Here is a 144,179-nt window from a genome sequence, read left to right as displayed (position 1 = left end):
GCAGATGTTAGTCCAGTAGGATTAGGACCAGTGCTGGTGCAAATGCATGCTGAGGGCCCGAGAATCATTGCTTATGCGAGCAGATCTCTGACAGATGTAGAGAGGAGATATTCTCATTCGGAGAAAGAGGCCCTAGGATTGGTGTGGGCATGTGAAAGATTCCGTGCATACTTGTTTGGCATCAAGTTTGAATTAATGATGGATCACAAGCCATTACAGATGATTTATTCTCCCAGATCCAAACCATGTGCCAGAATCGAAAGATGGATTTTGAGACTCCAGCAATACAAGTACAAGGTGGTTCACATTACTGGAAAGATGAACATTGCTGACTCACTGTCACAACTACTGAGGGAGGATCAAACATACAGATCTTAATGAGAGAAGGAAGCTGAATCATTCATAAGATTTGTGGCAGAGCAATGACAACTAGAGAGATTGAAAGAGAATCAGACAAAGATCCAGAATTGAATGACGTCAGACAGAGAATCCACGTTGGAAATTGTGAGAATTGCCCATTCAGAGCATACATTGTGTTAAGAGGGTTTTCATTTTTTTTGTTAAAACTTGAGAAATTATATGTTAAAACTGAAAAGAATTTCATACAAGCTGAACTTTGTTTTTTTTTAAAGGAAGGTAATCAGAAGGTTGGGACTGAGAGTGGAACTATAAACAGTTACTGGAAGGCATCTGTTATCAAATAAAAACCCAGCAGGGTTTGTTTTGGTTTGAAGAGAGGTGACAGGCCAAGATTTATAGATGTCACAGGACTTGCTTCTGGAAAATTTTTAATTTCATTTTAAACTGTTAAAAAAGCCAGTTGGTGCTTGGGTTGAAACACAAGAAGCTTTGCTTCCTGACTTGCCAGGAGAATACAGATCACCTCTTTCTCTTGAAAAGAAGCCCTGCATCAAGTATGTTTCTTATTTCCTCCTGTATTTGAAGAAAGCCTGCACGATTAAAGAACTTGCATGTCAAATGTTTGCAACTGAAACCCTTGTTGCTGCCTCCCTACTGTAAGACTTATTTGGAGTCTTCTGTAGCTGCAACCTGACTGAAATCTTCTGTAGCTGCAGCTCTTGGAAGCCTACCCAAACTGATCATCAGCATTGTCCGGAAAGAACTGTTCTAGGACGATCCCATTGACATCCACCTATTCACCTTTGGGACACATCACCAAAACAAAGGACTTCCTTCCATAACTTCTTTTGAGCCTAAATCGTTTTTTTATTCCTTTTTTTTTCTTTATAACAGCTGTAAACAAAAATCATTTTTTTCCCAGTTAACCAGTTGTGTGTGTATGTGTGTGTGCATGAGAGCTAGGATAAATAAGGGGCTTTAATATTTCAATTTGTGTGTTTGTTTACTTCCTTATTGGTTAAAACTTGGTTTATAATAAACGGATAATTTTGCTCTTTATTAAAGAAACCTGGTTGGTGAGCTTTATTCTAGGGAAAAATAGAGTATCTGATTGACTGTTTCAGTAAGTGGGAAAATTTAAATATATGTTGTGACCTGTGGAGAAGTGGGGCTGAATTAACAGTGCACTCCTCCCGCCTCGATCGTAACAATTGTTATACGAGATGTATTGTGCACAATTGGGAAGTGTATTCTCAGAGGTAACAAACTTATAGCGCAACAAAAGCTTAGGCCTAGACTGGTGATGCTAGCTCATGAGGGTCACTTGGGAGTGGTTGGTACTAAGCAAAATTTACAAACCAAAGTATGGTGGCCAGAGATGGAAAAAGATGTAGAGCAGTTTGTCAAAACATGTCATGGGTGTCAACTTGTCAGCAGTCCCAATCCACCAGAACCAGTATTCAGCATACTGTTACTGGCTGGACCATGGGAGGATGTAGCAATTGACTTCTTAGGTCCACTTACATCAGGAGAACTCATACTGGTGGTGATTGACTATTACAGCCATTATTATGAGTATGTGGTAATGATGTCGACAACGGCAGAGAAAACGGTGTTTGCATTGACTGAAATATTTGCAAGGCACGGTCGACCAGTCACTCTGTATTCAGACAATGGGCCACAATTTATTTCACAGAACTTTGCAGATTACATGCATGTCACAGGTATTCACCATCACAGAGTAACCCCTAAATGGCCACAGGCAAATGGAGAAGTGGAAAGACGAAACCAATCCTTAGAGAAATGGATGAGGATTGCTCAGGCTGAGGGAAAAGATTGAAGGAGATGTTGTTGTCATATGTGGCCATGTATAGAGCAAATACACACACAACAACGGGAACAAGCCCAGCTGAGTTGTTATTTGGATGCAAAATTCGCAACAAGATACCGGAGCTGAGGGACATTACAGTTGATCAGGAGGTTCAAGATCATGATGCTGAGAAAAAGGGTGCTGCAAAGTTTTATGCAGACCACAGAAGGAGAGCTAGGCAGGCTGATGTGATGCCAGGTGATGAAGTATTGCTGAAACGGGAGAGGCCAAATAAGATGGATACACCATATTATTCCAAACCGTACATGGTTATTGCCAAGAAGGGAAACAGCAGCACCAGAAGGAGTACTATATAACAGAAATTCTTCATGCGTTAAAAGACAAAGACACAACAGCAGATGAACCAGATGTAGGAGCTGAGGTGAAGCTGACATTCAGCAGCTCAGAAGTCCAAGCCAGTGATGCTGTTGGCAGGCAAACAGCTTGCTATCCAGAGGAAGAAACATCAGTTCCAGAGGGGGTGATGACACTTCCTAATCGTGACATGGTGACCAGAGTTCGTGAGACAACAGAAAGAATACAAAGAATACCAAAACTATATGAATATTATGTGCTGTGATTATGTTCAAAAATCATGGGCATGTTTTGGTCTGATAAGGGAGGAATATCATGAATGTACATGTGGGCTTCAGTATTAGCGAATATATGGTACTTGGAAAGGAAACTGAAAGTAGCTTTATGCTTTGGAGAAAATATCTGACCTAGGGGTTGTTGTAAGGCTAGATAGTTTTGTGGCCACAGTAAAAGCAGTAAGCAAGAACACTACAGAAATCTTTAATAAAATACTTGTTAAATCTTTGTTAAAGTTACAGCTGTCATTTCAAGTGTGATTCATTTCAGCCTGCGATGTGACACTCACCGTTTTCATGCAGGAAAGGATGGGCTCCAAGCTCTGCACAAAGCCATGTGCAAAGTTGGAGCTGAACTCCTGCATGCTCCTTGACAGTGACAACAGAATCTGCGGCAGGCCTGCCAATGTACCAAGTATCTCTGTGTGCATGTCCATCAACCTTTTCCTGTATGTTGCCCAACTGAAGTGCTCATCTGAGTCCCCTGCAGCAGAATTCATCTGTGACCTCACCTTCCGGGGAGTTGGCACCTGCACTATCCCTTCCTCCTCCCCTGGCTGCAGTGTACTCGTGTCCGATGACTCACCACGTATTCATCCTGGCTCTGTATTACCCTCTAAAATAAGTGCAGTACCAGTATCTGAGCTGGTGGCTCCAAGTCTCAGATCAAACAATTGTGCTTCTTCATCAGCCACCTGCTCTTGCTCATGCCCTTCACGGTGAGGTTGCACTGGCTGGCCAGGTGGCAGTTTTTGGGTATGTAGAAGCTTAAGTGAGGAAGGGGAGGGTTAGGATGAAGGAAGGGGCATTAGGTGGAGAGCAGGTGGTCCATGGTCACATCTGCAGCTTGCACTTCATGCCAGACAGTGGGATGAAGGTGAAGTGGGATTTGAGAAGGTGCATAGGGCAGGAACATACCATCATCCTGGATGTTCTCAGCAAAGCCAGTTGCAATGACCTCAGTCATTGCCAGATCAATAGTTCACAGCAATGTCTTCTCCAAGGGCCTCAAGAGATATAGGGGTGCCTGACCCCTGCTCATTCTCTACTGCTCCCTCCTGTTATGTGCCACCTTAGGCTGCGAGAGGAAGGGATGAGTGCCAATGTGTTGCAATGTGTTTGGGTTATATGCCTGTTATAACTGAATAGTTGGAAGGATGTGGAAGCTGTGAAATGTGGGTGTGAGGTTTGCAGCTCTGTAAATATGTGAGGTTGAGGTGGAACATCTGAATGTTAGACATGAGTTCTGATTACTAGAGATTGCCGCTTGTTGAGTGATGGGGGTGTGGTGCATTGAGCAGCATGTGAGGCTAATAGTGTGATGGGTAGGAGAAAGCATTTGAAGATGCATTGACTGAACTTGACCACTTGAATGATGTCTTGAACATTTTTGTGGCACTGCAGCCAGGTTCTCAGGGCCAGACTGTTTGCATTGACTTTCCTGTCTTCCTATTCCAACTTGCATTGAAGTAGGAGACTGGAAGGCCTCCTGACCCCTTGCGCAAACATGACTTCGCTCCTCCTTTCCAACTTCTGGACTAAGGCCTCCAGTGTGGTGTCAGAGAACCTGGGGGCCCTCTCTCAGGCCTGCTACTTCTTTGGTACTTGATTCCTTGCAAAAAACACTTTTTGGTACAGCTCCAACACCCACTGCTACCAGAATGCACCTCCCCTTTAAGAAGTGCAGGCTAGCTATAACTTGTGCTAGCCACGCCTGTACCTGGGCCACCTGCTGAGCCTACACCCAGCCAGCAGTACGTTTAGAAATGGGCTGCATGCCACAATCATGGTGATCGATCAGACATGAGGTAGTGCATCATGATCCCCGCACCCCCAAACTGGCCCTTTCAAATTTTTAGCCCATTTATATGTGAATTCATTTTCAGTTTATTTAGATAAATTGACTTTAAGGGTTTTGTTTCGAGAAGTCCAGATTTTTCTGCTGCCTCATTTACACGAGACTGGATGTCATGTGACTGCAGACTTCTAATAGGAAATTGCATAATTGGTAGGTTTTCTATTCTTTGAGCAATTAATCAGAGATAATTCAAAATTATTTTCAGAAATGTGTAAAATATATGCTGGAAGAGAATATTTTTGTATGCTTTTCATAAGTGCTTTTCATGAGCAGTTTTGGCTCATTACTAAAATTACCAGCTTGTCCCATTTACATAGCTGCACTTATTCTGACAGCTACAGAAGTCCCAGGCTGGCTCGAGAGGCTGCCAAGTTTTGTAATACATCAGAAAGACTGCTGGACAGGAACTGTATGGGGAAGATTGTAGTGATGTACGATTGCTGGCTCTCAAAGTCTTGAAATGTGTCTAAGCAAATTCCTGACTGATGAAGTCTGACAATGTCATGTGGCCAAGAGAATTGTTGCTTACCAAGATATCCACCAGGGGAAGTGGGAAAGAAGCATGTTAAGTAAAAGAGTTCACTGGCAAAACATTCTTTGAGAAAGGTTATGAGAGGAAGAAGTCAAAAATCACCATCTGCAGAGGGAATTTCCTGAACAGCAGCAGAAATGTATGAACGTATAGAAGAAGGAAAAGGGAAAACAGAGCAAAAGAAGAAGGTAATTGGAAACTAGATTGAGAGACTGATTAAGGGGTAAAAGTAGCAAAAGCAAGCCATAAAGGCAGAATCCCATAAATGCAGGTAGAAATTAACAAGTGAGAGAAAATTATCTTGATAAGGATAAGAGTAGTCCTCGGGTGAAGGTGCTAAATTGGGGGGAGGCTAATTATAACAATATTAGGCAGGAACTGAAGAATTTAGATTGGGGGCGACTGTTTGAGGGTAAATCAACATCTGACATGTGGGAGTCTTTCAAACGTCAGTTGATTAGAATCCAGGACCGGCATGTTCCTGTGAGGAAGAAGGATAAGTTTAGCAAGTTTCAGGAACCTTGGATAACGCGGGATATTGTGAGCCTAATCAAAAAGAAAAAGGAAGCATTCGTAAGGGCTGGAAGGCTAGGAACAGACGAATTCCTTCAGGAATATAAAGACAGTAGGAAGGAACTTAAGCAAGGAGTCAGGGGGGCTAAAAGGGGTCATGAAAAGTCATTGGCAAACAGGATTAAGGAAAATCCCAAGGCTTTTTATATGTATATAAAGGGCAAGAGGGTAACCAGGGAAAGGGTTGGCCCACTCAAGGACAGAGAAGGGAATCTATGTGTGGAGCCAGAGGAAATGGGCGAGGTACTAAATGAGTATTTTGCATCAGTATTCACCAAAGAGAAGGACTTGGTGGATGATGAGCCTAGGGAAGGGAGTGTAGATAGTCTCAGTCATCTCATTATCAAAAAGGAGGAGGTGTTGGGTGTCTTGCAAAGCATTAAGGTAGATAAGTCCCCAGGGCCTGATGGGATCTACCCCAGAATACTGAGGGAGGCAAGGGAAGAAATTGCTGGGGCCTTGACGGTAATCTTTGCATCCTCATTGGCTACAGGTGAGGTCCCAGAGGACTGGAGAATAGACAATGTTGTTCCTTTGTTTAAGAAGGGTAGCAAGGATAATCCAGGAAATTATAGGCCGGTGAGCCTTACTTCAGTGGTAGGGAAATTATTGGAGAGGATTCTTCGGGACAGGATTTACTCCCATTTGGAAAGAAACAAACTTATTAGCGAGAGGCAGCATGGTTTTGTGAAGGGGAAGTCGTGTCTCACTAATTTGATTGAGTTTTTTGAGGAAGTGATGAAGATGATTGATGAAGGAAGGGCGGTGGATGTTATCTATATGGACTTCAGTAAAGCCTTTGACAAGGTCCCTCATGGCAGACTGGTACAAATGGTGAAGTCACACAGGATCAGAGGTGAGCTGGCAAGATGGATACAGAACTGGCTCTGTCATAGAAGACAGGGGGTAGCAGTGGAAGGGTGCTTTTCTGAATGGAGGGATGTGACTAGTGGTGTTCCGCAGGGATCAGTGCTGGGACCTTTGCTGTTTGTAGTATATATAAATGATTTGGAGGAAAATGTAGCTGGTCTGATTAGTAAGTTTACGGACGACACAAAGGTTGGTGGAATTGCGGATAGTGATGAGGATTGTCAGAGGATACAGCAGGATATAGATCGGTTGGAGACTTGGGCGGAGAAATGGCAGATGGAGTTTAATCCGGACAAATGTGAGGTAATGCATTTTGGAAGGTCTAATGCAGGTGGGAAGTATACAGTAAATGGCAGAACCCTTAGGAGTATTGACAGGCAGAGAGATCTGGGCGTACAGGTCCACAGGTCACTGAAAGTGGCAACGCAGGTGGATAAGGTAGTCAAAAAGGCATACGGCATGCTTGCCTTCATTGGTCGGGGCATAGAGTATAAAAAATTGGCAATTCAGCTGTACAGAACTTTAGTTAGGCCACACTTAGAATATTGCGTGCAATTCTGGTCGCCACACTACCAGACGGACGTGGAGGCTTTGGAGAGGGTACAGAAGAGGTTTACCAGGATGTTGCCTGGTCTGGAGGGCATTAGCTATGAGGAGAGGTTGGATAAACTCGGATTGTTTTCACTGGAACGACGGAGGTGGAGGGTCAACATGATAGAGGTTTACAAAGTTATGAGCAGCATGGACACAGTGGATCGTCAGAAGCTTTTTCCCAGGGTGGAAGAGTCAGTTACTAGGGGACATAGGTTTAAGGTGAGAGGGGCAAAGCTAAGAGGGGATGTGCGAGGCAGGTTCTTTACACAAAGGGTGGTGAGTGCCTGGAACTTGCTGCCGGGGGAGGTGGTGGAAGCAGGTACGATAGCGACGTTTTAGAGGCATCTTGACAAATACATGAATCGGATGGGAATAGAGGGATACGGTCCCCGGAAGTGCAGAAGGTTTTAGTTTAGGCAGGCATCAAGATCTGCGCAGGTTTGGAGGGCCGAATGACCTGTTCCTGTGCTTTGTCTTTGTTTGTTATCTGCAGTCAATAACAAGTGGGGAAAATTCAGACATTAGATAGAAACAATCAGACAATAATGGGTGAAAAGATGAGAGAGACCAACACAGACAGAGAGGGAAAGAATCAGACAATAACAGACAGAAATAAACTATAGCAGACAGCTATGTATTTGCATATCAATCCATCTATTAATTGATCTATCTGTCTACATGTGATATTTGCAAGAAAAGTTAATAAGAAAAGGCTGTTCTGTCCATCAGACTTTATCCCTCTAGTAATGGTCCCTCTCATTTCTATGGGCACTGCCCATTTGTTTCACTACGCATTTCCTTTATGATCGCCACAAGGCCGCACGTGTGCACATCTTAAAAGGACCAGTTCTTGTGCGTGGCCTGTTTGTCCCCTGTGCAGTAAGTCCTGGACTGCTGCGTGACTGCACACCTGCACAGCTTAGAGGGAGCATTGCCTCTAGTGCCCTTACTTTTAATATCAGTATCCAAGTGCATTTTGAATTACCTTAATAAGTTTGTCTAAACTAAGTTGTCTGGCAGATTAGGCTAACTGTTTAAGTCCCATCTTGTAGGTGATGCTATAGGATATGATGCAAAGGAATGTTGTCATATGTTGATCTAAGAATTTGGGTCACATTTGGAGGGGCCCCTCCACAGAAGGCTTCACCAAGGCATTCATGGGATGAGATCACTGAGCAGGTCACTAGGGTGTCCCTGGTGAAAAGATTGCCATTCATATATACAAGAATTTTTCCAACCACACAATTTTGCCAAAAATAAGTGAACGCAATTAGTTGCATCCATTGAAAAGGACATTTCTCATTTCGGAAACCTATTTTACTCACTATCAGAAGGTACCCTTTATAAATGTATTTTACACCTTTCAAAGAACCCTTGTAATGTTGTAGCTTATTTATTTGAAAACGTAATTAATTAAGCTCACAAACAACCACTTGCATATTCATGGTCTCAGAAATGCTTTGGGAAGTCGGGTGGCCACATGTATTGCTATGCCAAGGCTCTTCAACTTTGTACCACCACACTAAGTTGTATATGATTTAAGGGAAATAAATCGCACACAGATGAGAGATCTGAACAAGAAATGCGCCCCCTAACCTAAAACCCCTAACTAGACTTTTTTTTTAAATCCTTATAATGGTGGGGCGGAATATATGAAAACATTGACAAGAATTGTGTTGTAAAATCGGACGTGACAGAGGTATAGTTTGTAAAAGGTTAAGTTTAGAAGGGGAGATAATTAAGAAGATCACAGGTCACAGACCTGAAACGTTAACTCTGCTTCTCTCTCCACAGATGCTGCCTGACCTAGTGAGTATTTCCAGCAGTTTCTGTTGTTATTTTATAATTAAGAAGAACTTATTGTGAAAATACCTAATGTGCAGATAGCCAATGAACCAAAGGATTAGGTTATTAAAGAAGTTCATCTTATGGACAGATTGAATAAAAACATTCTACTAATGCAATTTACTTTGATCAAATCAGCTTTGCTGGTACAGTATGGGTTACTGGAGCAAGCTTTTCACACCGATTTACATTTATTATCATATACATTTGCAGCTACAGTATTGTGCATTTTATAAAATACTGCATGATATTCCGAAGCTACGAAGGACTCTGAGTGAAAGCCTGCACCTAACTTAATTCCAGTGCAGTTTAGACCAGCTCTAAATAATAAATCGGTCATATTTTAGTCCTTTTATAACCCTGAACACAGAACTGTAAATGATGCAGGACATACAACAGAATTTTTAGTGAGTTGCTGTGTTAGAAGTACATTACGCAGGATGTCATCACACAAAATGTGTCCTCCTATTTCATTGCGCTCCTGATGCGTGCTTATAGTGGGCTGAATTTTATGGCTTCAGTATACTGTTTAGCTCATTTTATCAAAATGTGGTAGTTACGTGCCCCAGCGTCTTATTGGTTAGCAATGAATTTCTTCACTGTAACCTTGTTGGAAGTGTGGCAAAAATCTCATTTATGTGCATAAACAGAGATTCCGCCACATTTCCGGCAAAATTACAATGGCAGAACTGGAGCAGCTCTGAGGAAAGACATCTAATCTGGTGCTGGGCAAAAGAGACTCAAACTATAGCTACCCATAGAACTGTACTTCAGCTTGAGTTTCTATCTCTAGGGGTTATCGGGGAGCATCTGGAAGAAACTAAAGGCTAAAAAGATGTAGCAATTTAGGTGTCACAAAAGACACACTGCTGAATTTGAATTGGGATATGGTTCCAAGTTTCTATAATAATTTTAGTACCTAGAAGATAATGAAGAATTTTAGTTACAGTGAGTATCTTTTATGAATTAAGTAAATTCAAAATGTATGCTATTTTAGTCTATAAATGGCACAAATATTACAGATACTACCCTATAATTTTTCTACTTTTTAATCTGGAAAATAATTTTCCATTATAAAACAAAAAAAGTTACTTGTTTCCAAAAAAAACTAATAATTTACTTATAGTAGAAAAGTAATTGAAATTGGGTGGAAGTAGAAATTGTAGGGGTGAAATTGGGCTTGGGTGGTAACACGAAACAAGCTATAGTGAATTGGCAGCCCATTTTATCCCCCCTCTTGTATTTAACCATTGAAGCCTGTACACCCATTCCCCACTTGAGGAAGACATGCTGACCATTATGAGCAGGGGATGTGTCATGACCGTGGAAAGTGACACTAGAGAAAACACTGCACAGGCTTTCTCAAACCTAATCCTCTTTTTCCCTTCTTACTTATATCCCACCATACTATAGAACCATAGAAAAATTACGGCACAGAAGGAGGTCATTCAGCCCATCATGTCTGTGCCGGCCGAAAAAACTAGCCGCCCAATCTAATACCACCTTCCAGCACTAGATTCATAGCCTTGCAGGTTGCAGCATTTCAGGTGCAAGTCCAGGTACATTTTAAATGTGTTGAGGGTTTCTGCCTCCACCAGCATTCCTGGAAATAAATTCTAGACAGCCACCACCCCCTGGGTGAAAAGGTTTTTCCTCATGTCCCCTCTAATCCTTCTACCAATCACTTTAAATCTGTGCCCCCGGTAATTGACCTCTCCGCTAGGGGAAAGAGATTCTTCCTGTCTACTCTATCTAGGCCCCTCATAATTTTGTACACCTCAATTAAGTCACCCCTCAGCCTCCTCTGTTCTAAGGAAAACAACCCTAGTGCTGGATCTCACTATGACTATTACTCTATGACTATGACTATCCAATCCTTGCTCATAGCTGCAACTTTCAAGCCATGGGATCATTCTTGTAAATCTCCTCTGTACTCTCTCCAGAGCAATTATGCCCTTCCTGTAATGTGGTGACCAGAACTGTACACAATACTCCAGTTGTGACCTAACCAGCATTTTATACAGTTCCAGCATTACATCCCTGCTTTTTGTATGCTATACCTCAGCCAATAAAGGAAAGCATTCCATATGCCTTCTTCACCACGTTATCTACCTGCCCTGCCACCTTCAGGAACCTGTGGACATGCATTCCAAAGTCTCTCAGTTCTTCTACACCTCTCAATATCCTCCCATTTATTGTGTAGTCCTTTGCTTTGTTTGCCCTCCCCAAATGCATTACCTCACACTTCTCCGGATTGAATTCCATTTGCCACTTTACTGCCTATTCAACCAAACCATTGATATAATTCTGGAGTCTACAGCTATCCTCTTCACTATCAACTACATGGCTAATTTTTGTGGCATCTGCAAATTTCCCAATCATGCTGCCCACGTTTAAGTCCAAATCATTAATATATACCACAAACAGCAAGGGACCCAACACTGAGCCCTATGTAACACCACTGGAAACCGCTTTCCATTTGCAAAACATCTGTCGACTATTACCCTTTTTCCTGTCACTGAGCCAATTCTGGATCTAACCCGCCATGTTCCCCTGTATCCCATAGGCTTCTGTTTTACTGACCAGTCTGTGGGACCTTGTCAAATGCCTTACTAAAATCCATGTAGACCACATCCACTGCACTACCCTCATCAATCCTCCTTGTTACTTCCTCAAAAAACTCAATCAAGTTAGTAAGACATGACCTTCCCTTAACAAATCCATGCTGACTATCCCTGAATAATCCTTGCCTTTCTAAGTGGCAGTTTATCCTGTCCCTCAGAATTGATTCTAATAATTTACCCACCACCGAGGTCAGACTGACCGGCCTATAATTATTTGGCCTATCCCTCGCACCCTTTTTAAACAATGGTATAACATTCACAGACCTCCAATCCTCTGGCACCTCACCCGTATTTTCTAATTTCCTTTTTTACTTCACCTCTGCACTTCTTATAGTCCTCTAGGCTTTCTAAAGTATAATGTTTTTTGTGATCGTCATAAGCTTTCTTTTTCTGCTTTAACTTACCCTGTAAGCTTCTAACCAGGGGGCTCTAGAGTTGGCAGTACCACCCTTAATCTTTGTGGGGACATGCCTACACTGTGCCTGCAGTATCTCACTTTTGAATGCCTCCCACTGGTTTGCCATTGATTTTCCTTCAAGTAGCTGTATCCAGTCCACTTTCACCAGGTTACCTCTCAGCTTCATAAAATTTGCCTTCCCCCAATTTAGAACTTTTACTCTTGTTTTATCCTTGTCCTTTTCCATGATTATGTTAAAACTAATTGTATTATGGTCACTATCTCCAAAATGGTCACCCACTGTTACTTCATCCACTTGCCCAGCTTCATTACCAAAGACTAAATCTATGCATTCTACATAAAAAACTTGCTGCTTTCTCGAGACACTCAGCTTTCTCTTTCATGTCAGATGCCCCTGTGCCACCTCAGTGAGGAGACCAGCCTTCCTGAAGATGCACTGTCACATGATCTTACCATAGCAAGCACCAGTGTTCAGGAGCTACTGCAGGGGGATAGAGCACTACATGTGTATATTTGCCAGATCACAAGGAGTCTGATTACTGGAGAGTCAACTGATTATCCTTTAGTTCCTCCAAGATGCTGTCCTGGATACGTTACAATAATGACCTGTCCAGATGTCTTCCAAGACCTGCAGTCCTTAATTCAGTGCCTCCACACAGAGTTGACTGACTTGCCTGCAACTCTCCATATGCAAGGGAAGGTTGGCAGATGTTGCTGCAGCTGGCATTTTCTCCAGGCTACCATACAATGAATTGAACTCTCTCAGATGGTGACAAAAAGCAAGGCAGTGGACACCACCACAGCCTCAGCTATTTGCCACACATCTGAGAAGAAGCCTCACAGAACTTCCATTTGTGTTTGATGCTCTGCTCACATCCTTTCTGTTCATAGCAGGGCCCCTGTGATCATTTTCCATTGGCTCTACAGCCAGGGCTGACATGTCTTACACCTCTGCTCAACTACATCAGGCTCCCCTTCCACATCTGTATCCTTTGGTTTCCCTGTACTCTGTGTGTCAATTCCTCACCTACACTATCTGTAACCCCTTGAGTGGCTGTCTCTGGACTCCTGAGTGCAAGGGAGAAGGTTAATGACAGGATGGGTGAGTGGTTGTCAATGTTACCAGAAGTAGAGGTGACTACAAGGTCTTGGTCTTTAGAAATCTTTTCTGCTATATGTATGCCACTGGCATGCACGGAGCATGCAACCCAACTGAGGGGCCTTTGACCCACACCAAAATTGGGCGTTGAGCCTCATGGAATGATTTGGGTGAGCTGCTGTTCCCTGTCGAGCCTCCAGAGGCAGCTCGCCAATTGTCAGTGTCTTATTTGAGCCATCTGCCTCACCTCAGGTAAGTCCCAGGGTGTGGGCGTGAAGGAAAATGGATGGCAGCGGGAGTGGATTGTGAATCTGCAGCAGGTCACAGGAGCGCTGTGAAGCTGAAAGAGCACTCTGCTTCTCCTGACTCCATATGAAAGTATTTTTTAAACATTTAAAAACAAAATTTATGCCCATGCACAGCAGCAGCTTAGCGACAGACTGTCAGCTTGAGCTCTGTGCTAGCACTAGGACCTTCACTAGGAGCTTCTCAGGCGCCAAAAGGCACAGGATCATCCTGTCATGGAAAAGAGTACATCAGGAGTAGTCGCAACTCCAGTCAGAAGAAAAGTTGAATCTCAGAAACAACAGTGGACAAAAACTTATTGCTCCTCAGTATATAGATCAGAAGATGCTCAATGACAAGAAAGGCCATTTGCTTCATCTTAATTCATCTATCTAAAACAAACCTATACTCCCATATTGATGCATCTACTTATTTATTAAGTGACTTCAAGAATTCCACCTCCATCACTCTGTTTAGAAGTGTATTACACATGTTAATCATCCTAACTTCTTTTTTAATTAATTTTTTTCAGCATATGGGTGTTGCTGGCAATGCCAGCATTTTATTGCTTATCTCTAGTTGCCTCTGAGAAGGTGAGCATTCTTCTTGAGCCACTGCAGTCCATGTGGTGAAGGTTCCCACAGTTTTATTAGGGAGGGAGTTCCAGGATTTTGACCCAGTAACCATGAAGGAACGGTAACATATGTCAGGATGGTGTGTTGCTTGGAGGGGAACCTGGAGGTGGTGGTGTTCCCATGCACCTGCTGCCCTTGTCCTTCTAGGTACTGGAGGTTGCAGGTTTCGAATGTTTGCATGATGAAGAATCTCTTGATATAAATCCTAAAGTTAACTATTACTAGTTTGAGTCTGTGTCCCCTTGTCTTACTCCCACAGTTTAAGTTAGAGTAATATTGCAAATCAACTTTTTCCATATTATTTAAATCATGGCCACAGACAAATGCATATAAAAGTAGAATTACATGACTTGGAGATGGTGGGAAGAACACTAGGGAAGCACAAGTAACACTTAAAAGCCACATGCACCATACAATAAAATACACCACTTTCAGTACAAACTATATCCTGTCATTTTATTGAAAAAACATTTGAATCCAGCTCAACATAGAGAAGAAATGAAGCACTTAAGCAAATGAAAACATTTTTCTTCTGAGGCAAATGAAAATGAACACAGTACTTTCAAACTTGTGATGGTCTCCTGAAGAGAAGCAGGCCTCCCACACATTGCAGCCAAACAACAGTCTGTCACTCACTCTTTGTTATCTTCTACTTCCTGAGACCAATGAGTGATGAGCTTTTGAGTTTGAAGAGTGCTGAGAGTATGAATAGCAATTACTGCAGCTGTGAATAACTTTCAGGAGCTTGTTTTCTGCAGTCAGCCTACACAGCCTTGAATTCATTTCTGACTGTCTGTGGGAGCCTGTAACCAACAAATAAGGGGTCGCTAATTTAAGGCTGAGATGAGGAGAAATTTTTGCTCTCAGAAAACCATGAGTCTTTGGAATTCTCTTCCTCAAAAGGCAATGGAAGCAGAGTCTTTGAATATTCTTAAGGCAGAGATAGATAGGTTCTTGATCAGCAAGGGGGTGAAAGGTTATCGGCGGGTAAGCGGGAATGTGGAGTTGAGGTTATAATCAGATCAGCCATGAGCATGTTGAATGGTGGAGCAGGCTCGAGGGGCCATGTGGCCTACTCCTGCTCCTAATTCGTATGTTTGTATATATGTAACAAGAGATTTTATCTATCCTCACAGAATGAGGCTTCTCAGGACCAGATTTTGCATTCTCTATAGCTTAAATGGTATGCCATAATTATGGAAGAGGACGAGGAGCAGAGGATAGACAAAAGGAGATTGAGACAGCATTTAAGAAACATGCGCAATATAAGATATTATTCCAAATGCCAACCCCACCACCACCCACATAGAAGGAACACAATGCAGAGACTTGAGAACAAAATCTAGGCTGACACTTAGTGTAGCACTGAGGAAGTGCTGCACTGTCAGAGGTGCCGTCTTCTAGATGGAGCCTTAAACCAATTCTCCGTCTGCATCAGGTGACAGTAAAAGATCCCATGGCACTATTCAAAGAGCAGTGGAGTTCTCCCCAGGGTTCTGGTCAATGATTTTCCCTCAACCAACATCATTAAAACAGATTATCTGGTCGCTGTCACATTGCTGTTTGTGGGAGTTTACTGTGTGCAAATTGGCTTCTGCGCTTCCTTTTACAACAGTGATTACACTTCAAAAAGTACTTCATTAGCAGTAAAGCACTTCAGGGTGCTACATAAATGCAAAACTTTATTTTTCTTTCAACCTTAGGAGGAATGTACCAGAAAAGTCCACCTTACCACTGGCTATATAGGGTAGCTCTGCCAACAATCACATGAGAACTTGCAGCTTCAGTAATCTGTCCAGACTGGTTTATCTGTAGCGACGAATGTGATTAACTGCACTCAAACTTTATAGCACTGCATCAGTTCAGGCAGCCATGGGGGACCTCTGTAAAATCAGGCAAAGTGCAGTGCAGGCCTGTATTCATCTGGCAATTAATGCACCTTACATGAAAACTACCAAATTCATCAAATTAAACATCAGAGCATGGAAGCATTGAGATAGGCAGCTTAATGAAACTGCTGACTTTTCCAAGATCCTGGGTGCAACTGGGAACACCCATGCTGTTTTGCAGGCTCCTACAGTCAATCCCGTCAACTTTCATGCATGAATGTGTAACAACATACAAGGGATCATGCATGTCAACACAAGATTTGCTAGTGTTTGTCACAATGAATTTATCCTTCAGAGTCACTGAGCTCTTCAAGGAAGAAAACCATGTCAATTGATGATTTGTGGGTGGCAATGTATACTCCCTTCTACCAGTTAACTAAACAGAAGCAGAGGAGTGCTGTAATGTCACATGACTCTACCAGAGTGGTTGTTGAAAAGACCATCATGGTCTTAAAGGGGCACTTATGCTGCCTTGATCAATCAGGAGGATCTCTTCTGTAAACTTCACCTTATATCTTGTATACTAGTAGTCTGATGTACCCTGCACAACTTCATCGTACAAAAAGCCTGGATTTGGATATTCCTGGGAAGGTATCCCTGGCTACTTTGGAGTCAGAAGTACATGCAAGGGGCCATCAGGATGATCCTTATTCAAAACACTCCTTACTGACAGCTGCAAGAGGCATCAGAGCACAACTAGTCAGTGAAGTCTTTTATTTAATTGTCTAATTCTCCCACCAGTACTTTAACTCAGCAACGCCCCCCCCCCCCCCCAACCCACCCCCACTCCTCTAAGGACTAATCTTTCAATCCAGTGGCCAAATTACAAACATTAAAACACATCAGGCCTTTTTGTCCCGACATGACTATCCCAATGATAATCACTTTATTAAATAAGTCAGCACAATATAAGTGCACTCTTACCAGCATGGCTTTAATCTCCATGAATAGCAGAGCACAGCATAAGTGCACACACTTCGTTAAGTGACACAGGCACCACACAATTGTGGGTAATGACCATCTCCAACAAGAGAGAATCTAACCATCTCCCCTTGACATTCAACGGCATTACCATCGCTGAGTCCCCCACCATCAACATCCTGAGGGTTACCATTCACCAGAAACTTAACTGGACCAGCCTTTTAAGTATTGTGGCTAAAAAGCAGATCAGAGGCTGGGAATTCTGCTGCAAGTAACCCACATCTTCCCTCCCCAAAATCTGTCCACCATCTACAAGACCAAGTCAAGAGCGTGATGGAATACTCTCCACTTGCCTGTATGGTGTCGAGTTCCAACAAAACTCAAGAAGCTCGACACCATCCAAGACATTGGGCGGCACAGTGGCGCAGTGGTTAGCACCGCAGCCTCACAGCTCCAGCGACCCGGGTTCAATTCTGGCTACTGCCTGTGTGGAGTTTGCAAGTTCTCCCTGTGTCTGCGTGGGTTTCCTCCGGGTGCTCCGGTTTCCTCCCACATGCCAAAGACTTGCAGGTTGATAGGTAAATTGGCCATTAGCAATTGCCCCGAGTATAGGTAGGTGGTAGGGAAATATAGGGACAGGTGGGGATGTGGTAGGAATATGGAATTAGTGTAGGATTAGTATAAATGGGTGGTTGATGGTCGGCATAGACTCAGTGGGCCGAAGGGCCTGTTTCAGTGCTGTATCTCTAAACTAAAACTAAACTAAACAAAGCAGCCCGCTTGATCGACACCCCAACCACTACCTTAAACATTCACTCCCTCCGCCACCAGCGCACAGTGGCAGCAGTATGTATCATCTACAAAGTGCACTGCAGCAACTTGCCAAGGCTCCTTTGACAGCACCTTCCAAACATGCAATCTCTACCACCTAGAAGGATAATGGCAGCAGATGCATGGGAACACCACCACCTGCAAGTCCCCTTCCAAGAACAAGAACACAAGGGATGGGCAATAAATGCTGGTCTTGCCAGCAATACCCGTATGTCATAAATGACTAATCTAATAATATTCTATTTGCTGGACGTCAACCTTGTATTTAGATCCAGTGCTCCCGTGTCCACTCATTAGATTGTCTGGAGTGGGGCCTAAATTCAACCATTTCTGACTCAGATGTGGGAATACAACCACTGGTTCAGTGATCACTCTATCCAGATGCGAGTTAATGCTGTCAACCCAGTATTTAGAAACCATATTGTGGCCATCGCTTGCCAGAGCTGTCTGGAGTGATGCTTAAACCCTGCACCTTCTGAATCAGAGGTGGGAGTTGCTATCACTAAGCCAAAGGCTCACTTCCCAGTAAACAGTATGTGCACATCATAGCCTCATTATACTAAAAGCATTACAGCAAGCAAAACAGGAAGTACAATCACCTGGCTTATTTTGGACAGCTATCATTTTGGTGATTGAAAAAACATGGAAGACTGTATCATGTGCAGCAGCTTTGAACCAATCTCCCTGCTGAATGTTGACTGTAAGATTATAGCTAAAACTATGGCCAAACAAAATTAGAGGAGATTCTCCCAAGCATCACTAACAAGGGTCAGGTGGGATTTATGAAAAAGCAGGATGTCCTCTGCCATTCTGAAGAAGCCAATCCTGCTGTACCTAAATGCATTCCATGCTTACAATCTACAGAAAAGGCCATGTATTCAGTAGAATGCCACATTACATACTGAAGAAGTTCAGTGTTCATTGAAACTTTATTTGGTGGATCAGAATACCTTAAGTTCAATCATGCTGAAAGGCATGATTTTATCTACTTTTATCTCAGAAAGAGGGGACAAGGGGGTGAGATTTTAGTTTGCTTTGTTCTTATGGTAAACAAAGTGAATGATGTATCATTGAATTGTATTGAGCCATTAATGCAAAAGTACTGGTGGAAACATAATCTATGGAGACCGCCATCCCTGACATTACAAGGCAAAACAGATACCAAAGCATGGATATAATACCTCGGCTCAATTATATTTCAACTAGTTTCAATTAGTTTTTTTACAGATTTATTCAACATTAAGGGGTTTATTAACAGTTTGCAACACTTTCTTGGAAAAATTACCCCAGTTTCTGTAAGTGGACCACATTTTTTACGAAGTAACAAGCCCAAGAAATTATATTTTGGAGTTATATAGAGTGAATGTATGCCGGAGGATTGGCAAATGGCCAATTTAATATCCATTTTCAAAGACCTAGTGAAGTCAGGTCATTACAGCCTAGTTAGTCAGAAGGAGCATTTTAAAATCATTAAAAGTGAAATGACTAAATTTCCAGATGAAGAGAAAAATTAGAAATTGCCAACACGGATTTCACAAAAAGTTTGCACTTGACAAACCTGATGGCATTCTTTACAGGAGGTAGTCAGTGGAGTGAGCATAGTGTATGTGGAAAGTCTTTGACACCCTACCACATGTGAATATTGGAGATTGAGAGTTAGGGGAACTAGCAGTGGGGGTGGGTGGGTGGGGTGATGGAAAGAAGGTACCAAATTGGATTTAAAAGCTAGGATTTATGGGCAATTTCTTGGTGATTGAAAGTGGGCAACGTGTCCGAGAGGATTCAGTTATGGAATAGTTTGGATATTAATTTGGATATAGGGCTAGAGGAAGTGATGTCCAAATTTGAAGACTCTACTAAAATAGGTGTAGTAGATAATTGAGAACCAAAGTGCTTTGATAAAATGGTGGAATAAACAAAAACAAATTGACAGGTGGAATTCTGAGCTGGTACATTTTGTGTTTTTTTTTAAATGCTTTTGTGGGCAAATTGGAAAAGCAGATGGATTTCGGGTTTCTTTTAAAAGGTACCTGGACATGTACCATAAGTGCTGTAGCCAGCGAGGTTATGGACCAGGTGCCGGAAAGTGGGATTAGATTGGGCGGCTAGTTTTTTCGGTCGGTGCGGACACGATGGGCTAAATGGCTTCCTTCTGTGCCGTAATTGTTCTATGGTGCTATGGTTCTAACTAAAAAAGGTCCAGATGAAGAATACACACCTGAAATGTTGTAACCAGTCTTTTCTTCTTATGGATGCTGACTGATCTGTGTATCTCCAGCAACTTCTCTTTTTATTTTTAATTAGATTTCAAGTTTTTACCAGCAGAAATCCTTAGATTTGCTTTTTAAACTTTGGGAGGATCAATTTGTGTAGGAGTATTTCATGCCTGTTTCTATACCCTCTTCAGGAGCCCTAGCAAGTTTGTCTGAGTCTCTGACTTCACCATGGCTTCTGTCAATGCTGCTTCATGGTGATTACCCAATATGAAAGGATAGTTAAGATCTCTGCAAATCTTTCCTTCTCATTGAAATAAATGCTTTTCCATTGTATTGAAGATATTAGAGTTTGTTATTAAATGGTGGGAATTGAACTGGAGCTATCTTTTGCCTTAATATTGCTCACTACTGAAGAGCACAAGATGAAATTAAAGAGAAATTTAAGCAAGAATTTCCAATTGTGTTGGCTTATCATGTCCTCAGGACATCCCAAAGTTCTTCACAGCCCAATTAGTTACTTTTGCTATGCAGCCACTGTTATTTTGTAAGCAAATGCAATAGTTAATTTGCCTAGAGCTATGCCAGCAAAGAGTAAATGAGGTGAAAGAGCCGCTAGCTACTCAGTTTTTGGTGGTGGTAGTTGAGGTACAAATGTTAGTGAGGACGCCAGGAGAATTTCCTTTCTCTTCTTCGAATTGTGCATAGGATCTGTTCTATCCACCTGAATCGGCTGATGGGGCCTCAGTTTAACATCTTATCTGAAAGTAACACTTATGACAAAGCAACCCTGTCTTAATAATGTACTGGTGTCAGTTTAAATTAATTGTTTAAATCCTGGAGTAGGATTCAAAGTCACAACCTTCCTTATCCAGAGGCAAGATTACCATTAACTGAGCCAAGTTGGCATCTAATAATAAATTTAGAAAGGTAAGCTAGTAATTAAATTACATTCAATATTAAACATTTCTCCTGTCCTCCCTTATTGTTACATGTGGCCCTTTTAAATGTGAAAGTAAATATGTGGTGATGCAAAAACCAGCAAGAAAAAGCCATTTCCCAATGTTTGTGCTTTTGGTCTTGATGCAGGAGACTATAGTTTGACTCTACATATTACCTTTGAAACATTCACAGAAAACACATTTTGCATAAAGTGAGTAATCAAAAATGTATAAAGCAATGCCAGCATTTATTGCCCATCCTTAATTGCCCTTAAGAAGGTGGTGGTGAGTGGACTTCTGGAACCGCTGTAGTCATGTGATAGAGATACATCCATAGTGCTGTTAGAAAGGGAGTTCCAGAATTTTGTCCCAGCGACAATGAAGGAATGGAGATATATTTCTAAGTTAGGATGACACATTACTGACACGGTGAGCTCTGACGGAGAGAATGAATGTTTAGATGTTAGGGGATGCCAATCAAGCAGGCTGTTTTGTCCTGGATGGTGCTGAACTTCTTGACTGTAGTTGGAGTTGCACTCATCAGGCAGATTAAGTGGAGATTATTATATCACACTAGTTGGTTGAAAGGTTTTGGGGAGTCAGCAGGTGTGTGACTTGTGCAGAATACCCAGTCTCTGACTGCCTCGTATTGCCACAGTATTTATGTGGCTGGACCAGTTAAGTTTCTGTTCAGTGGTGACCCCAAGCATGTTGATGGTGGGGGATTAGATGATGGTGATGCTGTTGAATGTCAAGGAGAGGTGGCTAGACTCTCCCTTATTGGAAATGGCTGTTACCTTGCACTTGTGTAGCACAAATGTTACTTCCCACTCGGTCAAATGCTGCCTTGATGTCACCTCATCTCACCTCTGGAATCAGTTCTTGTGCCCAGGTTTGGACCAAGGTTATAATGAGGTCTAGAGCCTCTGCTGCTGCTGCTGCTGCTGCTGATGGTCCCCAGCATCTCATTGATGCCCAGTTTTGAGCTGCTAGATCTGTCCTGAATCTATCCCATTTAGCATGGTGATAGTTCCACACAACACGATGGAGGATATCATCATCATGAATATAGGACTCCATCTCCACAAGGATTGTGTGGTGGTCACTCCTATCATTACTGTCATAGACAGATGCATCTGCGACAGGTAGATTGGTGACGATGAGGTCAAGTAGTTTTTTTTCCTTCCTGTTGGTTCTCTGACCATCTGTCACAGGCCCAGTCTGGCAGCTCTGTCAGGACTCAGCCGGCTTGGTCAGTAGTGGTGCTACCAAGTCACCTTTGGTGATATAAATTGGCGCCGCCCGCCGCCCCCCCCCCCCACCCCCTCCCTCCACCACCACCACCAACACGTGTCCTTGGTGCTCTCAGTGCTTCTTCCAAGTGGTGTTCAACATGGAAGAGTGTTGATTCATTAGGGAGGGTGGTTTGTGGTATTCAGCAGGATTACTTGTCCATGTTTGACCTGATGCCATGAGACCCCATGGAGTCCAGAATCAATGTTAGGGACTCTGATGACCTCTCCCTCCCAACTGTATACCACTGTGCCACCATTTATGGTGGTTCTGTCCTGCCAGGGGAGCAGAACATACCCAAGAATGGTGATGGAGGAGTCTGGGCATTTACTGAAAGGTATGATTCTGTGAGTATAACTATGTTAAGCTATTGCTTGATTAGTCTGTGGGACGGCTCTCCCAATTTTGGCACAGGTACCCAGATGTTAGTGTGGAGGACTTTGCAAGGTTAACTGGGTAGGGTTTGCCTTTGTTTGGTCCCAATCCAGTGCCTAGGTCATAGAAACATAGAAAATAGGAGCAGGAGTAGGCCATTCGGCCCTTCATTCATTATGATCATGGCTGATCATCCAACTCAGTAGCCTGTTCCCGCTTTCACCCCATACCCCTTGATCCCTTTAGACCTAAGAGCTATATCTAACTCCTTCTTGAAAACATACAATGTTTTGGCCTCAACTGCTTTCTGTGGTAGCAAATTCCACAGGCTCACCACTCTCTGATTGAAGAAATTTCTCCTCATCTCAGTCCTGAAAGGTTTACCCCGTATCCCTAGACTAGGACCCCTGGTTCTGGACTCCCCCACCATCGGGAACATCCTTCCTGCGTCTACCCTGTCAGGTCCTGTTAATATTTTATAGGTTTCTATGAGATCCGCCTTCACTCTTCTGAACTCCAGCGAATATAATCCTAACTGACTCAATCTCTCATCATATGTCAGTCCCGCCATCCCAAGAATCAGTCTGGTAAACCTTCTCTGCACTCCCTCAATAGCAAGAACATCCTTCCTCAGATAAGGAGACCAAAACTACACACAATATTCCAGGCGTGACCTCACGAAGGCCCTGTATAATTGCAGCAAGACATCCGTGCTTCTGTACTCGAATCCTCTCGCTATGAAGGCCAACATACCATTTGCCTTTTTTACCGCCTGTTGCACCTGCATGCGTACCTTCAGTGACTGGTGTACTAAAACACCCAGGTCTCGCTGCATATTCCCCTCTCTCAGTTTATAGCCATTCAGATAATAATCTGCCTTTTGTTTTTGCTACCAAAGTGGATAACCTCACATTTATCCACATTATACTGCATCTGCCATGCATTAGCCCACTCACTCAACTTGTCCAAATCACCCTGAAGCTCTCTGCATCCTCCTCACAACCCATCCTCCCACCCAGTTTTGTGTCATCTGCAAATTTGGAGATATTACATTTAGTTCCCTCATCTAAATCATTAATGTATATTGTGAATAGCTGGGGTCCTAGCGCCGATCCCTGCAGTACCCCACTAGTCACTGTCCGCCATTCGGAAAAAGACGCATTTATCCCTACTCTTTGTTTCCTGTCCGCCAACCAATTTTCTATCCATCGCAATACACTACCCCCAATCCCATGTGCTTTAATCTTACATGCTAATCTCTTATGTGGGACTTTGTCGAAAGCCTTCTGAAAGTCCAAATAAACCACATCCAATGGCTCCCCCTCATCAACTCTACTAGTTACATCCTCGAAGAATTCTAGGAGATTTGTCAAGCATGATTTCCCTTTCGTAAATCCATGCTAACTCTGCCCGATTCTATCACTGTTCTCTAAGTGCTCTGCTATAAAATCTTTGATAATGGACTCTAGAATTTTCCACACTACCGCCGTCAGGCTGACTGGTCTATAATTCCCTGCTTTCTCTCTACCTCCCTTTTTAAATAATGGGGTTACGTTAGCTACCCTCCAAGCTGTAGGAACTGTTCCAGAGTCTATAGAATCTTGGAAGATGACCACCAATGCATCCACTATTTCTAGGGCCACTTCCTTAAGTACTCTGGGATGCATACCATCAGGCCCTGGAGATTTATCGGCCTTAGATTAGATTAGAGATACAGCACTGAAACAGGCCCTTCGGCCCACCGAGTCTGTGCCGACCATCAACCACCCATTTATACTAATCCTACACTAATCCCATATTCCTACCAAACATCCCCACCTGCCCCTGTATTTCCCTACCACCTACCTATTCTAGTGACAATTTATAATGGCCAATTTACCTACCAACCTGCAAGTCTTTTGGCTTGTGGGAGGAAACCGGAGCACCCGGAGAAAACCCACGCAGACACAGGGAGAACTTGCAAACTCCACACAGGCAGTACCCAGAATCGAACCCGGGTCCCTGGAGCTGTGAGGCTGCGGTGCTAACCACTGCGCCACTGTGCCGCCCCAAATCCCATCAATTTCCCCAATACCATTTCTCTACTAATACTGATTTCTTTCAGTTCCTCTCTCTCACTAAGCCCAACATTTCTGGTATGATAGGGGCGGCACAGTGGCGCAGTGGTTAGCACCGCAGCCTCACAGCTCCAGCAACCCGGGTTCAATTCTGGCTACTGCCTGTGTGGAGTTTGCAAGTTCTCCCTGTGTCTGTGTGGGTTTTCTCCGGGTGCTCTGGTTTCCTCCCACAGCCAAAAGACTTGCAGGTTGATGGGTAAATTGGCCATTATAAATTGCCCCTAGTATAGGTAGGTGGTAGGGGAATATAGGGACAGGTGAGGATGTGGTAGGAATAAGGAATTAGTGTAGGATTAGTATAAATGGGTGGTTAATGGTCAGCACAGACTCGGTGGGCTGAAGGGCCTGTTTCAGTGCATCTCTAAATCAAAAGATCATAAAAATTTGTGTCCTCCTTTGTGAAGACAGAACCAGGTCGACTCCTGGTGGCTCATTTGATTATATTGTAATTATAGTTTTTTGTAGCAGTTTGGTACAACTGAGTGGCTTGCTAGGCCCTTTCAGAGGGCAGTTAAGAATTAACTAACAGGTCAGGCACCATCTGTGGTAAGAAAAACAAAGTTAATGTTTCAGACATAACAGACCTGAAACGTGAAGTCTGTTGTTCTCGCCACCAATGCTGCCTCACCTATTCAGTATTTCCTGCATTTTCTGTTATTATTTCTGATTTCCAACATCTGCAGTATTTTGCTTTTGTAAGAATTAAGCACATTGCTATGGGCTGGAGTCACGTAAAGGTTAGAACAAAGGAACAGGAATCAGCCATTTAGCCCCTCAAGCCTGATCCATGATTCAACGAGATCATGGCTGATCTGTGACCGAACTCCATATGTCTGCCTTTGCCCCTTATCCCTTAATACCTTTGGATAACAAAAATCTATCAACCTCAGATTTAAAATTAACAATTGATCTAGCATCAATTCCAGTTTGCTGAAGAGAGTTTCTTCGGGCTGAATTTTATTCTCCTGCTGCCAATCACGTGGTGGGGGTGGGCTCTGCGACATCAGCAACAGCGTCAGCTGCTTCTGTGCAGGCACTGGGACCATTTTTAAAGGGCTGCCAGACCTGCACAGAGAGTACAAAGTTCAAACCCGGAACCCCCCCCCCACCACCCACTACACTGTACCAAAATGTGTGACCCATTCCCCTTCCAATACACAGAAAATAAATGGTAGCCCCATTTTCCACACCCCCCCCAACACTAGAAATGCAGAGTTGCCCCCCATCCCCCACCAAAGCTCCACTACACTAAAAATCCTAAGTGCGCCCCTCCCCCACCTCGATGGCGCCAGCTTTCCCTGGACGGGAAAGTGAAGGCGCGTGAGTACCGGCCGCCACACAGATGATCGTGGACAACCAGTAAGATCGGGGGGAATGGTATGTTAATTTATTCATGTCCTTTATTTCAATATTTAAAGTTGGGTCTCATTGCTGAGCAGTGGGTGGGGGGGTGCCACCATGGAACCTCGCCACTGTCGGGAAGATCGGGCCCGGTAATCCCAGTGTCAGGCTCCATTGCGGGCTGCTGCCACTGCGATCTTCCAGCCCCCCACCGCCATGGAGCCCAATGTCAGGAGCTCAGCAAAATTAATCCCTTAGTGTGTAGGAGCATTTCCTAATTTCACTCCTGAAAGGTCTGGCTCTAATTTTTAGACTATGTCCCTTAGTCCTTGACTCCTCAAGCAGCAGAAATGGTTTCTCTCTATCTACCTTACCTGTTCTCCTCAACATCTTGAAAACCTTCATCAAATTGCCCCTTAACCTTCTAAATTCTATGGAATACAACCCTAGATTCTGTAATCTCTCCTTGTAATTTAGCTCTTGGAGCCCAGGTATCATTCTGGTAAATCAACAGTGCACCCCCTCCTGTGCCAATATATCCTGCCTAAGGCATGGTGTCAAAACTGCTCATAGACCACATAAGGATGGCAGATTTTCTTCCTTAAAGGACATTAGTTAACCAGATGGGTTTCTAACAACAATCCAGTATTTTCACAGTCACCATTACTGACACTAGCTTCTTTTTCCATATTTTTTAAGTTAATTAACTGAATTAACCTTTCTCAGCTGCATGATGAGACTTGAACCCTTGAGAAAGTGGTGGTGAGCTGCCTTCTTGAACCGCTGCAGTCCATGTGGGGTAGGTACACCCAAGGTGTTGTTATGAAGGGAGTTCCAGGATTTGGACCCAGCGACAGTGAAGGAACGGCGATATAGTTCCAAGTCAGGATGGTGTGAGACTTGGAGGGGAACTTGCAGATGGTGGTGTTCCCATGCAACTGCTGCCCTAGTCCTTCTAGGTGGTAGAGGTCGCAGGTTTGGAAGGTGCTGTCTAAGGAGCCTTGATGCGTTGCTGCAGTGCATCTTGTAGATGGTACACACTGCTGCCACTGTGCGTCAGTGGCGGAGGGAGTGAATGTTTGTGGATGGGGTGCCGATCAAGCGCACTGCTTTGTTCTGGATGGTGTTGAACTTCCTGAGTGTTGTTAGAGCTGCACCCATCCAGGTAAGTAGAGAGTATTCCATCACACTCCTGACTTGTTCCTTGTAGATGGTGGACAGGCTTTGGGGAGTCAGGAGATGAGTTACTCGCCATAGGATTCCTAGCCTCTGTATTGCTCTTGTAGACACGGTATTTATATGGCTAGTCCAGTTCAGTTTCTGATCAATGGTAACCCCCAGGATGTTGATAGTCTCCGCATCATTAGGCCAGGCCTCTGAATTACTGCTCCAGTAGCATATGCTACCATATACTTGTTTGTCCTATAGGTGAAGGCTGCCCCCAACCTTCCAAATGTAAAGGCCAGCTCGTAAATCCTTTGCTACAGCCCACCGAGGAAATAATTCTATGAAGATAAAAACTGTGAGGAAAACAACAGGAAATCATATTGGCTACTCGTCCCTAGTAAGTGGTTCAAGAATCTCTCATGTGTGAGACTTGAATTAGAATGCCCTACAGCATAACACGACAGTCAGACTGTTAACTGTCCATCCATTATTCCCTCCCTAACCCCCTACACCTCTCTACTGTCCTCTCCTCCTTTAAAACCCTTCTTAAAAGCCTTCTCTGATCAAGCTAATAACTCCTCTTTAGTTCAGACTCTGTTTTTCTCTAATCATGCCTCTATGAAACACATTGGGATATTTTTCTATGTTAGGAGTGCTATAAAAATTCAAGTTGATGTTAATGACTGATTTCAATTCTCATGCAATGATATGCTGTTTAAGTACTTTTGCCTGTATTCTTTGTTGCCTTTATGTTTTATTTTTAATTGTAAACAAGTTTTATCAGTATTTTACATATTTTACATCACACTAACAACAGCTATAGGTATCATTAACATTTAGATGTTTTCTCATTGAGGTCATCATTAGGAAGAGAAAAGTCATTTTATTCAGCTCCCGCTAATATCTCTGATAGCTATTCTATCCATCCCCAGTTGCTCATTTAGCCTGATTGAGTAACTCAGCTCAATACAAAATTTCCACCTCCGTTCTACCTCACTCCTACCGCCATTGAAGCCATTTTCCATACATTTACTACATCTAGATTTGGCTTCTCCAATACCCTCCTTGCCAGCATCCTGAACATCACCCCCCACAAACACCGAATACCCAAAACCTCACTACCTTATCTTGTCTTGTATTAAATACCACTTACCTATCACCCCGGTCTTTGCCAACTTCCATTTGTGCCCAGCCCTTCAACAAATTTAAAGTCCTCATCTTTACCTATAAACCTCTCCACTTTCTCTCCCCAGTTTACCTCTGAAATCTCCTTCAGTCTTGTGTTGCATCTCATGCTATTCAGTCCTCTGGCTCTGTCCTCATCCCTTCATTCAATTATCGGTGGCAAAAATTCCAACTATTTCTGCATACTTCTCTCTGAAGCTCCCTCTCTAAATCCCTCTACTGTTACCTCATGTCCCATTTTGAACCTCCTCAAAATCTATTATTCAACCACAATTTTGGTCTTTTCTCTCATTTCTCCTATGTGAAGTATTTTGCTAAAAGTTCCATGTAAATCCAAGTTGTCACTGTTAATAATTTCCAGCCAAACAAGTTCTTCTAATGGATATTAGGCTATCCCTGAGGCCTCGAATTAGGCATCATTTAAGTAGCAAAATGTTCCTGATGGTTACAAGCAAGTTTCTAAGTCAGAATACCCAATAACTATAAGCCACTGTGAAGTGTAATGATTCCTTTGCAGGAAATATTTAGTATTTTTCAGCATGGTTAAATGAGAATTCTACAGTTATTGTTTAAAATTATAGATGAAATTACTCTAAATCCAATAGAATTTCAATTATTTTTTCAAATTGTTAAATTATATGACTACCAGTGCCCAGAGGTTAAATTAGTAAGCTGCCAGAGGACATCTGTAATCTAATTAGATCTACTGAAGCATAGAGATAAAGCTGTTGCAGATCTTGCACCTTTGAAACTTTGTATAAAAGCATTTGATGCAAGACAAACTCGATAAGACAGATCACTTCACAAGGAAAGGTTCTATCACATTCAGTGTTCTCCTTCTAGTTTCAAGTACCATTGGGTAAATGTTCTGTTTTGAACATAAAGGAATTAAGAGTAATGCTTCCCCAGCTTTGCAACCACCTGAGTTGCACACAGCTATTTACACAAGAGCACAAGATAATTACAGATTAGGAATGCCATTCGGCGCATCTTAATTCATCAATCTAGATAATTCCTAATGTTCCCCCTACTAGAGCATACAATTGTTCCTCAAATGCTTCCAGGATTTTTTCCTATTCAACATATTGATCATTCCTTTGGTGAAGAAGAATTTCCTGATATGTATTCTAAAATTACCTTTTACTCAATTGAACCTGTGTCCCTAATTCTACACCCACAGTGTAATTTAAAGTAATATTCCAGATTAACTTTCCTTATACTATTACGGTCAAGTGAGGAGGAGTTGAAGGGCTTCCCTCTTTGCCCTCTCCTTGTTTGACAACAGCAGGTTTCATTCTTTCTTAAAGAGGATGTACTGGCTAATTCAGTAGGTGTTTGATTACTTACTTGCGATGATCATAACAAGAACTAATCAGAATTGTTGTCTTGAGTTAACAAAGAAAGAGGTTAACTTTATTGTACCTAAACTGAACCAATAAAATAATAAACAAAGTGCCAACTTTCCCTCACACACACACTAGAGGTTTACACACACAAATAGGGTACAGAGTGGGAAAAAGTAGATTGGTTGAGTTAGAGTCCATAAAAAAGGTATACAGTCTGTGGTGTTTGGTGATTCTGCTGGCTTCTAGCTAAATTCGGTGATCCTGAGACTTTTAGTTTGAAGAGGTAGATGACTGGCTTGGTGAGACTCTTGAAAATAATGATGCGGATGATTTCCCCCAATGGGGTTTCTGATTATAGCCGGATTATGCAAAGGTGGTCAGTCAACAGGAGGATTTGAAAGCTTTCAAGCTGGAATGGAGAGAGAGAGAAAGAGCGAAAGGGCCCCCCACTTTGGGTCTGCTCATGTCAGAGTCCAGTTGCTTCTCCTCTGCTGCAGAGAAAACACCAGTTTAAAACCACAGATGGGGAGGGGCTTGTCACATGGCAGTACCTCAGTCATTCAAACATAGCATTTAACAGTATTTCTTCTTCTTGCTGACAGAACAGGTAGTTCCTTCAAACTTCTTGGGTCTTGGTTCTTGCTGAGATATTAGCAGACATTTTGTTTCTCTCCTCACAGTCCTTTGAAATGTAGGATACAGTGTTGCAAACTAGGTGATCATCTTAAGCTGAAAGGATGACTTTGCTGGCAGCTTGTCCTTTTAAAAATGTCTGTTAAAAAATATAAATTCAAATCTCCAGTCAGTGGATTAAAGAAAATTATCATTCAACAAAACACATTGGTGTAACAATACCCTTAGCAATTTTATGTAAGTCTATAAGATCACCTCTTAGATATATACTTCCCAAGCTGAAATGTTCAAGTCCATCCATTTTTTCTTCATAACTCAGACCCCTAACATATAAGAACTAGCCTTGAGGCTCTTCTCTGCATGACTTTCACCACTTGCATGTCTCTCTTATTTCTGAGCAACCAGAATTGGATGCAACTTTCAAGGTGCAGTTTGATCAGAGCATTATAGTTTGATCATTACCTCCTCTGACTTATATTCTCTTCTTTCGTCTATATAGATCAACAGCCGTTGTTGGTTGTTGCTCTACATTAGTTGCAGGTATTTAGAATTGGGTGTTGTTATCCATGATGAACTGTACTTAGAAAGCCCAAAGTCATTTCACAATAGTACCTTTACTATCAGGAATAAGAGAAACTGAATTCTTTCTTGGTTGTAAAGGTTATATTAGAAGTCTGTTATTATCTATGGAAGCGATTGATTTTAAATTGATTCTAATGAAATCATTATAAATGTATATTAACTTAAATGGAGCCTGACTAGCTGAAAGAGTGACAGAGCTCAAGCTATTTCTGGCCTATTAGTTGAACTGATTGACCATGAAAAGTCATAGACTGTTAGAAATGCCTGTATGTGAAGACATTTTTTCTGTTCATAAACCAGCTATTGGAAAAAAGCATGAGCATATCTATATGTGTAATTATCTTTGACATTTAGAGAATTCTAGGGGCTTTTTAAAATGTAATTCAGCTGGGACAATTTCTGTCAGTACTGCTCTTTAATTGTTGAGAGGAATTACCACTTGCAGTGAGATGATATTCAAGCATTAAAGTTTTCCCTTCCCCCGCCCCTCTTAGAGCACCATGCCAGAGTAAGAAGATCTACCTCAAAAGGCAGCTAAACTGCTTCACTTCCAGGCAAATTCTTCCATGGAATACAAGGAAAAATATTGAGAAGCTGGAAGGAAACCTATTCAGTCAAATGGTGATGGATTTGTATAATAAGTTACCTGGATATCATGAACAGTATAAGTGGATTTAAGAGATAATTAGGAGAGTTGAGATTGAGGGAGAAAGCAGAGGGTTAATCTATCAATAAGGGATTATTTTGCCAAATGACCTTTTCCAGTTTCTAAAAATTAGGGGGGGCGAATTTTCACCGGTGTCATTCCAATCATCCCGCCGTAACTGCAGTAGAAGAGCCACAGACACCCCAGGAAATGGAAATTCATCCCTGAGGTTTTTAGGTTTATTTAAAGGCAGGAAATAACAAGCCTTTTAGTGCTAATGGAGATCAGCTAAAAGTTGCAAATAGAGACTAGAAATAATGGCTGGAATTTTACGACCCCCTCAGTGAGTGGGCTGGTGGCGGGGCCTCCTGCCCAATGTTAAATCCCAGCCAATATTTGAAAACACCAAAATTGGTAGAAAGTTAAATGCTCTTGAAGTTTAAGTGTGAGGTAATGCGTTTGGGGAAGGCTAACAAGGCAAGGGAATACACAATAAATGGTAGAATTCTAAGAAGTATAGAGAAACAGAGGGACCTTGGAGTGCACGTCCACAGATCCCTGAAGGTGGCTGGGCAGGTAAATAAGGTCAAGAAGGCATACGGGATACGTGCCTTTATTAGCTGAAGCATATAAGAGATGGGAGGTTACACTGGAACTGTGTAAAACACTAGTTAGGCCACAGCTGGAGTACTGTGTGCAGTTCTGGTCACCACATTATAGGAAAGATGTGATACAGAGGGTACGAAGGAGAACTATGACAACATTGCCTGGACTGGAGAATTTTAGCTATGAGGAAAGATTGGATAGGCTAGGGTTGTTTTTTTTGGAACAGAGGAGGCTGAGGGGAGACCTAATTGAAGTGTATAAAATTATGAGGGGTCTAGATAGAGTGGATAGTTCAGGGGTCCAGAACAATGGGGCAGAGATTTTGGGTAAGAGGTAGGTAGTTTAGAGGAGATATGAGGGGAAATCTTTTCACCCAGAAGAGGGTTGTGACCTGGAACTCACTGCCTGAAAGGTGGTAGAGGCAGAAACTCTCATCGTATTTAAAAAAAATACTTGGATAGGCACTTAAAATGCCGTAACCTACAAGGCTGTGAATCAAGAGCTGGAAAATGGAATTAGGCTGGATGGCTACTTGTCGGCTGGTGCGGACATGATGGGCTGGATGGCCTCCTTCCGTGCTGTAAATTTCTATGATTCTATGTACATCATTTTGGGGTGGTCATAATTTGGTTTCCAGTAGAGAATGTATAACATAAGTTTGGCTTCTAATTTACCACTAATTGACAGGAGCATGGAAGATGGCAGGATCCCCAAAGACACATTGTACAGCGAGCTCGCCACTGGTATCAGACCCACCGGCCGTCCATGTCTCCGTTATAAAGACGTCTGCAAACGCGACATGAAATCGTGTGACATTGATCACAAGTCGTGGGAGTCAGTTGCCAGCATTCGCCAGAGCTGGCGGGCAGCCATAAAGACAGGGCTAAATTGTGGCGAGTCGAAGAGACTTAGTAGTTGGCAGGAAAAAAGACAGAGGCGCAAGGGGAGAGCCAACTGTGCAACAGCCCCAACAAACAAATTTCTCTGCAGCACCTGTGGAAGAGCCTGTCACTCCAGAATTGGCCTTTATAGCCACTCCAGGCGCTGCTTTACAAACCACTGACCACCTCCAGGCGCGTATCCATTGTCTCTCGAGATAAGGAGGCCCAAAAGAAAAGAAGAAAAGAATAATTCAACTCAGTGAGGCCACAAAGAGAATGAGTGTGACAAATGATAATGTCTAAATTTATTAGGTAAAATAAATAGCAGACAAATCACCTTGCAAGGAAATTCCATTGTACAACACAGTAAGAATAAAGGGGGACAGACCACCTGGCATCCATCAAGGCACCAGACATGACAAAGGCACACCCAGTCAAGTCAAGCCTGCAAAGTACTCCTCACTTACATCTGAGGACTTGTGCCAAAATTAGGAACACTGTCCCACAGATTATTCAAGCAACAACCTGACATAGTCAGACTCACCGAATAATATCTTTCAGTCAATATCCCAGACTTCTCCATCACTATCTCTGGATATTTCCTGTCCCACCGGCACAGTTGTATACTGTAAGGTTGGAGTGGCCCTCGGAGTCCTTAACATTGACTCTGGACCCAATGAAGTCTCATGACATCAGGTCAAATATGGGCAAAGTGTCCTCCTACTGATTACCAACTACAACCCTCCCTCAGCTCATGAATCAGTGCTCCTCCATGTTGAATACCAATCTGAAGAATCACTGAGAAGAGCACAAAATATACTCTGGGTGGGGGACTTCAATGTCCATCACTAAGTGTGGCTCAGTAGCACCACTACTGACCAAGCTGGCCGAGTCCTGAAGGGCATAGATACCAGCAAGAGAAAATGCTACTTGACCTCATTATCACCAATCTACCTGTTGCAGCTGCATCTGTCCTTGACAGTATTGGTAGGAATGACCACCGCACAATCCCTGTGGAGATGAAGTCCCGTCTTCATACTGAAGACATCCTCCATTGTGTTGTGTGGCACTACCACCATGCTAAATAATAGATTCAGAACAGATCTAGCAGCTCAAAACTGGGCACCCACGAGGCACTGTGGACCATCAGCGGCAGCAGAATTATATTCAACCACAATCTGTAAACTCATGGCCAAGCAGATCCCTCACTCTGCAATTACTATAAAGCCAGGGGACCAACTGTGGTTCAATGAGGAGTGTAGAAGAGCATGCCAGGAGCAGTACCAGGCAAACCTAGTGAAGCTACAACAGAGGATTACATGCATGCTGAACAGTAGAAGCAGCATGCTGTAGCCATAGCTAAGCTATCCCACAACCAATGGATCAGATCAAAGCTCTGCAGTCCTGCCACATCCAGTTGTGAACAATGGTGGACAATTAAGCATCTAACTGGAGACGGCTCAATGAACATCCACGTGCTCAATGATGGCACAGCCCAGCATGTGAGAGCAAAAGACATGACTGAAGCATTTGCAACCATCTTCAGCCAGAAGTGCTGAATGGATTATCCACCTCAGCCTCCTCCTGGGTCCCCATCATCAAAGAAATCAGTCTTCAGTCAACTTAATTCACTCCACACAATATCAAGAAATGGCTGTGTGCACTGGACACAGCAAAGGCTATGGGCCTCAACAACATCCTGCTGTTGTGTTGAACACTTGTGCTCCAGAACTAGCCATGTCTGTAGTCAAGCTGTTCCAATAAAGTTACAACACTGGCTTCTACCGAACAAAGTGGAAAATTGCCTAGTTATGTCCTTTGTACACAAAGCAGGACATATCTAATCCAGTCAATTACTGCCCCATCAGCCTACTCTCGATCATCATCAAAATGATGGAAGGTGTTGTCACCAATAATCTGCTCACGGATACTCAGTTTGGGTTCCGCCAGGACCACTTGGCTCCAGTCCTCATTACAACTTTGGTCCAAAAATGGACGAAAGGGCTGTATTTAGGGTGCGGTGAGAATGACCGGCCTTAACATCAAGACAGCATTTGATCGAGTGTAACATCAAGGATCCCTAGCAAAATTAAATCAACAGGAATCGGGAGAAATCTCTGGTTACACCTAGCACAAAGGAAAATGATGTGGTTGTTGGAGGCCAATCATCTCAGCCCCAGGACATCGCTGCAGGAGTTTCTCCGGGCAATGTCCAATGCCCAACAGGCCCTTCAGCTGCTTCGTCAATAACCTTTCCTCCATCATAAGGTCGCATGTGGGGATGCTCGCTGATATTTGCACATTGTTCAATTCCATTTGCAACTTCTCAGATTATGAAACAGTCCATGCCTGCATGCAACAAGTCCTGGACAACATCCAGGCTTGGAATGATACGTGACAAGTAGCATTCATGCCACATAAGTGTCAGACAGTAACCATCTCCAAAACAGAGAGTGTAATCACCTCTCATTGACATTCAATAGCATTACCATCTTCGAATCCCCTACCATCAACATTCTGGGGTCACCACTGACCAGGAACTTAACCAGGTCATCCACATAAATACTGTGCTACAAGATCAGGTCAGAGGCTGGGAATTTGGCATCTGACTCCACCAAAGCCTCGCACAAGGCACAAGTCAGGAGTGTGATGGAATACTCCTGACTTGCCGGGATGAGTGCAGCTCCAACAACACGCTAGAAGTTGGACACCATCCAGGACAAGGCAATCTGCTTGATTGGCAACCTATCCACCACCTCAAACATTCACTCCCTCCACCACAGGCGCACAGTGGCTGCAGTGTGTACCAACTACAAGATGCACTGCAGCAACTCACTAAGGCTTCTTTGACAGGATATTCCAAACCAGTGATCTCAACCACCTAGAAGGACAAGGGCAGCAGGCACATGGAAACACCACCACCCGCAGGTTCCCCTTCAAGTCACACACCATCCCGACTTGGAAATATATTGCCGTTCCAAAATAAATTTATACACTTCGAATTTAAGGAAATTTCAGAAGGCTTTGTCTGAATGCAGAAGTTCTGAAGCGTGCACTATCTTTAAAGAAAGGTGTTTGTAAATTTTTGTTCTTCTTTATAAATAAAAACACATCATGCAACTTCATCTGCATACATTTTTCATTATTTACACAATTATTTTATCACATAGAAACATAGAAAACAGGAGCAGGAGTAGGCCATTCGGCCCTTCGGGCCTGCTCCACCATTCAAAAAATATCATTGCTGATCGTCTAATTCAGTACCCTGTTCCCACTTTCTCCCCATATCCCTTGATCCCTTTGGCATTAAGAAATATATCTGTCTCCTTCTTGAATATATTTAATGACTTGGCCTCCACTGCTTTCTGCGGTAGAGAATTCCACAGGTTCACCACCCTCTGAGTGAAAAAATGTCTCCTCATCTCAGTTCTAACTGGCATGCCCCGTATCCTGAGACTGTGACCCCTGGATTGGGCCTCCCCAGCCATCGAAACATCCTCCCTGCATCTAGCCTGTCTAGTCCTGTTAGAATTTTATAGGTTTCTATGAGATCCCCTCTCATTCTTCTAAATTCTAGTGAATATAGGCCGAGTTGACCCAGTCTCTCCTCATACGTCAATCCTGCCATCCCAGGAATCAGCCTAGTAAATCTTCTTTGCACTCCCTCCATGGCAAGAACATCCTTCCTCAGATAAGGAGACCAAAACTGCACACAATACTCCAAATGTGGTCTCACCAAGCCCCTATATAACTGTAGTAAGACATCCTTGCTCCTGTACTCAAATCCTCTTGCAATGAAGGCCAACATACCATTCATCTTCCTAACTGCTTGCTGCACCTGAATGCTTGCTTTCAGTGACTGGTGTACAAGGGCACCCAGGTCTCATTGCACCTCCCTCTTTCCCAATCTGTCACCATTTAGATAATAATCTGCCTTTCCGTTTTTACAACCAAAGTGGATAACCTCACATTTATTTTTTTTTATTTCCAAAATATACTTTATTCATAAAAATCTGTAAAAAAATACATTACAAAACAGTTCCAAATAGCACAAAGTCAAACAATACAAACAGTGCAAAGGAGATCAGTTTCCTTCAATACAGGAGTGAGTTGCCTCACAACCCTTCCATTTCATTTTACTTGCCATGTACGTTTTACAGCAAACAAATATTTTCCGGATACAGTTGGGGGGTTTTCCATGGATCCAGCCCCTCAGTTCAGCTTGGTGGGGGGACCTGACACAGTGGTCTTTCCCCATTGAGCCTTTGCTGCGGCTGCCCCAAGCTTTAGTGCGTCCCTCAGCACGTAGTTCTGGACCTTGGAATGTGTCAGTCTGCAACATTCGGTCGTGGACAACTCTTTGCGCTGGAAGACCAGCAAGTTTCGAGCAGACTAAAGGGCGTCTTTCACTGAATTGATAGTCCTCCAGCAGTAGTTGATGTTTATCTTGGTGTGAGTCTCTGGGAACAGTCCGGAGAGCACAGACTCCTGTGTTACAGAGCTCCTTGGGATGAACCTCGACAAAAACCACTGCTTCTCTTTCCACACCTGCTTTGCAAAGACACATTCCAGAAGGAGGTGGGCAACCGTCTCTTCCCCACCACAGCCACCTCGAGAGCATTGTGCGGTGGGGGTGAGACTTCAGGCGTGCAGGAAGGATCTGACGGGGAGGGCCCTTCTCACCACCAGCCAAGCTACATCTTGGTGCTTGTTTGAAAGTTCTGGTGATGAGGCATTCCGCCAAATGACTTTGGCAGTCTGCTGGGGAACCATCCAACAGGATCCACCATCTCCTTTTCCCGTAGGGCCTTGAGGACATTCCATGCAGACCACTGCCTGATGGATTGGTGGTCAAAGGTGTTTTTCCGTAGAAACTTTCCCACGAAGGATAGGTGGTATGGCACAGTCCAACTGGATGGAGCGTTCCACGGCAATGTGACCAGGCCCATCCTTCGCAACACCGGGGACGGATAGAACCTCAGCACATAGTGACACTTGGAGTTTGCGTACTGGAGGTCTACACACAGCTTGATGCAGCCACACACGAAGGTGGTCATCAGGATGAGGGTGACGTTGGGTACATTTTTCCCGCCCTTATCTAGAGGTTTGAACATCGTGTCACTCGGGACCCGGTCCATTTTGGATCCCCAGATGAAGTGGAAAATGGCTCGGGTGACCGCCACGGCGCAGGAGTGGGGTATGGGCCTGACCTGCGCCAAGTACAGCAACAACGTGAGTGCCTCGCACCTGATGACCAGATTCTTACCCATAATGGAGAGAGATCGCTGCTCCCACATGCTCAGCTTATGTTGTACCTTGGCTACTCGCTCCTTCCAGGTTTTGGTGCACGCCCCAGCCCTTCCGAACCATATCCCCAGCACCTTCAGGTAGTCTGACCTAATGGTGAAGGGGACAAAGGATCGGTCAGCCCAGTTCCCAAAGAACATGGCCTCGCTTTTGCCGTGGTTAACATTGGCTCCCGAGGCCAGTTCAAACTGGTCACAGATGCTCATCAGTCTGCGCAAAGACAGCGGGTCCGAGCAGAAAACGGCGACGTCATCCATGTACAGGGAGGTTTTAACCTGAGTGCCTCCACTGCCTGGGATTGTCACCCCTCTTATGCTGGCATCCTTCCTAATAGACTCAGCAAAGGGTTCAATACAGCAAACAAACAAGGCAGGGGAGAGAGGACCCCAGATTGTATCAGGAAACTTTCTGATTCCCACCCATTGATTGAGACTGCGCGACTGATGTTTGTGTCGGGCAGTTTGATCCAATTGCAGAATCCCTCCCCAAACCCCATTTTGGAAAGCACGTCCATCATGTATGCATGCGATATCCTGTCAAAAGCGTTCTCCTGTTCCAGGCTGATGAGGCAGGTGTCCACCCTCCTGTCCCGTACATAGGCGATCGTATTCCTGAGTAGTGCAAGGCTATCGGACATCTTCCTGCCGGGTACAGTACAGGTCTAATCAGGGTGAATCACCAAATCCAGAGCAGACTTGACTCAACTGGCTATGACTTTTGATAGAATCTTGTAGTCAACTTTAAGCAGTGAGATGGGCCGCCAATTTCTGATTTCTGCCCTCTCCCCCTTCCCGCTTGTAGATGAGGGTGATGATGCCTTTCCTCATGGATTCTGACATGCTGCCGGCCAGGAGCATACTCTCGTATACTTCCAGCAGGTCCAGGCCAACCCAGTCCCACAGGGCCAAATACAACTCAAACGGTAAGCCATCGCTTCCGGGAGTTTTACTCGTCTCAAAGGACTTGACAGCCTTTGTCAGCGTGTCCAGAGTTAGCGGCTTGTCCAGTCTCTCCCTCATGCTGTCATCTAAGATCTCTGTGATAGATGACAGGAAGGACTGGGAGGCTCTGCCGTCTGTGGGCTTCGCGTCATACAGCCCAGCATAAAAAGATTCGCTGATCCTTAGTATGTCGGACTGCGAAGACGTTACCGAGCCATCCTCTTCCTGCAGGCTACTGATCACAGAGCTCTCTCTGTGTACCTTTCGGAAGAAGTAGCGCGAGCACGTCTCATCCTGCTCAACGAAGCGGACTCTGGACCGGAAGATGATCTTGGAGGCCTCCGTGGCAAAGAGCGAGGCCTGCTGGCTCTTCACCTCATGGAGGTCCTCCTTGACCTCGACCCCCATCAACTGCAGCCGGAGCAGATTTTGCTTACTTTTCTGGAGTCGGGACATTTCTCTCTGTCTCTCTCTCACCCTCTGAACACCTTTGAAGATAAAGAACCTCTTGATGTTCTCCTTGATCACCTCCCACTATTGAACTGGAGACTCAAAGAGGGTTCTCCAACCTTGGTAATCCTTTTTGAGTTCCTCAACGTTCTCTGGGGTTAGCAGTGTAGCATTGAGCTTCCATATTCCCCTGCCAACCTGCTGGTCGTCCTGTAAGTGACAATCAGCCAGTAAGAAGCAATGGTCGGAGAAGAACGCCGATGGATCTGACCATGACAGCACTGGACACAAACAGGAAGTCAATCCTGGAACAGGCAGACCCGTCCGATCTTGACCACGTGTATCTATGCTGTGCTCCGTCTGCAGGTTTGCTGAAGACGTCATTCAGTTTGGCATCTTTTACTGTTTCTATTAGGAATCTGTACATAGCGTCCAGTTTGCTGTCGTCCCTGCCTGATCGTCCAGCTGCATCGATGATGCAGTTGAAGTCACCGCCTAGAATAACCTCACATTTATCCACATTATACTGCATCTGCCATGCATTTGCCCATTCATGCAACTTGTCCAAATCAAATTGGAGCCTCTTTGCATCCTCCTCACAGTTCACACTCCCACCTCCCCCCCAGCTTTGTGTCATCTGCAAACTTGGAAATGTTACATTTAGTTCCTTCACCCAAGTCATTCATATATATTGTGAATAGCTGGGGCCCTCATTGCACATTGCATCTCATGATCTCACACAGTGATTCGATGATCTTTTGATTTTGTCCACATGGATTATGAGAAAAAGATTTGTTACAAAAATGCTAATTTTACATCTTGCTTTAGAAATTAAATTTCTGCCTAAAATAACAATAAAAATCCACTAGACTTTTTAATCTCATTTGACAAAAGTAGAATAGCCTCATGACCAAAATAGGGATGCGTTAAATACTTGAATGATGCATATGGCTGTAATGTAGTAAGAACCATTATTCACATCTGACTAGTACTATAACACTAAAGTAGCAAGGCTGGTGGTGAGAAAGGCCTTCCCCGTCAGATCCTTCCTGCATACCCGAAGTCTCGCCGCCTCCGGATGCTGTCTTTGAGGTGGCTGTCATGGGGAAGAGACTGTTGCCCTCCTTCTAGACTGTGCCTTTGCAAAGCAGATGTGGAGAGAGATGCAGCAGTTTTTGTCAAGGTTCATCCCGAGCAGCTCTGAAACAGAGGACACTGTGCTCTACGGGCTGTTCCCAGGGACTCACACAGAGATAAACATTAAAAGTTGCTGGAGAACCATCAACTTGGTGAAAGACGCTCTTTGGTCTGCCCAAAACTTGCTGGTCTTCCAGTGCAAAGAGTTGTCTATGACCGAGTGTTGCAGGCTGTCACATTCCAAGGTACAGGACTGCATACCGAGGGACACGCTAAAGCTTGGGGCAGCCGCTAAGAAGGCTCAGTGTGCCGGTCCCTCCCGCCATAGTGAACCGAGGGGCTGGACCCATGGAAAACCCCTTGGCTGTTTATGCTGTGTAATGCAAATGTCCTTTTGGGCCTCCTTATCTCGAGAGACAATGGATACGCGCCTGGAGGTGGTCAGTGGTTTGTGAAGCAGCGCCTGGAGTGGCTATAAAGGCCAATTCTGGAGTGACAGGCTCTTCCACAGGTGCTGCAGAGAAATTTGTTTGTTGGGGCTGTTGCACAGTAGGCTCTCCCCTTGCGCCTCTGTCTTTTTTCCTGCCAACTACTAAGTCTCTTCGACTCGCCACAATTTAGCCCTGTCTTTATGGCTGCCCGCCAGCTCTGGCGAATGCTGGCAACTGACTCCCACGACTTGTGATCAATGTCACACGATTTCATGTCGCGTTTGCAGACGTCTTTATAACGGAGACATGGACGGCCGGTGGGTCTGATACCAGTGGCGAGCTCGCTGTACAATGTGTCTTTGGGGATCCTGCCATCTTCCATGCGGCTCACATGGCAAATGTACATTGCATATAAAGTGGAATGGCAAGAGTTGTGAGGCAACTCAGGTTCTGTAGCGAAGGAATCTGATTTCTATTGTATTTTCCAAAATGTGAAATTGGATCTCTTTTGAACTATTTTGTTATCTATTTTTTGCAAATTTTAATAAATAAATAATATTTTTGGGGAAAAAATTGAAGTAGCCAGGATAGGTAGTGTGGGAAACAGAAAGGTCTCAGCTGGGAGCAGATATAGCAAAGTAACAGGACAATCAAAGAAAATTGTATATTACACCTAACTTGTGCTATGCTCAGCACCTAGAGCGCTTGATCCTGTCACTGTGTGCAAAATAAATAGCTAACACATTTCCCAGAGTTATTATCATTTTCTGTGGCCAATTGTGTTCCTACTGCCTGGATAGAAGTATATCCATTTCTCTACTTGTTGTTTGCAATTTAATTTTCCACTCATATGGATGGGAAACAAAGTACTGTCATGGTTGGCATCCTTCCATCTATGAAAGACGATGGACACACAACAAATAATCCATTTAGGTGGGGTGTCTTCTCTTGGTGCACCTTTGCCGATGGCTGTGAAGACCAATCCTGGATAGGCAGTTTCTGCCACAAGTGCCACACGTGAAGCTGCTAAGTAACGCTGTGAGTTGTTGTTTTCGGCATTGGCGACTGTTGCCAAGCTGCTGTAGCATCGTAGTAGTGCACACCAGTCCACAGGATGTGTTGCCATTTCCCTCTTTCACCGGTTTGTGACTCCCAGATGTGACAGTTGACATTTAGGGCCTTCATGTCACGCTTGGAAGCATCCTTGAAGCGGAGCTTTGAGCACCCCACTGGTCGTCTGTCCCCGGCTACTTCACCATACAGAAGGTCCTTGGGTAGGCGACCATCTTCCATCCTGCGGACGCATCCTATTCACCGAAACCGCCTCAGTTTGATCAGTGCCAATACACTTGGGAGTTCTGCCTTTGAGAGGACAGCCACATTTGTGATTTTGTCCTGCCAGGATATACCCATAATGCACCGCAGACAGTGAAGATGGAAAGTATTGAGCTTCTTTTCCTGGTAGCTGTAAGTCGCCCATGTTTCACAACCATACAGCAAGGTGGTGAGAACACAGGCCTTATAAACAATCAGCTTGGTCCTAAGGGTCAACTTGGTGTTATCCCATGCGCGTTTTGCAAGTCCACCAAAGGTGGTAGCTGCTTTCCCTATGCATGTATTGAGCTCTGTATCAAGAGACAGATGGTCTGTCACCATGGTCCCAAGGTAGCAGAATTTTCTGACCACTTCCAGTGGGGTGTTATTTAATGTGATCAGAAGTGGATATGCAACAACTTGTCCAGTGACCATGGTTTTCTTGAAGCTTATAGTCAAGGAGAACAAGTTACAGGCATGAGAGAGAAAGTCTATGAGTCTTTGTAGCTGAGTTTCTCTGTGAGTGACTGGTGCAATTTGTTTTAATGGTTTACTGTAAAAGATAGATTAAAAGAACATCTGGGTAGATTAGGCCTCTTGCTCAGTGGAGACAGCACATTCACTCCACAGAAACATTGGGGAATAATTTCCACCAGGCCTATCAGCTGGGCAGTTGGGGCACCCTCCTAGGTCAGGCAGTACATCCATTTAAAATGCCAATTGAGGTCTCGCACAGGAATGATAGAAGGATTCAATCGGGTAGAGGAACTACTTCCCTTGCTGGGGGAATACAGAACAGGATACATTCTTCAAATTAGTGCTTGATGAAAACAGGAAGTATTTTTTTACACAAAGGGTGATGAAAATTTGGAACTCTTTCCCCAAAAGGCTGTGGTTTCTGGGTCAATTAAAATATTTAAGGTTGAGATTGATGGATTTTTGTTGGGTACAGGTATCAAGGGAGATGGAGCAAGGGATAGGCAAGCTGGCTCTACCATTACCAACAAGCCAGGAAACCAATCCTGGTTCAATGAAAAGTGCAGGAGGGCATGCCAGGAGCAGCACCAGGCATACCTCAAAATGAGGTGTCAACCTGCTGAAGTTACAACACAGGACTACCTGCGTTCCAAACTGCGTAAGCAGCATGCGATAGAGCTAAGCGATCCCACAACCAACGGATCAGATCTAAGCTCTGCAGTCCTGCCACATCCAGCCATGAATGGTGGTGGACAATTAAACAACTAACTGGAGGAGGTGGCTCCACAAATATCCCCACCCTCAATGATGGGGGAGCCCAGCACATCAGTGCGAAGGATAAGGCTGAAGCATTTGCAACAATCTTCAGCCAGAAGTGCCAAGTTGGTGATTCATCTCGGCCTCCTCCTGAAGTCCCCAGCATCACAGATGCCAGACTTCAGCCAATTCGATTCACTCCACGTGATGTCAAGAAACGACTGAAGGCACTGGATACTGCAAAGGCTATGGGCCCTGACAATATTTCAGCAATAGTACTGAAGACCTGTGCTCCAGAACTTGTCGCGCCCCTAGCCAGGCTGTTCCAGTACATCTACAACACTGGCATCTACCCTGAAATGTGGAAAATTGCCCAGGTATGTCCTGTACACAAAAAGCAGGACAAGTCCAACCCGGCCAATTACCGCCCCATCAGCCTACTCTCAATCATCAGTAAAGTGATGGAAGGTGTCATCAACAGTGCCATCAAGGGGCACTTGCTTAGTAATAACATGCTCAGTGACGCTCAGTTTGGGTTCCTCCAGGGCCACTCAGCTCCTGACCTCAATACAGCCTTGGTTCAAACATGGACAAAAGAGCTGAACTCAAGAGGTGAGTTGAGAGTGACTGCCCTTGACATCAAGGTAGCATTTGACAGAGTATGACATCAAGGAGCCCGAGCAAAACTGAGGTCAATGGGAATCAGGGGGAAAACCCTCCACTGGCTAGAGTCATACCGAGCGCAAAGGAAGATGGTTGTGGTTGTTGGAGGTCAATAATCCGAGCTCCAGGACATCACTGCAGGAATACCTCAGGGTAGTGTCCTAGGCCCAACCATCTTCAGCTGCTTCATCAGCGACCTTCCTTCAATCATAAGGTCAGAAGTGGGATGTTCGCTGATGATTGCACAATGTTCAGCACCATTCGTGACTCCTCAGATACTGAAGCAGTCCGTGTAGAAATGCAGCAAGACCCGGACAATATCCAGGCTTGGGCTGATAAGTGGCAAGTAACATTCATGCCACACAAGTGCCAGGCAATGAGCATCTCCAACAAGAGAGAATCTAACCATCTCCCCTTGACATTCAATGGCATTACCATTGCTGAATCCCCCACTATCAACATCCTAGGGGCTACCATTGACCAGAAACTGAACTGGAGTAGCCATATAAATATCGTGGCTACAAGAGCAGGTCAGAGGCTAGGAATCCTGAGGCGAGTAACTCACCTGCTGACTCCCCAATGCCTGTCCACCATCTACAAGGCACAAGTCAGGAGTGTGATGGAATACTCTCCACTGGCCTGGATAGGTGCAGCTCCAACAACACTCAAGAAGCTCGACACCATCCAGGAGAAAGCAGCCTGCTTGATTAGCACCCCATCTACTAACATTCACTCCCTCCACCACCGACGCACAGTGGCAGCAATGTGTACCATCTACAAGATGCACTGCAGCAATGCACCAAGGCTCCTTAGACAGCACCTTCCAAACCCGCGACCTCTATCAACTAGAAGGACAAGGGCAGCAAATGCATGGGAACACCACCACCTGCAAATTCCCCTCCAAGTCACACACCATCCTGACTTGGAACTATAGCACCATTCCTTCACTGTCGCTGGGTCAAAATCCTGGAACTCCCTTCCTAACAGCACTGTGGGTCTACCTACCCAAATGGACTGCAGCAGTTCTAGAAGGCAGCTCATCACCACCTTCTCAAGGGTAATTAGGGATGGGCAATAAATGCTGGCCTGGCCAGTGACGCCCAAATCCCATGAATGAATAAAAAAAAAGTGAATGGAGTTGAGGTACAGATCAGCCATGATGTAATCAATTGACAGAACAGGCTCAAGAGGCTGACTGGTTTAGTCCTGCCCCTATGAACAACACCAGCTGGAAGGGGATATTTTGGACTTTCAGCTGCCGATAACGTTACTTATGCATTTTGAACATAACATGATTTAAATTGATTTTCACATCCATTTGGCTGGTCTGTTTTTTGCATATGAAATGACAAACTGAAAGATATTTACGTCCAAGGACATGATGATACTTGGAAAACCCACCCACCCAACTGCCTGTGTGAGTATTGATAGCTGCAAACTGTTATGGGTACTTTCACGTGGGAGCCTCTGATGTTACTGGAATAAATGATGAGGTTTTAAGTTGGTACATGTATTAGATGGCATAATAACAGCATGCAATCAGAGGCAACTATAATGAGGATAAATATAAATTTACCCAGATGGCTGCTAAGAGAATTGAAGTACTGAAAAAGATTATAGTGTAACATTTGTAGAAAGGCATGCCAGGAACTACTCTTGGCCTAATACTGGTATATGGCCCAATAATCCTGAAGCATATATTGAAAATTCTAAACACAAGGGACAGGGTTCTCTGGTGAAAACAAAGATTATTAGGGTGAAGCTGGAGCTGTTTTAAATGTTAAATGTTTTAAATGTTAGTAGAATATCTGGAACTAGTACTTTCATCAGGCAAGACAATGCTTTAGACCTACATTCTGACTGGTGTGCATCATTGATTGAATGATTGTGATGATCGCTGAGGTAGAATGTTGGTTTGTCAGGGCTCAGTTGTTTCTTGAATCCAGAACAAAGTGTTCTATTGATTTACTAATGAATGGATCTACTGTTGGGCCTAATGAATGGAAGTAAAATTAAACATTAATCTGAATGCGCATTGAACTTGTCAAATGCTGCTTTTCCTTTCCAACAATGATTTGGGGTTGCACTACATCGATTGCATTTAGTTTCTTATATTTTTGTAAATGATAACAACTGCAGTTCTTCAATCATTCCAGTGCATGGGGATTTTCAGTATTACATTTTGTCATACTTCAGCAGAACTAGTGAAACCAGCTGATGCATTTCTGTTTATTCACATTGTAATACTGCAATATTTAAAAAGGTTACGTTAAAAATAATTTTTAGAAGATCAATTGAATTTGTTTCCCATACCGTAGTGTTCAACATCAAAGGCACTGGAGCTGCACATTGTGAACACAATCTGTAAGGTAAATCGTGGGGACTGAAAATCATTAACAGTTATTTCATGTTTTGTAGAAGCCTGTCTATAAAACAGTTTAATTGAATTTTTCATTAATTTATGACAACATTACTGGTAGTATATATATGGTGCTAAGATGAAGGATGAGACATGTACTTTCTGTACACTACGTTCAATTGTAGTATGAAGCTCACTCAGTCCATGCGAAGCACTGGTTACCAATTGAGCTAATCTGATTTTCCAAGGTCACTATCAGGCAAGGAACTCATTAAAATGCAAATATTGGGGTTTGTTGAACTCAATCAAACTCTAACACTACTTGTGAGGACGCCAGGAAACCCAACGCAAAAGATAAATGAGTGAAATGTAACATTTTGTTTCACTTTAAATTCTGATAAACAATAATGTCAGTCGTGGCTCAGTTAGTAGCACTCTTGTCTCTCAGCCAGAAGATTGTGTGTTTAAGTCCCATTCCCGGACTTGAGCACAAAAATCTGGGCTAACACTCCAGTGCAGTATAAGGGAGTGCTGCACTGTCAGGCAAACTGCCTTTTGAATGAGATGTTAAACTGAGGCCCTGTCTGCTCCCTCATGTGGATGTAAAAGATTCCACTGCACTATTGCGAAGAAGCACAGGGGAGTTATCCTCAACGTCCTTGTCAATTATTTATCCCTCAACAACACGATAAAAGATTATCTGGTCATTATCACATTGCTGTTTGTGGGAGCTTGCTTTTCTTTATTATTTCTCACTAAAAAATAACATGTCCCCTCAAATATTTTGTAAATAAATAAAACTGAAGAATATATTCAGAATTGCAACATGAAGTAGAGTTTGAGTCGTTCCCCATGGTTTCTCACATTGTACCGTACCGTTGCAGCCACATTACCCAGGGAAGGTGAAAAGCTGCAGCAAACAGTGGAAGATAAAATGACTAGTGGTTAATTTACAAATGAATTGAGTAACACTAAACTGCCCACTTTTATGATTGGTGGCAGGAAAGAAAGAAAAGAAAGACTTGCATTTATATAGTGCCTTTCATGACCTCAGTACATCTCAAAGCACTTTACAGCCAATGAAGCACTTTTGAAATGTTGTCACTGTTACAATGCAAGAAACACAGCAACCAATTTGTGCACAGCAAGGTTGCACAAATATGAAACTGATAATGACCAGATAATCTGTTTTAGTGATGTTAGCTGAGGGATAAATATTGGCCAGGACACTGAGGAAATTCCCCTGCTCTTCTTGGAAATAGTGCCACAGAAGGGCAGACAGGGCCTCGGTTTAATGTCTCATCTGAAAGATAGCACCTCTGACAGTGCAGCGTTGGAGTGTCAGTCTAGATTTTTATGCTTAAGTCTCTGGAGTGGGACCTGAATCCATAAACTTCTGACCCAGAGGTGAGGGTCGTACAACACAAAAGATAGTGCAAAATGTACTTACAAAACATGTAACGGATACGCATTATTTTTAGTGAGAAAATTATTGTTTATAAGAAGAAATGGCCCAAAAATTACCTGGCAGGCCAAACAACAGTGCCTGCTGTTAGTTCGACTTGCCCGTGCCTGTTTAATGTAGACAATATTTTGAATTGCACGTTTCAGATGTTGTGTTTTCTTCTCCTTGTGCTTACTAACATATAAACATCAAGGCACCAATCACGCATAAGGGATTGGTTAACCCACAAATATGTAGGTTCATTTATTAAGGAGTTGAAGAGTTGGTAGCAGCACTACAAAGCAGGAGAATTTGTACATATATCTGATCTGGTTGCTCCCTCACAGCAGGCTGAGAGAGAGTCTGAGTCACATGATACATTACATCATTTCCCCTCTGGTAATATATACAGAAAGCATGACTACACCCACTTAAAGGTGTACCACAACAGCTGGAAGTGTGAGATGGAAACAGCACAGTGCTCTATGCAGGACAGCTGGGATCTGACTGAACAGGGGAAGAACTATATATCACCTTAACCAATCAGATTGAAGGATTATGAAATTAACAGTAAGGACTAAGTTAGAATGGTGAAGTGAATGTCAAATCAGATATCGACATGTCCAGCCATTGGAATCTCATAGGCTATTCTCAATATTTCCCTATAGTACCTCAGCGGCACCACTACCCAGTGAACCACTGTACACTCTTTGTCTGCAGATCTGTGAGGAGGTCTCCACTTCCTCATCAGCAACTCAATCTTTAAAGAGTAGCGCTCTAGAACTCCCTCTGCTTCAGCTTCAGTTTGGGCAGTCTGTGCTAACTTCTTTAATCCTGGGTCAGCTTGCTGAGCCTCGACCAAGGAAGAACTGTTTAACCTATGCTTTGGGTCCTCTAACTTTCCAAAGAAGGTTTCAGATAACCAGACCGTAGGGTCATTGGTCTGTAGTGCCAGTTCAGCCTCCGCTGACGGAGCTTGTTTGGCCATGGACTGGGTCACTTCACAGTCAGGAAAAATGCCAGAGACCTTTTCCTGCAACTGCTCTGTCTCCCTGACCTCTTTCAGTCTCTCTAAAACCATTGGGAAAGCTACCACCTTCGCTCCCGCCAGATCATTACCCAGGAAGAGGTCAACCCTGTCCACAGATAAACTAGGGACAATCACTATGGTTACCTGTCCTGAAACAAGGACGCACTCCAGATGCACCCAGTATATAGGTATGGGCATATACTCTCCTCCGATACCGTTTACTAGCACTCTAGCATTCAATGCACTCTCTGGGGGAAAGTTCATGTCTTTTCCCAGCAGAAGGGATTGGGTGACCCCGGTATCCCTAAATATGACAATGGGCTTACTCACCTCACCCTAGGGGTATGAGGTCACTTTTCCTCTGGACACAAAATCCTGATAACTCTCAGGGATTTTGTTAAGTTTTCCCACACTCTCCAGCGGCAGCTTTACTGGGTTCTACTGCCGCAATTAAAGCCACAACCTGGTCTGCTGTGCTTTCCATCAGGGCCCCTTTTCCTGCACTGGGTCTGGTGTACCCTGACTAATCCTATGGCTTTTCCCCACAACTTCCAGCAGTCAGCTAGAAGGTGACCTACCTTGTTACAATGGAAACATACAGGCTTCCGGGTGTCACTCCTGTTCTCAGCATCTTTCCTTTTGGCCCTGTGTTTCCAGCACTCTCTTCTCACTCATGGCTGTTCATCCTTCTATCACCCTCCTACCTTCTATCCTTTTCAGGGTTTTGGAGGTGACTCGGGAAAGGTTTCCCTTGGGGCAAGGGATTGTGGACAAGCTCATAATTATCAGCCAGGACTGTGGCCTGCCTGGCCCTTGGAACCTTTTGTTCCTCCACGTGGTTGCTTATGGAAAGGGGAAGCGAGTTTTTGAACTCCTCGAGGAGGATCACCTCTCTGAGGTTTTCATAGGTGGACTCTATCTTAAGTGCCTATATTCACTGGTCAAAAGCAAGCTGCTTAACTATTTCAAACTCGAGGTAAATATTTTCCGGCTGCTTTCGGAGAGTTTGGAACTTTTGGTGGTACGCCTCCAGTATGAGCTCATATGCGCCCAGGATAGCATTTTTAGTCATCTCATAGTCTGAAGAACATTCATCAGGCAACCGTGAATAAACCTCATAGGCTTTTTCTGTTGATTTTATTTGCAATAACAGTGTCCAGCTGTCTACTGGCCACTTCAGCTGTTTTGCAAGCTTTTCATAACAGACGAAAAATGCTTTCTCATCCCTCTCATTGAACTTTGGTATCAACTGGGAGAACTTTAAGAGCTCAGCACCCAGTCCTGAGCTAGGGGTAACTCCACAGTAGTGGTGCCTTTGTTGGGTACACTGGGTCTTCCCCTATTCAGTTTGAGTGGCCTTAACTCCCTTTGGAAAGCTCTTTCTTTTTCCTTTTCCCGTAACACTCCTCTTTTCTTCTCTGGAAAGCTCTTTCTTTCTCCCTTTCCTGGAAAGCTCTTTCTTTCTCTCTTTCCTGAAATTCAAATTCTAGTCTCCTCTGTTCAAGTTGTTCCTTAATTATTGTTACTTTGCCTGTTTCCCATTCTATGCCCGTCTCAGGTTCTTCAGTATCAATTTTAAAATGGTTGACCACAAGTTTTAGGATTTCAGGTTTCCTAGATTTTGGATGGATAGTAATCTCTAACTGTCCAGCTACATTCCTCAGCTCTTCAACAGAGAGGGCTTTTAACCTCACCCAAGTTACTTCACTCTGTTCTAGGAAGGTACTTTCCTCGAATGTGGACATTTTAGTACTCTAGCACTGAAAATAACAAGAAAACCTGCATTAAAGCTTTTTAAATTATTGCTAGAGATCAATTTGGTTTCCCATTTCCAATTTCCCATTTGTCTTTGGGTTTTACCCCAGACGTGAACCCCCAAATTTCTGTTATGGTCAATTGAGGAGGGGTAGAAGGGCTTCCCTCTTTCCCCTCTACTTGTTAGACCACAACAGGTTTAATTCTTTCTTACAGTGGATGTACTGGCCAATTCTGTAGGTGTTTGATCATTTACTTGCTATGATCATAACAAAGAATCAATCCAACAAGTTTTCTTGAGTTAACAAAGAAAGAGGTTAACTTTAATGCACCTAAACGAAACTAAAAGAAATAATAAACAACGTGCCAACTTTCACTCACACACATACACACTGGAGGTTTATACACACACAAATAGGTAACAGAGTGGGGAAAGGTAGATTGGTTGAGTTAGAGATCATAGAAAAAATGGGTATACAGTCTGGTGTTTGGTGATTCTGCTGGCTTCTAGCCGAATTCGGTGGTCCTGGGGCTTTTAGTTTAAAGAGATATATGACTGGTTCGATGATTCCCTCGAACTGTGTTTCCAATTGTAGACAAAATATGCAGGGGTGGTCAATCAACAAGCAGGATTTGAAAGCTTTCAAATTGGAATAGAGAAAGAGAGAGAGAAAGACCCCCACTTGGGCCTGCGCATGTCAGAGTCTTCTCTCTGCTGCAGAAAGACACAAGCTTAAAACCACAGATGGGGAGGGGCTTGTCACCTGACAGTCATTCAAACATAGCAGTTAGCAGTATTTCTCGCTTGCTAAAAAGAACAGGTAGTTCCTTTAAACTTCCTGGATCTTGGTACTTGCTGGGGCATGAGCAGACATTTGCTGTCCCTCCTCACAAGCATTACAGTGAAGGACACAGTGTTGCAAATTAACCATCTTAAGCTGCCAGCAAAGTCATTATTTTAGCCGGTCTTTTTAAAATGTCATTTAAAAAATATATAAATTCAGATCTCTAGTCAGTGGATTAAAGAAAATTATCATTCAACAAAATACATTGACTTAACAATAGAAATACAGAGTTGTAACAACCTTCATGGATACAGACAGGAAACTAAGGGTAATGGCTGACGGATGTTTTTGTGAATGGAAGGCGGTGTCCAGTGGTGTTCCACAGGGCTCAGTGTTTGGGTTCCTTGCTGTTTGTGGTATATATTAATGATTTGGATTTAAATGTTAGAGGCATGATTGGGTAATTTGCAGATGACACAAAAATTGGCCGTGTAGTTGATAATGAAGAGGATAGCTGTAGACTCCAGAAAGATATCAATGGTTTGGTTGAGTGGGCAGAGAAGTGGCAAATGGAATTCAATCCAGAGAAGTGTGAGGTAATGCATTTGGGGAGGGCAAACAAAGCGAGGGAATACACAATAAATGGGAGGATATTGAGAGGGGTAGAAGAAGTGAGAGACCTTGGCATGCATGTCCACAGGTCCCTGAAGGTGGCAGGACAGGTAGATAAAGTGGTGAAGAAGGCATATGGAATGCTTTCCTTTATTGGCCAAAGTATAGAATACAAAAGCAGGGATGTAATGCTGGAACTGTATAAAACGCTGGTTATGCCACAGCTGGAGTATTGCATACAGTTCTAGTCATCACGTTACAGGAAGGACATAATAATATAAAAAACGTAAAATACTGCAGATGCTGGAAATCTGAAATAAAAACAAGAAATGCTGGAAATACTCAGCAGGTCAGGCAGCATCTGTGGAGAGAGAAGCAGAGTTAATGTTTCAGGTCAGTGACTTTTCAGGAAGGACATAATTGCGCTGGAGGGAGTACAGAGGATATTTACAAGAATGTTGCCAGGGCTCGAATGTTGCAGCTATGAGGAAAGATTGGATAGGCTAGGGTTGTTTTCCTTACAACAGAGGAGGCTGAGGGGTGACTTAGTAGAGGTGTACAAAATTATGAGGAGCCTAGATAAAGTAGACAGGAAGGACCTGTTTCCTTTAGCGGAGAGGTCAATTACTTGGGGCACAGATTTAAGGTGATTGGTAGAAGGATTCGAGGCGACATGAGGAAAACCTTTTTCACCCAGAGGGTGGTGGGTGTCTGGAATTGACTGCCCGGATTGGTGGTGGAGGCAGAAACCCTCAATTCTTTTAAAAGATTCCTGGACATGCACCTGACGTGCTATAATCTGCAAGGCTATGGACCAGGTGCTGGAAGGTGGGATTAGACTGGGCAGCTAGTTTTTTTCAGCCAGTGCAGACACAATTGGCTGAATGACCTCTTTCTGTGCCATAACTTTTCTATGGTTCTATGGTCCTAGCTGAAATGAAAGAATAATTCCAGGTGGAGTTGCAACTGGAAACATTGTGAGTGAATCTTTAATGTGGAAAACTCTGTAGCCACTATTATTCCATCAATGCAAAATATTGCAGTTGTTTCTATGTCAGCAACAGTATTCAGGATTTCTTTTAAAACATGGTGGGTGAAAAGAATGCACAACAGGAATTATCCTCTGCAGGGAGAATTATTCTCAAAGAACAACTAAACCCAACAGTGAGTTGATTTCAAATCCAGCCATATTCAGCATATAAGGTTATATGCATTAATACATACAAGATCTTCTTTGTCTTCTTCTTCTTTGGCCTCCTTGTCTCGAGAGACAATGGGTAAGCGCCTGGAGGTGGTCAGTGGTTTGTGAAGCAGCGCCTGGAGTGGCTATAAAGGCCAATTCTAGAGTGACAGACTCTTCCACAGGTGCTGCAGATAAAATTGTTTGTCGGGGCTGTTACACAGTTGGCTCTCTCCTTGCGCTTCTGTCTTTTTTCCTGCCAACTGCTAAGTCTCTTTGACTCACCACTCTTTAGCCCCGCCTTTATGGCTGTCCACCAGCTCTGGCGATGGCAGGCAACTGACTCCCATGACTTGTGGTCAATGTCACAGCACTTCATGTCACGTTTGCAGACGTCTTTAAAGCGGAGACATGGATGGCTGGTGGGTCTGATACCAGTGATGAGCTCGCTGTACAAGCCCCCAGCGAGTTAACATCCATAGCACTTAAAGCAGCCAAAAGTGCTGCACAAAGAACAGCCAGGCGCTGCGCAAATGACTACTGGCAACACCTATGCAGTCGTATTCAGCGGCCTCCGACACCAGAAACATCAGAGGAATGTATGATGGCATTAAGAGAGCTTTTGGGCCAACCATCAGGAAGATCGCCGCCCTCAAGTCTAAATCAGGGGACACGATCACTGACCAATGCAAGCAAATGGACTGCTGGGTGGAGCACTACCTAGAACTGTACTCCAGGGAAAATGTTGTCACTGAGACCACCCTCAATGCAGCCCAGTCTCTGCCTGTCATGGATGAGCTGGACGAACAGCCAACAAAATCGGAACTCAGTGATGCCATTGATTCTCTAGCCAGTGGCAAAGCCCCTGGGAAGGACGGCATTATAGGGCGGCACAGTGGCACAGTGGTTAGCACCGCAACCTCACAGCTCCAGGGACCCGGGTTCAATTCTGGGTACTGTCTGTGTGGAGTTTGCAAGTTCTCCCTGTGTCTGCGTGGGTTTCCTCCGGGTGCTCCGGTTTCTTCCCACCGCCAAAGACTTGCAGGTGATAGGTAAATTGGCTGTCATAAATTGCCCCTAGTGTTGGTAGGTGGTAGGGCATATGGGATTACTGTGGGGTTAGTATGGATGGGTGGTTGTTGGTTGGCACAGACCGAAGGGCCTGTTTCAGTGCTGTATCTCTAAATAAAAATAAATAAAAATAAAAATAAATAAATAAATTATCCCTGAAATAATCAAGGTTGCCAAGCCTGCTATACTTTCAGCACTCCACGAACTGCTTTGCCTGTGCTGGGATGAGGAAACATACAAGATAGTCACTAATAAATCTAATAGGGGAATGAGGAAAAAACAAACTCAGAGATTGGTGAGAATAAGGAACTTGCTACTAAAGCACTGCAATGCCCTGTTATATGACAAATCCACGACCCGAACCCGACACATGTCGTCGGGTCCCATCAGGGTCGGGTTGGGTAGCAGGCCTTTACCCATGTACTGATGTAAAGGCCTGCTACCCGACCCAACCCCGACGGGACCCAACGACATGTGTCAGGTTCAGGGTCGGGTGGGGTTGCACTTCCAGGCCCGGCATTAGGGCTCGGTCGGGTTTCCTTTGCAGACCTTTACTTGCCACCACAGGAAGTGGTTCAGGCAAATAGTTAGATGCTTTCATCAGGAAACTAGACCAATACATGAGAGAAAAGGGAATAGAAAGATAGGCTGAGAGGGAATGGGAGGAGACTCATGTGGAATATAAACACCAGCACTTACTAGTTGGGCTGACTGGCCTGTTTCTGTGCTGTACATTCTATGTAATTGTATGTAATTGAATGTGCAACATTTAATGCACAATGTAACCATTAAGAGTCATGGGGATGTAATACCTGTTTCTATAAATGTAGTTTTGACAATTTATATTAAATATATATAAAGTAATGAAAATGATGCAAAAATATTAGTGTAATTGTTTACCTACAAATATTGTTTATGATGTGTCACGGATTTTTTTGGTGTTTCTGCCTAAATATATCTCCCTCTCCATAGGTGTTCTGTTGGTTGTGTTTGTGCATCTCAAGTGTTACCAGTGAAGGAACAGCTTGTGAAGGAAGCAAATGCATGCACTCCCACAGTGAGAAACTGTGAATAGGGGCACATAGATAGCAGAGTGCCACTGACTGATGCCTCAGCCTTCAAGAGACTAGCACCTTCTGTCATCTTACAGGCAGGCATATTGGATTATGTTCTTGGTTCAGCGAATGTGTGGCTTTGAATTGTCACCACCCCATATGTGTCATTAACTAAAGAGTTTTTTTTTTCTCTGACAAATGCATTATACAACATCCTATATTGTGGTTTGAAGAAACCCCGGGGAGATATCTGTATAATCTGGACCTTTTGAATGATTAATCATCTCATATGCAATGCACTTTCCAGGCCATGAATAATGTCAGATTTATCAAGACGGAGCAGACTGCAGACAGCACTTTGTCTTTTTTTATTCGTAAATGTTTAACCAATTTATTGGAGTTCTTTGAGGAAGTAACATGTGCTGTGGATGAAGGAGAACCAGTGGATGTATTGTACTTAGATTTCCAGAAGGTATTTGATAAGGTGCCACAGCAAAGGTTATTGCGAAAAATAAAAATTCATGGTGTAGGGGGTAACATATTGGCATGGATAGAAGATTGGCTAGCTAACAGGAAACAGAGAGTTGGCATAAATGGGTCATTTTCTGATTGGCAAGATGTAATGAGTGGTGTGCCACAGGGATCAGTGCTCAGGCCTCAGCTTTTTACAAATTATATAAATGACTTGGATGAAGGGACCAAAGGTATGGTTGCTAAATTTGCTGATGACACAATGATAGGTAGGATAGTAGGTTGTGAAGAGGACATAAGGAGACAACAAAGGGATATCGAGAGGTTAAGATCTGGCAAATTAAGTATAATGTGGGAAAATGAGAAATTGCCCATTTTGGCAGGAAGAATGAAATAAAAAGCATATTCTCTAAATGGTGAGAAATTGCAGAGCTCTGAGATGCAGAGGGATCTGGGTGTCCTAGTGCAGGAATCACAAAAGGTTCGTATGCAGGTACAGCAAGTAATTAGAAAAGCTAATAGAATGTTATCGTTTATTGCAAGGGAAATGAACACAAAAGTAGGGAGATTATGCTTCAGGTGTACAGGGCTTTGGTGAGACCATATCTGGAGTATTGTGTGCAGTAGTGGTCTCCTTATTTAAGGAAGGATGTAAATGTGTTGGAAACAATTCAGAGAAGGTTTACTAGACTAATACCTAACATGGGTGGGTTGTCTTATGAGGAAAGGTTGGGCAGGCTCGGTTTGCATCCCCTGAAGTTTAGGAGAGTAAGAGGCAACTTGACTGAAACATGTAAGATCCTGAGGGGTCTTGACAGGGTGGATGTGGAAAGGATGTTTTCTCTTGTGGGAGAATCTAGAACTAGGGGTCACTGTTTAAAAATAAGGTGTCACCCATTTAGGGCAGAGATGAGGAGAAATGTTTTCTCTCAAAGGGTCATTAGTCTTTGGAACTCTCTTCCCCAAAAGGTGGTGGAAGCAGAGACTGTGAATATTTACAAGGCAGAGGTAGATAGATTCTTGATATGCAAGGGGGTGAAAGGTTATTGGGGGTAGGCGGGCATATGGAGTAATCAGTTCAGCCATGAACTTACTGAATAGCGGAGGAGGCTTGAGGGGCCGAGTGGCCTACTCCTGCTCCTAACTCGTATGTTCATATGTTCATAGGATGTGGGCATCACTGGCAAGGCCAATAGATATTTCCCATCCCTAATTACACTTGGGAAGGTGGGGGTGAGCCGCTTTCTTGAACTGCTGCAGCCTGTGTAGACTGTATTCTTAGGGGGGAGGTTCCAGGATTTTGACCCAACGACAGTGAAGAAACGGTGATATATTTCCAAATCAGCATGTTGTGTGACTTGGAGGGAAACTTGCAGGTGATGATGTTCCCATGTGCCTGCTGTCCTTGTTCTTCCAAATGGTAGAGGTTGCAGGTTTGGAAGGTGCTGTTGTAGAGCCTTAGCGAATTGTAGATGGTACACACTGCTGCCACTTTGCAGCAGTGGTGGAGGGACTGAATGTTTAAGGTGGTAGATGGGGCACCAACCAAGTGGGCTGCTTTGTCCTGGATGGTATTGCACTTCTTGAGTGCTGTTGGAGCTGCACTCATCCAGGGAAGTGGACAGTATTCCATCACACTCTTGGCTTAAGCCTTGTCGATGGTGGACAGGCTTTGGGAAGTCAGGAGGTGAGTTGCTTGCTGCAGAATTCCCGATCTCTGATCTGCTCTTGTAGCCACAGTATTTATGTGCCTGGTCCAGTTAGGTTTCTGGTCAATGGATGTTGATGCTGAGGGATTCTGTGATGGTAATACTGTTGAATGTCAAAGCGAGATGGTTAGATTCTCTCTTTTTGGAGCTTGTCATTGTCTGGCACTTGTGTGGCATGAATGCTACTTGTCACTTAGCAGCCCACGCCTGAATGTTGTCTAGTCTTGCTCCATAGGGGCAGACTCCTTCATTATCTGAGGAATTATGAATGGGATTGAGCATTGTGCAATTATCTGCAAACATCCCCACTTCTGATCTTATGGTGGAAGGAAGATCATTGATGAAGCATCTTAGGGGGTTGAGCCGAGGACATGACACTGCTCTGAGGAACTCCTGCAGCCATGTCCTGAGGCTGAGATGACTACAACTGCAACCATCTTCTTTTGTGCTAGGTATGACTGCAACCAGTGAAGAGTTTTCTCCCTGATTCCCATTGACCTCAATTTAACTAGGGGTCTTTGATGTCACATTCAGTCAAATACTGCCTTGATGTCACTCTCACCTCACCTTTGAAATTCAGCTCTTTTGTCCATGTTTGGACCAATGAAGTCTGGAGCCAAGACGTCCTGGTGGAATTCAAACTGAGCATCGGTGAACGGGTTATTGGTGAGTAAGTGCCGCTTGATGGCACTGTCGATGACACCTTCCATTAATTTGCTGATGATTGACAGTAGAAGGAGGGGGCGGTAATTGGCCGGATTGGATTTGTCCTGCTTTTTGTGAACATTGGTTACGTTAAGTGTGGAGGGCATGTAGACTTGTAGAATATAATCAGAATAGATTATGCAAACTATGGACCCTGTAATCCTGAGTATATCAAAGGTAATGTAAGCTTTTCTCATTGAAGTCTGTAGCTCCCAAATGCCTATATTCATTATATATAATATTCCGATGAAGGGTCACTGACCCGAAACGTTAACTCTGCTTCTCTTTCCACAGATGCTGCCAGACCTGCTGAGTGGTTCCAGCATTTCTTGTTTTTATTTCAGATTTCCAGCATCCGCAGTATTTTGCTTTTATTATATGCCTATATTCATTGCCTGCTGGTGTCTCCGAAGCTGGAAGCAAGGAAGTCCTGTGGCACTGTATGATGTTATCTGTGGATGTAGCTTTCAATAGAAAACATACACTTGTATCTGCTTTCTCTGTTTGGTATGCCATCTCTTTGGTTGGTAGTTATTTCTGTTGAATAGAGGTTTGTGCCTTATGTCCTGTGCTGGCAGCTTTTTCAAATGCATCAATTGTAGTTCCTGCTCTTGGAATTTCTGATGGTCCAAGTTGAACTATAGTCATAAATAAATGATATATGTTTGGAAGGCATCTTGCTGTTGCTTCTGGGTGTACAATCACAGTTTTTTGTTTGTAGTGGCTGGGCAACCTTCAATAAGCTTGAAGGGATACTGGCTGTTTTTGAAAATTAGAATCCATTTGGCTATTCCAATCTGGTTACATATGTGGAGGAAGAGAGGAGTAGCAGCAATAAATGGAAGAACCACAAGGAGCTGTAGCCACAGAGAGACCACAGAGAAAGAGGAGAGCTCACAGACATCTGGTATATAGACCCAGAGTGGCATTCCTGCAGTTTTGAAATGATCAGTGCATTGGGAGGTTGCATTTCTCTAGGGAGGCTGTTACAGACCTGTGTGGCTTCCTGTAATCAGATCTACAATCCACTGCCACAAGTCACTCTGCATTATCTGCTGTAGTCAAAGTTACTACAGCTCTCTGCTTGTCTCCAGCACCTTCCAGGCTGCAGCAGGGGATATCATCAATATCCATCAATCTACACTTCACGTTTGCATAAAGCACGTGACTGATGCTATGCTGAAGCAAACAAATTCACCAAATTCCTCAATGACAACTGGAAATAGTAGGAAAAGGCTGAGGTCTTGCACACATTTCTAGCTTCCCTAACCCATAGCATCATTTTTTGCACACTTTGGGTGTACCTACACCACATGGACTGCAGTGGTTCAAGGCGGTGGCTCACCATCACCTTCTCAAGGGCAGTTAGGGATGGGCAATAAATGCTGGCCATGCCTGTGATGCTCACATCCCAAGAACAAATTTTAAAAAAACACATCGCCATATGTATGTCACCCGCTGTTTCCATGAACCACAGGGGTTCCCTTAATGCATAGCTTGTGTGTGATCACCAGCAACGCACGCTACTGGTCTGTGCCTCCTCTCCTGGAAGCTCCCATGACACTTCAATATTGTGCCAATCCTCCATTTCCCCCACTCTTAACTCTGCACGGCAAAGGAGAGGCTGACTATTTGTGAATAAGGGATACCTCCCATATAACACTTAATTACCACAATCCCAGCAGGGAAGGCACACTAAAAGGGACCATGTGTACAATATAGAGTTAGTCTGATTCAACTGCCATAAATGCTGGGAATGTATAACTAACCCTTTAACAATTTTGTTATAAATAATAAGGGATATATACATTTATGATGGGTATTGTATTTATTGTATCCTTTTTTAAGTAATGTGTTGTTATTTATTTGCATTTATATATGCTTAGAGATGCATCCAGAATAAATAGAGTCATAGAATCATATACGGCTCAGAAGGAAGTCATTCGGCCATCGAGTCCATGCCGACTTTCCACGGAGCTATACTGTCAGTCCCACTCCCGGCTTAATCCCTGTAGCCCTGCATCTATTTCTCTCAGGTGACCATCCAACTTCCTCTGGAAGTCATTGATAGTCTCCACTTTGACCACCCTTGTGGACAACGAGTGCTAGGTCATTACCTCCCGCTGCATAAAAAAGTGTTTCCTCATATTCCCCCTGCACCTTTTGCTCAAAACTTTCAATCTGTGTCCTCTAGTCCTTGTATAATTTGTTAATGGGAACAGCTTTTCCTTGTCTAATGTATCTAAGCCTGTCATAATCTTATACACTTCTATTAAATCTCCCCTCAATCTCATTTGTTCTAAGGAGAACAACCCCAGCTTTTCCAACCTACCTTGTAACTAAAATCCTCTTTCCCTGGAACTGTTCTGGTAAATCTCCTCTGCACCCTCTCAAAAACCCTCACATCCTTCCTGAAGTGTGGTGACCAGAACCGGACACAGTACACTAGTTGGGGCCTAACCAGAGCTAAATATTGCCAACACTGATAAACTCAGCCACCAATTCACTCCAGAGGCTAATGGTTGTTACTGGACTAGTAATCAATATGGCTGGATTAATAATCCAGAGAACGAGTTCAAATCCCACAATAAAGCAGTGATTGACAGATTTCTAAATACAAATGACATAAGGGGATATGAGGATAGTGTGGCAAAAAGGCATTGAAGTGGAAGATCAGCCATGATCATATTGAATGGCGGGGCAGACTCGATGGGCTGAATGGCCTACTCCTGTTCCTATGTTCCTGATTAAATGACTTTGAGAATTTTAATTCATCTAAATAAAAAGCAGGTATCAGTAAAAAGAAAAGTGACCATGAAATTATTGAATTGCTATAAAAACTCAACAGGTTCATTAATGCCCTTTAGGGACGAAAACTGCCATCCTTATCTGATCTGGCCTGTATGTGACTCCAGTCCCAAACCATCACAATTGACTGTTAAATGGGTTAGAAAACCACTCGGAAAGTAGCATTTGTATAGCACCTTAAATATCCTTGGGATGCCCTAAAATGTTTCCAGGCCAACAAATTACTTTTCAAGTACTTTTTACTGTGCTTTTGAGGGTAAATGTGAGAGCTAATTTGTGCATTGCAAAGTTTCCCAAGCAGCAAGTAGAGAGTGTGCTGTGAAATCTTTTATTCACCTCCAAAGGTGGATGAGACCTCAGATTAATGTCTCATCCAAAAGAACTCCTTCAGTACAGCATTACAGTGTCAGCTGAGATGGCATGGGGGACTTCTGTAGTGAGACTTGTACCCATAATCTTCTAACTCTGAGGCAAAAATGTTACCCATGAGCCAAGCTGATTCAATGGATGCAAGGAATTGGGAGAGAACTATTTACAAATAAAAGGTGGGAGAGAATGAGAAGGAAAGGTTACAGAAAATCAAAACAAATATATGCTCAAATTTATCTCTTTACTCCTGTAGCATGCACTATTGAAATTTCCATAAATGAGCTACAAAAGCCAATTTTACATAAAACCTTTTTAGAGCTAAAGGTATCAAATTAATAGGGACTAAAAAAGTACACAGAAAATGTGTCTGCAGCTGCAAAGAGGAGAGGTTAACGTTTGGTGCATTGCTCCTCCCTCAGAAAAGATACAAGTACCTGTGTATCCTTTATTTGGATCAGAAAATATTTTCCTGCATTCCAAAAACAAGAATGCCATCTAGTGGTGCCAATATATACCTTTGATATAATTTTAGGCCACCTTTCTGTGAGGATCTCTGCAAATATTGGTTCACCTCACCTAACGTTTGATGACGCCAGCTACCTGAAGGAAACCAGTGCTATCATTTCAGAAGATGTTCTCATTGGTATATAGCAAGCAAAATAACAAATGCCTAAGTAATACACCAACAAATTCTCGTCAATGCTCTGGTAGCATGTTAGGAAAGATTCCACAGATCTGTTTGAAACTCTACAGGTATGATGAGCACGTTATCCGATCTACCTTGACTATGATATGCTTAGAATCACAGAATGATACAGCGCAGAAGGAGGCCATTTGTCCCATCATGTCTGTGCCAGCTCTTCTAAAGAGCTATTCAATTAGTTCTACTTCCCTGCTCTTTCCCCATAGCCCTGTAATTCTTTCATTTTCAAGTATTCATTCAACTCCCTTTTGAAAGTAACTATTGAAACTGCTTCCACCACCATTTCAGGCAGACTTAATCAAGAGTTGGGTACAACCCTTTGTATTATATTAGCTTCTAAAAAGATCTCTCGGTCACCTGAATTATAGCAGACAAGACACATTTAGGGTACATGTTCCGAAATGATGTAATTTCACCAGCAGGAAAAGGGTTGAAATGCTCCAACTTTTTCTTGCCATGGGAATAGTACACTTAATATCATATTCTCACTTTAACTATTTTATAACATATCTTTGAAAGAACAATTTCTTGAATAGTCTTAAAGTGAGAGCACCCTATTACAGTTCTGCTTCAAAGTAAAGTTCTAAATTGGCAACTAAATGCATTAACAAAAATAGAAAAAATGTTGGAGCACACGGTGAGCCTGATACAGCTCTCTATAGCTTCTGGAAAGCAATCATTTTCCAAATACTGAGGAGAGAAGGCCGGCTACCCAACCTGAACCTGATGGGATCCGATGACGTGTCGGGTCAGGTCACACTTCCGGGTCCAGCATTCGGGCTCGGGTCGGGTCGGACACGCTCTATCACAATCTCAGGTAAGTGGCTCCAATGTTAATGTAATTTCTGGACTAGAAAGGTGGTTTTGTTAGTTATTTTAAGCTTGTGCAGATCAGCAACAAAGTGAGAAACGAAAGGTAGGTTAACTGATGGTTGGGTCAGGTCGGGCATGGGAACAAACGGAAGAACTCGGGCTGGGTCGGGCTCAGGTTGAGTTTCATTTGCAGACCTGAGCCAGCCTTTAGAATGCATATCTCTGATGTACCAGAATTTCATCAGGCAGTCTCTCTTGGGCCTGCATCTAGAACATGTTCAGTCACAACAACCATGGTAATGAGAGAAGAGGTGGTGTTTCAGGCCTGCTACCTCATTCTCCTCTTGTTGCATCAAGGATGCCCACTTTCTTGCGGGCATTGCGCCCAGGACCTGTACAGATTGAAGGAGACCACAGAAATACTCCCTTGTTCTTGCAGCCCCCACAGCAAGCAAAAGGTCCCAAGGCTGATAGTCAGTACTGCTCAAGTTTGCAGATGACACGAAGTTAGCTGGCAGTCAGTGTAAATGGGAAAAACAGGTTGCAAAGGGACATGGATGGATTGAGTAGTAAAACTGTCACAGATGGAGTGCAATGTGGGTGAAGTGTGACATCATCTACTTTGTACCTGAGAAAGTTAGATCAGTGTATTTCTAACTAGTGAGAAGCTAACAACTCTGCATGTTGAGAGAAATTTAGGGATCCATGCACAGAAATCACACAATTAATACAGATGAAAAATAATTTTTAAAAAACTGATGGAGGGTTAGCCTTTAATTCAGGGTGGCTAAAATAGAAAGGGGCACAATTTATTCTACAGTTGCATAAATCTCTGGTTAGACCACATCTGAAGTATTGCAATCAGTTCTGGGCACTGCACATCAGGAAGGATATATTGGCCTTGAAGGGGGCACAGCACAGATGAACAATACCAGGGCCAAAAAAAAATTGACCATAGGTTGGATACATAGACTAGGCTTGCATTCCCTTGTGTACATTAGATTTAGGGGTGATCCTGTTAGTCATAACCTTAAAATTAGAGTTAGACGATTCAGGGGTGATGTCAGGAAGCACTTCTTCACACAAAGGATAATGAAAATCTGCGACTGTTTCCACCGCCCCCCCCCCCCCAAAAAAAAACTGGGCCAATTGAAAATTTCAGAGATTGATACATATCTGGTAGGTAACAGTATTAAGAGATATGGAATCAAGACATGTAAATTGAGTTGAGAGAGAACAGCCATGATCTAATCTTGAGTAATGGAACAGGTGAGAGTGGTTGAAGGCCTGTTCTTGTGACATTAAATATTATTAAATGAGACTTAGGACAGATTAGGATTTTTTGTTGTTTTAAACACATAACTAGCAGGTTATTCAACAGCCTTGGAAAGTGATTGATGTAGAGGCCCCATCAACATTGAATAGTTTAGAAAAGCAGTTGAAGGAAAGGGGATGAAGAAAATTGAGCAGGCACAGATTAGGACTACTGCTTCTATGGAGTTTAAGCACAAGACTGGTTGAGCCAAATAGTCTATCGGTGTTTTAATTTTGAGGTATTAACTGACCTGCATCTGTAGTTATTTGCTTTTGCTTGAGATTAGATGATACAAGTGCTTAGAATGTGGAACACAATACAAGGAGCAGTTAAGGCAAATAGCATAGTTACACAAGGGATAACTGAACAAGGGAAAATGAAGAGAGATATGTTGATTGGGTTAGATGAAGGGTGGGAAGAGACTTGTATGGATCCGTTGGGATGAATGGCCTGTTTCTGTGCTGTAAACACTGTGCAGGGTTTCAAGCAGCAACAGCATGAAAAAAGATGGTTTTCGAAAAACTTAGCAGAAATCAGGCAGGTTTAGACTCTGACCTTTTATCCCACCTATATGAAAAGTCTCCTGGTTGCAAGCATTTTATGCAAAATAAGTTACAGCAGTCTTAAACCAGCTCCGAGTGGACCTGAGCCTACAACACAAAAACACCTCTAATTAGCAAACTCATTCAGTGGTCACAGCAGAGTTGGTGGATGAGAGAAAAAGGTCACTGTTGCATTTGGAGTCACTGTTCTTCTGTTAGGGACTAGAGGAAGCTTCACTCCTATATGTGGTCAGACATCAGTGTAGGAAATGGAATGAGTTTACTGACAACTTGCATTTATATAGTGCATGTAGTGGAGAACTATGCCAAGGCACTCAGATCTAATCAGCTATAAATGGACACCAAGCCAGAGGAGTTATTAAGATGGGTAGGCAAAAAGGAATGCTTTGATGACACAGCAATGACGGGGACAGGGAAGAAATGAAATGAATGGCTGATACACAAGGGGCCAAAGTTGTAGTAATAGAGCTTTGAGTGGGGGATTAAAGGCCTGAGGAATGTTAGTGATAGAGTTGGACAAGGCCATGAAGGAACTTGAAATTAGGTATTGCAAAAAAAACTTGCATTTATAAAATCCTCAGACACCCCAAAATACATTACAACCAATCAAGTACTTTTTTTTCCAGAAGTGCAGTTGGTGTTGTAATTAAAGGCCGGCTACCCGACCCGAACCTGACGGGACCATGTCGGGTTCAGGTCGGATTTCCGGGTCCGGCATTCGGACGCGCTCTATCACCACCTCAGGTAAGTGACTCTAATGTTAATTTACTTTTGGAACTTCAAAGGTGGTTTTGTTACTGTTATTTTAAGCTTGTGCAGGTAAGGAACAAAGTGAAAAACAAAATGCAAGTGAACAGATAGTCAGGTCGGGCGCGGGAAAAATTTGAAGGACTCGGGCCGGGTCGGGTCTTATTTGCAGACCCGAGCAGGCCTTTAGTTGTAATGTAGGAAACGGACAAATTGTGCATTGCAAAAGCCTACATTCAGCAATGCAGTGAACAGATTTTTTTTGTAAATATCTCAAAATAAGTGATATTTGAGGGGAAAATATTAGCCAAAACACAGAACTCTCCTGCTCTTCTTTGAAATCTTTGGATCTTTTACATTGATTCCAGGTCAGAACTGGTTTAGTCTTATGTGAAAGATGGCACCTCTGACAGTGCAGCACTCTTGCAGTGCAGTACTGAAATGCCAGTCTAGATTTTGTGCTCTGGTTCGTGGAGCAGGACTCCGAGGCAGCAGTGCTACCAGAGCCATACTCAGCATTAAATTTATCATACACCTTATTGGTCAAAGAATCTTCAAGGCACATTGACTCTTCGCACAAACATTTTCTGCATATATTTAATCTAATGATCTCCCCCAACTCAAGAACATTTCTAGCACTGGTGTCACTAATAACCAATTTAAATACTAGATTAAGTTTAAATATTAAAATGCAGTTTGGCACAACTTTTGATACAAAAATAACCACCAACTTGACATCAGTATAAATCAAAAAACCCTGGAAAGAGGAATATGGATGAACTAGGGAGGATAATGTGGTTTTGCAATGAATTCAACAATGCTTTTTCCTTTTTAAAAAGATATTTATTGAATAGTTCCAGATATTTTATATTTTACTTCTTCTTCTCAATGTCCTGCTCTGCTGCTTCCTTCGCTCTCTTAGCACGGATTCCAAACAAACGGGCATTTGCACGGGCCATACGGAGACTTGCAAAGGCCTTGAAATTCTTCTCATCCTCAGAAATCACCCGGGCCCTCTCTCTTTTGTATATCTGGAAGGAAAATATAACAATGAGGTCAGAACCATATGGACAGAACTGGAGTTCTCATATTCAAGGATAACAGAACCATTCTTATGAAAATCACACTTCCATAGAATCCAAAATGAGAATATTGTAAGATATTTGATTATAGACAGAATTGTACGTTCACTCTCAGTTTCCAATTCACATTGTCTGCTGCAAAGATTCCCCAAACAAGGGCAGTTAGCAGGCCTCAGCTGATGCCCATCTGAGCCAGTCAGCAAAGGGAGCCCAGGCAGAAAATGTGTCTAGATTTCCTCTTGGGGAAATAGGCTTTCTGATGTCCAGCTGAGAAGCTTAAAGGACAACCCCCATCTTTGTACTTTTACAACCAATTACCATATGAAGTTGCCATCCAACTAAAATCATCTCATTTTTATAGTTTTCATGTGCATAATTTAAGTAAATGTCAATCTGGACTACATTAATTAAGAGAAAGAACTTTTATACATATTGTGTCTTTCATGTCCTTAAAATGTCACAAAGCATTTTATAGCCAACGAGGTACTGGTGAACAATATACCCTCTGCTGGTTTTTCAAGTGTATAGGTGATTTGTTTAAGTGTAGGACAACGTTAATTTTTTTTGCGCAGTCACGTATGGGTGGCAACCTAAATGGGTGAACTCGCACACAGGTTGCGCAGTAATATTGCTGGTGAACTAACTATAGTCAGAGGTAAATTGAAGAAACATGACAACCAATTAAGCACAGCAAGTTCCCACTAACAGCAGTGAGATAAATAGCAATATGCTTTGATGCTGGTTTGGTGATAAATGTTAGAACATTAAGGGGAGCAACCGAGAGCACACAATCATCCAAAAGACACTGCATCTCAGTCAGCGCACTCGGTCTCAGCCTAACTTAGATGATCAACTTTCGAGTTGGGCTTAAAACTGTCACCTTCTGAGTCAGAGGTGAGAGTGCTACCACTGAGCCATGGCTGACAATTAGTATTAAACTTCATCATTAAGAAAGCATTAAAAAAAGTTACTCACATTCTTGATTGGCATGACTGGTCCAGTTAACTGGGTTGCCACCTTAATTTCTTCAGCCTGTGGAAAAGAAATCACAATTAACAATATAGCATTAAACAAACACAAAGAATTTCAATTACATGACACACTCACAGTCATCAGGTGGAAAAGGGTTCAACAAAAGTCATCAATGATGTACAGAGATTCCGGAGAAAGTGTCATCATTTGACTGTGGTGAGAGGTCATCAATACAACCAATGAATTACATTAATAACTCAGCCCTCGTGACAGCCAAGTATTTGTTAGAGACCAGAGTTTTTTTTTTTTTAAACCACTTCTTTACATATGCTGGCCAGTGTAATCTTAATTTCAGAACCAAAAATTTGTTTCAAAAAGTCACGGCCATCTGCTCGATTGCCCTTGCTTCCTGCATCCCCTTATCTAAACCACGCTTGGAACCAGTCCCAAACTTTACTGATTTCCTGGAGAAAAAATAATCACAACACTGAAACCATAGCCCCTCTGGTTCAAGAACCTCAAGTACATCAATGTCAAGCTATCCATGCAGCTCCCCCAGCCCTCCCCAATCGACTTCTGATCAGTCCACAGGACCAAGACTGCTTTGGTCGAGATTTAAAAATTAGTTTCCACTGTTGGAACATTCCATTCCTGCTAACAAATGTGACCAATTAACACATGTCCACATCCAACCTTCTACTACAACCAGGAACTCAGAACTACTTAAATGGTGCATGAAAATTCCAACTATTTGTCTGATTTAAAATGTTAAATAATCTTCTAAACTTGCTATAATGCTTTAAAAATACATCGTGTACAAAACAAGATCCCTTGATGCTCCAGCAATTTTAATCCAACAAAGGGCAGAAAGTTAAATATTGACCCTCTGTCTGTGCTGTGTCGATCACATGGCCCATATTAGAAGTACGCGGAGGACCAGATTCAACAATGATGACCCTAGACGGCTAAATGCCTGCCGACAGTATCTAAACTTATATCTAACCAACTGAGCAAAGTATGCAAGTATATGGAACTCTGCATGTACGTTGAGTCAATGTCTTCAAAAGGGAAACAATCGGCAAGGACTTTTTGGGGGAAAAAAGTTGGATACTTCCTCTATCACAGTTGAAACTGATTAGGATTATTGTACCATTTGGTTTGCCTGGATGCATATTTATCCAATTGGCTTAGTTCAGACTTACATTCCAGAAAAAAAAAAACTTAACTCTTGCTTTTAAATGCCATTTAAGAGCCAATGGTCCTCTGAAATCAGTTACAATTTTATTTCAGATCGCTATGTGCCAAAAATATTATTTAGATACTTACAGAAGAATCGCCCTTCTTGGGCGCAGAAGCCTTTCTTGGGAAGATGATTAGCTTAGAGCGATATTCCTTCAAACGTTGAACATTACACTGAATAGATTCAGTTGACTTGTTGCGGCGTCTGTGATCAACAGCAATGCCAATAGTACGTGCCACCCTCCTGTTAATGCCTGCTGCCTATTATGTTGACAAAAAGAAAATGTATTTATTTTAATTGTTTGGGGGGAGAAAGAGACAAAAGCAGATGCAGAAACAAAGAATAGCAGAGAATGGTCGTGACCATCAGATGGAAAAGGTTCAAAAGGTAATCCCCGATGAAAGATTCCTTAATATGACTGTGGTAAATAATTAGAATGGCATTGTCAGTTCATTTTCTCAATATTGATTTTCCAATCACAGGAACACACACAATCACAATACAAATTAACATTTTATATCACACCTGATAGATTTAGGTCCTAATGTGTAATTTAAACAATTGATTTCCTTCATCAATACTTAAATCAATCTACACTTCTGTTTAGGAACTCTGGCTAGCACCTTTTAAACTGAACGGATATACAACCTTTGCAAAATCTATGTAATCATTTTTGATTTATATAATTTTTGGAATAACTGCCCAATTACCCAATATTTCAAACGTAATAACTTACAATTCCGTCCCCTGAAAAACCTCCAAGTTTGCCTGACTTCCTGTAACTTTCCCACAGCCAAAATAGTCTGCACCAAAATCATGAACTACAAACTGAAAGCACTGTCTTCAGTCCCTACCACAAAATCCATTCCCAAGTCACCAACTGCATCCTTCTCCCTAGCAACTGATGATAAACCAGACTGTTTGCAACCTTGGTGTCCTATTTGACTGGAGATCAGCTTCCAACCACATATCCACATTATCAGTAAGGCCACTTATTTCCACTTCACCCGACTCCATCCGTGCCTCAGCCCATCTACTGCTGAAACTCTCATCCATACTTTTACTACTTCTGAACTTGATTATTCCAACTCACTTCTGGCTGGCCTCCCACATTCTACCCTCCCCAAACTGGAGGTCATCCAAAGCTCTGGTGGCCTGCTTTAACTCAGACCAAATTTCATTCACCCATCACCTGTGTTCACTGACCTACACTGGCTCCTGGTTAAGCAATGCCTGAATTTCAAATTCCTCCAAGGCCTTGCCCCTCCCTATCACTAATCTCCTCCAGCCCTACAACCCTCCCAATATTAGCACTCCTTCAATTCTAGCATCTTGAGAATCCCCAATCTTAACTGCTCTACCATTGGTGGCCATATCTTCAGCTACCAAGGCCCTAAGCTCTGGAATTTTACCCCTCAACCTCCCCGCCTCTTTTCTCCTTGAAGGCACTTCTTAAAACCTACCTCTTTGACCAAGCTTTTGGTCATTGCCCTAATATTGTTATGTGGCTCAGTGTCAAATTTGCTTGATAATACTCCTGTGAAGTACCTTGGGATATTTTACCATATACACATATGCACGTGCTGTTATTGTGGTGTTATCTATATCTACAGCACGGGAAAATAGCACTGAGGTAGATAATCAGCCATAATCTAACCGAATTGTGGAGTAGGCTCGACAGGCTGAATGGCCTACTTCCTCTCCTGTTACTATCTTTCCTTGCCCCCTCTGCACAGTTAGGCATGATCGATCACACTATCCTCTAAAACCTCTACTTGGGTCCATCTTTGCTTGGATCTACTCTTGACTGATTACAACCAGAGCCCCTCTAGCAATGGCTTCTCTTCCCACATCTACAGTCACCTCTGCACTCCCAAAGAACTAACAATGGGAAATAAAACATTTTGCTTATGCAATGGTTGAGGTTCATATTCAATGCACGGTTTCTACTTCCTATGAATACACAGTAATGTCTATGCAAAAACAATGATGGTTACCTTTAGCTCCTCCAGGCTGAAGCCTCGTCCGGCACGTACTTTAGTGTGATATCTGATAGTGGGACACCTAACAACTGGTCGAAGGGGACCAGCAACTGGACGTGGAGCAATGCGGCGTGCTTTAATCTGTCTTGCCTTACGCCTGTCAACAGTTAATGTTAGAAAAAGTTATTTTACAACTTGGCAAATTACAACTAATTAAAATCAAGATACAACATGGCTATTTTAAATTAACTGCAGCAAATTAAGATATCCAAAGGGCAATGCCACTTGATAGTTATACTATTTCAGCGAGTGCAGCTACAGAAAAAGACACTCTTACCTATTACTTCATTAGTTACAGCACTGGTTTTAACCTTGTAACTCAAGGGCTAACAAAGAGTTCAAATTTTTGTCTGTCTGCTTCCAGGATGGGCAAGGGTGGGGAGGAAAAACAACAGGAAGCCAATTCTTGTTACCATGTGGTACAGCACTGAAGGAATAGGAAGGTGAAGGGAAATTCTTTTTGGAAGAACACGAACAAAGTTTAAAATGCATTGCAGTAGCAACACAATTATCACCCATTTTAATACAAGAGGTAGGATTAGAAATTTCAGGTGAATTTCTTTCTATATGGACATGTTAAAACAGAATTTAGTGCAGTCCACAGTCATCAGCAAAAAAAGGGTTCAACGGTATTCATCAATGAGGTACAGAGATTCCGGAGAAATTGTCATCATCTGACTGTGGAAAGCTAACAAATGATCCACCAGTAAGTCAAACATCTTCATTTACCACCCCAAATTTAGCTGGCGTGCAGATCCATTTGTAGGTGCTTTACAGTAGCCCAACCACTGATTCCCCAAGGTCAACTCTGGTAATAAAGCTGTGTTTAAATTATCAGCATTAAGTTACATACCTGCGGATTTTTCTGGCTGGCTGATTGAACCAAGTGCGGACTCTCTTCTGCCAGTCCTTGTGGAAATGAGGGTTCAGAATCATCCCATTCCGACTTGGGGCCATGGCTCCTTATTGAAGGGCTGAAGCAACCCTGCAATAGTAAGTAAATAGCAATAAAATACGGCAAATAATTAAAGATTACGATTGATTGAATTCCACAAGTACATATCATTTGATTTTGTAAGCAACTCCTACTTTATGTTCCAGCGAATTACTGAGCACTATAAAAAAGGGAGAGACTGATATAATTCAGATGAATTCTCTAAAATCTGACCATAGCACATTGTGGCAATCATAATAATGCACTCAGACACTGATAATCAGAGCAAAAACCCAAACCAAAAAATATACGTGCTCAACCTAATGTTAATCGTGTTGAATGTCACCGAACAAAATGCAGACAGAATTCTGTGAATCATTCTCACTGTGTCAGCTGTGGCTAAGTTGGTAACACATTCACCAGTGAGTAAGAAGTTTGTGGGTTCAAGTCCCATTCCAGGACTTGAGCATAAAAACCAAAAGCTGACATTCCAGAACAGTACTGAAGAAGTGCTGCACTGTTGGAGATTCCATGGCACTATTTCAAAGAGCAGGGGAGATAGCCCCAGTATCCTAGCCAATGTTTATCCCTCAAATCAACCTAAGAATAGGATTATCTGGTCATTACCACAGTGCAGTTTCTGGGAGTTTGCTGTGCTCAAATTAGCTGCCACACTTTCTTCATTAAACAGTAACTACAATTCAACAACCTATATTTACCTAGTACCTTTAACATAAAATATCCCAAGGCACTTCACAGGATTATAAAACAAAATATGACACCAAGCCACATAAGCAGATATTAGGTCAAAGGTAGGTTTTAAGGAGTGTCTTAAAGGAAGAAAGTGAGGTAAAGAGGTGTAGGGAAGGTATTACAGAGCTTAGGGCCTAGCCAATTTTAGGCACAGCCACTAATGGTGGAGCAATTAAAATCAGGGATGCAAAAGAGGCCAGAATTCAGATATCTGCACATCTGAGGGTTGTGGAGCTGGAGATTACAGAGAGGGGGAAGGGCGAGACCATGGAGGTATTTGAAAACAATGAGCATTTTAAAATCAAGATGCTGCTTGAGTGGGAGCAAATGTAGGTCAGTGAACACAGGGGCGATAGGTGAACAGGAGTTGACACCCGTTCAGATATGGGCAGCAAAGTTTCGGATGACCTCAAGTTTATGAAGGGTAGAATGTGGGAGACCAGCCAGGGGTGTATTGGATTAGTCAAGACTGGAGGCAACAAAGTCACAAATGAGGGTTTTCAGCAGCTTTGGAGTGGAGACGGGGCAAAGTCAGGCCATGTTTCGGAGGTGGAAATAGGCGGTCTTAGTCATAGCTCAAATATGAAATTGGAAGCTTATCTCAGGGTCAAATGTGACACCAAGGCTACAAACAGTTTCAATCTCATACTGTTGCCAGGGAGAGAAATGGAGTTGGTAGCTCGGGAACGGAGATTGAAAACGATGGCTTCAGACCTCCCAATATTTAATTGGAGGAAATTTCTGCTCAACTAGTGGATGTCCAATAAGAAGTCTGATAGTTTATCAACAGTGGAGTCAAGAGAGGCGGTGGTAAGCTCGAGCTGCATACATGTGAAAGTTGTACTTCTGGTTAATGTCACCAAGGGGCAGCATGTAGGTAAGAAACAGGAGACGGTCAAGTATAGATCCTTGGTGGACACCAGAGGTAACAGTGAGGGAACGGGAAGAGAAGCCATTGCTAGTAATTCTCTGGCGATGATCAGACAGATAAGAATGGAACCAGTCCCAACCAGTTGGATGACAATGGAGGAAGCCTTTGTGGTCAACTGTGTCAAAAACAGTAGAGAGGTGGAGAAAGAGGAGGAAGGAAAAGTTTATCTTTGTCAGTCACACAGGATGCCACTTGTGGCTTTGATAAGAACTTAGGAGTCACAGTCGTACAGCACAGAAACAGGCCCTTAGCCCCACCACGTCCATGCCAACCATAATGCCTATCTATACTAATCCCACCTGCCTGCATTAATTCCATATCCCTCTATGCCTTACTCATTTAAGTACTTGTCCAGATGCCTCTTTAGTGTTGCTACTGTTCCTACCTCCACCACCTCCTCAGGCAACTCAACTTCAAAAGTACCTCTTTGGCAGTAAAGCTCTTTGGGACGTCTTGCGGTAGTGAAAGGCACTGTATAAACTTAAAATCTTCCTTTTTTAAAAAGGAAAGTGCAATGGGCAACAAAGCACAAACAAGAGAAAACTGACGTACCAACTCAGCCTTTCAACAAGCACTCAAATTGAAACAAGGGCTAATTTACAACTTCGCTCGGCAACCAACAGCCCGCCAAATGCCGCCCATTCAATTGCAGACCACCACAACTGGTAGCAGAATATTTTATGCCATTCACTTGCGAACTCCTATACCGCGCCGACACACGATCTGCATAAGACCAGCCTCCTCGATCTTAGGCCTCGACCACCACAGCATCGAAAGCAGAGCCCAGTCAATCAGGCTTAACGACATCTTTCTTTCAAAATGGTCACGGATATCGAGAGCCTATTCTTTCCCATAACACTGACTATTAATTAATCACACGCGTACTCAAGTAAACTCAAGGATGGATTGTGATTTTATCCGCACTCAGGCACAGTACCTACCTTCAGGAAGAAAATGGCCGAAGGAAAAGGATGAGATGCGACAAGGGATGCCGGGATATGTACACAGATATGAAGATTAGCCAATCAGAGCAGCGGACATTGGCCTGTGCGATCTGCCCCACAGAAAGATGGTGGCTGTGGCACAGTTGCTGTGCAGGGAAATGTGGATTTTATTCCTTGTACGCGTGAAAAACAATTGTTAAAGTTTCACATGCAACTTGTAAAGAAGCAAAAATGAGAAGTGATTGGAAACAACGGCTTTTTAAAGTCTACTAAAAATTTGCAGTTGCGACTTAAAAACAGAAAATGCTGGAAGTACTCAGCAGGCCTGGCATTTGAGCAGAGAAACAGAGTTAATGTTTCAGGTCGATGACCCTCCTGTTTTGGTTGTGGCGGCATCACAGTATAACATTCGTATTCTACCAACAGGAGCAAGGGCAAAGAGGCAGGTCCCCAAGTCAACCTCAGGCAGAGCGGGAACTGAACCAATACTGTTGGCATTATTCTAAACCACACGCTAGCTATCTAGCCAATGAACTAACCGGACCCTTTATTTAGACCAGAAAACTGTTTTTATTTCAGATCCTCAGCATCCACAATGTAGTCGTGAGTTCGAAATGCTTCTTTTGGGTTGAAGCAATAAGTTTGTGTGAATTGTTTGCTGATCTAAAGGGGACACCCCTCATCGCATTTTTAAAAAACACTTGGATATACATTTGAGGTGCTGTCCCCGACAGGGCTGTGGACCAAGAGCTGGAGGATGGGATTAGACCAGACAACTTTTCGGCCAGCACAGACACAATGGGCTGAATGGCCTCCTTCTGTGCCATTAATCTCTTACGTTTCTATAAATTCGTTTAAGTGGCATCGGTATCTAAAATCGTAGAATGTGTATTTGATTGATACATATGGAAGGTTAGAACGGCAATCTAACAGCATGGAGTTTTTAATAATTTCGAAGAATTACATAAACTAAACCAGCACAGAACTGTACACAGTACCCCAGTTCAGGTCCAACAAGGTTCCATATAAATTTAGCACCTTGCTTTTGTATTCTGTTCTGGCCCTATCAACTTGGGTTGTGACTTTCACAGATTTAACTATCCATTCTCAGATCTCTTTCACAACAAAAACAAAAAGTGCTGGAAATACTCAGCATGTCTGGCAGCATCTGTGGTGAGAGAAGCAAAGTTAACATTTCAAGTCTGTGACCTTTCATCAGAACTTGCAAAGGTTAGAAAAGAATTAGGTTTTAAGCAAGTGAAGGGAAGGGGGAGGGGGATGGAGAGAGAACAAAGGGGAAGGTGTTTGATAGGGCAGAGGGAAATTAAATAACAAAGCTGTCCTGGGCAGAGCTTGTGGTGAAAGACAAAGCATTAGTCCAGAGAGACTGTTAATAGCGGAATAATGAGCAGCTCTGACTACATGAAAAGCATGGTTAAAAACTAAAATATTTTAAAAAGGCCAGTCATGCTCTGAAGTTATTGAATTCAATGTTCAGTCCGCAAGGCAGTAGAGTGCCGAATCGAAAGATCAGGTGCTGCTCCTCGAGCTTGTGTTGCTGTTCACTGGAACACTGGAGCAGGCCAAAGACAGAAATGTTGGCATGACAGCAGAGGGGAGTGTTGAAATGGCAAGCAACCAGAAGCTCGGGGTTGTGCATTCAGACTGAGCAGAGGTATTCAGCAAAGTGGTCACCCTATCTGCGTTTGTTCTCCCCAATGTAGAGGAGACTGCATTGTGAGCAGCAAATACAGTATACTAAATTGAAAGAAGTACAAGTAAATCGCTGCTTCACCTGGAAGGAGTGTTTGGGGCCTTGGATAGTGAGGAGCGAGAAGGTAGAAAGGCAGGTATTACACCTCCTGCAATTGCATGGAAAGGTGCCGCGGGAAGGGGACGAGGTGTTGGGGGTAATGGAGAAGTGGACCAGGGTGTTGCGGAGGGAATGATCCTTTTGGAATGCCGACAGGAGTGGAGGGGAAGATGCATTTGGTGGTGGCATCATGCTGGAGGTAGTGGAAATAGCAGAGGATGATCCTCTGGATGTGGAGGCTGGTGGGGTGGAAAGTGAGAACAAGGGGACCCTGTCATGGTTCTGGGCGGAGGGGAATGCCTGAGGGCAGAAGTGTGGGAAATGGGTCAGACATGGTTGAAGGCCCTGTCAACCACAGTGGGTGAATCCTTGGTTGAGGAAAAAGGAAGACAGAGGCACTGTTGTGGAAGGTTGCATCATCAGAGCAGATGCGTAGGAGACGGAGAAACTGGAAGAATGGAATGGAGTCCTTACAGGAGGCAGAGTGTGAAGAAGTGTAATCGAGGCAGCTTGGGAGTCGGTGGTTTATAATGAATATTAGTGGACAGCCGATCCCCAGAGATGGAGACAGAGAAGTCGAGGAAGGGAAGGGAAGTGTCGGAGATAGACCATGTAAAGGTGAGAGAAGAGTGGAAGTTGGAAGCAAAGTTGATAAAGTTTTCCAGTTCGGGGCAGGAGCAGGAAATGGCACTGATACAGTCATCAATGTACCAGAAAAAGAGTTGGGGGAGGGGGCATGAATAGGACTGGAACAAGGAATGTTTGACATATCCCACAAAAAGGCAGGCATAACGACCCATGCGGGTACCCATTGCAACACCTTTTACTTGAAGGAAGTGAGTGGAGTTGAAGGAGAAGTTGTTCAATGTGAGAACAAGTTCAGCCAGACGAAGAAGAGTGGGGTGCAGGGGGACTGGTTGGGCCTCTGTTCAAGGAAGAAGCAGATCGCCCTCAAACCGTCCTGGTGGGGGATGGAGGTGTAGAGAGATTGGACGTCCAATGTGAAGAGGCGGCGGTTAAGTCCAGGAAACTGGAAATTGTCAAAATGACGTAGATTCTTGGCTCTTCTACACCATTTAATTTCTAGCCTTACAAGAAAAAAAAAGACTTCCTTATTCCTCTTACCAAGGTTGAAACAACTTCTCACTGCTGCTCTATTTGAAGTTTAAATTACCGACAGTCTACTTTTCATTGACGTAACCTCACCTGAAACGTATCCAAATGAACTGGATACCAAAGGTTTTTTAAGATCACTTGTCCATGTACTTGAAACCTAGGCTGGAAAGCCATTCATGTCAAAACATAGCATCTCTAATTTCAGGACCTTTAGCGTTGTGCTGTTTTGCACTATATTTTATGTATCTGTACAAAATTACAATTTTTAGAAAAATGGTCAGCCATGAGTTTTTAATGAATTCATGTTCAATACCCTGCCTCATATGCACAGCAAATTATATGCATAATTTATTAATCTCTGTTGTACTAAACCTAGAAGTTTATCAATTATATCAATTATCAATTTTCTGTGTCTAAAGGTATTGGCTTACACTGCTACAATTATACATATATTTTGTAGTCCTGTCTTTCCTATGTAAATAGTGACGGAAGTGAAAATGAACTTGTGTTATATGCTCATGTGACATTCATTGGCTGGTTGGTTCATCTTGTACAAGCATTCTATTTCTTTAATTGACCACTTGGTGGTGCCAAGAGGCAAATTTTTTTTAATATAGAAGATACAAATATGTACTGTACATAAGTGAATAGAAAAATTTGTAGCTAAATGGTTAGGGTAAACATAACATGGAAAAATAACTATGGAAATTTTAAAGTAATTTGTTCACACGTGTTTTCATTGTTGGAGACACAGATTGATAGCATTTCTAATACTGCACTTGAAGTGTTTGATATGATTGTCAGCTCAGAAAATAATGGTTAGTAATGAAATGGCAATTAAGAAACTGTATTTCCAGAAGATACATAAAATATAGGTTACCCCTTTCACACTTGGGACATGGGTGACAGCCTAGATTATTGGGATCTTGACTAGAAGCCCAAAGATGTACAATTCCATTGTAAAAAAAATTGCTCAATATGACACCAATTGAAAGTATCACTTAAGGCCTCAAGGATGGAAAATAGGTAAAATAGAAATAACATGTTAACAAAATTGATGATCTTTTGGGGATTAAAGTGAATTTATTTATCCAATGAATTCCTTAGTTGTGGCAAGTGAGGCTGGAAAAAAGCCTCGTCCTTACTTATCATTACTAGTAATTTCAGTGTTCTGCAAACAAAACAAAAAAAACTTGCCTTTATATACCTCCTTCCACAACCTAGGTGCTTTACAGCCAATGGAACAGTTTTGAAATATAGTCAGTGGAGTAATATAGGAAAGCCTAGTTCTATCCAGTGGTAGTTTATGGCAGAATAGCTGACAACACTCAGCTCTACATAACACCATCTTGACCACTCCACTGTCTTTAAATTGTCAGACAGCTTGCCTGACATCCAGTAATGGATGAGTGGAAATTTCCTTCAACTAAATATTAGGAAGATCAAAGTCATTGCCTTAGGTCCCTACCACGAACTCCAACCACATATCCACCTCATCACTAAAACTGGCTATTTCCACCTTGGTAACATCACTCCACGCCATCCCTGTCTCAGCTCACCTGCTGCTGAAACCCTCATCCGTGCCTTTGTTACTTCGACACTTGAATATTCCAATACATTCCTAGTCCATTCCCCACATTCTACCCTCCCTAAACTTGATGTAGTCCAAAACTCTGGTGCCTGTGTCCTAACTCCTACCAAGTCCTGTTCACCCATCATCCCTGTGCTCACTGAGCTACATTGACACCCAGTTCAGCAATGTCTCAATTTTAAAATTCTCACCCTAGTTTTCAAATCCTCCATGGCCTGACCACTCCCTATCTCTGTTATCTCCTCTAACCCAACAGCCCTCAGAGATATCTGCATTCCTCCAATTCTGGCCTCATCAACATCCCCGATTTAATCACTCCATCATTAGCAGCTGTGCTTTCAGCTGCCAAGGCCCCAAATTCTGGAATTCCCTCCCTAAACTTCTCTGCCTGTCTTTCCTCCTTTAAAATGCTCCTTAAAACCTACCTCTTTTACCAATTTTCTGGTCATTTGCCCTAATATCTCCTTATTTACTTGGTGTCAAATTTTGTTTGATAACTCTTGTAACATTTTACTATGTTAAAAGTGCTTTATAATTACAAATTGTTGTTTATTACTTTTGCCTTTGTGTCAAATGTTTGTGTATTCGAACTCTAGGAGTGAGATGGTAGAGTATATGGCATTGGGAGAAAGAATGAAGTATAGACTTACACTGCACTGGTGGGTACTGCTACATTGCAAGCAGTTCAATCCTGCAGATGAAATGCTAGACTGAGGCTCTATCTGCCTGTTTTAATGGTACAAGTGCACATTAACATAGTACCAGTTGGAGAGGAACAAAGAGTTTTCATCATATCCTGGTTAACATCTCTCCCTCAACCACCAGCACTATTGTGGTTTGTGGAAGCTTGTTGTGCCCATGATGGTCAATTCATTTGCCTATATAAGTCACTGCACTCCAAAATAATTAAAATAATTTTACATTCATGAGATGTTTGAGATGTGATAATGACAGTCCGTCAATGCAAGTAAAAAGCAAAATACTGCAGATGCTAGCAATCTGAAAAAAACCAAAGAGCTGAAAAAACACAGCAAATCAATCAGCATTTATGGTTAAAATAGTGATCATTTCAGGTGCATATCCTTTAGCAGGCCACTTCCTGCGGCATATAAAATTCCACACTTTTTTTCAATGTTTTTGAGTTGCAGAGAAAATCCACCTTGTCTATCTGGACTCAGTATAAGTATGTAAAGCTATGTAAACCTTTACGAGGATGATCTACTTCACACTAGAATCCATCACATACAAAAGCAAAGGAACATGGCTGGGTTCTACAAAGTTAAGACTGGCTGAACACCAAAATTGTTAGATCTTCAGCCAGATTTTCACTTTTATGCGGTGAACTCAAAGGCTGCTGCAGATATACCTCCAAAAGTGCATCAGTCCAAAATCTCTGAACAGAATACGGGTGACAAAGCCTCACACGATTGCACCTGGCTGTGCACATTAGTCCTTCTAAATAGAGGTACAAAGGCATCTACTAAAGGAGTTTGCTGGAATATGCAATAGGTGAGAGGAAATTGTCACTTTAGACACTTGTCTAATAAACTTTCTTCAAACCTTTCTGCACTCTCAATAACCCTTTAAGATCAAATTTGAGAGCATCCATCACTTATTGTTCTGGCTGCATTCAGCAAACTTGCCATCACCTCTTACTTATTGGAACAAAAATTACAAACAGAAAGCACTAAATGAGAAAAACTTGTTTGCTTCAAAAGACTGGTGCTTCTACAATTTACCCCATTATGGACTCCACCCTTCCAATTTAATGTCTTGAGGGAAAGTTCTACCCAATTTCCAAGAGCATTTGAACAAAATTAAAATTCATTCCTTAAGACTATTCTACTCTAGCTTACTATTGTCTCAGGTCAAGCACCACAGGAACAAACCATTGTGGTCAGTGGAGTATTTTAACATCTGAGTCTAATTATCCTAATAGCCTTCAATGCCAATGATAAGTTAGCCAGCTCTTTTTTTGGAAATAGGAGCAGGAGTAGGCCATTTGGCCCCTTGAGCCTGCTCCACTATTCAACTAGATCATGGCTGATCTTCTACCCCAATACCATTTTCCTGCACTATCCCTATATCCCGATATCTTTAATATCTAGAAATCTATTGATCTCTGTCTTGAATATACTAAATGACCAAGCCTCCACAGCCCTCTGGAGTAGAGAATTCCAAACAGTCACCACCCTCTGAGTGATAAAATTACTCCTCATCTCAGTCCTAACTGGCCTACCTCTCACTCTGTGAGACTGTGTCCCCTAGTTCTAGATCCCCCAGCTAGGGAAAACATCCTGCATCTACCCTGTCGTGCCCTGTATGCCTCAATGAGATCACTTCTCATTCTTCTAAACGCTAGAGAATATAGGCCCAGTCTCCTCAACCTTTCCTCATAGGACAATCCCGCATCCCAGGGATCAGTCTGGTGAACACTCATTGCACTCCTTCTATGGCAAATATATCGTTCCTCAGGTAAGGAGATCAAAACTTCACATAAAACTCCAGGTACAGCCTCACCAAGGCTCTATACAATTGCAGCAAGTGTCTTTACTCAAATCCTCTTGCAATAAAGGCTAACGTACCATTTGCCTTCCTAATTGCTTGCTGCACCTGCATGTTAGCTTTCAGTAACTTATGAACAAGGAGACCCAGGTCCCTTTGGACATCAACTCTTCCCATTCTCCATTTAAGAAATACTCTTCATTTCTGTTTTTCCTACCAAAGTGGATAACTTCACATTTTCCACATTATATTCCATTTGCCATGTTCTTGCCCAGTCACTTTGCCTGTCTAAATCCCCTTGAAGCCTCTTTGCATCCTCCTCACAACTCAGATTCCCACCTAGTTTTGTGCCATCAGCAAGCTTGGAAATATTACATTTGGTCTCCACATCCAAATCATTGATAGAGATTGCAAACAGCTGGGGCCCAAGCACTATCCCTGCAGTATCCCACTAGTCACAACCTGAGAATGACTCATTTATTCCTACTCTCTGTATTCTGTACGTTAATCAATTCTCAATCTATGCTAGTATATTATCTCCAATCTCATATGCTCCAATTTTGTTTACTAACCTGTGTGAGACCTTATCAAAAGCCTTCTGAAAATCCAAGTACACCACATCCACTGGTTCCCCCTTATCCATTCTGCTAGTTACATCCTAAAAAAACTCCCAACAGGTTTGTCAAACATGATTTCCCTTTCATAAATTCCTGTTGACTCTGCCCAATCCTACCATTATTTTCTAAGTGCCCAGTTATCACATCCCTTACAATAGATTCTAGCATTTTCCCTACTGTCAGGCTAACGATCTGTAGTCCCCCGTTTTCTCTCCACCTCCTTTCTTAAATAGTGGGGTTACATTTGCTACCTTCTAATCTGCAGGAATCTTTTCAGAATCTACAGAATTTTGGAAGATGACCACCTCATCCACCATCTCTACATCCACCTCTTTTAACACTTTGGTCCAAGAGATTTATCAACTTTCAGTCCTGTTAATTTCTCCAGTGCTACTTTTTTATTAATTTCTTTCAGTTCCTCATTCTTGCTAGTACCTTGATTCTCTACTATTCAAGGGACTGGTAAGAATATTAATATAATTAAACTGATATCTGAACTATTGTTTTACTACTCACTATGTGTTGACTCTGATACTCGAAAGGAGATTCCTACCAAAGTATCTTCCACTGTATCCTTTGTGACCACTTTTGTACCACATCCCTCATTGTATCATTTACTACGTGATACAGCTGTTTTCCTGCAAGTAAGCTCCATGTATCCTCTATTGATAACTAATTATATTATGCCTTCTCTACAGCATCTGTACTCTAGTGTAATCCTTTGAAATTGAGCAAATCTTTTACATTGTTCAAAAGAGGTTCAACTTTCACATACATAGCTCAACCTGTCAATTCTCTTTCTGGCTTGGTGCTTTGAGTTTTTCGGGTTAAATTTATGTTTATGTTGACCTTAAGGTCTCTGCTGTTTCCAGTCATCAAACAACAGAGAATGGGGTTCAGCTCAAGACATTTGTCATTCTCCTACATACTAAACAAAACCAATCTGAATTGTGCTGATTTCTTTTAAATTGAATATTTGGTGAACCACGTTGAACAAAAATGTCCCAAGTTTTTGGCTTATAATAGGGCAGCAATGCTGAGATGCTGAGTTAGTAACAGTAACTACAGGTTTTGGAGGAGGAATGAGGAGGAGGGGAAATAACAAAATAAGACAGGTTACCCAGTCATGATTCATAATCCTGCACATATGATCACTCATGATGCAGGAAATGCATGGGTGATGCAAGGATGGAGCTTAGATGTAATGCTCCGAACAAGTAGCCTATTAATACTCACTGGTCTAATATGCCCCATTATATATTTCTCACTTTTCTTCCCCCCTCACCAAGAAAGTATTCTTTCCTCTGAGGGCACCAATACATGATGGTACAAATATTGATACAAATAGCCTTGCCATTCCTTTCCCATGAATCAATTCTTCACTGCAGAGCCTAGACATTGAATGCTGGCACGCTTTCTGAACTTGGGCTGTTACAGCAGAGCCAATCCTGTCCTCAATCATTGACACAGTTTTGTTTTTAGTCACTAAATAGAAAATAGGAGTTGAAGATTTTTTTCCTTCATACTCCAGGGAGATGTGTTAGGCAAAGAGCAAAACATTATGGATGCTGGAGATCTGAACCATAAACCAAAAATGCTGGAAACACACAGCAGGTCAGGGAGGATTTTTATAGAGATGAACACAGGGTTGACATTTCAAGTCAACAACCTTTTGTCGACTCAAAACATTAATCCTGCCTTCCTCTCTGCACAAATACTGACTGACCTATTAACCGGAGAGTGAACCTAGTCCAGGTTAGTGACTAAACCTGGGATCTTTCTGGTGTGAACGGCCAATTACCACCTGGGATGAGATATTTTACTAACCGGATATTGTTACAAAATATTTTGGGAGTTAAAGCAATGAGGTAGTGAATAGACAAAATATTGGGCAAAAAATAATTTGCATTTATATTTATAACTTCCCCAAGCACAGGGCATCCCAAAGTACTTTACAGCCAATGGAGTATTTTGAAGTGTAGTCACTGTTGGAATTGTAGGGAACATAGCTGCTAATTCGTACACAGCAGGGTCCCACAAACAGAAATGAGATAAATGATCTGATAAGCTGTTGTAGCGATGTTGGTTGAGGGTTAAATATTAGCTAGAGCACAGGGAACTCCTTTACTCTAATTTGAATAGCACCATGGGAACTTCTACGTCCTTCTTAGGGCGTAGACCAGGTCTCAGTTTAATATCTCATCTGAAGGAAGGTGCTTTCTTCGACTTTTTGATAATTTCATGCCGAAATATGTGTGGTACTAATCTAGGGCTCTCGCACATGAAAGGTTTTATTTAAGCAGAAAGCGCAATAGCGCAGAAATTCAAAATATCTCAACTAGTTTTAAACAATTTAATAATTTAAGATTTTGCAGTACTTCATTGGAAAAATAACTTATTTAAGGACATTATGGTGCCCTATACATGCAACATGTGTGTTTTGAACAGTATTTTAGTAAACTTGGGAATCCAATCTCAGATAAATTTAACAATCTTCAATGTGCAGTTAGAAACATTGGTATAGTAGCACATTTTACAATGACAAATATTAAATGGTTTATTATACTGTACAAATATTCACAATAATCCATTTGAACACAATTTACAGATAAATGTATCAAAAACAAAGCATTTTGGTTTTTTTTAACCATAACAGATGGTTTCCAATGTAATTTTATTAATTATCCAACTACTGACGGAGTAACTAACATACAAGTCCATGTCCTAGTCCAAAAAAAATGGAAAACTTGTTCCTGAATGAAAAAAAACAAAAAACATTACTGAAGAGGTGCTTGAAATAGATCTGCAACATCTGTTGTAATTGGCTCTTATATGAAATGCAATGATCTCCAAATAATGGATTACAAACAGCTCATGTTACTGAACTACACTTGTGTATTTCCCCACAATATTGATTCCCCTGTGGGTTTTCAATGCACCATGTGACATGGCAGTGAAACATACAGAGCAGGGTTTTACATTTTTAATGTTTTATGTGTTGAGCTAGCTGCTGAAACAGGACAGCAGAGAGGATTACAAATTTGGACTAAGTGGCCCGAGGTTACAACAGAGGAAAAGGAAAATAACAGCAATATTTCAAGTTGTTTCACTCTAATTCTGTGAAAGTTAGATTGTCAACATTTTTACATCACTTCACAGAACCCATTCGTGTATAAAAGGATACAATATTTGATGTGCACTCACAATGGAGACGGCCACTGTTCATCCAAAAGTACTTTCCAGGAAATTATAGCTTTATCATCTGAATCTATTGACATTACAGCATCAGCTCCCAAATGTGCTAGCTGATAAATGCACTGATCAATACATTAATAATCTATACAGACCAGTGAGTTCCTAAACTTGATCCCTAATCTCGTGCAGAATTAGACAATTTCAATCACTACAGTACCTGGAGCATTAAAGTTGACTTCAGTGCACCCAGGTTGGAGGGGAAATTGGACAGGTTTCCCACTTTCGATTGTTATCCAATGACCTTTATTGGTAAGTGTTAGACTAAAGAAGAAAGGCTATTTGGTGGAGCTATCAAAGAGCTGCAGGTACTTGTCGAACCATACCCCAGCATGAGTTTGCACTTCAAAGATGGGAAGAAAATTGGGGGAGGAAACAAAAGCTACAGACTTGTGCTTTTAAGGCTGTATTCAAAGCATGAGACTAAACTAATTCATAGCCTTCAGTACCCTAAGTTTTAGTTTAATCCTAATCATCATAAAATAAAACATTGTGTAGCTAAAACATATGATTGGAATAGATTCCTCAATATTGTGCCACAGTATTATTTTTAGCTGGTCAAATTCCATTGCTACATATTATTAAAATACTTTGATAAACAGAAGCACTGTTTGAATTAAAAAAACACAATCTATTGCATTAAAGAGCATGAGAAGTAGTTTCTGTAATTCAGCATTAACTACACAGAACCCGTCCAAAATGTCATACAGCAACATTTTTGTTCCATTTCATTAAACTGAGGTGTCCATCAGTAGTTAACACCAATCAAATTCTAATTCAATCAACTGTCCCTTGTTTCTTGCAATCCCAGCTCTACCAAAATTCCTAACTGCCCATCCTTCATTTTACAAGACAACAGCATTCACCATTTAGTACTTCTAAGCAGCCATCTTAAACTGGTTGCAGGTTTTGTTCATCATCTTGTACATGCCTTGCTGGAGGTCCATCCTCTCCTGTATCTTGTTTATCTTTCTCAGCTTCAATCCAGCTCTGGGGTGGAATCATTTTCTTTGGGCCAAAAGGTGGAGCACCAATAAGCACTTCAATGTCGTCATAATTTAGAACTTCTCTCTCCATGAGTGCATTTGAAAGCTAAAATTAAAATTAGAGAACTTAGAATATATTATACATTTAAAAAAAAAAATCACAATTCAAATTACCATTCCTAGGTTCAAAAAAAACTATTAATGACACACAGTAATTTGAGTGTAATTTGATTGGTAGAATTTCAATCAACAAACCAGAGTAAAAGTTTGAATTAGACAGATACCTCTTGGAGCAGTTATAACTGACCATGGCAAGCCATCCTCATGCAAGGGCATTGACCATGTGAAAATACTACTGAGCTCGCAAGTTTTTTTTAAAATTTGTCCTTGGGATGTGAGCATTGCTGGCAAGGCCAACATTTATTGCCCATCACCTTCTCAAGGGCAATTAGGGATGGTGAGCTGCCTTCTTGAACCACTGCAGTTCATGTGGTGTAGGCATTTCCGCAGTGCTGTTAGGGAGGAATTTCCAGGATTTTGACCAGTGACAGTGAAGGATCTGCGATGTAGTTCCAAGTCAGGATGGTGTGAGACTTGGAGGGAACTTGCAGGTGGTGGTGTTCCCATGCATCTGCTGCCCTTGTCTAAGGTGACAGGATGCAATTACACCTCCTCCGGTTTCTCTTCCTACTACTACAACCACAACTACAACAACTTGTCCTTCTAGATGATTGGTTTGAGTCATACAAAATAGCTAAGGTAGCTCAACCTAATAGGGGTGATGGTAATGACTTCAGTATTTTTGGTTGAACGAGGGAGAACAAAGAAATCCAGAGTTCTCACCCAGCTAAATATCACAGATGGACATTAGGTAAAGACAGGAACGAGCTGGGCTATAATGCCACTGCAGTCAAATAGCCTGGTGATGTTCTCTATCAGGGACCATAGATGAATAATGACTGTTTAGGCGGGCTGACAGAGATAAACCAATGTCTGTGGAACTGTACCCAACAGAAGTAAATGCCTTCAGGACTGAAGGCAAAATATTGGTAAAAGGGAAACAAAATTTTACACAGGAGCACAATGTTTTTTTTTAATTGTTTGTTTCCACATTCATATAATGCAGAGCCAGCTAATATGAATTCTGTCATCCTTAAAAAGCACTTTTAAACAATTAAACTTAACATTTTTAAACAAGTGCTGGGCATCTCATTCTGTAGGTTTAAGCCTTTCAGAATCAACAAGAAGTTGAAAGGTTATAACAATATACAGTTTATTCAAAAAACATGGATTCCACATAATTTTACAAGTCATTAAAAAACTTTATTAAGAAAATGGAAATGTACAGGACCAGAACTGATCATTACAGTCCATTTGACCAATATTAAAGTTTAAACTTTATAGCATGTCATACCCCTCAAATCATTTCTTTTAACAAAAACTAAACTGGTTCCTTCTTGAATTTGCTGATATAAATCCACCCCGATGGGTTTCCTGGCAATCTGTTCCACACATTCACCAACCTCCCCTCTACAGGAAACAGTTAAATCTAAATTAGTTCACCTTCCTTTTTCTTGGCTTGGGTTCATGTCCCTGGTTAAAGCTTGTGAGCATGCCAAAAAAAAAATGTTACAAATTCACTGCCAAAGGTTGGATGAAGAAACTAAAACAATTATTTTGATGCAAACAACCCAGATTTTGACAAGATTTTATCAAATATAGGACTGTGCACTGCTGGCTTCATTCACTTTCCAATTACACCTACAACAACAACTTGTATTTATATAGTGCCTTTAATATAATAAAACATCCCAAGGCACTTCATAGGAGAATTATGAAGCAAAATCTGACACTGAACTACATGAGACAATATTAGGGCAGGTGGTCAAAAGCTTGGTCAAAGACGTAGGTTTTAAGGAGCGTCTTACAGGAGGAAAGACAGGTAGAGAGGCAGAGAGGGTTAGGGAGGGAATTCTACAGCTTAGGGTCGAGGCAGCTAAAGGCGCAGCCACCAAGGTGCAGCAATTAAAATTGGGGATTTTCAAGGTCAGAATAACGTGCGCAGATATCGTGCAGGCTTGTAGGGCTGGAGGAGATTGTAGAGATAAGGAGGCATGAAGCCATGGAGGGATTTGAAAACAAGGTTAAGAACTTTAAACTTGAGGCGTTACTTAACCGGGAGCCAGTGTAGCTCAGTGAACACAGGGGCGATGGGTAAATGGGACTTGGTGCCAGGAAGGACACATGCAGCAGAGTTTTGGATGACCTCAAATTTACGAAGGGTAGAAGGTGGGATCACTAGAAGGACTATTCCTCTCAGAATGGTCCCCACCATTTATAGCAGGTGTGTTCATGCAAACATGATTTTCCCGCTGCACAGAATGGCTGGTATATCTCATTAGATCAATTTTAAGTAGAATTTGACAGCTTCAGAAATTCAAACTTAGCATTGATCAAGTACTGTCAGCACTGGAATTTGAGTTCAAATCTCCACCCCCTCTTTCTCATGGAGCCTCACGTAGACAGTCTCTCTTCCGCTCCTAGATGGAATTTGCTGTTGGTGATCGCAAGAGGAATTCTCAGCTTCTATGTTGTTATTATTTCTCATTATATTTGTAAAAATATTCCTGGCTACAGACAAGCTATATGAGATCGATAGCTTCATGTGAAGTGACAGTATTTCACCTTGTTCAGTTATGGAGTTGAAAGGGGCTGAATTACGCAGCAGTCTGGTCAGTTTCACCAGTGCAGCAGGTACTGTAAACGCAGCTCGAGTTTCAACAAGCTTTGTCACTTGTGCCTGCCTGAAAGGACTTAATGACAGGTAACTGCACTTTGGTGCGAACAGCTGTTTGAACTGTCCGAAATGGTGCGTTTAATACGGCTGAAGCCCCGTTTTTGTAACTGACATTTATGGCAATCCAATATAGGCAGTTGTCTGGGATAAGTGAGAAAAGTATAAGTGATGGAAACTGTACCAGTAAGGGTTAACCCCACCCCCCCCCACCCCCATCACTACCGACCCAGTAAGCACTTGAGGAAAAAAATTATAATTCAACATCCTTATTCAGATACTTAAAATGGGCCGAATTTTACTTTCTGCAAGTGTAGCTTTTTAAGTTGCATATTAGACACAGGTGGTTTCTCTTCTCAGAGACCTCAGGGACCTCAAAAGCTACACCTGGTTAAATGAAACAGATAATTAAGAACATTTCCTGCAGAAAGGACCTTGTTTATTTCAATTCTCCACTAACATGGCATTTATGAGATCTTATTTGACCTGAACTCAGTTTACAACATTATAACAAACCCAAATTGCACCTGATACTGTTTTCTGTATATAATGCCTATGGAAATTTCATTTTTGACAGTTTGGAAAGTGTAGTACTGTGGTGGCCGGGTGTGCATGAGAATAATTTTGTTTATCCAAACCTGACAGGAACAGTAAGTGAAATTTAAAATTACTTCTCCTTGATTTGAAGTATTCTGATTGATCTTGGTAGAAGTAACCTGCTGAAGATTTGCAATTTCTGGTCTTCTACTAGAGAGAGTTACTGAAAAAGTATTCATGAAGTCCAATTATGTGGATTGCCAAACATGGCATAAAAGGGAGAAGCAGGGAGGCGGGAGAGCACATGAGAGAGCACATCGAGAGAGGCAGACACATTTAAAATATTTCTTTTCCTCTCTGTTCAACTGGGGAGAACTGGTAACTTACTGCAAGAAGTTTGTCCTGGTTATCCAGTAGGAGCCTCTCTGTGTGCCTGTAAGCCTGAGCCACCAATAATTTGACTTCCTATAGAATTAAGAAAGTCAGTGAGGTGTGTATCCATTATTAAAGACAATTATTGGTCACATCTATCAATTCAAGTTATGAAAGTGATGCAAACTAATTTCACAATGAAACATCTACTCAACATCTTTTGTTCGTTTCTAGTATTGAAGCTTGCAAATTGTATCATACACACACACACACTCCTCTCTCTCTCACTTCACAGGAGGATTATAAATCAAAATTTGACACTGAGCTCCATAAGGAAACATTCAGACAGACAGACAAAGGCTTGGTCAAAGAGGTGGGATTTAAGGAGCATCTTAAAGGAGGAAAAGGGAGGTAGAGAAGTGGAGAGGCTTAGGGAGGGTATTGCAGAGCTTAAGGCCTAGGCAGCTGAAGGCACAGCCATGAATGGTGCAGGCCAGGATTTGAAGAGTGCAAAGAGTTATGAGGCTGAAAAAGATTACAGGAGATGGGGGGGGTGGGGAGGTGGCAGGGGAAATGCCATGGACGGATTTGAAAACACGGATAAGAATTTTAAATCGAGGTATGCTGTCAGTAAGCTTCTGCAATTGCATTAAAGTAAGATGGGATTAATGTCTATAACAGGGTTGTCCAACATAGGGCCCATGGGCCAGGATCTGGCCTGCCAAAGGTTCCCATTCGGCCCGCGGATGTATTTCAGAGATGAGAAATTTTCTATTGTCATCTTCTTTCAGAGCAGCTTTTTAAATAAATCGTGGTCAGTTTCACAACTGATAGGTGCTTGAAATGGGAACAGCGATTTCCCAACTTCAGACAGTTCGGAGTTTTCCAGTGGGCTTTAGAAAAAAAGTTGGAACCCGACAGGAAACCCTGAACTGTCCGAAGTCGGGAAACCACTGTTCCGGCTCCAAGCACCCATCAGCTGTGAAACTGACAGCGCGATTATTTTTTTTTAAAAAACTGACCAACCACAACACTGCTGTGCTGAACACTCCTGCTCTCTGACAGTCAGGGGTTGGGGTGGGGGGGGCGACGGGGTGGGGGTGGGGGGGGGGGCCCAGAGAGAGGGCTAGACAGAGACAGACAGAGGGAGATGGGGGTCAGAGAGAGTGACAGAGCGTGACCGAGAGTGAGTAACAGAGGGGTGACAGAGAGAAAAAGAATGAATGAGAAAGGGGACACACAGGGAGAGAGAGACTGAGAGACAGAAAGAGGGGGGACAGAAAGAGAGACACAGAGATAGAGAGGGGGGCAGAGAGAGAGAGACAGAGAAAGAGCGCGAGAGCGAGAGACAGAGAGAAGGGGGGAGAGAGAGAGAGAAGGGGGGACAGAGAAAGGAGACGCACACAGACAGAAGGGGAGAGAGCGCGATCAAGATCACTCCTGACAGATGGACATCTATCGGAATACTCCACATCACAACATGTGTGTAGGCAAACATTGCTTATGCAAGCAAAAAAATGCCAAGTATCTTACTAAATCAGTGTCCAACGTAGTGATGAGAAATTAAGTCAATAAATTAATCTTTTCATTTAAAGCTTCTTCACAAAAATGCGCATTTGTTGTTGTTTTGATTAATACCAAGATGAATCTTTAATGCTTTTATCTTTTTTAAATTGTCTCACCAGCCCCCTATGCAAGACAAAAATTGCAATGTGGACCCCATGCGAAAAAGGTTAGACAACCCTGGTCTAGAATTTACATTAATACATACAGATCAACTTCAAAAGAAAGTTAATTTAAACTGCAACTATTGACACCAATCTAGTGTTAAGTACAAAATCAACGACACCACAAATAACTTGTGGTTTTCATAAGCTAAGCCACATGAGAAAAGAAAACCACTCCTTATTCATGTGCATTCTTAGCAAAAGGTTTGCTACGTCACCTCACTTCCTTCTTATTTTCTCTAATTTTACTTTTCCTCACCCCAATCATACATTCTTTACATAAGTGGTAAATATAGCATTGCTTATCCAACATCACTATAAAACGTACATGATCCATGTGCTCCTGGAGTCCTTGGCTGAAGGGTCGTCGACCAATTACCCCCACCTCCTCTGTATCGGGGAATGAAATGTGTCCAATTGTTTCAACCATTCCATAGCATTTGACCATGGAGTAAGCCACTTTTGTAACTTTTCGTAAGTCATCCTGAGCACCTGCATATTAAAAATTATACTGCTTCAATCCAGGAATATGCACTCTGATATGTGCGCAGATTTTGGCTTCTAACAGCACCATGGTTGAAAAGAATAAGAGAGAAGACAAGGTAAATCAGGAAGTGATTATGAGACTCCTTGCTTAGATTTTTAAAAATTAATGATTGTAAGAAGGAAAGACTAGCGAGATAAGGCGTTCCACAACTTTGAGATTCTGGAAAAAAAATCATAGAAAGTTTGCGGCACTTCTAGAAATGCAAGCAGCTTTTCCAATGGGCAGCTCTCCATAAAGTTCCCAAGCTTAGAGCACAAAAAGCTCTCCCAAGCAAAACAAAAGTTACAGGAAAGTGGTCAACACTGGTGACATTATATGGTGTATTAGATACACAGGTATCTTTTACTATTCCTTTAATTCATATTGTTTTATTTTCCACTTATTTAGGTCTCATTCAAATCCTAAAACAAAGTTAGGTGGATGATCTACTCCTACAACTTTCATTGACACATAAGCCGGTTATCACTAATTCACTCATGAAATCATTATAGATGGAACAGGACACAAAATACCATGAACCACTCTGCGAAAAAGCCACAATTGTCTGTTTATAAATAAGGAGAAAACTGATGCCGGGCAAAGGCCTATGTGCTCATAACAGCACCAAGGTTGAAAAGAATAAGAAAGACAAGGTAAATCAGGAAGTGATTATGTGACTCCTAGCTTAGATTTAAAAAAAATGAAGATTGTAAGAATAAGGAAAGACTGGGGAAGATAAGGAGTTTCATAGATTTGAGATTCTGGAAAAAAAATCGTAGAAAATTTATGACACAGAGAGAGGCCATTGGCCTATTGTGTTTACACTGACCGAAAAACAAGCCACCCAGCCTAATCTCACCTTCCAGCATTTGGTCTGCAGCCCTACAGGTTACGTCACTTGAGGTGCATATCCAGACTCCTTTTAAATGAGTTGAGGGTTTCTGCCTCTACTACCCTTTCAGGCAGTGAGTTCCAGATCACCACCACCCTCTGAGTGTTGTGGAATGATATTCACTTCAAAGTGAAGTCAGGCTGCCGAAGCTCACTTTTTTCTTAGGATACATACAATTGCCAGACTTTAGTCAAATCTGAGGTTAGTCTAGGCTCTAGAGGTGCAAGGACAATGCTGTAACCCACTGCCCCATCCAACTAACATTAAAGCTGCACTTTTAGAAAGGTAACCAAAGCAATTTTTAGACAGGGTTAAAAATGCAGATGTTTAAATATCTCAATTGATGATTCTACTGAAGACTTGGAGCTCATCTAGGGAGCAGCTGAATCTAAGGAAGGTCAGAGGTTCTGTCTCCAAGGTGCGTTATGGGTATCACCTTGGCTCAGTGGCACCACTCTCACCTCCAATTCAGAAGGTCATGGACTCAAGTCCCATTATGAACTTGACTACATAATTTAAACTGACAGTTTAGGGCTGTACTGAAGGAGGGCTGCATTGTTGACAGTGCCATCTTTCAGATTAGATGTTTATCCTACCTTTTCAGATAGACGCAAAAGATCCCCTGGCATTATTTGAAGAACAGTGGCATTCTCCCAGTGTACTAACCAACATGTATCCTTCAACCACCACCACCAGAAACAGGTTATTCATTCATCTCATTTCTTGTTTGTGGGGTCCTTGCTACGTGCAAACCAGCTGTCTATATAATAGGGACTACATTTCAATAATATTTAATTGGCTCTGAACTGAGGATGTGAAAAGCAAATCTCTCTTAAATAATATATAATATAAAATAACAAAGTGCTGGAAATACTCAGCAGGTCTGGCAGCATCTGTGGGGAGAGAAACATAGTTAACTGTGACCTTTCAAGTCTCTCATGTTGAATTTGCAGATCTCAACTTGGATGGCATTAGAGGTGGTACAATAGACTTTAGTGCCCCTGGATTAAAGGAGGTGAAAATATGGCCAAGGTTCCTGCTCTTATCATTATCTGGCTGTAAGTGCACATGAAGAGGCTAAGATCAAGCTTGGTTGTGATGCTCTCCAAGAGTAAGGGACAAAATATATTAAAAAAATATATATTATATTTCACTGACCTTACAAAACGCCCAAATGGCAGTGTAGCACAATGAAGCATCAAATCATTTCTATAGTGACGGGATATAGGACCTCAAATTAAGCAGATGACAGGAGAGTTGCACATTGCAACAACTGATAGTTTTCACACAGAGCAGGGAGGAAAAGTCACTCTGCTTTGCTGTCTTCCAACAGCCAGTTTCATTGGCTTCGGTAGAGGGCTGGAAGGGGGTCTCCCATCCTCCCAGGCAGATGTGGGTGTGTAGGGAAAAAAGTATAAAGGATACCTTAAAAAGAGATATTCACCTTTTCCTCCTGCCCATGGTGGGTGGGTGAAAAAGGCAGGGACTTGGATAACTGAAGGGTGGGGGTGCTCAGGGAGGGCTGATGTTGAATAAAAGCTATATAAAATGTTAGCCTTTAGGCTAAAACTGAACAAAATACTGACCAACAGATCAGAAGAAACATGCAAATAGTCTTAGATTTGGGATTGTGCAAATTTTACCTGTAGTGACTTTATTAAAGGTGATAGCTTCTGCAACACGACCACCTAGAGCCATACACATGCGTTCAAAAAGCTGCTCCTTGGTAAAGAGGTGTTGCTCTCGTGGTAGGATCTGTGCAAATCCCAGTGCAGCATTTGTTCGTGGTGCTATGGAGACCTACAAGGTAAAAAGATTAAATTCTCAAGAAATAGATCAGAAATTCATTGCAATTTATCTCAATGATTTTAGAAAATTAAAATCGATGGTCCAGAATGTAAAACAAAAGAAATTGTATGAGTGATTCCTTGTAATTTTCTGGACATAAATATAAAATAAGTGTGGAGATCCATACTTAATTTTATCATTTGTTTTGAAACACAATAAATATTTGTTTTCCAAAAAGCTTTATAGCTCTGTTAAACGCCTAGTGGGTTAATAGCTCTAAACAAAGCGATACAGGTTGTCCCAGCCTCAATTTCTGATCTGCCAAGAAGCAATAGCACCTCTTGGCAAGGGAGGGAAATCAACCATAATTCCTGCTCCTGAATAATAGATTGTGGTTTCTCCTAGAAAATGCACATTAACACAGGGTGAAAATAGGATTGGACCCGGCTGTATCGCCGGGATTTGACTCGCCAGCTAACATGATACTCAAAACAACTCAAATTTTTGAACCAAAGCACATCCCTCTCTTCCCCAACACAATATCCAACTTATTCTGCATGTCCTAATGTTTTGCCTCTCCTAGCCTGCTGTATTTGTTTAAGATACTATACTTAAATCCTCTTATCCTACTTTCTTGTTCTACTTTGAAATAATAGTTTTCCTTCTCTATAACAGTTAGTTGCCCTCAATGAGGTTGTTCCCTAACTGTTTTCTTTCTTGATGGCAGCAAGCTCCTAACCTCAGTTCCTCCTCAGTTGCATTGCAGTCAAGGAAGAAATACAAACACATGCACACACAAAGTTATCACTGTTCATAAGCTGTTAAGTCCCTCCCAGAAAGAAGCTTACAATAGGACTAGAGCAATTTTACACAATATACACCTCAGAATTATTACAAGCCTGTGCTTCAAATTAGCAGTTCAGGCAGGAGCATAAAGTCAAGTTTAAGCTGTTAAATATTTGTTAAAAAGCAGCAGTCATTTAGATTCCAACTGACTATACTTATATAACAGCATATAAAAAAAGAGTAATAATGTTAACAAGATTCATAATTATAAAAAAAACTAGACCTTTAAGACAGCTTCTGTGTGCTCAAGAAGCCAACCCACGAGAACATGTCCAGATTCATGAAAAGCTATTACTCTCTGTTCTTCCTTGGAAAGAATTGTACTCTTCTTGGCAGTGCCTAAGAGGAAAATGAATATGGGGTCAGAAGTGGGGATATTCAGTACCATTTGCAACTCCTCAGATACTGAAGCAGTCAGTGTCCAAATGCAGCAAAACCTGGACAACATTCAGGCTTGGGCTGATAAGTGGGAAGTAACATTCACGTCACACAAGTGCCAGGCAATGACTATCTCCAACAAGAGAGAATCTAATCATCTCCCCTTGACATTCAATGGCATTACCATTGCGGAATTCCCCACCAACATCATCCTGGGGGGTTACCATTAACCAGAAACTTAGCTGAGCAGCCACATAAATACTGTGACTACCAGAGCAGGTCAAAGGCTAGGAATTCTGCGGTGGGTAATCCATCTCGTGACATCCTAAAGCTTGCCCACCATCTACAAGGCCTGTGAAGACTCTATAAAACAGCTGTCTAATTAGTCCCACTTCCCTGTTCTTTCCTATAGCCCTGAAAACTTTCCCTTTAAGATGACTGTACTGTGTACTGAGACAAAAATATTAAGATTTGAGGCTTTACGAGAACACATTCCTTCTTCCACAAGAAATGTTATGTGAAGCACTTACTTTTCTCCTTTCCTAGATGTGTCACACACCATTCTTTAGTGAAGAGGGTCACCAATGCCACTTAACTATCTCTCAGCAGCTGCCTTACTTCAGCTTTTAAAGTGCAACAGAAGCAGTTTTATACAACAGATACCTCAGAATCATTACAAAACAGCAATCGAATTAAAAACATTCAGACAAGTAGCATAAAGAAGATTGAAATTTAAGTAGCTGATGATCTGAATCTCAAGATTAGATTATGATCCTGATCTCTAAAATATTACTAACATCTGTGGTTTAAAATGTTGGTGTTTCAGCCAGCTTTTAAGTTGTCAGTTTTGGTCAGTTTACACCTATTGCCAGTACAAAACAATCCATATACTTGATGTGTAATGCCGAAAAAAATGGATCAGTAACTGTTATGTCATTGCCGCAAATTTATTGGGAAACTACCAAGAACTGCTAGGTCTTAAAATATACCAAAAAAATCACTTCATTTAATTTTGGGTTCACAACTAAGTAATAAAGAAATGACTTTAGGACAGCTATATGCTCAGGAAACCAGCCCATAAACCCTTGTGCTGTATTAATGCAATACAGAATGAAGATAAATATTGAACTCTCCTGATTTATATGTCTCTTCCACACATTATGTGGTGGGACACTATTTATTTACCAGGAAAACTTCATAAAATACTTCAACAGAAAATTGACATGGTCCTGTAGTTTGTTTTTTCCTGGAATATGCGGTTTGCCTTTAAGGCTTGCAAGGGATCAGTATTGCTTAAAGAGCTGGCAAGCCTCAGGAGTAATAGAAAGGTGCATTTTCATTGCCTTAGAAACAGCCATTTGGAGACTGCGATTCAAAGGGTGCATTCTCAATACCATGGAAACAGCCACTGGGAGTGAGCCTGATGAGATACATTTGTTTCAATTCAGTTTGAACTGGCTTTTAGTGAGAGAGTTTGTTCTAACACAGACAGACACAGAGGATATAGCTGTGATGAGCACACCTGAAAAAGAGCTCGCAACCATTTAAACTAAAGGAAGAGGATTTTAGTCTGTTTATTATTATCTCTCAAAATTCGAAGAAAAAGTCAAGCCAAAACAGAGATCTCCAGTAATTTAAATTGAAGAAAGGGAAGTTAAACTGTGGCAATCTTTTATCCCTCAAAAACTCTAAAGTCAAATTGATTCTGTTGAAAGTGTTTGCAAGTCGTTAATTGTTGAAATTCGCTAGAGAAGGAAAGCAACTTCCTGTGAGGACTTCGAGCAACATTGGACTGTAAATTTGCAAGGATTCTAATGTTTTCTATTTTAAATGTTGCTTATATCTCCATAGTGTTTAAGAATTTGGTTCTTCTAATTAAAGAGTTAATTTGTTGATTTAAAGACGCCTGGTTTGGTTAGCCTCATTCGGGGTTAATAGATGGTACAATTTGGTTGGGTCTTTCTTTAATTTGTAAAGTTTTTAAATGATATGTTAGCCGATCTGTGGAACGATGGGATTGAATTAACAGTACGTTGGTCCCACCACAATCAGAATCGTATATTTTGACTGGGGGCTTTGACAGGAGCGGTCGGTCGTAACAGGTGGCACACTATTTGCTTACCAGGAAAACTTCATAAAATGCTTCAATAGAAAATTGACATACCTGCTATGACCTTCTCTACTGCATATTCAAAACTGAAGGTGTCAACAGACTTCTCCCCTTCCCTGGCTGCATGTAATGCTGCTTCATTACAGATGTTGGCAATATCAGCTCCTAGGAAGACGACAGATTAATATATTTTTTTAATTCATTCATGGGATGTGGGCGTCACTGGCTATGCCAGCATTTATTGCCCATCCCCAATTGCCCTTGAGAAGGTGATGGTGAGCTGCCTTCTTGAACCGCTGCAGTCCATTTGGGGTAGGTAGACCCACAGTGCTGTTAGGAAGGGAGTTCCAGGATTTTGACCCAGCGACAGTGAAGGAACGACGATATAGTTCCAAGTCAGGATGGTGTGTGACTTGGAGGGGAACTTGCAGGTGGTGCTGTTCCCATGTATTTGCTGCCCTTGTCCTTCTAGTTGGTAGAGGTCACGGGTTTGGAAGGTGCTGTCCAAGGAGCCTTGGTGCATTGCTGCAGTGCATCTTGTAGATGGTACACACTGCTGCTACTGTACGTCGGTGGTGGAGGGAGAGAATGTTTGTAGATGGGGTGCCAATCAAGCGGACTGCTTTGTCCTGGATGGTGTAGAGCTTCTTGAGTGTTGTTGGAGCTGCACCCATCCAGGCAAGTGGAGAGTATTCCATCACACTCCTGACTTGTGCCTTGTAGATGGTGGACAGGCTTTGGGGAGTGAGGCGAGTTACTCGCCTCAGGATTCCTAACCTCTGACCTGCTCTTGTAGCCACGGTATTTATATGGCTACTCTAGTTCAGTTTCTGGTCAATGGTAGCCCCTAGGATGTTGATAGTGGGGGATTCAACGATGGTAATGCTGTTGAATGTCAAGGGGAGATGGTTAGATTCTCTCTTGTTGGAGATGGTCATTGCCTGGCACTTGTGTGGCGCGAATGTTACTTGCCACTTATCAGCCCAAGCTTGGATATTGTCCAGGTCTTGCTGCATTTCTACACGGACTGCTTCAGTATCGGAGGTGTCACGAATGGTGCTGAACATTGTGCAATCATCAGCGAACATCCCCACCTCTGACCTTATGATTGAAGGAAGGTCATTGATGAAGCAGCTGAAGATGGTTAGGCCAAGGACACTACCCTGAGGAACTCCTGCAGTGATGTCCTGGAGCTCAGATGATTGACCTCCAACAACCACAACCATCTTCCTTTGTGCTAGGTATGACTCCAGCCAGCGGAGGGTTTTCACCGATTCCCATTGACCTCAGTTTTGCTAGAGCTCCTTGATGCCATACCCGGTCAAATGCTGCCTTGATGTCAAGGACAGTCACTCTCACCTCACCTCTTGAGTTCAGCTCTTTTGTCCATGTTTGAACCAAGGCTGTAATCAGGTCAGGAGCGGAGTGGCCCTGGCGGAACCCAAACTGAGCATCACTGAGCAGGTTATTGATAAGCAGGTGCCACTTGATGGCACTGTTGATGACACCTTCCATCACTTTACTGATGATTGAGAGTAGGCTGATGGGGCGGTAATTGGCCGGGTTGGACTTGTCCTACTTTTTGTGTACAGGACATACCTGGGCAATTTTCCACATTGCAGGGTAGATGCCAATGTTGTAGCTGTACTGGAACAGCTTGGCTAGGGGCGCGGCAAGTTCTGGAGCACAGGTCTTCAGTACTATTGCCGGAATAATGTCGGGGCCCATAGCTTTTGCAGTATCCACTGCCTTCAGTCGTTTCTTGATATCACGCGGAGTGAATCGAATTGGCTGAAGTTTGGTATCTGTGATGCTGGGGACTTCAGGAGGAGGCCGAGATGGATCATCGACTCGGCACTTCTGGCTGAAGATTGTTGCAAATGCTTCAGCCTTATCTTTCGCACTGATGTGCTGGGCTCCCCCATCATTGAGTGCTTAGATCTGATCCGTTGGTTATGGGATCGCTTAGCTCTGTCGATCGCATGCTGCTTACGTAGCTTCACCAGGTTGACACCTCATTTTGAGGTATGCCCGGTGCTGCTTTTGGCATGCCCTCCTGCACTCTTCATTGAACCAGGGTTGGTCTCCTGGCTTGATGGTAATGGTAGAGTGGGGGATATGCCAGGCCATGAGGTTACAGATTGTGGTCGAGTACAATTCTGCTGCTGCTGATGGCCCACAGCGCCTCATGGATGCCCAGTTTTGCATTGCTAGATCTGTTCGGAATCTATCCCATTTAGCACGGTGATAGTGCCACACAACACGATGGGCGGTATCCTCAATGTGAAGGTGGCACATCGTCTCCACAAGGACTGTGCGGTGGTCACTCCTACCAATACTGTCCTGGACAGAAGCATCTGCGGCAGGCAGATTGGTGAGCACGAGGTCAAGTATGTTTTTCCCTCGTGTTGGTTCCCCCACCACCTGCCACAGACCCAGTCTAGCAGTTATTTCCTTTAGGACTCAGCCAGCTCGGTCAGTAGTGGTGCTACCGAGCCACTCTTGGTGATGGACATTGAAGTCCCCCACCCAGAGTACATTTTGTGCCCTTGCCACCCTCATGCTTCCTCCAAGTGGTGTTCAACATGGAGGAGTACTGAGTCATCAGCTGAGGGAGGGCGGTAGGTGGTAATCAGTAGGAGGTTACCTTGCCCATGTTTGACCTGATACCATGAGACTTCGATGTTGAGGACTCACAGGGCAATTCCTTCCCTACTGTATACCACTGTATCACCACCTCTGGTGGGTCTGTCCTGCCGGTGGGACAGGACATACCCGGGAATGGTGATGGCAGTGTCTGGGGCATTGTCTGTAAGGTATGATTCCGTGAGTATGACTATGCTTGACTAGTCTGTGGGATAGCTCTCCCAACTTTGGCACAAGCCTCCAGATGTTAGTAAGGAGGACTTTGCAGGGTCGACAGGGTTGGGTTTGCCATTGTCGTTTCCGGTGCCTAGGTCGATGCCGGGTGGTCCGTCCAGTTTCATTCCTTTTTATCGACTTTGTAGCGGTTAGGTACAACTGAGTGGCTTGCTAGGCCATTTCAGACGGCATGTAAGAGTTAACCACATTGCTGTGGTTAATTGGTCTGGAGTCACATGTAGGCCAGACCAGGTAAGGACAGCAGATTTCCTTCCCTAAAAGGACATTAGTGAACCGGATGGGTTTTTACAACAATCGACAATGGTTTCATGTCATGGCCATCATTAGACCAGCTTTTAATTCCAGATTTATTAATTTAATTCAAATTCCACCTTCTGCTGTGGTGGGATTCGAACCCTGGGTCTCTGGGTTGCTAGTCCAGTGATAATACCACTACGCCACCGCCTACCCATAGATATGCTGAACTAAAAGATTTTGAAGTACAAAGTTTGTTGTGTGACATATTAGGACGTATTAAAATTGATACTTTTGGATGGCATAATAGATTTTGATTAGAAATTTGAGGATGTTGAAAAATTGCAATGAAATATGCAAGTTCAGAAAATTTACACCAACAAGTACAGCAACTTCTATAGAAACACAGTGTAAGCTCAGACTACAAAAAAAAATTAGAATAAAATCCTGCTCAGTACTTGTAAATGCTGAAGTCTTACCACTGAATCCTGGAGCTAGCTCAGCCAGTCGTTGGGAATAAAAACTGGCTGGGCGAGTTAACTTCAGACTCTTCAAATGTTGCTCAAAAATTTCCTTCCTTTCCTACAAATATGAATGAAACAAGCAGTTTACCACTTCACCCAGGTCAATACTAATTATAAAGTTACCACAGTTCAATTATTCAGTTTATTTTGAGAGGGTGTTGCAAGTTCCTCACTAGCTTTAATTCTCTATTTACTTTACAAAACAAAACAAGCTAGATGTTCAATGAGGTATTCCACCTAAAATGATCACACAGTTAAATTGTACATGATCAGAACTGCAACAACGATGCCTCGACAGGCCAGTTATAATTTTTGTGTATGAAAGCATGCATTTCTCCTTCCACTATTTAGTAATCAAACCACATATCCCAGAGTCCAGGAACTGTTCTTTTGACATCAACAGCACAAAGCTTCATAAAATACAAAGGTACAAGAAAAAGAGTGAAAATTACATAATGTACATAACTATCCTTTGTAAGAAAATCTTCTGAAATAGACTCATGTTATGCCGATGTGTTTTGTTGAATGAAAATTTTCTGTGGTCCACTGACTGGACAGCTGACTTTATATTTTATTGGAAGAAATTTAAAAAGAACATTTTTAAAAAGACAAGCTGCCAGCAAAGTCATCCTTTTAGCTCAAGTTGACTACCTAATTTGCTACACTGTGTCCTACATTACAAAGGACAGTGAGGACAAGAGAAAAAATGTCTGTGCATTTCCCAGCAAGAACCAGGAAGTTTGAGAAGTGTTCGTTCTCTCTCTTTTAGCAAGAAGAAAAAATACTGCTAAATGCAAAGTTTGAATCACTGAGTGACTGTCATGTGAGAAGTCCCTCCCCATCTATAGTTTTAAGCTGACGTTTTCTCTGCAGCAGAGGAGAAGCAACTGGACTCTGACATGAGCAGACCCTAAGTGGGTCCCTCTTTCTCTCTATTCCTGCTTGAAAGCTTTCAAATCCTGCTTGTTGCCTAACCACCTTTGCATACTCCGGCTACAATCCGAAACCCCGTTGGAGGAAATCATCCGTGTAGCAATCTCCAAGAGACTCACCAGACCAGTCATCTACCTCTTCAAAATAAAAGCCTCAGGACCACTGAAGTCAGCTGGAGGCCAGTTGAATCACCAAAATCCAGAGACTATATACCCTTTTGTTAATGGGCTCGAACACAACCAATCTACCTTTCCCCACTCTGTAACCTATTTGTGTGTGTGTAAACTTCCAGTGTGTGTGTGAGAGTGAAAGTTGATGTGTTGTTTATTATTTTTATTAGTTCGGTTTAGGTTTCGGTTTAAGTTAACCTCTTCCTTTGTTAATGCAAGAAAACCTGTCCGATTGGTTCTCGTTATGATCATAGCATGTAAGTAATCAAACACCTACTGAATTGGCCAGTACATCCATTTTAAGAAAGAATTAAACCAGTTATGGTCCAACAAGGAGGGGGAGAAAAGAGGGAAGCCCTTCGACCCCTCCTCACTTGACCATAACACATTCAAAAAAACAAATCCTGCTGTTCTGTCATGGTGTATACTTTGGTATCAGCATAACAAATTCATACAACTTCCTAATTAAGAGAGTTAAAAGTCTGCTTAAGCACCAAAAATAAACAGAACTGCGATCATCTACGAACTATGCTCCTTTGGAATAGGAAATCAGATGAGGAGTGGGTTAGAAAAGTAGGGTCTCTGGGATTGAAATAGTTGAAGGGGACACACCTAGTGTTATGAACGCTGGACTTTGTAACATGTTTATGTTTTAAAAATTGTGATTTTTAAAAAAGTTTAAGGTTTAAGGAGTCTGGAAGGTCAGGTGACCTCACATCCACTCTGCTGAAGGGGGACAAGACAGAAATCTTGGTTACCAGGACAACAGAGAAAACAGATCAAAAACTTTGTTTTGAAAAAAACAGGGACTGCAGGGGTAAAATCTAAAGAAGATTGGGTTTCACTCACCCAGACGTTCGGGGCATAAACAAAGAGTCAGTGATTCTGAAGATACAAATATACCAAGCAGCTGTCTACAGCTGGGAACAATAGAAGGCCCAGATGTCAATGTGAAACCAGACTTCTGGATATTGCATATTGGACTTGAGTCCGGGTAAATTTCACAGATTTTCTGAAGGCAGACAGGCTGTAAGAAGGGAATCTAGTGGTTGCAGCTTTGAGAGGGAGAGAAGGAGCACCTGCTCTTAGAAGCCTGAGGCAGCAAAAGGCTGCAAAGACTTCATCCTGTTTTGAAAGTTGAAGCTTGTGAAGAAATAGACGAAAAGCAGAATCACCAGGAATCGCCTTATTCATGGGCGTCCAGGTCAAAGTGCTTGGAGAAGTGAGCAAAGAGGGCACTGGCTTTGAGTAAGGTCTGGGAGATCCAACCCATTCCAACCGGGAAGAGTTTGGGACTTTTAACCACAAAAGACTTCGCCATCAAGAAGGACTGTGTAATTACAAGTGTGGTGTGAGGTTTTCAAGTATTTCTCTATGTAAAGAAAATACCTTTCTTTGTAATTAGCTGATACCCCAGATTACAAAGTACTATTTAGTTAATGGGGATTTTTCTTTTTGGTTTAATTGTTATAATAAAAGACTTAAAACGTGAAATCTTGTTGTGTAATTCTTTAAATTGGTCTGGGGGTTCATATCACGTATTTTTAATGTTCACTGTCTCACTGAGGTCGCAACACCTAGTAATTGAAGAATGCCAACGTCAGATTTTGATACTGGAATCAGGCAGATCTGCATTATTCTAGGGCCCTCAGTTGACCAGCCAATGTACTTCCTTGCTAGGATACAACAATACCTGCATTTATAGAGCACCTTTAACGTAGTAAAACATCCAAAGTAAAGGCCTGCTCAGGTTGGGAAAAAGAACCTGACCGAACCACAGCAGACCCGAGCCCGACCCGGCCCAAGTCCCTCCAATTTCACCCCGACCCCGACCCGACCATCCCTTTACTTACCTTCCAACATGGAAGCTCCACGATACTGCGGTGCATGCGTGATGACGTCACTCGCTCACTGCGCAGACTCAGTTTCGTCCCAGACTCCCAACTCAGGTAAGTTTTTAAAATTTCAATACTTACAGCAGAGCACTTACCCTGTGTGTCCGGCCCGACCTGAACCCGAAAGCTGGACCTGGAAAGGGGGCCCGACCTGACTCGAACCCGACATATGTCGTCGGGTTCGGGTCAGGTAGCAGGCCTTTAATCCGAAGGCACTTCACAGGAGTGCTACCAAATAAAATTTGAAACTGAGCCACATAAGGAGATATTAGGCCATAACCAAAAAGTTTGGTGAAAGAGATGATTTTAAGGAGTGTCTTAAAGGAGCGAGCGGTAGAGAGGCAGAGAGGTTTAAGGAGGGTATTCCAGACCTTAGGGCCTGGGCAGCTGAAAGCAGGGCTATCAATGGTGGAGAACCTAAAATATGAGATGCACAAGAGGCCAGAATTGGAGGAGCGCAGGGATCCGTGAGGGTTGTAGGGCAGGAGTAGGTTATAGAGGTTGGGAGGGGGCGAGGCTATGGAAGGATTTGAAAAAAGGATGAGAATTTTAAAATAAAGGTGCTGCTGGACTGGAAGCCAAGGTTGGTCAGCAGTAACAGAAATTCAAATCTGATTTCACCCTTTTCCTCAAAAAAACCAACCCTCGACCCCTCTGTCCTTGCAAACTACCGCTCCATTTCCAAACTCCCTTTCTTCTCCAACATCCATGAAGGTATTGTCGCTTCCCAAATCTGTGGTCATCTTTCCTGGAACTCCATGTTTAAATCTTAACCACCTTATCTACCTGTGTTGCTGCCTTCAGTGATCAATGGACAAGTAAACCAAGGTCCTTAATGAATAATCTGCGCCTGTCTTCACTATAGCGGGGGCCGATGATGACATCGTAACTAAGGATGAAAAGTGTGAAATCTTGGATAGGATAATCATTGCAAGAGAGGAAGTATTAAAGGGTTTGACGTATTTGAAAATAGATAAATCGCCAGGCCTGGAGGAAATATATTCCAAGTTGTTAAAAGAAGCCAGGAAGGAAATTGCAGAGGCTATGATCATCATATTTCAATCCTCCCTGGCTGCAGGAGTGGTGTCAGAGGATTGAGGGACTGCCAAAGTTGTACCATTGTTTAAAAAGGGAGGAAGTGATAATCCAAGTAATTATAGGCCAGTTAGCATAATTTAGGTTGAGAGAAAATTATCGGAATCAATTCTGAGGGACAGTATCAACCTTCATTTCAAAAGGCATGGATTAATCAAGGAATGTAAGCATGGATTTGTTCAGGGGAGGTCATGTCTGACTAACGATCAAATTTTTTTGAGGAGTTGACAAGTAGGGTTGATGAGGGCAGTGACGTGGATGTGGTCTTCATGGATTTCAGCAAGGCTTTTGACAAGGTCCCAAATGGCAGGCTGGTCAAAAAAGTAAAAGCCTTTGGGATCCAAGGGAGAGTGGCAAATTGGATCCAAAATAGGTTTAGTGGCAGGAAGCAAAGGGTAATGGTTGACATGTGTTTTTGTGATTGGAAGGCTGTTACCAGTGGGGTTCTGCAGGGCTCAATACTCAGCCCCTTGCTTTTTGTTGTTTAATTTAGTGATCTGGACTCAAATATAGAGGGCGTGATTTTAAAAAGTTTGCAAATGATACAAAAATTAGCTGTGTGGTTGACAGCAAGGAGGAAAGCTTCAGACTGCAGGAAGATATAGTTGGCCTGGTCAGTTGGGCAGAAAAGTGGAAAATGGAATTCAATCCAGAGAAGTGAGATACAATGCATTTTGGGAGGTGCAACAAGACAAGGACATACACAATAAATGGGAGGATACGGAGTAGTGTGGAGGAGCAGAGGGACCTTGGAGTGTATGTTCGCAATTCTTTAAAAGGTGGCATGACAGGTCGATAAAGTGGTTAAGAAAGCATATGGCAAGCTTTCCTTTATTAGCTGAGGCATAGAATATAAGAGCAGGAAGGTTATGCTAGAACTGTACACACTAGTTAGACCACAGTTTGAGTACTGCATAGTGTTCTGGTCACCACATTACATGAAAGATGTGATTGCACTGGAGAGGGTGCAGAGGAAATTTATGAAAATCTTGCCAGGACTGGAAAATTTTAGGCATGAGGAAAGATTGAATAGGCTGGGATTGTTTTCCTTGGAACACAGGAGTTTGAGGGGTAACTTAATTGAGGTGTATAAAATTATGAGGGGCCTATATAGAGTAAATAGGGATGACCTATTTACCTTAGCAGTGGGGTCAAAATCAGAGGCGTAGATTTAAAGTAACTGGTAGAAAGATTAGAGGGGAGAAGAGGCAAAAGTTTTCCACCCAGAGAATGGTAGGGGACCTGGAACTCACTGCCTGAAAGGGTGGTAGAGACAGAACTCTCACCATATTTAAAAAGTACTTGGATGTCTACTTGAAGAACCGTGACCTGCAGGGTTACGGGCCTAGTGCAGGAAGGTAGGATTAGGCTCAGTAGCTCTTCGACTGGCGTGGAAATGATGGGCCAAACTTTTACTGATATAGTTCATTAAGCACTTCGGGAAATTTTACTACATTAAATGTGCTACATAAAGGTAAATTGTTGTTCTTATCTGAGTGGATGATCCATCTCAGCCTCCTTCTAAGATCCCCAACATCACAGATGCTGGTCTTCAGCCAATTTGATTCACTCCACATGATATCAAGAAACAACTGAGTGCACTGGATACAGTAAAGGCTTTGGGCCCCAACAAAGTCCCAGCTGTCGTGAAGCGCTGTGCTCCAGAAACAGGACAAATCCAATCTGCCAATTACCTCCCCATCAGTCTACTACTAATTATCAGCAAAGTGACGAAAGATGTTGTCGAAGGTGCTATCAAGGGGTACTTACTCATCAATAACCTTCTCACTGATTTCACGAGAACCACTTAGCTCCAGACCTTAATACAACCTTGGTCCAAATATGAGGTGTGACTGCTCTTGACATCAAGGCAGTATATGAGTGTGGCACAAAAGAAACAGAGTACAACTGAAGTCAATGGGGTCAGGAGGAAAACTGTCCATAGGCTGCAATCATATTTAGTACAAAGGAAGATGGCTCTGGTTGTTGAAGGCCTGTCATTTCAGCCCAGGACATCACCTGAGTTCCTCAGGGTATTGACGTAGGCCCAACCATCTTCAGCTGCTTCACCAGTGACTCCATCATATGGCTAGAAGTGGGGATGTTCACTGATGATGGCAGTGTTAGTTCCATTCGTAATTCTTCATTTAATGAAGCAGTCTGTGCCGCCATGCAGAAAGAGCTGGACAATATTCAAGCTTGGGCTGATAAAAGGCGAATAACATTTATGCCACACAAGTGCCAGGCAATGACCATCTCCAAAAAGAGAGTCTAACCACCTCCCCATGACATTTAACGGCATGATCATCGTCAAATCCCCCACCATCAACATCCTAAGACCAGCCACATACATACTGTGGCTGCAAGTGGAGGTCAGGTGTTGGATATTCTGCAGCAAGTGACTCACCTTCTGACTACCCAAAGAATTTCAACCACCTGCAAGGTACAAGTCAGAGGTGTGATGGAATACTGTCCACTTGCTTGGATGAGTGTAGCTCCAACAACAATCAAGAAACTTGACAGGACAAAGCAGTCTGCTTGATCAGCACCCCATCCCGCACCTTAAATGTTCACTCCCTCCACTACTGGCACAAAATGGCTGCAGTGAATACCAACAAGATACACTATGGCAATTTGCCAAGGGTTCTTTGACAGTACTTCCCAAACCCTCAACTTCTACCAGCTAGAAGGACAAGGACAGCAGAAGCATGGGAATATCACCACCTCCGAGTATTTTTCCAAGTCACACACCATCCTGACTTGGGAATATATAATTGTTACCTAGTCGTTCGATTAAAAGCTTAGAACTCCCTACTGTGGAAGAACCTTCACCGCACAGTTCAAGAAGGCAGCTCACCACCATCTTCGAAAGTAATTAGGGATGGCAATAAATGCTGGACTTGCCAGTGATGCCCACATCCTTCAAATGAATCAAGAAGTTTGTATATATACTCACACACACAACTGATTCTTTTCAAATAAAAAAAAGATTTAGAACAGAAATCTATGCAGCATTACACTTAGAACTCCACAAAATTATGTTCTTAACCATTAGTACACCAAGAACAGATTTGGTTTTATTACTACTATTGCCAATGAGTTTACTACCCTATTCCAGCCCTTTCCTGCTTCACATCTAAAACAATTTTTAGGATCAGGGCTACAGCCATAGTGCGAACATGTTAGTTTTCCCATCTTTGCCATTTGATTGAGATAAAATGTAACTTTTAGTTTTTTAACAAGTAATTCCCACTTCAAAATGAGTAGTTACAATGGGTAAGATAAGTTAACATAAGAACATAAGAAATAGCAGGAGTAGGCCTTTCAGCCCCTCAAGCCTGCCCCGCCATTCAATAAGATCATGGCTGATCTGTCCTAGGCCTCAACTCCTCTTTCGGGCCTGCTCTGCATATCCCTCGACTCCCCGAGATTTCAAAAATCTTATCTACCTCCTCCTTAAATACATTTAGTGACCTAGCCTCCACAACTTTCTGAGGCAGAGAATTCCAGAGATTCACCAACCTCAGAGAAGAAATTCCTCTGCATCTCAGTTTTAATTGTGTGACCCCTTACTCTGTAAGGTTAAGTTTTTTAAAAAAAACTGTTCCTAGAATGTTTAGAAAAAATAAGAGTAAGGGAGAGGGAGGAGGAGATAAGAGTAAACATAGGTTAAAAGAATAACTTTGTTACTGTCTGTAAAACCCTGTCCTAAAGAAACCAGCATTTTCACAAACATATCCATTAGTCTAAGAAGCACTAAAATGCACCTCAAGTTTAGTAGAATATTCTAAACTTTGGCCTGATAGTAAACCAAAAATGCACAATAATTATCTGCTCTTAACCATCAGTACCTGCAAAGTAGGAAAGTCAATAAATATATGTCGATCCAGCCGGCCTGGTCTCATTAAGGCATTGTCCAAAATATCAGCACGGTTGGTTGATGCCAGAACTATTACATGATCTGTTGTGCCCATTCCTGTTCAAAATAATATTAAACAACATTAAGGCAATTTACAATGTCCAATTTACTATGGCTAGCAACGTCTCACTTTTCTTTAATACTATAACAGACACGCACACATACACTACACTCACCAATGAATCTCATACACTTATCAGATATGACAATGAACAAGCTTTTGATACACAAGCTTCATAACTTAATTTCCACCATATGGCAAGCAACAATCACTGACTGCAACAGAATTTCTGAAGGAGTTTTGATCTAGTTTAGTTGCAAAAATTCTATTGCAGTCACCAATTGTTGACTGAAAATTTGTTGGTCCTTTCAGCTCAAGTGAATAATCTCAATTTCAGTTGTACTTTTAATATTAATGAGGTCCTGCATTTCATGTTGAGAATTGAAGCACCATTATCTTCGAATCCTAATACTGCCATATGGACATTGAAGGATCTGATGTACAGTATAACCACTCAACCCAATCACTACTTGATTTATTTAGAATTCAGCACCATAAAGCAAGTATCCATAGGTAAATAGCTTCAGCATACAAGAGTTATTAACTGGAAGTCATCCCAAAACATACTGCTCTGAAGGGTGGGAGGCATTCAATACATTTCTAAAAGGACCACATAACAGCTTATTAGTTTAGAAAATAATTACTAATGCAGTACAACACAGGTTTGCACCTCAATTGTATTACAGTGGAATACCCACCATCCATTTCCACCAACAGTTGATTCAGCGTCTGTTCCTCCTCAGTATTAGCAAACCCAGACATGCTGGTAGAACGTTTTTTACCCACTGCATCAATTTCATCAATGTACACAATGCAGGGGGCACGAGCCCGGGCCTCCTTAAACAAACTTCGTACCCTTGCGGCACCTAGACCTATATGAAAAATTAAAGTTGAAACAGTTATGAATAAAGAATGTAACAGGCCACGTTAAAAAATATTGACGAAGATGTGAAGCCTTATACTGTCATCCCAAAAAGGTCCATTGTTCACAAATAAAAATAAAAAATTCAAAAATTGAGTTTTTGATGTTTTCTGTCGAATGCTATTAGACTGAGCAGTCAGCAAAAAATCTCATAAGGGTAAGAAAATTTAAATAACTGACCACAAAATTCCAATAATGCACTCAAGTTATTACTTCAGTAGGAAAACCACATTACTAAGAAAATATGGGCATGCCGGGAGACCAACTGCTTCAGATACTTCAGATAAACTGCCTCCCATTGCACTCATTGGATTATTCTAATTTTCCAGACAGTTAAAATAAATGTTAGCTTGACTCAGTGTTAACATTTCTGCCTCTGAGAGACGATCATAGGTTCAAACCTACTTCAGGACTTCAGCACATAACCTAAGCCGACATGCCAATATAGTACTGCGGGAGTACTACATCACCGGAAATGCCATCTTTCAGATGAGTCATTAGACCAAGGCACCATCTGCCTGCTTAGTTGGCGCAAAAGATCCTAGGACAGTATTCAAAAAATAAACCACTGTTCTGGTCATATTTAACCCCAACCAGCGTCACCAAAACAGATTAACTGGTTATCATTATCTCATTGCTGTTTGTGAGACTTTGTTGCTTTTGCTTACAAAACAATAGTTACAATACTTCAGAAATAACTCATTGGCTATGAAATGCTTTGGGGCAACCCTAGCATGTGAATATACATGCAAATTCATTCTTCTAATGTATCTGGTCACACTTCTGTAAAAAGATGGATTTCTGAATATTGTCTTAATTTTACACTCACCAACATAAATTTTTCCTTCCAAACTCTGACTAATTTTTTAGCTAAAGAACAAATATACATGCAGAATCAAAGCGGTAATTTTCTTTTCAATATAAAATCAAGATTAAAACAACTGGTAAAAAGCTTGCAGCCAAAACTTACAAACTAGCCGCCTGGTAAATGGAAAAGGAACACGCTTCATGCATAACACAGGTCAAAAGGTCACTACAAAGGCTTTGATCATTCTTACAGTTGAAGCGAACAGTTGGTATAGATTTAACCAATCACTATCCATTATTATTGTGCACAGTAGGCTCTTAACAGGATCCACTGGAACTTCCTCAAAGCCACTACAAGGGATTCATTTTTATTTAATAGTGCTGGCTAATACATTTCTCATTCCTCAATCATCTGATGATTGTTAATAATCATTATTCTAAGTATATTTGAAATTTACTTCCAGTGGAGGCCCCTTAAACTGAACATTAGACAACTACATCATTTAACCTCCCATAGATAACATTTAGGCTGATGGTTTGCTTTTTACTTCTAAAAGACCTGATAAATATTGAAATTTCAGTACTTAAGAGTGAAAACTGGTTGGAATTAACATTGTTATATAGTTAGCAGCTTACTATACATATTTAGAGCTTCAGATGGAATTATTCCTTTGATTTCCAATGAACAAATAAATACAGGCTAGAAGAGATTACTGCCTTTTAACATAAGTAATGAATTCAGCAACAAATTGCAAAGCCAGTTTACGCAGCAAACAGAATCAAATTGGCATAAATAGAGGATACATAGCAGAGTTTCGTGAGTTACTGACAAATATTGGAGGATGTCAGCCAGTTAACTTTATTTTCCCCTCTCAGGATATGGGGATCACCAGCGAGGCCAGCATTTATTACCCATCTCTAGCTCCCCTCAAGGTGGTAGTGAGCCTTAGCCTTCTCTTGAACTGCTGCAGTCTATGTGGTGAAGATACAATGCTGTTAGGTAGGGAATTTCAGGATTTTAACCCAGCAAAGAAACGGCAATATATGCCCAAAACAGAATGGTGTGCGATTTGGAGGTGATGGTGTTCCCACTCTCTGTTCATGCGTTATAATATTAACACACAACTGTTTTTTGTACAATAATATAGGTAGGGTTTAGCATTATTTAAATTTGATTGATTAGTACCTGCAAAGTCTCTGCAAGTACCAGAAACACCAGTTTTCTTCCAACAATAATAAACCTGTTGTAAAGAAATTAGTTTCATTCTCTAACCACAAAAGTCAAAATGTGCACCCTAATGTGCTGATGTCTCTTAGAAGGACCCACCATCCTGCTCCAAGAAAGAAACCAGACCGGGATTGAGCATAGTATAAACAAAAATAAATGTGGGTTAGTAAATTAAAACCAGTTATATCTCTGGTTTCCTATAACACAGTCTAAACTCTTCCTTGCAACTCATATCTCCGGAACAATATTCAATACTGTACGAAATTGCATTTTGGATGTCAACCTTTACTCCTCACCTCCAATCACCTCCACAAACTCTGATCCAGCCATGGCTAAGAAAGGAACTTGAGCTTCTGAAGCAACAGCTTTTGCCAGTAGTGTTTTTCCACACCCTGGTGGTCCAAGCAATAAAGCTCCCTTTGGAACTTTGGCACCAAGCTGTAGGTAACGTTCCGGACTCTGAGAAAAAAAGAATATAAATTGATTTTTCCCCCTTTCCCATCATTGGTTCCTGCTCAAGTTACTAAAATGTGTCTTTCCAGCCATAAAATTTGATAAGAAAGCAAATACAATTTGGGTACAAATAAAACTATAAACTTGACCTGATAGTAGGGACTAAAAGAACTTTAAATTATAGGAGTGCTCCATCTCACTTAACCCAATATTTGCTCTCTTTGGGTCTTCAATTAAAAGCAGAGTAAGCATGCCTGCAGAGATAGTATCCCTAATCCAACTACAAAAACAGGAGCATGTGGATGTTACTTTCCCAAAACAGAATGCAGTTAGAAACAGGATGATTACAACATTTAAAAAAGAGATATGCAGGTCACTATCTGAAACATTACAAAGAGATCATTTGTGTTACGAATGCTGGACTTTGTAGTATGGTTATGTTTTTAAAAACTGTTTCTTGATGCAGTGTAAAAAGAATTCGGAGAAGACGTGACCTCACACCAAGTCTGCTCGGAAACAAGCCAGGGGCCTTGGTTACCATGCAATCAAGGAACCCAGATCAAAGACCCTTTCGAAAGCACAGTGCAAAGTTCTAACACCTGACGGACAAACGGACAATGGGTTTTACTCTCCCAGACTCTCAGATCGTAAATAGGGAGCCAAGGGCTTTAAAAATGCAAATTCGAGTTGCAATTGCAACATATGGAAACAAAGGAAGGCAGAGGTGGTTTTGTGATGGTCAGACTTATGGACTCTAATTAGGGAAAAAGGCAAATGACTACTGCCTTTTGATTCTGGATAAATTCAACAGGCTTTTCCAAGTCGGAGAGGCTGTAAGGAAGGAAAGAAAACAGGAAGAGACCAGCAGGATGGTTGCGGAGGAGAAAAGCATAACAGGTTCACCAGAGATTGCCTTAATAATGGAAGTCCAGGTCGCATGTGCTTGAAGAGGACATTGGCTATTTTAAGGACTGGGAGATCCAACCCTTTACAACTGGGAAGACTCTGGAACTTTTAACAGCAAAGCTACCGACTCTACGGGAACACTATTGCATAAATGTGGTGCGGGATTTTCACATGTTTTAATAAGTTAATGAGAAATACCTTTCTCTGAAATTTAGTGTATTAGCTACCTACTAAGCACTGTTGAGTTAATGTTGATTTTTAGTTTAGTTATTATGGTAAACGTCTTAAAACGTGAAATTTTGTCATGTAATTCTTCAATTGGTCTGGGGAGCTCATATCTCTGGTTTTAAAATTAACGGTCTCAACTGAGGTCACAACATTCGTTAAATAAAACCTCTAGTTTCTGCAGAAACTGACAGCAAAGTCAACTCACATTAACAGGTAGCAAATAAAGGCAGACCTTTGCCAAAGTCATTTGAGTTGAGAACAATAGTCTGTATTCTGCAAACAAGCTTATTTACCTGGCCGGGGCAGTGGGGGTGGGGGAACACATTACGTAAAAATATAGGCACAATTACCTACAAAAAAGGAGAATGATTCCTTTGATATACTTAACAAGTAGCATGACACACTTTTATCTTTTCTGCCAAGTGACATATGTGACAAAGGCAAACTGCCCATAATCCATTTAAATATACCTCTTCTTAGGTATAAAATATCAATTTGCATATTCAAAACATCCACACTCAAACTGATGAGAAGATGTGAAAGCATTTTCTTCTAAGACTTGTTTCAGCCACATTCATTACCATGAAAGATTGCTGAAGGATTCACTCCCCGCAACCACAAAATTCATGGCAATGAAATATTCTGATTTTTGAGGCAACAGTAGGACCAGAATTATATGCATTTCAAATCTTTGTTTTTAATGGTCCAGCATATGTAGTTCAGCCCCACACAATCTCCTTAATAAAGGCGATCTAATGGACTGCAAACACCTTGCTCCAATTTGCCTATTTAAAAGCTTGTACCTCCTGCCACAAATATTTTAGCCACATTCCTTCCATTTTGAAAAGCAGAGTTGAACTGGATCCGATCTGTGCCTTATAGTAGCTTGACATGCGCTTCTCATGGTCAGCACCACTCTACAAGCTTTTAACCCACGCTACAATAATCTCTCTTATAGAAATCTTTCTTTCCAGCTTCTTTTACTATAGTTTTCTTTATCCACATAATTATCCATATAGTTGGAAGAATAGACTTTGATAGATGCCTATGTCAATGTGTGCATGTGTATATGTATCCCGCCAGTTAACCAATGATAAAGCACAATTGGACAACACACCTCCAAAACAGCGGTAAGAAGCATTTTAATCGGTAGATTTATTTTTTTAAAAAAGAGATTTCCCTCGAACCCCCTGCTCAGCAAATTAGATTCACTTTGAAGTTGCTTGAAGTGAAAAGCTCGATTACGATATCTTAAAGGACAGCTCCCAATCTCCACTCAGTGGTACGATTCACATAGCTGATAATTGGTACTTGTATCAAACTGCTCTACAAAAACATCAGTAGTGCAGTCTCAATCAATGGGTGGGAATCAGAAAGTTTCCCGATCCAATCTGGAGTCAGACAGGGCTGTCCTCTCTCCCCTGTCTTGTTTGTTTGCTGTGTTGAACCCTTTGCTGAGTCTATTAGGAAGGATGCGAGAATAAGAGGCGTGACAATCCCAGGCAGTGGAGGCACTCAGGTTAAAACCTCCCTGTACATGGATGACGTTGCCGTCTTCTGCTCGGACCCGCTGTCCATGCGCAGACTGATGAGCATCTGCGAACAGTTCGAACTGGCCTCGGGAGCCAAAGTTAACCACGGCAAGAGCGAGGCCATGTTCTTTGGGAACTGAGCTGACCCATCCTTTGTCCCCTTCACCGTCAGGTCAGACTACCTGAAGGTGCTGGAGATATGGTTCAGAAGGGCCGGGGCGTGCACCAAAACCTGGAAGGAGCAAGTAGCCAGGGTACAACACAAGCTGAGCATGTGGAAGCAGCGATCTCTCTCCATTATGGGCAAGAACCTGGTCATCAGGTGCGAGGCGCTCACGTTGTTGCTGTACGTGGCGCAGGTCTGGCCATCCCCCACTCCTGCGCTGTGACGGTTACCCGAGCCATTGTCCGCTTCATCTGGGGATCCAAAATGGACTGGGTCCGGAGGGACACGATGTTCAAACCTCTGGATAAGGGCGGGAAAAATGTACCCAACGTCGCCCTCATCCTGATGACTACCTTCGTGTGTGGCTGCATCAAGCTATGTGTAGATCTCCAGTACGTAAACTCCAAGTGTCACTACATGCTGAGGTTCTATCTGTCCCCGGTGTTGCGAAGGATGGGCCTGGTCAGATTGCTGCAGAATGCTCCATCCAGTTGGACCATGCCATATCAGCTACCTTCGTGGAACAGTTTATGCGGAAAAACACCTTTGACCACCAATCCATCAGGCAGTGGACTGCATGGAATGTCCTCAAGGCCCTACGGGAAAAGGAGATGGTGGATCCTGTTGGATTGTTCCCCGAGCAGACCAGCAAAGTCATTTAGCGGAATGCCTCATCACCAGAACTTTCAAACAAGCACCAAGATGTAGCTTGGCTGGTGGTGAGAAGCGCCCTCCCCATCAGATCCTTCCTGCATGCCCAAAGTCTCAGCCCCCTCCACACAATGCCCTTGAGGTGGCTGTGGTGGGGAAGAGATGGTTGCCCACCTCCTCCTGGAATGTGTCTTTGCAAAGCAGGTGTGGGAAGAGATGCAGTGGTTTTTGTCGAGGTTCATCCCAAGGAGCTCTCTAACACAGGAGTCTGTGCTCTACGGACTGTTCCCAGGGACGCACACCGAGATAAACATCAACTGCTGCTGGAGGACTATCAATTCAGTGAAAGACACCCTTTGGTCTGCCCGAAACTTCCAGCGCGAAGAGTTGTCCAAGACCGAACGTTGCAGACTGGCACATTCCAAGGTCCAGGACTACGTGCTGAGGGACGCACTAAAGCTTGGGGCAGCCACAGCAAAGGCTCAATGGGGAAAGACCACTGTGTAAGGTCCCCCCCACCAAGCTGAACTGAGGGGCTGGATCCATGGAAAACCCCCCAAACTGTATCCGGAAAATCTTTGTTTGCCGTAAAATGTATAAGGCAGGAAAAATGAAATGGAAGGGTGGTGAGGCAACTCATTGATCCTGTATTGAAGGAAACTGATCTCCTTTGCACTGTTTGTATTTTTTGACTTGGTGCTGTTTGGAACGGTTTTGTAATTTTTTTTTTTAAAACAGACTTTTATGAATAAAGTATATTTTGCAAAGAAAAAGTAATTGGTACTTGTATTGTTAGGAATTACAGATGCAAGTGAAATTTCAGCTACACTTTATAGCAACAATGCATCTTACCAGGCCAATTTGATTTGCTCACCTTTCAAAAGCTATTTATTTCATAAACTTGCCAAAAACAATAGATTTGCATGAGCAAAACTGCATTCTTCATGCTAAAAAAAACCAAAATACCTTCAAGTAATCAACAAACTCCTTAACTTCCAGTTTGGCCTCATGCATCCCTGCCACATCTTTAAAGGTAACACCTTTTCCAGATTTTCCATCCACAATAGTGAAACGAGCCATTTTCAGCTGATTCTATGTGTTTGACCAAAAGAAAAAAATAGCATTATTAGGAAGAAAAACAGTATAGTTCTATCATGTACACGTTTAACTCGCACTAGATATCTTTTCTCTTCCTCGCCATCATTTTTGGTTCTATTTAACTTTTACAAACCTACTGCAAAGTTTAGCTCTTTTGTGATGCACAACAGCAAACCCATCGGTATAGTTACAATCAGATATTTAGAAAATTGCACAACCAATTCCAGCATAAGTTTTCATAAGGAGAAATTTGATAATGTTAATAAATTTATAAAGTTGTAGCAACCTATTCTTGAATTTTTCCATGAGTGATTACTGAAATCCTTGTGAATAAAAGGAAACAGGAAAGGATCACAGCCTCACAAATTGAGATGTTGGGGGTGGGGTGCGCAGGTGGGTGGGGAGGAGATCATGTTGCACTGAATTAAATCCTAAAGTGTTAAAGAAAACTGAACAAACCATATGGATACATCAGCCTTTCCCTGTACCAAAATGTGTGCTGCTGATGAATACACAGACACCGACATAGGTAAGTAATTTGATCATGCACTTATCTCATTCTCCCAGCTGGAGGAAGACTGAAACCAAAAAGGTTTGAAATCCTGGAAATAAATATAAAATTCCAAATATGCATTTTGCAGCCTGTAAATTTTATGTTTCAAAAGCAATCAAGTGAGCAATAAATGTGGTGGTATTTTTCCCCCTTTTTGGAGTGACAGGACATGTTTTATCCGATGGTAGTAGCTGACGGATCAGAAGTTGCAAACTAATTTCAGTTATTATGCACACAGAGCAGCAGAATACATGAATGACTTAATAATTAGGCAGAACTGCAATGACTAATGCATCTCAAATAAGCAAAATGCGGGGGGGAAAATAAATGAACAAAAATACTAATTTTTGCTGAACCACCTACTTGAATGAAATTTTGCATGTTTGCTGATTTTTAGTAAGTACGGACATGAACCAAAGAGACCAAGATTGACTTTATATTACTAAGCTCACTTACGAATGCACTAAATCCACCTTCTCTTCCAGCCATTCCTGCAAGCCGAAATATATACCAAAGAATAGCCACTCCCACTGCAGCCATTCCCAAGGCATATAGTGCACTAAAAAAAAAGCAAGAATTGTAAGAATTAATTAATTAATTCTGGTGTTTAACTAAAATCAACTTTATGTGGATTTCAGGGGAGTATGACAAAGTTTAATTAAAATACTTTGTGTAAAGAGTACAATTTATTCTTAAAATTCATTCAACTGTTGTGAGTTACTGTTCTATGGATAACAAGTGAATCTGGCTACATGTTTTCTTTATAATGTATATTTCTCAATTTTTTCCAGTATTTTTCAACATAAAACCTCCCCACCTCTCCCTGTTAAGATTCAAGGTTGCATGTCTAACAAATGATATAGCACAACCTGACATAGAGAATCCTTGTGGAACCTCAATGCATCGGTTCGTATCAAATTCAAGGGAATTACCATGAACATAGATCTACTGTGAAATGGATTATACCTAGAACTAATTTCGTTCTCATTCCGCTATTAGATTTCAAACCCAAACTTTTAATTCCCCTTTCAGTATGTTGCATTTTAACCCAAACCCCACAGTGAAAGACTGCATTTTAACACTGTTGCACACCTCTTACAAGACCAAAAAAAAAATGCTCTCCTATCTGTAACATACAATACTTCGAATTCAGAGTGCAATTTGTGAGCTAGGCATGAGCAACTACAGAAATGATTTGAAATTTGACTTTTTATGTTTCTGAAGCATATGTTCCATTAGGTATCACCATTCTATTTGACCTACAGTTCCTAAGATTCAGTATATTTCGACTTAAACTCTTGTATATTTAACACTTTTTCATGGAACCAGGTAGCCTTTACAATGCTAAAATGCAACTTACTTTCCAAAGAAACCAGTGCGCTTGTAGGATACTGGGATCCTGTCCTTTCCGTCAATTCCAAGCTCATTCTCAACAGCCCGTAGCTTCTCTTCAAACTTATCGATGTTTGCTACCTGCATTCGATACATCAAAGCTAACCGCTACAAAAATGGGAAAAAAATACAATTGAATGCCATCAAAAAACCTAAATAAATCATTTGTGTTCCAGCCACTTCTTACAACCACCCCCCCCCCCCCCACCCGCATCACCATTATTGACTTTAGCTGTACCCTTCTGCATTACCTCTGTCAAAACGCTTAGACTGCAGCCGAGCAAGTCACAGGCTCCCCGAAGATAAGCATAAGAAATCGCATATAGACACTAAACCAAGTACAGTAAAATGCAAGGTTCATGGTTCCAATTCCCAAATCACTGTACAGCGACCCCTACTGGACAATATTAGATTTGGTTGTAAGGCCTTTCACATCTGAATAACTCACCAAAACACACCATCGATGTGAACAATGGTCAATTGGGCATGGTACTAGAGGGTAACTTCAGCCTGTAAAACCATACTCAAGCTGAGAAAGTCAGTGCTCTTAGGAGAGGAGTGGAGGGAAAGAAAATGATTGTTCATCCTTCAGCAGATCTTTGAGCATCTCACAATTCCCCACATAAAGTATTATGCATTTCACAAAATATTTCTTGGATTTGCTATTGCCTAATAACTCTAACACTGGCAGCGGGGTCACCCGATTATCTCAACTAGAAATATTGTACAAGAATTTAAAACTGCAAGGACAGGGGGAAAGTTAAATGTTGTTTCAACAGTTACTAGGTTAATTGTTTACTGCTGAGTAGATATTTTGCCTACAATGTTACAATGGAACATAGAGTTATTTCACAAACATATAAGCTTCAATAAGTAAGAGTTGGTATTCCTGCCTTGGTTTCTGTAAAACTGTAAAAAAAAACTAAATTCTAAAAATGGCTGGGGAGGAGATAAAGAGACACAGACTCATTTAATCCTGCCACCTGTGTGAGGAAATCATAGGTGTCTCAGCTCAGCATTGAGTTTCAGAGATGTAAATGCAAGACTCAAGTTGTGAACATACCACTTCCTTTTTACACCAATGAAATTGCAGGGAACCATGACAACCCCTCCAGTAGCAGTGCACTATACCAAACATAAACAGAAAATAGCTGGTGCAAACTGGTCCTGTATCTGGAAATGTAGCCAAAAGTTAACAATTACTTTAGCACTGAACTTGGTAAGACGAGCCTGTTTAAAGTCCCAATTTTGACAGAATCAACTTTTTCATTCATTAATATGAGTAATTCTACATTGAAATAAAAGTCCTACATGAACAATTTCAGTAAACAATTTCATTTCTCCAAAAGCTTACCAATGACCTGCAAAGATATATACCTATATAGTGAGTGGAAGATCTCTTTGTACAATTTATACTGTGGAATCTGCCCCACTTTGAGTGTTTCGAGGCAATGAGTCAAACACATCTACTTAATCAAGCAAAATTTAGATACAAAATAAGGTGCAATTGCTGGGAATTGAGCTGTTGAAGATGCTTTTAAAATAAGGTACATTTAATATGTTTTGGTCACAATTTAGGTAGAGCATTTAAAATTAAAACATTAGAAACAAGATAAAGCAGTTTTTAAATCTATTTAAGATAAAACAGGGTCTTCTCGGTGGTAGGCCAATGTGTATCGAGCAATTTACTTTGTGGTTTTCAGCCTTAGTATCCCACTAAATCCAATATAAAGGCAGCTTTATTGCAATGCTGGAACTACAAATTCCCAGTGCATATGTCTCATGCAGTCAGCAACGATTCCACAGCAAATTCATTGGATTCACCAAGGCCTCTCGTCAAGACGACCTTATATTGTTTAAAACCAGCTCTTAACTGTGGCCGACTTTAACAAATCTGCTTAATTATTCCTGAGGTACCCGGCAGCTGCATTAGACCTGCATGTTGGAAACCAGCATCTCCAGCATTAATCTCAATATAAAAGCAGTTCAAATAATTGCGACAAGACAACAATTTGAATATACAAACTTAAAGGGTGTTTTGAATACTGACGGTCTTGAGCAAACATTTATTGCAGTTGTTTTTTTTTTAAAAAAAAGGTAAACATCTTACCGGTCTACCAAATACAACAGCTCCTGGATGAAGGTAGATTTCTACCACATCGCTCTCTGGTACAACCTGCACCCTGGCTACTTCTCCCTTTGCCAACATCTCCTGAACAAAATCATTCCATGAGATATTTCCTCCACTGCTGTTAATGGAATTCAACAAGCTCATAATAACAGCTATTATAAACAGTGTTCGCAGACGCTCCCTGTACATTTGATCCTCCCTTTCCCGCCGCCTTTTCTCTTCTGTTTGGAAACAATAAGAGACAAAATAATCATACTGTGGAAACTTACTTGTACTACATAGACAGAAACGAGAAATAGGAAGACAGGAAGGAAAGAAAAAAGACAACATATTTCCCATTCTTCAAGTTCAACATCAACAGCAAAGTTTCTTGAAAAGCAAAATAGCTAGCAAAAATATTGATATATTACTGGAATCATAGCTAAAATAGAAGAAATTAAAATAACATGAAATGCCATTTCACAAGAGCATAAAAGATACCACTTTTATATCAGGAATGAATGAGGGATGATCTACTCTAGAGGAGTGAAGTAAAACATGAGATGGGGAGTTAGCAGAAGTAGTTATGCTAGAAAATTGATCAATAAATAAACAGAGCATTTTACATTTCCCTGCAGGACCTTTGTTTTTAAACAGAAAAGGTGTTGCAAAGAAAAGTAAATACATGAAAAAAGACAGACGAAAAGTGCAATTTCAGAAAGAAAACAAATGATTGCTTTACAATGCAACATGAAATATTTATTTAATATGAATGCATTAATATCACTAATTAAGTATTAGAATATATTGAGGTAATTCAGTAAGTCCAAACAGAATTTTATCTTGTATGATGCATTTGGAATAGTTAAAAGGAATTTTATGCATCTAGTTTCAATGGAGACAAATCAGAGAAAAGCAATAAGAATGATACTAGGTCCTAAAACTTTGGACAACAGAAACAGATCAATAATAATGAAATGGTGCATTAGCCATGAGGAGTTGAGGATAGTTCTGAAAGAATGAAAACTACAGAAAATATTAAGAAGGCACAACATCCAAATGTTAAAAATCCTGAAAACATTGACAATGTAGTTTTAAATGAGATAATTAGCAACTTGTAGAACTACATGATTACAATAGTGAAAAGGCTAGAGGAGTTTCTTCTTTCCTTTCTTACCCCAAGGTTAAATGTGTGGATCACATTGCCTTACAAAGCATTTAATGCAATTGATCAACTTGTTCAAGAAGAGTTGGATGAATAACTAGTACCATTCTTAATTGGATAAAGATAAATGTAAATGATTTGATTCTCTAAAGACAATGACTGAACATGGAAATATAATTTGTGGCATGTAGCCAGTCAGAACTGAATATTAAAGTAGAATATTAGACTGAAATCCTAAAGTTTAAATTTCATTACTTAGGGGAGGGGAAAGAAAAGACAGAAGGTCAGGGAAAATATCTGAGTTTCATCGTTGGGCAGTTTGCCTGTAGCTATTCATCTCTCTTGGGCAATCAAATGAGTTGAATGATATCCAAGACAGTATAAATTGTGCACCTACTTTTACATGAGTGAGCTGTGCTCTCTTTTTAAATTCAGAATTTAATTTTGAAATGGTGCAATAGAATATTCTCACGCCCTGCAGCCCACATAAAGTGGGGCGGAGGCGGGAGCGGGTCGGGTAGGCCTCCCAGAGCCTCCCGCTCAATTTTACACCATATCCCCCCACCACCATCCGGCTCGCTGGTGTCGTGTAAAATTCCGGCCTAGATTATAAAGTACTTACTGAAAATAGTCTTTATATTGTGGCTTGTTTTAATTTGCTTTTGTGCTATTTAAGCTATTAAAAAGGACTTTTGTTTGTAATTTCAGGCTGCAAAATAATCTGTTGAATTAATTTCTGCCAATGAATAACTCCAGACCATATACAAATAATAGCTTCCAGAATTTAAAGAATCATTGATTGATATGTATACGTGAAAGCAATAAGTCCAACTAAAGAAATTATCCTTTATGATGCTCATTATCCTACACAGGCATCACTTCTATCCTTGCTGACCTACACTGGCTCAGAGCATTAAGTTAAAAATTCTTGCCTTCATTTTTAACTCCTTCCACAGCCTTGCACACACTACCTCCGCCATCTCCTCCAGCTCTATATTCGCCCTCCCCCCTCTCTCTCAATTCCATTAGTGGTGGCAGAGACTTCAGCTGCCTAGATCCTACCTCTCTGGAATTCTACACCACTGGAATCTTACATTATAACAGTGATCACACTTCAAAAGTACTTAATTGGCTATAAAGTGCTTTGAGATATCCTGAGGTCATGAAAAGCACTGTATGAATGCAAGACTTCTTTTCTCCTCCCTCTCCTCCTTTAAAATCCTTCTCAAAAACCCATCTTGCTCACCACCTTTTTCATCACCTCTTTAATCCTGGCATGGGATCAGTTTTCCTTGCATTTTTCCAAGAAGCAAACTTGGGATTTCTTTAAATGTTGCTATCATCAAGCTAAACTTCCCTATTGTTAAAGATTCACCTACCTTCATCTTCCTCAGGACTTTTCCCTTTGGATCCCTCATTCTGTTTCTTGTCTTGATCTTGATGTGGTTTTGATGTGCTGAAGTGATACATGCCACCTATGAACAAAATATTTTAATCTTATAACAACAACAATCTCTCCATGCCCAAATTAAGTCTGAAAACCTTTCACACTCACCTAATAACTGGCAGAGCCTTGTTGGGTCTTGTGTCAATTGCCTTAAAATGTACATCCTATTAAATCCCTGAAACTGATGGCTCAATGGACGAGATAACAAGCTCTATGAAAATAAACAATAATAAAAGCACAAAACAAATAAGTTTTCAATTAACACCCTAAGATCTCGCCAATGATTTCTGCCAGAAAGTGCACAATTGTAGACAAGATTGTGACCTCACTCCACGACAAATGATCTACTGCTACATACGTGAAACAACTCATGAAATATACCCAGTTTTGTAAGGTTCCAGAACTGGTCAAAATGAGATAAAGCTCCAAAAATAAAATTCAGCACATTTGGATAGTTGGGCGAGGACTGATCTGATGCGTCAGTGAATATATTGCAATAGTTGAGGAATGGTTATGACACTGGATTTGCAACCAGGCGCTGCTTAATCAGGACCCAACATAGATCAGCAAGCACAAGGGCGAGAGGCAGCAGAGTTTTGGATGATCTCAAATTTACGGATGAACAATGTGGAAGGCTGGCCGGGCATGTGTTGCAATCTTCTAAACTCCAGACAGTGCAGGCCCATTGTACTAAATCTCTCCTCATAGGACAACCCTCCCAGTAACCAATCTAGTGAACCTTCACTGCACTCCTCTAAGGCAAGTATATCCTTTCTTAGGTAGGGAGATCAAACCTGTACACAGTAATCAATGAGTAGTCTTGTCAAAGCCCGATATAATTGCAACAAGACTTCCTTGCTCTTATACTCCAATCCCCTTTGCAATAAAGGCCAACATACCATTTTGCCTTGTTAATTGCTTACTGTAACTGCATGTGAACCTTGTGATTCATGTACATGGATACATAAATCCCTCCAAATATCAACCTTTACAATTACCTATTAAAAAATATATTTGATTCTTCCGATCAAAGCGGATAATTTCACATTTCCCCATATTATGCTCCATCTGCACCTTTTTGTCACTCAACCTGTCTACATCTCTTTGCCATTTCTTTCCGTCATTCTCACAGCTTACGTTCACACCTAGCTTTATACTGTCAGCAAACCTGGATATATTAAACTGAAGTCCGCTCATCCAAGTCATTGATACAGATTGTAAGTAGCTGAGGCCCAAGCACAGATCCTTGCTGCACTAAACTAGTTACAACTTGAAACCTGAAAATGAACCATTTATTCCTACTCTGCTTTCTGTCTGTTAACCAATCCTCAATCCAAGCTAATATACTACCCCAATCCCAGGAGCCTCAATTGTGTGTAACAACTTATGTGACACCTTATCAAAATTTCTTCTGTAAGTCCAAATATACTACATCCACTCCCACATATCTATCCTCTAGATACATTAACAGATTTGTCAAACATGATTTCCCTTTCATAAAACTGTGTTGACTCTGCCTAATCATATTATGATTTTCCAAGTGCCCTGTTACCACTTTGCTAATAATAGATACTAGCATTTTGCATATTACTGCATCAGGCTAACTGGCGCATAGTTCCCTTTTTTGTCCAGCCATTGGCAATTAAAGAGCTAAGAAACAACATAAAACTGAAAGAAAAATTGTACAAAAATGCAAAACATAGCACAGATCTTTGCGAATGGGAAAAGAACAAAAGGTGACAAAACAGATAGTAAAAGCTATTAAAAGGGAGTATGAAAGGAAACTTGAAAGGGATATCAAAAATGACAAAAAGAATTTTACAATTCCATTCGGAAAAAGGTGGTGGTCAGGACCAATGTGGACCTCTTGAAAAATGATAACAGTGATAGTCGATGAGAATAAGGAAATGGCAGACATGCTATGCATCAGTATTTACAGTTCAGGAAAAGGTCAGCATGATGGAAGTCCCAAAGAAACTAACACTGAATCAGGAACAGGGATTCACCAAAATGAACATAAACAAAATAACAATAATGAATAAAATAATGACACTAAAACTGACAAATCCCCAGGAACAAATGGCTTCCATCCCTGGGTTTTAAAGGAAGTAAGTGAGAATATTGCAGATGCCCTAAATGTAACTATTTTAAGTTGTCTTGATTTCAGAACCATTCCTTTAGATTGGAAAATTGTGCATATTATTATGTTATTTAAGAAAGGTGAGACAGAAAAACCAGGAAATGATATGCCAGTTCGCCTAACATCTGTTGTCAGGAAATTGTTAGAGTCTATAATTAAGGATAGTGTAACTGAACACCTTGAAAGTTTTCAGCTGATCAGAGCAAGCCAACATGGATTCATAAAGGGTAGGTCTTGCCTGACGAAACTGATTGAATTTTTCTGAAGAGGTGACTAAAGTAGTGGACAGGTGAAAAGAAAAAAAAAGCTAAAATGATATATGACACAAAGAATAAGCTAAAAGGATACATGAAACAAAAGAACAAGCTTTAAAAGAACTTGGATACATGAAATTGCTGAGACTGACAGAATTGGACAAGCGGGGGGAGGTGTGGCTTTCGGATAAACTGGTACTCAGTGTGTGTTAGTCTCTAATTGGAGTCTTTCTATCAATATGTACGTGCAGCCCCTCGAATAAGATGTCATGCTGTATACCGAGGGGCCCCTCTAACTGCTTCATTATGATTATGCTAAAACGAAGTTAAATGTGGCACGGGGATGTATGAGTCGTGATTGTCTCATTTAAATCACTCTGTATAATCTGATTGGTGTATGTAAACAATGTCTGATAAGTAATCCTATAATCATCTATGACCATTGTGTTTTGGGGAGCTTGCACGTTTTGACTTGATTCGTGTGGCTCCCCTGCATGCTTGAATAAACCGGTGTTCAAACAAAGAAACTAGAGTCTTGAGTCTCGCCTGGTAACTACTTGCACGTGGAGTGGAAGAACAAACTCTCATGGGTAGCAGAACAAAGGAGGGTAATTAAACTCCCAGGAGGGGCCACGGGAGGGTGACTGAACTCCCACAAGTATCAGGGATAAGGGAAGGTGATTGAACTCTCGCACGAGTTGGAAATAAGGGAGGGTGACTGAACTCCCGAAAGGCAAGGGAGGGTGACTGAACTCCCGCATGGGGAGGATGATTGAGCTCCCCATAGTCGACAGGATCCATCAGGACTCTCCACGTGGACTGGCCATGTTTTGGCGAGTATTTCCTTTGAAAAATACTCACGGGACTTGGCGGACAATAGGGGAGCCCAAGTTGGTGGATCCGAACCAGAAGAGGAGGGTAAGAGAAACAGACTCAAGTTTGTAAGTTTGTGGGACTGAGGGGGTCTGGGGCACGTGAGTAAATAAACGGCTGCAGCCGGAAAGGGGGAACTCGAGTTAGGGAGTAATGGGGAGGGGAAGGGACCATGTCCCTCTATGCTCCAAAACATCAGAAACTGATCAGTAAGATGAAGAAACAAGGGTGGATACCGAGTGACCCCCACCCCACCCCCCAGCTGATCTAAGGCTTGGTGGGTAACTCAGACTAATGTCAAAGCTGATAAAGCTGCAATTATAATATTGAGTACATATTTACAACAAGTTAAAGTTTTACAGGAACCTGCGAAACAGCCGGCTGTCACAGTCGCCGCAGTGCAACCTCCAGTAAGTCGATTTAAAGTAAGTAATAACAGTGAAACGTGGGACTTAGATGAGGAGATAGAAAAGGAGGAAGAGAGATGGGAGGATTAGGATAAGGAGGGCCAACCGCCACCCTATAATGGGCCAACAGCTCCTCCCACACCGGTCCGCATGGCCCCGTACCAGACGGTCAGTAAACAGAATATAAGGGGCCAGTCGGCTACCAAGACGATAGTTATACCTTTCACAACTACTGAACAACAAATGTTAATAAATGAATTACCCACACTAAAAAAGAACAGCGGCAATGCTGACTTTTGGTCAAAACTAGAAGAATTAAAGGAAGCGCACGCGCTAACCCCAGGGGATTGTCATGCCCTAGTGAAAACTAAAACTAATAGAGGGACTTGGGAAAAGTTGCCAGATGCAGTCAGGACAGGGAGATACCGTGCCAATTTATGACAAGGCGATGAAGAAAAACTAAGGGTCTTGTATGTAGCAGTGAAAGAAGCCCTGGGATGGATTAGACCTAATTGGGGAATAATCATGAGTGTAAGACAAAAGAAAGGGGAGACCCCCTGCGAGTATGGAGAACAAAAGTGGACAGCATACAAGGATCACGCGAGGATCGATGACCCCACTAAAGATGATCACGTTTTCCTTATCATGGTTAGAGAAGGGTTGAGTGAAGAACATCAAAAAACTTTAGCTATAGGGTTGGTAGGAGATCGGGCTTATAGTGACCTCATGCTGTGGCTGCAGGAATTGGAAAGCCAGAAAGCAATGAATAAAGGAAAGATTGCAGAAGTAGCAGCAGAGGCAGTGTGCTATAGGTGCAAACAAGCGGGACACTTTGCAAAAGAATGTCCCAAAGGGAGCAACCCGAGCCGCCCACAGTGTGATAATTGCAAAAAGCCCGGTCACCTGATAAGAGACTGCTGGTCTAAAGGAAGAGACCAAATGGGGAGGGGACCCCAGCAAGGGGACATGAATAGATCAGACAAGGAGGAACCAATCACAAAGCAAGAACGGGCAGATCTATTAAAAAGCCTCAAGAGTAAATAGGTAGCCTCGGCCCCCGGGATGGGAGATAAGGGAGACCCCAGAATGTTTATCAACGCGGTGTTAAGGGGCCGGCATTGCAGAATGTTGATAGATACAGGGACTTCTATATCTCTTACAAATGAAACCCTTCCCACAACAGATCAAAGATTGACAATAAGAGGAGTGGGTGTAGGACAAACAGAAGCTAGAAGAAGTGATTGGGTGCATTTGGGGCTGGAGGGCCTGGAGTTACCAGTGAGATTCTGGGTATGTCCAAATTAGGAAGGCACCATACTGGGAACTGAGACACTACGATTACTGGGAGCAGTCACAGACCCCCAACAAAACCTTCTAAAAGGGAAATCACTTTCCCATGACGTTAGTCCACATTGAGAATACCCCCAGTGAATCAGGACGATAGAGGTTATTGAGGTAAATTGGACCGCGAAAGGAGAATTCCGCGTTATCTGTAAGTTGTTTCCCTATATCTGGGCTAAACACAAACAAGACTGTGGGTATATGCCAGTTGAACCCATCGAGGCCCCAGGGCCCACACATGCTCCCAGATGGCAATACCTGATTAAAGTAGAGGCTATAAGAGCAGTCCGGGGTAAAATCCAGGACCTGCAGGAACAAGGAATAGTAATAGAAACAGCCTCTACCACAAATTTTCCCACCTGGCAGGTAAAGAAGCCAGACGGATCGTATTGGCTGACCATAGATTACACTGCCCTGAATTCCGTCACCCCCAAATTACACCCCATTGTCTCCAGCCTGGCGACGATACTAAACGGGCTGCGTGCAGACAACCACATTTTTACAGTTCTGGACATATCGAGCGGGTTGTGGGCACTACCCTTGCACGAGAATTCTCAGCCAAAATTTGCTTTTACTGTAGGTGAAACCCAATATACCTGGACATGGATCCCACAGGGTTTCCATAATAGTCTGGGGATATTCCATCACCACATGACGCAAGCCTTGGAGAGAATTGATCTTTCCAGTACAGGAGGAGCGTTACTACAGTATGTAGATGACTTACTCCTTGCATCCGTCGATGCCAGGAAACACGCCTCCGAATTTGCCCAGCTGTTCGAGGCCATACGACAGGCAGGATTAAAGATCAATCCCACTAAGGCTCAGATGGGACAGAAAAGAGTTACCTACTTGGGGTACCAAATTTCGCAAGGCGAAAGGCCTTACCCCCGGAAAGGCGACAGGCTTTTTTAACTCTGCCCTGCCCGACAACCGTATAGGATGTACGACAAGTATTCAACATTTCGTGGAAAATTACGCTCCCATGACGAGAACCATACAGGAACTAACGAAAGGGGGGAGATCGGCGGCGGTACTAGAGACAGAAGAGTGTGAAAAAGCATTCATCCAACTCAAAGAGCTCTAGCCTCTGCCTCAACTTTAGGGCTTCCCGATCTAAGTTGACCATTTCACGTGTATTGTAATAATAACAAAGGATACTACACGGCGGTAGTAACACAATGTCACGGGGGTATCAAAAGACCGGTCACATCTTATTCCAACAAGCAGGTCTGGCCAGATGCGTACAAGCTTCAGACTATGCCGCATGGGCAGTCAAGACCAGCGAGCCCATTACTATGTTAGGGGAGGTGACCCTACATACACCCCATACATTGGTTCAATTATTAAACACCAGACGACTCAAATCTGTCTCGGACGCTCGAAGAGCACAATGGGAAAGTCTCCTCCTCCCTAATAACGGGCGAATCACCATTGTCAAGGATGATGGGAATAACCCGGCCGGATTTATGAATATAGAGGGGATAGAGCATGAATGCAACAAAGGGGCCACGGAGGTAGACAGTATCGCAGAAGAACCACTAGATTAACCGGATTTGACCTTGTTTGTAGATGGGTCCCGTCGCGCAGTAAACGGAGACCCACGAACAGGATGGGCAGTGGTGCAAGAAGGGGGGGAAATTGTAGCGAGGGGGCGGTTACCAGGGAGCCAATCAGCCCAGGTAGCAGAATTAATGGCTCTGACCAATGCTTTAAGAATAGCTAAAGGAAAACAAGTAAATATCTATACAGACAGCTGATATGCATTCGGAGTAGTCCACGACTATGCAGGACCTTGGCGTAGAAGGGGATTTGTCACCTCGGCAGGAAATGCCATCCAACATGAGGGACGAGTAAAGGAACTAATAAATGCCACCAAAGAACCCCAAGAAATAGCGGTAATAAAAATCAAAGCCCACCAGAGGGTAGTAACTCCAGAACAGTTCGGGAATAAACAGGCAGATGAAGCTGCAAAGGAAATGACTGAGGGGGATCTAAAGGGGCAGGAGGTATCGGCAATTATTGAAAAGAAAGAAGGGGTCATGGAAATGGACATTAGGAGTCTCCAAAAGGAAGCAGTTAAGGAATGGGAAGACTGGAAGGAGTGGGGAGCCAAGGAAGAGTCAGATGGGATATGGAGGAAAGAGGGGAAGGTACTGGCACCCGAGGGTATTAGACGAACCCTGTTAGAAATTTACCACGGCAGGCAACATACAGGACGGAATAGTATGATAAACCTAAATGGAAGAATGTTGGTGGTGGAAGGGAATGGGCAGAGATGTCGCCAGATACTGCCAACAATGTATAGTTTGCACACAACATAACCCAGGGAAGGCCATAAGAATTAAACTCAAACATCAATCGTGCCCCAAGGGGTCATGGCAGCAGATACGAATAGACTTCATGGGCCCCTTACGGGAATCTAGAGGGAAATGGTACATACTGGTACTAATACATCAATTCACCCATTGGGTGGAAGTCTTCCTCACTGGGGACCCACCCAAATGGAATTGGACCAGGGGACCTACTTTACAGGAAAGGGTGTAAAGGAAGTTGGTAAACTCATGGGCATCAAACAAAAATTTCACATTCCCTACCGACCCCAAAGTTCTGGGATGGTTGAAAGAATGAACAGAACTTTAAAGACGTCGCTAGCAAAAGCAATTCAGGAGACCGGAGATGGATGGGCCAAGCTGTTGCCCAGCATCTTGATGAGACTCCGAGCCACCCCGAACACAACTACTGGGTTAACCCCCTTCGAATTAATGACAGGTCGGGCAATGCAATTGCCCGAGGGAATTTCACGGGAGGGAGGGGGGAAATGTAGGACCCATCAGGGATAGAATCCACGCTTTCGCAACAGAAATGAGCAAGCAGCTGCATATGTTACGGAAAGTCAGGGATAGGCAAGCGGTGAAAGACTTGGAGTCATAGGAAATGGAAGACAAAGAGAAAATGCGGCAGGTAGGTACCAAGGTGATGGTCAAAGTGGTCCCAGAGAGAGTCGGATTTGCCCCACGGTGGCACAGACCATACAAGGCAATTTTGACCAGTGACACGTGCGCCTTAGTGGACATGAAAGGGGGAAGCTGGTGGAAACATTATACATAGCTAAAGATTCATAAGGACTAACTGTGTTCCGGAATTACCAGGGCGAATGTCTCTATAGGTTATCTACACTAGTTGGGATGTGGGACGTGGGAGAGATCTCAGCCTGGGAAGTCCCAAAAAGACACATCAACCAAAGCATCTGTTTACACCCGGGGCACTATGTACAGCTGCCGAAAGGAGGGACGGGAGAGTGGATCAGGAAGCCGACAACATGGATCTCCAACAGGGTTACCAGCAATAGCCACCAGACCCAGACGGTTACAGCACAGATTAGGACAATGATCACTGTTACCCTGAAAAAGCCAGGCAAACCCCTAAGATTCTTGAACCCTGGGTGGGCATGGGCAAACGACTTTGGCTACACAGCAAACCCGGCTAGTGGTCTAGGATGGCAGTTCGAACACCCATCCTTCAATCATGATACGCTAATCCCCATACAGTACACCCAAGCAACGGACACCATGGACTCTGCTGGTAATTTAGACCTCAAGAGGGTTTACGGCAAGGACACCGGGCTGGGGAAGTGGTGGTATGTATGAAAGTTAACACATCCCACATACAGCCCACTACTGACAAATGTAGGAATCAATACAACAGTGGAGTGAATAGATTTGCCCCCCTTTGTATTGGAACCTGGTTTAGACGGACAGTATTTATTTATTTAGAGATACAGCACTGAAACAGGCCCTTTGGCCCACCGAGTCTGTGCCAACCATCAACCACCCATTTCTACTAATCCTACACTAATCCCATATTCCTATCATATCCCCACCTTCCCTATATTCCTCTACCACCTGTCAAGAGATGTGGATTAATGTTATACAGCGATATGGATGCATTGATGTTAGATGTTATAATTTAAGCACCTGTGGATATCAGAAACCAACCCAATGCCCCGAACTAGTCAATCCACCAATAGATGGGTTAATTAGGATGAGTAAGAAATTGCCATTGTACGACGTAACTATGGTCACTATAGAGGCATATTATAACTTCACCGGGCTGGCCCTGATATTAAATACCCACTGCAGGGAATATCCCAGTTCAGGGCATTGGGCAGCCCACCAGATGGCGAAGTTAGAACGGGATTATAAATTTCGGATTGCCCCGGGAATAAAAATCAACCCATGGGTTCACGAAGGCAGGAGAAAAAGCAGCATACTGGGGAATTTTGGCGGAATATTCAGGAGTGCCAATTCAGCCATAAACTCCGTACAAACCTCGGAGTTAAAAGGGTATGTCTCCTGGGTGGCCACTGAAACTGCAAGGGGAATACGGCTCGCAGCAAAGGGAACTGAGTACATCTTACCTCTATAGACGTCTTAGGGGCAGGCTTGCTACAGACATTAAATAAAACTGCTACAAGTACTCTAAACGTCAAGGATTCACAGGCCTGCGACACGTTAGCTAGAGACCTTATAGACAGCATCCAATTCAATATAGAGGACATCCGATTTGGGGCGAGCCCTGAACACATGTTCGAATCCATCTGTCGGCTGAACCTTATTAATCTACATGGAGACCAGCAAGAACTGATAGTTACACAACCCCAGGAGGGAGGAGTCAAAGGGATTATTAAGTTCATCATGGTTGCCCCACAAGAACACCATCCAAACGGGACCTTCATTAATAGCTATCAGTTCGAATCCCTGGGAGTTCCCCAGCGGAGCCGGGTTTACTGAATAGAATCATACGGGTACATATTGTACATAAACAACTCCCTCCTACTAAGCACCCAGGGGTGTTGTGCTGAGTCCAAAAATTATATTGTGTGCTCCTGCCGTATCTTGATGCCCCTAACTACGGTCAGTAGGGTTACCCTATCAGTACTACTGATAAAAGACGCTTTCCGAGCCATACAAGTCTCACCCACTCAGTGGTACTTCATAACTATTGAACCTGAATTTGCATATAGCGACCTAATTTGCACCACCCGACCAGCTTCTGCTTACAAATTACCAACCGGTTCAAAATAGGGGAATCTCACTTACCCGGTCAAACGTCAGGTTACGTGCTCGGGGCATGGTGGGATAACAAAACCTTTATGGACCAGACGCCGGGGAGAGTAGCTAGGCAACCAATACAAGAAGCTATCCGAATAGCCCAATGGTACATATTCACCTCTCATGAGCTGGCTGAGAAAGGCTGAGTACAGGTTAATTTGGCTATGGGGACTGCCAAGAGGTTCTTTAACTCTGCCACCAACTCCGCCACCGCCCGGAGATTGACAGGGTGGTGAGAGATAGCGAGGATGAAGGCATCCATGTTGTCAGTTGTGGTATTGTTGATCACGATAGGGTTATGTTGCTATCAACGATGGACATTCAACCACATAGTCATAGAGAGATACAGCACTGAAACAGGCCCTTTGGCCCACCGAGTCTGTGCTGACCAACAACCACCCATTTGTACTAATCCTACATTAATCCCATATTCCCTACCACATCCCCACCATTCTCCTACCACCTACCTACACTAAGGTAAATTGGCCATTGTAAATTGCCCAATCAACCTGCAAGACTTTGGCTGTGGGAGGAAACCGGAGCACCTGGCGGAAACCCACGCAGTCACAGGGAGAACTTGCAAACTCTGCACAGGCAGTACCCAGAACCGAACCCGGGTCGCTGGAGCTGTGAGGCTGCGGTGCTAATCACTGCGCCGCCCTGTGCTAACCACTGCGCCACTGTGCCGCACATGAAGATGTTATTCGCACAGAAGGGATGGGTCGCAGCGACCACACAAATTAAGGGGATAGAAAGGACAGGGATGATAGGATACGATAAATACAATTTAATGGTTTAGGGAAATTACCTGGATCTGGAGGATTGGCCATCCAAAGGATATATGTGGGTAAGATTCCTCAACCATTGGCCAACTTGGCTTCTGCCAAGGGCCAAAAGGGGGAGATTGAAAAGAAAAAAAATCTAAAAGGATACACGAAACAAAGAACAAGCTTTAACAGACCTTGGATACATGAAATTGCTGAGACAGACAGAATCGGACAAGCGGGGGGAGGTGTGGCTTTCTGATAACAAACGGGTGCTCAGTAGATGTGCGTGTTAGTCTCTAATTGGAGTCTTATCAGTTATGTACGTGCAGCCCCTCGGATAGGCTGTCATGCTGTCCACCAAGGGGCCCCTCTAACTACTTCATTATGATTATGTTAAAACAAAGCTAAATGTGGCACAGGGATGTACGAGTCATGATTGGCTCATTTAAATCACTCTGTATAATCTGATTGGTGTATGTAAACAATGTCTGATAAGTAATCCTATAAACATGTAAGACCATTGTGTTTTGGGGAGCTTGCACGTTTCAACGTGATTCGTGTGGCTCCACTGCATGCTTGAATAAACTGGTGTTCAAACAAAGAAACTCGAGTCTTGATTCTCGCCTGGTAACCACTTGCACGTGGAGAGGGAGAACGAACTGTCATGAGTAGCAGAACAAGGGAGGGTGACTAAACTCCCGCAAGTACCAGGGATAAGGAAGGGTGATTGAACTCCCATGCGGGTTGGAAATAAGAGAGGGTGACTGAACTCCCGAAAGGCAGGGAGGGTGATTGAACTCCCACAACAATAGGGGAATGTCTATGGATGTTATTTATATAGACTTCCAGAAGGCATTTGATAAAGTCCCTCATAAGAGAATGTTAGCCAAAGTTGAAGCACATGAAATTGAAAGCAAATTATTGACCTGTTCAGGAAATTAGCTGAACAGTAGAGAGAGAATGAGAGTTAATAGTAGATAATAAGGAAATGACGGATGAAATTAAAAAATATTTTACTTCTGTCTTCACTATAGAGAATACGAAAAACATTCCAGTAACAGCTGTAAATCAGGAGGTGGAAGGAAGAGAGGAATTTGGTAAAATTACAAATCACCAGGGAAACGGTACTGACCAAACTGATGGAGCTGCGGACTGACAAGTCCCAGGGACCTGAAGGGCTTCACCCTAGGGTCTTAAAAGAGGTAGCTAATGAGGTAGTAGATGCATTGGTGTTAATTTTCAAAATTCCCTAGATTCTGGAAAGGTTCCATCAAACTGGAAAGTAGCAACTATAACCCCTCTATTCAAGAAGTGGGGGGGTTGGAGAGGAGGCTGAAAACAGGTTACTATAGGCCAGTTGGCTTGATGTCTGTCATGGGGAAAGTCTTAGAATCAATCATTAAGGAGGCTATAGCTGGGCACTTAGAAAAACTCAAGGTAATCGGGAATAGTCAGCATGGTTGTGTAAAAAGGAAATCACGTTTAACCAATTTATTGGAGTTCTTTGGAGGAGTAATATGCGCTGTGGATAAAGGGGAGCCCACTAACGTACTGTACTTGGATTTCCAGAAGGCATTTGACAAGGTGCCACATAAAAGGTTATTGTGCAAAGTAGGAGCTCATGGTGTAGAGGGTAACATATTAACATGGATAGAAGATTGGCTGTCTGGCAGAAAACAGAGTATGCATAAGTGGGTCCTTTTCTGATTGGCAGGATGTGACAAGTGGACTCCCACAGGGGTCTGTGCTGGGACCTCAACTTTTTACAATTTATATCAATGACTTAGATGAGGGGAGCGATGGCTTGGTAGGTAAATTTGCAGATGACACAAAGATAGGTCGGAAAGTATGTTGTGAAGAGGACTTAAGGAGGGTGCAGACCAATATAGATAGGTTGAGTGAGTGGTAAAAAATCTGGCAGCTGGACTATAATGTAGGAAAATGTGAAGTTGTTCACTTTGACAGGTGGTATAAAAAAGCAGAGTATTACTTAAACGGAGAACGACTGCAGAACTCTGAGGTGCAGAGTGATCTAGGTGTTCTAAACATGAGTCACAAAAAGTTAGTATGCAGGTACAGCAAGTAATAAGGTGGCTAATGGAATGCTCTCCTTTATTAAGAGAGGAATTGAAAATAAATGTAAGGATGTTATGCTTCAGTTATACAGGGCATTGGTAAAACCACATCTCCAATACTGTGTGCAGTTTTGGTCTCCATATTTAAGGAAGGATGTAAATGCATTGGAGACAGTTCAGAGGAGGTTTACTAGATTGATACCTGGAATGAGTGGGTTGTCTTATGAGGAAAGGTTGAACAGACTGGGTTTACTTTCATTGGAGTTTAGAAGAGTGAGGGGAGACTTGATTGAAGTATATAAGATCCTGAACAGTCTTGACAAGGTGGATGTGGAAAGGATGTTTCCTCTTGTGGCAGAGTCCAGAAATAGGGGAAGCTGTTTTAAAATTAGGGGTCACCCTTTTAGGACAGAGATGAGGGAAAAAATTTTCTCTGAGGGTTGAGAGACTTTGGAACTCTCTGCCTCAGAAGGTGGTGGAGGCGGGGGTCATTAAAATTTTTAAGGCGGATTTAGATAGATTCTTGTTAGGCAAGGGAATCGAAGGTTATCGGGGTAGTTGGGAGTGTGGAATTGGAGACACAAACAGATCAGTCATCATCTTACTGAATGGCGGAGCAGAAATCTACCTTTTTCCCCCCATTCACCACAATATATTTTGTATTGAGCCATAGAAAGTTAACATGCAGCTACAGTAAGCAATTAGGAACCCCTTTGCTCTTCTTTGAAATAGCTGTGGGATGTTGTACATTCACCCGAGAAGACACACAGGGTCTCGTTTGAACACCGCATCCGAAAGATATTTAAGGGAAATTATACACCAGATTTTATTTTATTTTTTATTTATTTTATTTGATTCTGGAGTATTTGTGTGCAGCGACTCACTAGGGTTTATAACATGATCAATCAGGAAAAGAGTGCATCCCCATTAACTAACACTCACAGCTTTGCGTCCAACTGCATTTTAAACCCTCCTAATTTTAACTAAACTACCTGGACTGGCAGATTGTTCCAAACTTTTAACACTTTGCATTAAAGCCTGGCTATCTGACCCAAACCCTACTAGAATTAACTACATGCGTTGGGTTTGGGTTGGGTTGAAATTCTGAGTCCAGCATTCGGGCTCAGGTTGGGTCTGTCTGGACACTTTCCTTTGGCCTCCTTATCCCGAGAGACAATGGGTAAGCGCCTGGAGGTGGTTAGTGGTGTGTGGAGCAGCGCCTGGAGTGGCTATAAAGGCCAATTCTAGAGTGACAGGCTCTTCCACAGGTGCTGCAGAAAATTTGTTTGTCGGGGCTGTTATACAGTTGGCTCTCCCCTTGCGCCTCTGTCTTTTTTCCTGCCAACTGCTAAGTCTCTTCGACTCGCCACACTTTAGCCACGCCTTTATGGCTGCCCGCCAGTCTGGCGATCGCTGGCAACTGACTTCCACGACTTGTGATCAACGTCACAGGACTTCATGTCGCGTTTGCAGACGTCTTTAAAGCGGAGACAAGGACGGCCGGTGGGTCTGATACCAGTGGCGAGCTCGCTGTACAATGTGTCTTTGGGGATCCTTCCATCTTCCATGCGGCTCACATGGCCAAGCCATTCAAGCGCCGCTGACTCAGTAGTGTGTATAAGCTGGGGATGTTGGCCGCCTCGAGGACTTCTGTGTTGGAGATACGGTCCTGCCACCTGATGCCAAGTATTCTCTGGAGGCAGCGAAGATGGAATGAATTGAGACGTCGCTCTTGAAACTAAGAATAGGAAAGATTAATCCACTGTGATATTTCACGTTAAGCTATGACTGTTGGACAAGGGGGTATGGATACAAACCAACAAAAGACAAGTTCAGAATCAATACCTTCAAGCACCCTTTATAAGAACAGGTGATAAGCAAGTGGAATAGTCATCCAGTTAGAGACGTTACCCAGGCCTCGCTGCCATAGAGCAAGGTACTGAGGACACAGGCTTGATACACTCGGACTTTTGTGTTCCATGTCAGTGCGCCATTTTCCCACACTCGCTTGGCCAGTCTGGACATAGCAGTGGAAGCCTTTCCCATGCGCTTGTCGATTTCTGCATCTAGAGACCGGTTACTGGTGATAGTTGGGCCTAGGTAGGTGAACTCTTGAACCACTTCCAGAGCATGGTCGCCAATATTGACGGATGGAGCATTTCTGATGTCCCATGATGTTCGTTTTCTTGAGGCTGATGGTTAGGCTAAATTCGTTGCAGGCAGCCGCAGACCTGTCGATGAGACTCTGCAGACACTCTTCAGTGTGAGATGTTAAAGCAGCATCGTCAGCAAAGAGGAGTTCCCTGATGAGGACTTTCCGTACTTTGGACTTCGCTCTTAGACGGGCAAGGTTTAACAACCTGCCCCCTGATCTTGTGTGGAGGAAAATTCCTTCTTCTGAAGACTTGAACGCATGTGAGAGCAGCAGGGAGAAGAAAATCCCAAACAGTGTGGGTGTGAGAACACAGCCCTTTTTCACGCCACTCAGGATAGGAAAGGGGTCTGATGAGGTGCCGTTATGCTGAATTGTGCCTTTCATATTGTCATGGAATGAGGTGATGATACTTAGTAGCTTTGGTGGACATCCAACCTTTTCTAGTAGTCTGAAGACACCACGTCTGCTGACGAGGTCAAAGGCTTTGGTGAGATCAATGAAAGCAACATAGAGGGGCATCTGTTGTTCGCGGCATTTCTCCTGTATCTGACAAAGGGAGAACAGCATGTCAATGGTCGATCTCTTTGCACGAAAGCCACACTGTGCCTCAGGGTAGATGCGCTTGGCCAGCTTCTGGAGCCTGTTTAAAGCGACTCGAGCAAAGACTTTCCCCACTATGCTGAGCAGGGAGATTCCACGGTAGTTGTTGCAGTCACCGCAGTCACCTTTGTTTTTATAGAGGGTGATGATATTGGCATCGCGCATGTCCTGACGTACTGCTCCCTCGTCCCAGCACAGGCAAAGCAGTTCATGTAGTGCTGAGAGTATAGCAGGCTTGGCACTCTTGATTATTTCAGGGGTAATGCTGTCCTTCCCAGGGGCTTTTCCGCTGGCTAGAGAATCAATGGCATCACAGTTCCGATTTTGTTGGCTGTACGTCCAGCTCATCCATGACTGGTAGAGGCTGGGCTGCATTGAGGGCAGTCTCAGTGACAACATTCTCCCTGGAGTACAGTTCTAGGTAGTGCTCAACCCAGCGGTCCATTTGCTTGCGTTGGTCAGTGATTATGGCCTCTGATTTAGATTTGAGGGGGGGGAACGGCGATCTTCTTGATGGTTGGCCCAAAAGCTCTCTTAATGCCATCATACATTCCTCTGATGTTTCCGGTGTCTGAGGCCAGCTGAATATGACTGCATAGGTGTTGCCAGTAGTCATTTGCGCAGCGCCTGGCTGTTCTTTGTGCAGTGCTTCTGGATTCTTTAAGTGCTACGGATGTTAACTCGCTGGGGGTTTTCTTGTAGTTCAACAGTGCAATGCGCTTCGCGGCTATGACAGGTTCCAGCTCTTCATTATGAGATTGAAACCAGTCTGCATTCCTCTTCGCACGTTTGCCGTAGGTGGTCAAAGCTGACTCATAGATGGCGTCTCTGATGTGGGCCCACATGGTCTCAGCATCCCCTGTGGGAGTGTTTTGAAGGGCTTTTACAAGTGAATTTAGAAATTTTTGTAACAGCTGTGGGTGAGAAATTCTGCCCGTGTTGATGTGCGGGTGGCCCTTCTGCTTAGAGTGATGCAACTTCTTTGGTCTGAGTCTAACCTTGCTGCACACCAGGGAGTGGTCGGTGTCGCAGTCCGCACTGTGGAAGCGGCGTGTGATTTGAACACTGTTTAAGGAGGCTCGCCTTGTGACAATGAGGTCTAGCTGGTGCCAACGACACGATCTTGGGTGCCTCCATGAAACCTGGTGACAGGGTTTAGTGTGAAAGAACGAGTTGGTGATGCAGAGGTTATGATAGGTACACAACTCAAGCAGTCTCTGTCCATTCTCATTCATCCTTCCAACACCATAGCGCCCAAGGTAGGAGGGCCATGAGTCATGGTCGGCCCCAACCCTGGCATTACAGTCCCCCAGCAAGAACAGGTGTTCGGTGTTGGGGATGCTACTCATGATATTATGGAGTTCCTCGTAGAACTGGTCCTTAGCTTCAGGTGGGGAGCAGAATGTTGGAGCATAGATGCTGAGTAGGTGTACTGGACCAGAGGCGGTGAGCAGTCAGATGGACAGTTTGCGTTCCGAGCCATTTGAGGGAGGCTCTATCATGCTGAGCAAGGAGTTTCTGATGGCGAAGCCCACTCCATGCTGTCTTGGTTCTTCAGGATCCCTGCCCTGCCAGACGGTGTAGTCTTGCTCTGTTCGAGATCCACTCGCAGGGAGGCGTGTCTCCTGAAGTGCTGCAATGTCTACATTGAGTCTACTGAGCTCGTTGTTAATGATGGCAGTCTTCCGAGAATCGTTGATTTGTGTAAGGTCTTCCGACAGGCCAGGACACATAGTTCTGACACACTACTTCCGGAAAATTATGGGATCAGGCTTACCTGATTCCCCACAACTCCAGCTGCAGGACAGATGAAGGAGATTCATGTCGGGTCGGGTGTGAAAAAAATTAAAGGGCTCGGGTCGGGTTTTAATTTTATACCCGGGTCAGGTTTTAAAATTATACCCGAGCCAGGCTTTGCTTTGCATGAAGTTGTTCTTCTTAACACCTGTTTGTAAATGGTACAGGGTGCAAGCAGTGGAGGGGTATTAGACTTACTGGCTCATGTGAAGAAAAACACTAGCACATACTTGATGGACCAAATTGCTGTTTCTGTGCCAAAGCATTCTATTCTAAATTTAATTTTCAATAATTGAAGCTTATGTCTTTGGTCCAACTAGCCTAACTTATTTTGCAGTAATATTTTGCTTTGCCCTGTCTGCACCATTTTGTGTTATATAACTGGCCTTCAATGAGTACTGACTATGAAATACTACGCAAAAAGTACAGAACTCATTTCACCTCTTCATCAATAAAAATCAAAAGTTATTTTAAACAAAATATAAATCTAAGATTCTCTCGAAGAGCAATAGAAACAACACTCACCTTTAAAATAGGATCTCTGCCTTGGTGACAGCAAGACCTTCTGAAAACATAACGTATCCTTTTAAAGTCACAACTCCTGCAAGCAAAGTCCCGTCCACCAGCCTCTCCCTGGAAATCAGTCCGAAATTGTAAAAGCTTTTTGCTGCGAAGCCACAAAACTGATGGAAGATTTTTCGCACAGCCCCTGTGCTGCTGCAGCTTCCAGACTAACTGGGCTGCCATTTTGAGCTGGGTTCCCCTCCGCTCCCTGACAACAGGCCGGCGCGTCAGAATCGCCCGCGCAAGCGCAGCAACTGCCGGATGAGGACATTCAGTTGGCAGTGCCGATATACAGGCCTGATTGACAGAATGTCTCTGTTGTTCAGCAAAACAGTGCACTTTGTTGGACAATAAAAAAGAATTATTTTGCAATTTCCCAAAACAATTTGCCTTTACCCGCAATCTTCAGTCTTCTCTGCGCCAAAGATTCAAATATGATTTCCAGTTCAAAAAGTATTTTCGGTTTTGTTGTAGAAAATTATTTTGTTTACTGAGGAACCTATTTACTTTATGCCATCTCTGAAGGTCTATGGGATCATCTGATACCATAAAGTCTACCCTTCTCCTAAACAATGATCATTCAGGTCCAGGATAATACTGAAGGGGAGGCGGTGGCGTATTTGTATTGTCACTAGACTAGTAACCCAGAGACCCAGGTATTGCTCTGGGGACTTGGGTTCGAATCCCACCACAGCTAAAGGTGGAATTTGAATTCAATTAATAAATCTGGAATTTAAAGCTAGCATGAAACCATTGTCGATTGTTGTAATAACCCATCTGGTTCACTAATGTCCTTTCGGGAAGGAAATCTGCTGTCCTAGAACATAGAAAAAATACAGCACAGAACAGGCCCTTCGGCCCACGACGTTGTGCCGATCCTTTGTC

At 42.5% G+C, this 144,179-nt stretch overlaps 2 protein-coding genes and 2 non-coding genes across 5 annotated transcripts; all 4 read right to left on the bottom strand.

The window, feature by feature from the left end:
* Nucleotides 1–66,911: 66,911 nt before the first annotated feature.
* Nucleotides 66,912–75,062, bottom strand: rpl13 (ribosomal protein L13). The gene is made up of 6 exons (XM_068049264.1): nt 74,986–75,062; nt 72,280–72,411; nt 71,382–71,523; nt 69,471–69,644; nt 68,148–68,204; nt 66,912–67,121 (listed from the first exon to the last, which is right to left on the bottom strand). Exons 2-6 carry the CDS (start codon nt 72,381–72,383, stop codon nt 66,963–66,965), a joined length of 636 nt encoding a protein of 211 aa, XP_067905365.1. The 5' UTR covers nt 72,384–72,411; nt 74,986–75,062; the 3' UTR covers nt 66,912–66,962.
* On the bottom strand, nt 68,268–68,348 carry LOC137379313 (small nucleolar RNA MBII-202). Its single transcript, XR_010976793.1, has one exon. It is a non-coding gene; the product is annotated as a small nucleolar RNA MBII-202 (small nucleolar RNA).
* Nucleotides 72,013–72,099, bottom strand: LOC137379314 (small nucleolar RNA MBII-202). Its single transcript, XR_010976794.1, has one exon. It is a non-coding gene; the product is annotated as a small nucleolar RNA MBII-202 (small nucleolar RNA).
* Nucleotides 75,063–85,005: 9,943 nt separating the features above from the next.
* On the bottom strand, nt 85,006–143,530 carry spg7 (SPG7 matrix AAA peptidase subunit, paraplegin). Of its 2 annotated transcripts, none has more exons than XM_068049261.1 (18): nt 143,256–143,530; nt 125,319–125,421; nt 125,143–125,238; nt 122,599–122,840; nt 120,457–120,596; nt 119,553–119,655; nt 118,412–118,537; nt 113,806–113,968; nt 111,251–111,424; nt 110,424–110,548; nt 102,435–102,537; nt 98,893–99,003; nt 96,574–96,689; nt 95,360–95,516; nt 92,627–92,790; nt 90,587–90,664; nt 86,749–86,974; nt 85,006–85,383 (listed from the first exon to the last, which is right to left on the bottom strand). In XM_068049261.1, the coding sequence occupies exons 1-17, from the start codon at nt 143,475–143,477 to the stop codon at nt 86,774–86,776; spliced, it is 2,424 nt and encodes an 807-aa protein (XP_067905362.1). In that variant the 5' UTR covers nt 143,478–143,530; the 3' UTR covers nt 85,006–85,383; nt 86,749–86,773. The 2 variants fall into 2 exon arrangements, with proteins under 2 accessions (XP_067905362.1, XP_067905361.1); XM_068049260.1 differs by having other exon boundaries at nt 86,814–86,974.
* Between the last annotated feature and the right edge of the window lie 649 nt (nt 143,531–144,179).

The sequence above is a fragment of the Heterodontus francisci genome, chromosome 17 (assembly GCF_036365525.1).
Source record: "Heterodontus francisci isolate sHetFra1 chromosome 17, sHetFra1.hap1, whole genome shotgun sequence".
Classification (NCBI taxonomy): domain Eukaryota; kingdom Metazoa; phylum Chordata; class Chondrichthyes; order Heterodontiformes; family Heterodontidae; genus Heterodontus; species Heterodontus francisci.
The sequence above is the reverse complement of the archived record's forward strand: the minus strand, read 5'-3'. Positions and strand labels throughout refer to the sequence as shown.

Coding starts and splice junctions, on each gene's coding strand:
- rpl13 (XM_068049264.1), bottom strand. CDS start 72,383: ATGGCCCCAAGTCGGAATGGGATGATTCTGAACCCTCATTTCCACAAG. Junction 71,524..72,279: donor CCAGCCAGAAAAATCCGCAG/GTATGTAACTTA, acceptor AACTGTTGACAG/GCGTAAGGCAAGACAGATTA. Junction 68,205..69,470: donor CCAAGAAGGGCGATTCTTCT/GTAAGTATCTAA, acceptor TCTTTTCCACAG/GCTGAAGAAATTAAGGTGGC.
- spg7 (XM_068049260.1), bottom strand. CDS start 143,477: ATGGCAGCCCAGTTAGTCTGGAAGCTGCAGCAGCACAGGGGCTGTGCG. Junction 119,656..120,456: donor CGCACTGGTTTCTTTGGAAA/GTAAGTTGCATT, acceptor CTTTTTTTTTAG/TGCACTATATGCCTTGGGAA. Junction 92,791..95,359: donor CTTTAATAAAGTCACTACAG/GTAAAATTTGCA, acceptor TTTAATATGCAG/GTGCTCAGGATGACTTACGA.